Genomic DNA, 139,059 nt, shown 5'->3' with positions numbered 1-139,059 from the left:
TTCGTAATCGTGTAATTCCAGGAAAGAGCATTGCCACATGGCATGTTATTTATGTTTTTCATCTTCCTTTGAACTGTGACCTTGGAGGAACACATCCCGGAGCAGGTACTCTAAGAGACAGGCCTGCAGGAATACCTGAAGAAGCAATGTGCACTAGAGAAACCATAAAGCAAAGAGCAGCAGCAAGGAACCGTTGCACAAGCAGTGCCAACCTCCTGCATTGCCCCTCATGTCTCCAAAGCCATTGGGCAGAACAACCACATAACACATGGTGAAAATGAGGGAACATGAGACTCTTTCACCACCACCTTCTTCCTCTCAAGCCACTGACACTGTCCTCTCCTGGAAGAGGACCTTGCCCTGCAGATCCCTGGGTGCAGAGGGGAAGCAGCGCTGCCAGGGGACAACTCAGGGCCCCTTCCCCCAAGCTCAGCCTTGCCCAGACACATCCCCTCCCTCCCCTGGGTTGTTGCACAGCCAAGGAAGCTCCCTGCACCAGGGTGTCTCGCACAGCACAGAGATACAAGGCACTGTCAGAGACCTCGACTTCCTCCAGCCGCAGGAGGCTGTATTTCCCCGTGGTGTTCAGCAGCGTGGTGAGACGGCCATTGCGCTTGGGGCCAGCTGCTGCCTGATACGAGACCAGCTGTGGGGCTTGGCCATTCCTCTGCTGGTACCAAAACAAGGCATCGAAGCCAGAGATCTGGTAGGTGCAGGTGGTCTGGAAGGTGTCTCCTCTACTGTGACTTGTCCTTCTTGCTGGGTGATGGTGGTCTGCCCCATGGTGCCTGGAAGAAAGCAAGGGTCAGCGACTGTGCAGGGAAAGGCTCTGAGAGGCAAAACAAGAGGGGATTCAAAGTGTTGGAGGAGAAGGGTCCCTGTCCCTTGTGCTGCAGCCAGAGCCACGTCGATGGGAACAGCAAGGCGGTGGGTGTCTTTGGGCAGGTCTGAGACGTCAGCTCAGCGTGGATCTCCCAGCACAATAATGCCAATTACCTCCCACAGGGATACCTCCAGAGGAAAGCTGTGCTATCACCCAGGGCTTTGGTCTCCACTTTTGTGCTGCCTGGAGTCTCCAGGGAACAGTCTGCAGTGCCTGGCCCTCCTGTGCTGGCTCCAGGACACCTCCAGCAGCGTGAGAGACCTGGGAACTCCGGCAAAGATGTTTCATCCTGCTCCACATTCCCTGTCCTCTCAGAAGGCTCTGAGATCAAGGGAGGGAAAAGGAAGCCCTTGCAGTGCAGAAATGCAGGAGGAACGCACAGCCGGGGCATGCTGCATGACACGTGCCAGCCAGGAGAGAGCCTGGGATACCCCAAGAATGTGAGAAGGATGGGGGAGCTTTCGTGTCCCTGCATCAGCTTTCAAAAGCCCTGTGTGTTTGGGTTGCAAGGTCAGAAAATGTGTACTGCTGAGATCAAAAAGAGCTTCTGCAGTCATATAGCTGTGCAACACTGGGCCCAGACAGATCAGCAGAGAGAGGCAGAGAGAGGTCAATGGTTGGCAAGAGAAAAGGAAGGCAAGTGGTCTCAGGCGATCAGGAGAGGAGATGTTTCTTCTCAGCCTCATCTTTTGTTTGCCACCAGTAACAGTGTCTTGAGAAGGCAGGTGCAAAACCACCCGTGTGATCTGATGTTTCCCAACATTTGCTCATAATTCAAGAGCAGCTCCCTGCAGAGAACTGTGGAGGGGGTGAGGCTCTCCTGGGAAGAAGAGGAATCATACCAACAGTCAAAGCCAATGCTTACCCAGTGGTTGTCTCAGGAAGGCAGCAAGGACAAGACACCCAAGGTGCATGCTGAGAACGATCCTCCTGCATGGTGAAAGAGACTCGAAAAGCCCACACATCCCCACCAAGAGACCCGAGAGAGCAGAGCTGCTGGAAATGACTCTGCAAGGGGAACAAAGAGTGACGTGGGGAGGAGGAAATGCTTGTTCTTAGCACACCTGAAACGCCCCTGCTGTGGTCTTCTCTCCTCCAGTAGTGACAAATGTTGCTCGTGCAGCCAACACCTTCTGCCTTTCCAAGGTGAGGGGTAGAAGGGGGCTAGGCCTGCACCTGGTGCCCAACCTCCCTGACACACCCTCCTGTGCAACACCTTGGGAGTCTCTCCTTCCTTGATGCCTGTGTCCTCTCTCTCCATCCTCAAGCCCTTGGCTGGGTTGGCCTCTCCTGCCTCCTGCATGGTGCCTAGCCCCAAGCTCCTGTCAGCACACCCCAAGGCTGCAGCTCTCACAAACATACTGGTCAACAACCCGAAACCCTGCAGACACCAACTGCCCCACTCAGCTCCCCAGGCACCGTGGACTTTCTCCCTCTACCTAAAAAAGCTATCTCAGGAACCAATCAATGAAGTTTCCTTGCCACACTGCTCATCCCATCTCATAAATCAGCTTCTCAAAGGCTCACCCAAAACCAACCAAACCTTTCCAGTTGCCCATAACCCTGCCATTCTCAGTTTCCTCACAACCACTTGGATCTGCATTTGTCCTCTCCTTATTTCTAGCCTTTAAGAAACAAACCTGCCAAACTATTTTTACTCTTTCCATGGCATACTTTAGGTTGGACAGGACCTCTGCAGATCACCCATTCCAAGTTCCTGCTCAGAGCAGGTCTCATTAGATCAGGCTGGTCAGGGCTTTGCCCATCAAGTCTTGAAAATCTCCAAGGCTCTCATGAGAGAGCCTCCACCTCCACCTGGAGGACTGCGCCTACTTCTGGGGTTCCCAATAAAGACAGACATGGACCTGTTAGAGCAGGCCCTCCAGGGGATGGCCACAAAACTGATCTGAGGACTGGAACAGCTGTCTTATGAAGAAAGGCTGAGAGAGTTGGGGCTGTTCAGCCAGAGAGCCTGAAGAGAAGGCTCCAGGGAGTGGTCTTTCAATATATTAAGGGAGCTTCAAAGAAAGATGGAGAAAGACTTCTTACCAGGGCCTGTAGTGACAGGACAAGGAGTAACGGTCCATCAGAGCAGCAACTGCCTTGCTCACCAGCCAACAAAGGAACATCCTGACACGGGCACGGTTTTTACATACACGGTACACAACTATTATGGCTGCCCGGTGGCTAAAATGGCAGCAGCGGATTTTGCCTGAGCAATGCTGCAGCTGCTTTCTGAGAAAATATCTAACAAACCCATCTGGCTGGCACCTTGCTTCCTGATGCTGCACTTGCAGAGCATAGCTAGGAGCTGGACTCCTTCCAAGGGAGGCACGTCACAGAAGGGGGGATCTGAATAGGAGCCTTCCAGGCCAGGTGAGGACCCTTGGAAAATGCCAGCTTTTCTGGGAGCCTCTCCGGCCACAAGGTTTGTCCTCCTGGTGCCTGTGCGGTGCTGGGCACAGCTTCCTGCCACCAATCCTGTGGCTCTGGAGACAGCTCAAGTGCTAAGAGCAGATGAGGAGACAGACTTCTCAGCAGTGCAGCTCCATGAGCTCTAATGAGCCAGGTTAACTGACAGACATCAGGGCTTGGCTCAGGCAGTTTGAAATCTCCTCCTGATGCCACCTGCTAATTAACATTTGTTTGCCTTTTGAAGAGAGGGTATTTCTCTTAAGCAACTTCATCAGGCCAGCTTCCTTTCTGCTGTCCCAGCCTCAGCATTTGCAGCTGCGGAGCATCTGGCTCACCCCAGACACACAACCCTTTGCTGCACTGTGAGCGTGTCAGGGCGGCGCCTCTCCCTGCAATGAAGCTGGAACTGGTCCCAGACCTCCACAGCCGCCCTACGGCAAACACCAGGGATGGGCTGGATCTTGTCAGACTTTGGGATTACTTTGACTTGTTAGGTGGGGAATGCCTGGAGCTGCAGCAATAGGGATGTTCTCTAGCTTTGACGTTGTCTCTCATGCACACACTTTGCATGAGAATAGGCTGAATGTCCAAAAAAGACCCTGCAGCTTGGACCCCAATACACCTTCTCTCTTTCCTGTAATGAGGGCACAATCGGTTGAACTACTTCTGTCCAACCCACAAAAGCCCAAAAGCCCTCTGCTGTCATTAAATGCAGCAGGGATGGCTGGCGCCCGATTTCCCTTCTTGGCACTGGGCTTTCAAGGACTTGCCTAAAGCTGTCAGGGGCACAGAGGCAGAGAGCTGGCCGGTGGCCTCCTGGTTCTCAGAGTGTGGGGAGAGGCTGTGCTTCCTCATGTGCATATGCATCTGTCTGGGCCTGTGGGCGTGTTTGTGCCTGTGTGTTGACATTTGCATGTTCATTTGCAAACGCACCTGTGAGAGTGAGTGTCTGTGAGCGTGTGTGTGAACAAGTGCATTTCTGTGTGTGTCTGTGCGTGTGTTTGTGTACACGCACATTTTTGCTGGTGGGAAAGTAAGTGTGTGTGGTGTCAGTGTGCACGTGTGCTGGCGCAAAAGAGCGGCACAAAGCGTTGAGATGACCAGAGCATGTTAAGGCAAATTTGTTATAAGCATTCATTATATTGGTTTAATAGTCACTGCTCACAATGTTGATTTATTGGCTCCCAACGTTGTCGGGCTGGCTCTCAACGTTGTGTTCTGTAATACCTTACGTGTAGTATATGTTCCCTGTTGTGCTGTTTATCACCGCTTGGAGCTGGGTCATGGTTATCATTTTGCGGCACTGTGTAATACTGTTTTATGTTTTCTTCCTACATCGTCTCCCACGGCACAGTAATACACCGCTGCGTCCCGGCGACGGGTCCGGGCGAGCCACAGGGCGCTGGACCGGCGGTCTTCTGCCATCAACAGCCTCCCCGGTGGCTCCTGCAGCTCTTTGGACCCTTTAAGTCCACTCACAAGGAATTTGGGGCTTTGGCCAGGGAGCTGACGGTACCAGAGTATGCAGTCGTAAGACTTTATGTTGGGGTGTGAGCACTTGATGGTGATGTTGGTCCCAGCGGTGGTCTCTGCTGACGGCTCCTGCTGCACCTGGGCTCTGCCTGCAGCCACTGCTGAGAAAGAAGAGGAAAGGACAAAGATCGCCAAAGGTCACCCAGCTCTGATTTTCCCAGAGAAATGGTTAGGAAGAGCGGCAGTGAGACAGAGCTGGATGGGAACAGATGGGTTGATGTGCCCATGACCAGGGATGGAGAGTGATCGTGGTGTGGGTGTGTGGAGTGAGGGGAGAAGGCTGCGGGGAATTGGGAATGGATGCATGCAGAAGTGGGATGAAAGCCAGATTCATGGATGCATGGATGAAGAGGGGATGAGGAGAGAGGAGAATGCAAGTGTTACAGTGAAGGAAGGAGGGCTCAAGGGAGAAAAAGAAGAAATGCTGAATGCACAGGGGGATGAGTGGATGTATGGAATAATGGAGAGGTGCAGGAAAGCAACCTTGTGCCTACAGATACAAAGAAAGCAGAGGGAGAGATGAGAGAGGGGTCTCACAGAGTAGGCAGAGGAGTTAGAACTGGTAGGGTCCTGGAGAGATGGGTAAAAAGCGGGCTGGACGGACGGATGATGAGAGGAAGAGTGGAAGAGTGGAGAGCGAAAGTGGGTGTTACAGTGAAAGAGGGCTGAAATCAGGGCAATAATAACTGCTGAATTCACAGAGAAAAGAGTGGGTGCATGGAAAGGCAGGCGTACATGCAGTCAAACTGGTAATGACAGAGATGATGGGTTCAGCCCCGGCCCCCCATCCACCACCGCCAGCCCCGTGCACCCAGGAGCACTGCGGCCAGCCCCACCAGCCCTGCGTCCCAGCACCGCCACATCCCACCGGTCCAGCGCCCACGCCTCGCTACCCCCTGCCAGCCCCGGCTCTCTGCTCCGGCCGCGGCGCCACCTCTCCGCCGCCTCCTCTCCTCTCCGCCGCCGCCAGCTCCGCCCCGGGGCTGAGCCCTGCGCCGGCGCCGCTCGGGGTCTCGCCTAGGCTGAGGGACTCAGTGGCTCTGCAGGGGCACAAGTTGCTCTCCCGGGGAATGGGCTCTCCCCTCCTCCAGCAAGGACTCCCCAGCAAGAATAAGGCTGCACAGCGCCGGGGGCAGCCCGGGGCAGCAGCAGGGCCCTGCCCCAGGAGATGGACCAGCTTCCCAGAGCTGTCTCCCAGCTCAGGGGCTGGAAACAGCAGCCACTGGTGTCCTGCGGGTGGGAATGAGGAGGGTGAGAGCCTCCCTTCAGCTGCCCCTCTGCAGTCCCAGCACCATGCCTAAAAGTGGTGTTGAGGCAAAGAGGGTGTGAGGACACACGTGCCCATGGGTGTGCAGGGGTCAGGGAGGGCAGGAGTAAGGTGGGAATTACACAGTCAGAATGTAGGTGAGAAGGGACCTCCAGAGGTCATCTAGATCAACCCCCTGCTCACAACACATCCCAGTAGACCAGGTTGCTCAAGATCCCATTTCATCCAACCTTGAACACCTCCCAGGATGGACATTGCACGACATCCCTGGGAAACCCGTTCCAGTTCTTATTTCTTTTAGCCTGTTGCTTAATCGGATTTCTCCATGCCTCAGTTGCTTGTCCTTTGCCTCTGCTCCTATTGCTGAGCACTTCCAGTGTCTTGGTCCATCTTCTCTGCCTCCTCTGATTAAGTAGTTGTAGAAAGCAAGAAGGTCTTCCCTGAGACATCTCTTCTCCAAGATGGGCAGGCCCAGTTCTCTCAGCTTCTCCTCACTTGCCATGTTTGACAGTGCCCTAACCCCCTTGGTGGCCATTGTTGGACACTTTCCTGCACCTGCTGGCAACACTTTGGCTGTCACAGCTCAGGATGCGGTTGGTCTTCTTTGCCAAAAGGGCACGCTGCTCTCTCAGGTTCAGCTAAGGATCTCCTAAAACCACGCAGCTTTTTCTGTGGATCTGCTTCCTAGACAGTGACTGCCCAACATGTGTGACTGCATGGTCTAGTTCCTACCCCAGACACAAAACCTTGCCCTTCCTCTTTTTGACCTTCATGAGGTTCCAGTCAGCCCATTTTTTCATGGTCACAACTCTTGGAATCTGGTAGTCCAGCCAATTTTCCACCCACCTTGTCAGCCTCCTAATGAACCCATTAATCCTCAGGAAGTATGGGAGAGGGTGTCAAAGGTCCTTTTAAACTCCAGGTACACGCTTCCCCTGCCCTTCCCTTCTCCACAGTGCCCGTTACCTCCTGAGAAAGCAATGAGGTTGGCCTTTGGCTATACTGGAGCCTCAGCTCAGCAGCAGCTCCATGGAGATGGGAATCAGCCCTGGCTGAGCTCTCCCAGCAGAGCTCCCTGGCACTGATCTCACCAAAGGTCCCTAAGGGAAGGGGGGAAACCCTTGGGCCCACTGCCTGCAAGTAGGACCTGAGCTCAGGCTGACAGACATTCAGGAGGGGAGATGCGTTAGACCCACTGTGCACAGCCCACGTCAGAAAGAGGGTCTATAGTGGACACCCCTGTTGGACAGCAGCTGGCTTTGGGGGATGCGGTCTTGAATCCAATGTCCTTTCCCTCCCAGGGGCAGTTGCTGGGTAGTCGGACTGAGATTCCAATGTGGGGCATGAAGGTCCTTGTGGGCTCAAGTCCAAAGCAGTCATCAGTTCTCTGGCTCTCCTGTGCAAGCCATTGAGTCTGTTCTTCTACTCCCAGCACAGTCATGTCAGGCTTCATGTTCCTTTCATTCAGTACTTGTTTGATCCAAGGTCTCAGTCCCTGCCTCACACACCACCAGGTCAATGAGCTGCACAAGTACATTTGACAGTGGCTAAGATACAGGGGGGCCTGTGTCCCACCCCAGACACCCCCAACATTGCATTGGAAGCAGATCCACTCAGGGATGGCCAGCACATGGTCGGCAGCATTCCTCAACCTTTCTCCTTGCCCATAAAACAAAGCCCACCCTTTTCAACTCTCTAGTGCTGCTCTCCAGGGCAGCTGTGTATTGGCCTGGAGAGGCAAGGAGGGGGGACTGCCAGCCATGCTGAGACACTTCCAATATTGTTAGACTGAATTAAACTAAAGATCTAAACTGGAGTGAAACCATCCTTGTTGGGGCCTGAAATAGGCAGCGTGTCCTGGTTCCAGCTGGGACAGGGTTAACTTTCTTCCCAGTAGCCTGGGGGGTGCGCTGTGTTTTGGGTTCGGTGTGAAAGGAGCGTTGATGGCCCATTGATGCTTTGGCTGTTGCTGGGTGATGCTTGCACCGGGAGGGGGGAGCACAGCCGGGGTGGTGGACCCAGCTGGCCAATGGGGTATTCTATACCATGTGACATCATGCTCAGTATAAAAACCAGGTGTGTGTGGGGGCTCGCCCCCCGTTCGTGACACGCAGTCGGCGGTCGGTGAGCGGTTCTGTTGTGCATTGCCTGCTTTGTGTATTCTGTTATTGTTGTTGTTCTCACTGTTATTATTACTGTTCTACTTAGTTTTATTTCAATTATTAAACTGTTTTTATCTCAACCCGGGAGCTTTCCTACTTGTGCCCTCCCAATTCTCTTCCCCATCCCACCGGGGGTGGGGGTGATCGAGCGGCTGCGTGGCGTTTATTTTTGCTGGCTAGGGTTAAACCACGACAGTCCTTTTTGGCGCCCAACGTGGGGCACGAAGGGTTGAGATAACGACAGATTATTTAGAACATATTAAGGAATTTATATCTGGTAACATATTCGTTTGTTCTGCACCATGCTCTTGTTTTTACTGTACCTCTTAAAAATTGGAGTTGGGTTTTGTAGTCTGTTGTGCTCTGCTGTGATTAATGATGTTTTGCCTGGGAGATTTGTTACTAAAACACTGGCATTGGGGGTTATTTGGTATTTGGGATTCGTAATGAAGCCGTTTCTGCCTTTCGGGTACCACCTCATGGAGACCATTAGCAATTATACCTTTTCCTCTGAGAGATTTTTTATGGAGGAAATAGAGAATGGCACCCTCACTACCTTCATCTCCTTTGTTAAAATAACTTGCCAGTACCTTGAACATCCCTGGGTAGTTAAGATACATCTCTTGGTACTCCTTGGGAATATTGTTGCGGTTTTATCCAAGGTTAGTAAGCAATTTAAGAATGTCATCCAGAGATCTGCCCCAAGGTTGGATAGTTATGAGTGGCAGGGCGAGTGGGATAGCATGGGCAAATGCCTAGGGCGATGGGCACCCCCAGCGTTCTGGAACTTTACCCCTGAACAAGTGAAGAACCCTGAAAAATTATTAGAATATTTGGAAGAAGTATGCTGTCACCCTGGCCATTCCAGGGAGACGCAAATCACTACAATGTGCTGGGGCCTGGCCCACGCCTACCGAGCCCTGTTTAACACCACTCAGAACCCCCAAGGGGAAGGAAACGTCTCTGCAGCTGATGACAAAGCAACAGGCCCTGCGGCTACCCCACCCCCCACGGCAAGTACAGCGGCTCCCTCACCCCCCAGGGCAAGCACAGCAGCTACTCCGCCCCCTGCGATAGAGAACCAACCCATGCCGGTATCAGTCGCCCCTATACAAAAAAGAAAATGCACAAGAAAATCAGCTCGTCTAGTAAGGGATGAAGATGAACCAGGGCCATCACGAGAACAGGAGGAGGAGGAGGCAGAACCCGTAAATGAGATGGTGACCACCCGATCCCTATCTCTGGGTGAGCTGCGAGATATGCGAAAAGACTTCAGCCGTCGTCCAGGCGAGCACATTGTCACCTGGCTGCTCCGATGCTGGGATAACAGGGCCAGTAGCCTGGAATTAGAGGGGAAGGAAGCCAAGCAGCTGGGATCCCTTTCTAGGGAAGGGGGCATTGACAAAGCAATTGGACAAGGGGCACAAGTCCTCAGCCTCTGGAGGCAACTCCTGTCAGGTGTGAAGGAAAGGTATCCCTTCAAGGAAGATGTTATATGCCACCCAGGCAAGTGGACCACCATGGAGAGAGGTATCCAGTACCTGAGGGAATTAGCCGTGCTGGAAGTGATTTATGATGACCTGAACAACGAGCAGTTATCCAAAGACCCAGATGAGATCAAATGCACCCGACCCATGTGGCGGAAGTTTGTACGGAGCGCACCAGCGTCACATGCAAACTCATTGGCAGTAATGACCTGGAGAGATGGAGAGGAACAAACAGTGGATGAACTGGCTGGCCAACTCCGGCAATATGAAGAAAGTCTCTCTTCCTCCCTACGAGCCTGTGTCTCTGCTGTGGAGAAACTGTCTCAGGAGGTCCAGCAACTCAAAGAGGATATGTCCTGCTCCCCCCCTGCACGGGCCAGCGTCTCAGCCATTAGGAGCAAACGTCCCTCTGCTCAAGAGAGGAGACATCGTGGGTACACACCCCGGGGCACCCTGTGGTTTTACCTGCGTGACCACGGAGAGGACATGAGGAAGTGGGATGGAAAACCTACCTCAGTCCTACAAGCACGGGTACCTGAGTTGCAAGGGAAAACAACCACAAAAGGGGGTTCTTCCAGGAAAACCGCTGCTCCAGTCTCCAGTGAGTTCCCCAGACAGAGTAGAAGGGCTGATTCCACTTCCGACCTTAACAAAGGGACTTCTGACTCATACTTACAAGAAGTAGATAGCGAATATGATGACCAGGACTAGAGGGGCCCTGCCTCCAGCCAGGTGGAGGAAAGGGACAACCGGGTTTACTGGACTGTGTGGATTCGATGGCCTGGCACATCAGATCCACAAGAATATAAGGCTCTCGTAGACACCGGTGCACAGTGTACCCTGATGTCATCAGGCTATAAAGGGGCAGAACCCATTTGTATTTCTGGAGTGACAGGGGGATCCCAAGAGTTAACTGTGTTGGAGGCCGAAGTAAGTCTAACCGGGAATGAGTGGCAGAAGCACCCCATTGTGACTGGCCCAGAAGCTCCGTGCATCCTTGGCATAGACTACCTCAGGAGAGGGTATTTCAAGGACCCAAAAGGGTATCGGTGGGCTTTTGGTATAGCTGCCCTGGAGACGGAGGAAATTAAACAGCTGTCCACCTTGCCCGGTCTCTCAGAGGACCCTTCTGTTGTGGGGTTGTTAAAGGTCCAAGAACAACAGGTGCCGACCGCTACCACAACAGTGCACCGGCGGCAATACCGCACCAACCGAGACTCCTTGATCCCCATCCATGAGCTGATTCGTCGACTGGAGAGCCAAGGAGTGATCAGTAAGACTCGCTCACCCTTTAACAGTCCCATATGGCCAGTGCGAAAGTCCAATGGAGAGTGGAGGCTAACAGTAGACTACCGTGGCCTGAACGAAGTGACGCCACCACTGAGTGCTGCTGTGCCGGACATGCTGGAACTTCAATACGAACTGGAGTCAAAGGCAGCCAAGTGGTACGCCACAATTGACATTGCTAATGCCTTCTTCTCCATCCCTTTGGCGGCAGAGTGCAGGCCACAGTTTGCTTTCACTTGGAGGGGCGTCCAGTACACCTGGAACCGACTGCCCCAGGGGTGGAAACACAGCCCTACCATTTGCCATGGACTGATCCACACCGCACTGGAACAGGGTGAGGCTCCAGAACACCTGCAATACATTGATGACATCATCGTGTGGGGCAACACAGCAGAGGAAGTTTTCAAGAAAGGGGAGAGAATAGTCCAAATCCTTCTGAAGGCCGGCTTTGCAATAAAACGAAGTAAGGTCAAGGGACCTGCACAGGAGATCCAGTTTTTAGGAATAAAATGGCAAGATGGACGTCGTCAGATCCCAACAGATGTGATCAATAAAATAACAGCCATGTCTCCACCAACTAACAAAAAGGAAACACAAGCTTTCTTAGGCGTTGTGGGCTTTTGGAGAATGCATATTCCAAATTACAGTCAGATCGTAAGCCCTCTCTATCACGTGACCAGGAAGAAGAACGACTTCAGATGGGGCCCTGAGCAACGACAAGCATTTGAGCAAATTAAACAGGAGATAGTTCAGGCAGTAGCCCTTGGGCCAGTCCGGGCAGGACAAGATGTGAAGAATGTGCTCTACACCGCAGCCGGGGAGAATGGCCCTACCTGGAGCCTCTGGCAGAAAGCACCAGGGGAGACTCGAGGTCGACCCTTAGGGTTCTGGAGTCGGGGATACAGAGGATCTGAGGCCCGCTACACTCCAACTGAGAAGGAGATATTGGCAGCATATGAAGGGGTTCAAGCTGCTTCGGAAGTGGTTGGCACTGAAGCACAGCTCCTCCTGGCACCCCGACTGCCGGTGCTGGGCTGGATGTTCAAAGGGAGCGTCCCCTCTACACATCATGCAACCGATGCTACGTGGAGTAAGTGGGTCGCACTGATCACACAACGGGCCCGAATAGGAAACCCCAGTCGCCCAGGAATCTTGGAGGTGATCACGAACTGGCCAGAAGGCAAAGATTTTGGAATATCCCAGAGGAGGAGGTGATGCGTGCTGAAGAGGCCCCACCATATAACAAACTACCAGAAAACGAGAAGCAATATGCCCTGTTCACGGATGGGTCCTGTCGCCTTGTGGGAAAACGTCGGAGATGGAAGGCTGCGGTATGGAGTCCCATACGCCAAGTTGCAGAAACTGCTGAAGGAGAAGGTGAATCGAGCCAGTTTGCAGAGGTGAAAGCCATCCAGCTGGCCTTGGGCATTGCCGAACGAGAAAAATGGCCAGTGCTTTATCTCTATACTGACTCATGGATGGTGGCAAATGCCCTGTGGGGGTGGTTGCAGCAGTGGAAGCAGAACAACTGGCAGCACAGAGGTAAACCCATCTGGGCTGCCGCGTTGTGGCAAGATATTGCTGCCCAGGTAGAGAACCTGACTGTAAAAGTACGTCACGTAGATGCTCACGTACCCAAGAGTCGGGCCAGTGAAGAGCACCAAAACAACCAGCAGGTGGATCAGGCTGCCAAGATCGAAGTAGCTCAGGTAGATCTGGACTGGCAACATAAAGGTGAATTATTTATAGCTCGGTGGGCCCATGACACTTCAGGCCACCAAGGAAGAGATGCAACATATAGATGGGCTCGTGATCGAGGGGTGGACTTAACCATGGACGCTATTGCACAGGTTATCCACGAATGTGAAACATGCGCTGCAATCAAGCAAGCCAAACGAGTAAAGCCTCTTTGGTATGGAGGACGATGGTTGAAGTATAAATATGGGGAGGCTTGGCAGATTGATTATATCACGCTCCCACAAACCCGACAGGGCAAGCGCTATGTGCTCACTATGGTGGAAGCAACCACAGGATGGCTGGAAACATATCCTGTGCCCCATGCCACTGCCCGGAACACCATCCTGGGCCTTGAAAAGCAAGTCCTATGGCGACATGGCACCCCAGAAAGAATTGAGTCAGACAACGGGACTCACTTCCGAAACGCCCTCATAGACACCTGGGCCAAAGAGCACGGCATTGAGTGGGTCTATCACATCCCCTACCATGCACCAGCCTCCGGAAAAATTGAACGATACAACGGGCTGTTAAAGACAACACTGAGGGCAATGGGTGGTGGGACATTCAAGCATTGGGACACACATTTAGCAGAGGCCACCTGGTTAGTGAACACTAGGGGATCTGTCACTCGAGCTGGCCCTGCCCAATCCAAACCCTTACGTGCTGTAGAGGGGGATAAAGTCCCTGTCGTGCATATGAGAAATATGCTGGGGAAGACGGTCTGGGTTACTCCTGCTTCTGGCAAGGGAAAACCCATCCGTGGGACTGCTTTTGCTCAGGGACCTGGGTGCACTTGGTGGGTGATGAGAAAGGATGGGGAAGTCCGGTGTGTACCTCAGGGGGATTTAATTTTGGGTGAAAATAGCCAATGAACTGAATTGTACGATGTTAGTTATTACATAGTACTGTATGTCATCACTTTTATGGTTACCATATGCCATATTAACAGTATTACAGTAAGAATCACCCAGATTAATTTAGGATGAACGCCGATGAAACTGAGCAAGGTGCAACAATGATAGAACCAGACGAGCGCCCAGAACTGGCCTCCGCATGCAAGAGCCCGACACCACACACCATCTCTCCTGCCCTGCAAGACTGTTACGACAGGTGGAACCCGAAGTCATGGACTACATGAACTCAACGGACGTTTTAGAGGGATGGCCCATGGACTAAGGGAATGATATCTCTGTGTGCGTATATATCAAAAGGCAGGGAAAAGTAGCGGTGACTAATTGGAATGTATGGGAAAATGTGAGACCTGGGCATGATGTAGATGGTATAGAATAAGGGGTGGATCTGGGACAGGGTTAACTTTCTTCCCAGTAGCCTGGGGGGTGCGCTGTGTTTTGGGTTCGGTGTGAAAGGAGCGTTGATGGCCCATTGATGCTTTGGCTGTTGCTGGGTGATGCTTGCACCCGGAGGGGGGAGCACAGCCGGGGTGGTGGACCCAGCTGGCCAATGGGGTATTCTATACCATGTGACATCATGCTCAGTATAAAAACCAGGTGTGTGTGGGGGCTCGCCCCCCGTTCGTGACACGCGGTCGGCGGTCGGTGAGCGGTTCTGTTGTGCATTGCCTGCTTTGTGTATTCTGTTATTGTTGTTGTTCTCACTGTTATTATTACTGTTCTACTTAGTTTTATTTCAATTATTAAACTGTTTTTATCTCAACCCAGGAGCTTTCCTACTTGTGCCCTCCCAATTCTCTTCCCCATCCCATCGGGGGTGGGGGTGATCGAGCGGCTGCGTGGCGTTTATTTTTGCTGGCTGGGGTTAAACCACGACACAGCGGCAGTGCGTGAGCTCTGCAGGGGCAGGAAAAGGAGGGCTCAGGAGACCGGGGCTGCATTTCAGGGCCTCTTCCCTGGACAGATCTCTAGCAGGCTGGTGCCATCACTTTTCAGCTGCACTCAGGCTCCTTCTCACCCTGGGAACCTGCTGCTCTGCAGTGCTTATGGAAAGAGCAGTGGAGAGTGTCCCTGCCATGGGCAGCACATTCCCCCCTCATGAGTGACACACAAGGACACACACACACAGGCTCATGCACACTGGCATGGAATCCTGCACAAATTTGTGCTCCCAGAGCATCCTCACAAACCTGGCTGCTTACAAGTCCACACAAGTAAAGGACACACATAGGAAGACAATGAACCATGGACTCTGCTGAGGACCCTGGGGACTGGGCAGTGTTAGGCAAGATAGGGTCAAAACCTAGGAGCACAAGGCACACACCTGGGGAGGCAACAAGAAATAAGCATGGGGGTGAGCTGAGGAGGGAGAGAAAGACAAGGACATGGCACGTCCTCATGCGTGGGAGCCCATGGTGTCCAGCTGAGGAACACTGGACCTTCTTCCTGAGAACACCACTTCAAACAGCCCCACCGGAGTGACCCAGGCTGACGACACTTGCCTGCTCTGGACCCCTCCAGCTCTTGAACTGAGTCTTCTGCCTGCACTGCTGCATTCCTGCTCTCCAAATCCTGGGGCCTTTCATGTGAGTGCTCAGAAGAAGCCTTCATTTGGGAATGGGCACAGCACAAACCTGGAAATGAAAAGGCATCAGTGTTGGAAATCAAAGCACAGCCCATATCATTAGCTGCGATGGTTTGCATTCAAGATGAGCTGGTCAGAGAATTGTTACCTCTGCAAAGGGCCTCTGGTCCTGCGGCAATGAAGGGCAGGTATAAAAGCCAGCCCAGGTTCTTGCTCTCTCATCCCCTTCTTTTGCCTCCTCCTCCTTGGGAAACAGGTGAGTCTGAAGCCCCTTCTTCTCCTCTTCAAAGCGAGATCTCTCCTTGATGAACATCTCAGCTGATATTGGCTCTGTCCTGTGCTGGGGTTTGCATGTTCTCGTCATGACAGAGGGAAGCGGGGAGAAGGTCTGCGTAGAAAGAGGCTGGGAGGTGGCTGGGGGGGCTTTTGGTTTACAAGTTAGGACCAAGTCTCCCTGGGCCAGGCTGCTTTTTATTGGGTGATGAAGATCGTGTGGCTTCTGGCATAGCTTTCAGCTCCCCACTCAGTATTAGCCTTGGCTCCTTTGTGATAGTTTATCCAGGCTGTTCCTCACCCACCCTTGTGCTCTGCTTCCCCCTGCTTCTCTCCCAGGTGCAGCTCCAGGGCCGAGACATGTCCTGCTCCAACCCATGCCTGCCATGCCGACCCTGCGGCCCAACCCCGCTGGCCAACAGTTGCAATGAGCCCTGTGTCAGGCAGTGCCAGAACTCCACTGTTGTCATCCAGCCCTCCCCCGTGGTGGTGACCCTGCCCGGCCCCATCCTCAGCTCCTACCCGCAGAACACCGTTGTGGGATCCTCCACCTCTGCTGCTGTTGGCAGCATCCTCAGCTGTGATGGAGTGCCCATCACCTCTGGGTGCTGTGACCTCTCTGGCATTTCCAGCCGCTACTATGGCAGAAGGTGCCTTCCCTGCTAAAGATGCTGGGAAAGCCCCAAGAAGACACCTTGAGGAACTCAGCACGGTGCTAGTCAGGGGATCAAGATTTCGCATGAGTTTTCAGTACATCTGAATGACTTTGCCTTTCTATCCCTTTGCTTTGTTTGCTTCAGTTCCCCTTGGCAGCAACGTCCCGCAGGGCCAGCCTAGGGGGGACGATTTGTCTCCTGTCCCTCTATGGGGCAGGCAGACTGACATCATGCAAGAATTTCTTCACAGCCAAGGACCGCAGACTCTTGGTTGCCCCCAGGGCTCCCTGCACTGCTGTCCTCTACTTGGAGTGACTTTGTTTCCCTCTTTTGTCTCATTAAAATTCTGCTGCATTCAAGCCTGGCCTCCATGTGCTCCTTCCCTCTGTGGACACTCCCCAAGCTGCCAAAGGAGAAAGGTGTTGCTCTGGGGTGGAAAGGGGTGAGGGAACAAGGAGACCCTTCTCCATTGGGAGAGGAATGGGAGGTTGGGACTCCCTGCAGAGGTTCCTTTTTTGGGCACCATCCCTTGGAGCTGAGGAAGTCATCCCTGGCTGTTCTGCTGCCAGGGACCATCAGGCCTTGCCTTGCTGTGTCTCTGCCCACAAATGCCCAGAGAGGCAGGAGGCCCTGAGGGGTCAGCAGCCCCATGAGCTCTTGAGGAAGGGTGTTCCTCTTGCTATGGCCGGGGTGGCAGGGAGTGGGTGTGGGGCTGCAGAAGGTGATTTGCTTTGCAGAATGGCAAGGGTGGTAAAGCAGGGAAGAGCCCTTGGGATGGCCCATAGCTGCTACTCCACCTTCATCTCCCCTCCACCACGCAATTGAGGGGTCATGCCCAGCACGCATGGGCAGGAGTCTCTGAAAAAAGTCGCCCATGCTGCTGAATGCGTTGAGGCTGGAGATTGGAGCTAAACATGTTGGAGTTGAGGGCAGTCAGCACAGAAATGACGCAGTGAAATGGTGTCTTTCTGAGGGAGATCAAATTGCTCTGTTACAGAGCATGCAGGAGAACCTGAAGATCAGCAAGTTTGAGGGTGCTGGGTGCACGAGAGAGCTGCAGGCAGGCTCAGAGAGATTTTGTGCTCAGGAATTGGCTGCCATTCTGCTGGGAGAAGTTTTTTTTACGTGTAAATGTCATCCCTTCTGATCAGTGGTAACGTCTCTTGGCAGCTACTACAGTCTCATATCCTATTTCCTGCATGACAATTCAGATGTCTTGACAAAAGTGTACAAGTGGAAGAATGGAAATCCCCACACCTATGTCCTCCGTCAAGAGGGAATTATGGCTCATGAAACGTATCTCAGAATGACCAAAGGCCATAAGCTTTATAAGGGCGTTTCACTTGCATGTCTGAAATCTCGTTTCCCTCGTCATACTCTTAATAACCATCATCAAGAGCAGCACAGTTGGACTTCCTAACTCTCCCACACTAAACCTTGTAAGAAGCAGAAGGTACCTCAGGTCCTTCGCAATGATGATACCATCTGCAGGTGTCCTTGTAGAAGAGGGGGGATGGCATTTCTTCTGACAGACGAGCAAGCCCTTTGGCCAAAGCACTGCCAGGGCACTGCTACTGGCTCTTGGCATGACCTCTAGGTTGGCAGCACAACTGAGCAGGTCTTGGCAAGGTAGGAAAAAGGCACAGGATCCATCCAGGCAGCTCCCTCTTCCTACAGGTAATTACACCACCTGCACCTGCATGGAAAACACAAGAAGAGAAAAGGCCAGCACATCAATTCAAACTGGGGAAAAAATAAAAAGAATGCATGAACATTCACAGGGTAGCCAAACCATTTTTTCAGCTGCTCTGTAAACTACTGTCGCTTCTGCATTTCTTTGCCTTTTGAAGAGAGGGTGTTTACCTTCAAGTGACTCTGGAGACAGTTCACTACTACATCACTTCTGATGTCCCAGCCCCAGTGTCTGTAGCCTAAGTGGAGTCTGGCTTGTCCCAGACACACCCTTCTGCTGCCACATGGTGTGTCGCCGTGGCAACGCTCCCTTTGCAAGGGCAGGGCTGGTCCCAGACCCTTGAGGAGACCACTAAGGTCAGGCAGGAGCTTCTAACGCTGCAGCATTTTTTTTCTTTTCCTTGTAATATGAGAATTCTTTGGGGGGCTGCAGGAATGGAGATGTTCTCTAGTTTTTGTATTATCTCTCACACACAGACTTGAGACACAGAGAACCTCAATGTCTGGAAAGGCCATGACAGCTTCGACTCTGCTGTGGTTTCTCTCCATCTTACAGTGACAAAACTGCTGACTGAACCACTGCCAAACCCTTGAGCTCACGAAAGCTGATGGGACTGGCCAGTGACTGATGCGTTGCCTTAACTGTAGGGTCTGAAGGACTTGCCTAGAGTTGTCTAGAAGGGCTGGTGTCGGGAATCCTGGTTCTCAGTTGGTGTGTGCATGATCGTGCTCACGTACGTGTCCATCTGCCTGTGTTCAGGTGTGCATTTGCACGTACATGTGTGAGCCTGTGGTAATGCACATGCAAATGTGGGTGTGCACAAATGTTCTATGTGTGTTTGTGTTTGGGCAATTGTGTCCATGAGTGTGTATGTGTTTTAGCCCACGCACATGCCTTCATGCAGGAGAGCATGAATGTGTGTGACTGGTTTGCATATTTGTAATTGTGTGGGCATAGGTGCGTGTAGATATGTGCTTTTGTGTGTGTGCCTCTGTGTAGAGGAGCATGCATGTAGATCTGTATGCAAATGCATGCATGCCAGAGCATGCATATGTGTAAGCATGTGTGTTTGAATATCTGTGCGTGCATGTTGGTATGAGGATTGGCTGTGCATGTCGGTACACACATGGGCTCCTTTTGACCCATGTGTGCACACACCTCTTTACAAGTGCACATGTATGAGTTGTTCTTTGGGTGCGTGTAAGATCACGCATGTGGTTGTGTCCGTGTGTGTGAATTTGTGTGTGCACTGAAGGGGAAGTTCAAATTGTAACTGCTCAGCAGTGACAACTGGTGACCAAGCAATGATCAGAGAACAAGAAGGCCCAAATGCAGAAGGGGTTAAAGTGGTGGCAGCAGGAATGCCAGAGACAGAAGGATTCCCTGTAAGGGGGTGCAGTTTCCCTTGGTGATGAGATAGGAAACAGCTGCACATTGTCTTGTAGCAATCTGGAATGTGAATGCTCAGTGGCCACCTTTGGGCAGCAGAGCTGGTGCTGGAGGACAGACCCAAGGCCAGGCTGAAGTGCCCCATGCCAACGCTCACAGGATTGCTGCTGGTGCCAGTGCACTAAAGGAATTGGCTCTTGATGCATCTTTGTAGACTCCTTGTAGATCTGCTTATGGGGGTACAACTCTGTCCAATACATTGATAGTTTGGTGGGGCTTTTCTTCATATCTAAGCAAAAGCGTGTAGTTAACTTGCCTGAAGGGGTACAATAAAAATTCCACAACATCACACACATTTGTGTGTGTGCATGCCTGTGAGTGTGCATACCTCTGTGTGCATATGGGTGTTCCTGTGTGTGCACCCATGAGGGTATGGCAAAGGTCTTGCTAAAGTCAAGGTACACCACAGCCAGTGCCCTCCCCTTCCCCACAGTGCCAGTCCCCTCCTCACAGAAAGCAATGATGTTGGTGAGGAATGACTTGCCCTCAGTAAACTCATGTGAGATGCTCTCAATCTCCTTCCTGCCTTTCATGAGTTTAGGAAGGGCTTCTGAGAGCATTTCCTCCATATTTCCAGGGACTGAACAGGACTGTCCAGTCAGCTCCTTGAACACCCTTGGATGCATCCCAAGTGGTCCCGTGAACTTGTGTACGTCCAAATGGTAGGAAGAGCTCCTTAGTTCTTTCTTCCACTACTGTGAGTGCTGCTTCATGCCCATGGAGTCTTCGGAGAGGCTCAGGGATGTGGTAGGCCTGAGGAGAAGTCATATCACTAAAAACTGAGGAGAAATAGGCATCGAGTACATCAGCCTTTTCCCTGTCATTTGCCACCAGGTCCTCTTCCTCACCGAGCAATGAGACCATATCTACTTAGCCTTCCTTTTGCTGCCAATAGGCTCAGAGGTACCTTTCCTCATTCCCTCCCTTCCAAGGTTCCACTCCAGCTGTGCTCTGGCTTTTCCTGACTCACCTTTCCACACATTGCAGAGGACCATCCTTGTGCTCTGAGGAGGCTCTCCTTGAAGGTTCTCCAGCTCTCCTGGGAATCTCTGCACTCTAGGGCAGTTTCCCATGGCATCCTGACAAGCAGGTATGTCCCTGACAAGACTATGATGTGCTCTTCTGAAGTCAGGTGCAGTAGTCATCCTGTTTGTCCTGGTCAGTCGTCTGATGATCTTAAGGTCCACAGTCTCATGGTCACTGCAGGCAAGGCTGTCTTTGAACTTTACATCGTCCAAGAGTTCTTCCTCATTTGTGAGTAGCAGGTCTAACCGAGCCTCTCTCCTAGTCTGTTCATGGATTGCCTGCATCAAAAATTTGTCTTCCATATGCCCCAGCCATGTCCTGGTTTGCTTGTGCCCAGCCATTTTCCTCCTGCAGCGGATACTGAGGTGGTAAAAGTCACCCATGGGTACGAGGACCTGTGGGGCTTTCCCCAACCACCTGAAGAAGGCGTCATCTGCCCCCTCTTCTTGAGCAGGAGGTGTGTAGCAGGCATGGAGTGGTTCTCCGCCAACTCCACCACCACCTGTGCCACAGGGGAAGTGTGAGAGTCCCTGGTGTGCTGTCCCCCATGCCTACCGCTTCTACCCCTTGTGCTCTCCCTTCTCTTCATTCTCTGGGAGACCTCCCCCTCCATACCTACTTTAAACTCCTCCTTCCCAGTTTAGCAGATGTTGGCAAAAACACTCTTGGCTCACCTTGCCAAACACTTCCCACTCCTGAGCAGTAGTCCTCACTCTTCCAAAAGGGTCCCCTGGGGACAGACGCCAAAGCTGCTGAGTGCTGCCGCACCCCGCTCCTGCCATGCACGCTGCCCAAATGAGCTCGCAAGGGAGAGGGTTTCTCTTCTGACTTCTGTGCCATGCTTTGCATCTCAGTAAATATAGCTAATTAAGGGGATGTGAATGAAATGGATCAAGATGCCTTCAGGGGATACATCCTTCCAGCCGTGTGGGACCAACTCAGATGCCAAAGACATCCTCGTGTAGAGACTCTTTCAGCCCAAGCTCACTGCCCTGGACGCAAGGACCTCAGAGCCGTCTTTGTGCCCAGAATAATTCACAGAATCATAGAGTGGTTTGGGTTGGAAGGGACCTTGAAAGACCATCTAGTTCAATCCCCCTGCCATGGACAGGGACATCTCTCACTTGATCAGGTTGCTCAAAGCCCCATCCAACCTAACCTTGAACACTTCCAATGATGGGGCATCCACAACATCTCTGGCCAACCTCTTCCAGTGTCTCACCACCCTCATTGTAAAAAATTCCTTCCTTATGTCCAACCAAAGTCTACACTCTTTCAGTTTAAAGCCATTGCCCCTTGTCCTGCCACTACAGGCCGTGATAAAACACATTTCTCTTTCTTTCTTAAAATGCCCCTTTAGATACTGGAAGGCCGCAAGAAGGTCCCCCCAGAGCCTTCTCCCCTCCAGGCTGAACAACCTCACTTCTCTTAGCCTTTCTTCATAGGAGAGGCGTTCCAACACTCTGATCATTTTCATGGACCTCCTCTGGACCCTACACCTCTAACAGACTCTACAGACTCTTCCCACACTCCGTGAAGAGACATCAGCTCACAGACAGGACTTACCCCATCCCAAAGCAGACGTGCACGGTAAATGGGACAAATCATCTTTCTGGACACACTGGTCCAGCAATTGACCAGTCGTGGCCTCTGAACTCCCCAGCTAGCATAAGCTCACAGCAGGGCCTGCATACCTGGTCACGTGTGCATGGCTTCATGTGATCTGAAGTGAACCCAGAGGCTGTCCCACCAGAGCCTACAAGCACCTCCGTCCCAAGGCTAAAGCCCATATCCCTGTCCACGGTACTCAGGGACAGAGAGAGAGCAGGCAAAGGGCTTTTGTGTGCGTGAAAGGGCTCAAGCGGGGCACCTTACTCTCACCAGCTACATCTCCCGCTCTCACCGAGCGCACATGAGTCTTCCCTCAGCCACGCTGAACCCTTGGACACAGGACTTGCAGAAGATGACTCCGTGAAGTCCAGCACCTATGCGGTGGCCCTGCACAGTGTAGACAGCTTCTCTTTGGGTGTCTTGAGTCTTCTCAATTAACTCTAGATGACTAGAAGTCTAAATATGTGTGTGTGTGTGTGTGTGTGTGTTGTCTAAGCCAGCTGTTTAGTTTATCTCGAGTGTCCTTTCCTGGACTCCTCCAGCATGTGAGCTGAGTCCTCTGCCCACACTGACATGTTTTGCAGCGGAAATGCTTGGGCCTCTCATCCTGTCACACAAAAGATGCCTGCACTGGGGAATGTGCCTGGCATAAAGCAGGAAATGAAAAGGCAGCGATTCAGGAAACCAAAACACAGCCCATAGCATTAGCTGGGATGTTTTGCATTCACGATGAGCTTGTCAGAAAATAAGCACCTCTCCAAGGGATGCCTCTGGCAGCCTGGGGCAGTAGAGGTCCATGATAAAAGCCAGCCCAACTCCTCACTCGCTCATCCCCTTCTCTTGCCTCCTTCTCCGAGGGAACCAGGTGAGTCTGAAGCCCCTTGTCCTTCTCTGCTTTCTCGAAAAGGAGGTCTCACTTCAGTGGACCTCTCAGCTGACACCAGCTTTCTTCTATGCCAGATCATAGTGCTGCTTGTTAGGAGAGAGGGAAGCGGGGAGGAGGTTAGACATGGAGGGAGGCTGGGGCTGTACGGAGGTGGCTTCTGGACTCAGGGGCTAGACAGTAGCTGCATAGTGGCTGGTGGCTCTTTTTTGGGCGTGGCAGGATGAGGCCAAGAAGCCCTTGTACATCTTTGCACAGCCTCCACCTCCCAGCCCTGCATGTTCTTTGGCTCCCTCATGGTGTGGTGACAGGCTGCTCCTCAGGCATCCCCATGTTTTGCTTCCTCCCTGCCCCCTCTCCCAGGTGCACCTCAGGCCCCGCAACATGTCCTGCTACAACCAGTGCCAGCCATGCTTGCCCTGCCAGCCCTGCGGCCCGACCCCGCTGGCCAACAGCTGCAATGAGCCCTGTGTCAGGCAGTGCCAGAACTCCACCGTCGTCATCGAGCCCTCCCCTGTGGTGGTGACCCTGCCTGGCCCCATCCTCAGCTCCTACCCACAGAACACCATTGTGGGATCCTCCACCTCTGCTGCTGTTGGCAGCATCCTCAGCTGTGATGGAGTGCCCATCAACTCTGGGTGCTGTGACCTCTCCTGCATTACCAGCCGCTACTGTGGCAGCAGATGCCCCCCCTGCTAAAGATGCTGGCAATGGCCTCGGATAAGGACACCTAGGAACTCAGAACATGCTGCTGGATGGAGAATCAAACTTTGTGCTGCTGTTTTAAGAGCAGCTGACCATCTCTGGCTTGTCCTGCAAGGGCAAGACTGGAAGGGGCCAGCCTGGGCTCTCGGAAAACACAGCCAATGTCTACCTTTCCTGTCTTCCACTCACCCTTTTTCTCTCTTTTCTTTGTTGTCTTGTGCTCCCATCAAACCTGCTGGGAGGACCCAGGAAACCAGCCTGGAGTGATCTGCTTGCCCTTTGCTGGGCAGGTCGACAGATGCCCTGTGGGAACTCTGCCACAGGAAAAGGGGAACAGATTCTTGGCTGCTCCTGCTCCTCCCCACCCTTGGAGTGACCTCATTTCCCTCTTGAGACTCATTAAAAATTTGCTGCAACCCTGCCTGTGTCCCTTAGGTGCTCTTTCCATCTGTATCCTGACTGCTGATGAAGATAACCATTGCTTTGGAGGGGAATGAGGTGGGGGCACAGGGGAACCCTTCATCACTCCTAGAGGTATTGGAGGGTGGGACACACTGCAGCGAGTCCTCTTTCAGGCACTGCCTCTTGAAGCTGAGGAAGACAACCCGAGTCACGACACAGCCAATGGCCATCAGTCCTTGCCTTGCTGCAACTCTGCTCAGAAATACCCCCTTGGCCCTGCAGCACGTCACGTGAAGAGGAATCCTGACAGCTGCTGTCCTCAAGAGAGGAACTGTGGGCGTGTGGGAGGTCCCGGGGAGGTCAGCAGTCCCACAGGCTCTTGGGGAAGAGTGCTCCTCTTGCTCTGGCTGGAGGTGTACTGGGCAAGGAGACTCAGAAAAAGACATTGCCAAAGGATGGCTGGAATTGGGCATGGGTAAATAGCCTTGGGGATGGCCCACAGTCCCTACTCCACCTGTCCCTCCCCTCCATCACCCGATCTAGGGGCTATGGCCAGCACGATTGCCAATGGGCTGCAGGGACAGCTTCCCCATGCAGCCCTATCACCCTTCAGCACAGCATCTGCCATGGCCCACCTGTTTCCATTTCCAACCTGATGGCTGAGGTGTTGACAAGTTAGTATTGGTATCAGCTACAGCAGGCCACACGCTGGAGTCCCCTGTCACCCCCTGGAGTGAAGGCAGGCCCAGGACAGTGACTGGTGCCCAAACATGCAATACTGCTCTGTGCTGCCTTGTCTTCCTCAAGCACAGCTTTCCTGAGGCCCAGGAACCCTACAGCCCCACAAGTGCCACAACGCAACTCTGGTCTGGAAAAGTGCTGTGTGAGAGGAGATACGCCCAGCTCCTCGGAGACATGGCACTGACAGTGGGGTTTGATTCTGCACTCAGCAGGATCCGTGAGCTGTCCCTGAATGGCACAGGGCATGCAGCAGCCCAACCATAGGGCACATGTTGGAGTGCCTTCCCCCAGGCACCAAGCTCCTTCAGCACTCCCAGAGCCCTGGGGCTGAAGTGGCCCTTGTGCTCTGTGCACCACCGCTGCTCCCCACACACAGGCCGGGTCCTTCCCACATCTGCAGAGTCTGGGACCCTGTGGTGTGGGGGTTTGCCCTCACACAGACTCCACACACCGCCAGCACCACAGCACCAGGGTGGGGGACAGAGGGATTCCTGCAAGGCGTGAGGATGGGAGTGCACATCTCCTCAGCCCAGGTTCTGTGGGATTCAGTGCTGAGGCAGGTGGCAACACAGGGACAATGAGCATCAGGACCAAGCCCACCTAGACCCAATGTAACCATGGGTCCCAGCTCTGGCTTGGCCCCTTGCCCAGGGTCTCTATGGAGCTCAGGCCTCATAGATGCTGATGCGTTTTGTAAAATATGAAGATGGAGCTTTCCCCGTGACCAGCTACTCAAAATATGTTTCAGAACATCCAGACCAGCATCTCTTGAAGCAATTTTCATAATTGTATTCTCTAACTAAAACTTACAACCCAAATGCAAGGCTGAGCGTGTGCTCTTGAAGCTCAGCCCACTTCACTCCAACATGTTTTTTAAACGGACACTACGGACAGCAAAGTTTAAAGGGTTTATGAATATAAACCCCCCATGGCACGGGGGGATTGGACTAGATGACCTTTTAAAGGTCCCTTCCTATCATCATATGATTCCATGATTCTATGAATATTTTCATTTCAACAGTAAACTTTACAAGGTGTATCACTGGGTTTTAGTGATCTTCCTCTTCCTAGGTGGTGTGTGTGATGCTTCTCCTCCATTACTTTTCATTGTTCCCGGAGAACCCGGTTGTTGTGTAACCCATGACAAAAGATGGGACATTCATCACAGCCATGGCTTTCATAACAACATTCCAGCCTTTAGGTCTTCTCAGATGGGTCACAAGTCTGAAGGACACATTGGAGTAAACCAAGCAGGCTGGACCCCTTAATGCCATCTCCATTGTATACAAACCTTCCCTTGTGGTCTCAAGCAGAAATATGCTTGTGCTGCCCTTGTTTACCTACGAGCACCTGCGCATTCTTCCAGTACTGTGGATGCATATTGTCAGGCACTTCCTGAACAAGAGGGCTGGAGTCCTCAGGAGGCTCTGCTTCTCGTGGGTAAATACTTTTGTAGAGTTGCCCTATACCCCTTAGCTTTCCTGTAAGCCACCAAAGCTGGTTTCTGGAGAATGTCCCTCATTTCAGCATCCAAAGAGTAGACTGTATCAGCCCTCATGTTTTCCCTCAGTGGGTAATGGCAGCACCCATAGTTGCTCTGGCCGATTTGCAGGCACCAGTTATATTTTTTCTACATAGTCCATCCCTGCTTTACCAAAAGCCCTGTAATGAGCAGAAGAGCAACATTCAAGTCCTCCACGAATTTAATAAAGGAATATTTCAGAGCACCTCCTGATACAGCGGTTGCCAGCAAGTGTAACACCACAGAATATTCTCAGGCATAACAGACAGCAAGCGGTCGGCATTAGTCAGTTGGCAAGCAGTTGCAAGTGAGTCAGCTGTGCAGCATCAGAGCAGGTGAAAGGGAGATAGACAGGATTTTCTCTGACAGCTTGATGAACCCCAGACCCCAAATGCAGTGGAGAAGCAGGCAGTGTCTTCCCCTAGTATTAAGGTAAGTGCAATCACTGAGCAAGGGGAAGGGAATGGAAGGGAAAGGAAGGGAAGGGATTTCAGATGGAAGGGACATACAACGATCACCTAGCCCAACTGCCTGACCACTTCAGGGCTGAACAAAAGTTAAAGCATGTTATTAAGGGCAAATGCCTCTGTCGTGGTTTAACCCCAGCCAGCAAAAATAAACTCCACGCAGCTGCTTGATCATCTCCCCCCGGTGGGATGGGGGAGAGAATCGGGAGGGCACAAGTAGGAAAGCTCCCGGGTTGAGACAAAAACAGTTTAATAATTGAAATAAAACTAAGTAGAACAGTAATAATAACAGTGAGAACAACAACAATAACAGAATACACAAAGCAGGCAATGCACAACGCAACCGCTCACTGACCGCCGACCGCGTGTCACGAACGGGGGGCGAGCCCCCCCACACACCTGGTTTTTATACTGAGCATGATGTCACATGGTATAGAATACCCCATTGGCCAGCTCAGTCCACCACCCCGGCTGTGCTCCCCCCTCCGGGTGCAAGCATCACCCAGCAACAGCCAAAGCATCAATGGGCCATCAACGCTCCTTTCACACCGAACCCAAAACACAGCACACCCCCTAAGCTACTGGGAAGAAAGTTAACCCTGTCCCAGCTGGAACCAGGACAGCCTCTTAAACACTGACAGGCACAGGGCACCAACCACCTCTCCAGGAAGCCTGTTCCAGTGTTTGAAAACTCTCTCTGTAAAGAAATGCTTCCTAATGTTGGGTTTGAACCTCCCCTGACACAGCATTTCCCACGCATCCTGTCACTGGACACCAGGGAGAAGAGATCAGCACCTCCCTCTCAGGAAGCTCTAGAGAGCAATGAGGTCACCCCTCAGCCTCCTTTTCTGCAGTCTAGACAAACCCAAAGTCCTCACCCACTCCTCATAGGACATTCCTTCCAGCCCTTTCACCAGCTTTGTTGCCCTCGTATGGATGCATTTGAGTACCTTGACATCCTTTTGAAATTGTGGGGCCCAGAACTACACACAGTACCCAAGGTGAGGCCTCACCAAGGCTAAATACAGCGCAATAATCCCCTCTCTTGACTGGCTGGTTGTACTGAGTTGATGCACCCCAGGATGCGGTTTGTCCTCTGGGCTGCCAGGGCACACTGCTGACTCCTGTTGAGCCTGCTGTCAACCAGCACCCCCAGCTCCCTTTCTACAGGGCTGCTCTCCAGCCACTCCTCTCCCAATTTATACTTGTGTCTGATGTTACTCCACCCCAGGTGCAGAATGCGGCATTTGGACTTGATGAATTTCATGCCATTAATGATTGCCCAGTGCTCCAATCTATCTAGATCCCTCTGCGAGGCCTCTTGTCCCTCAAGAGAGTCAACAGCACCTCCCAGTTTGGTATCATCAGCAAACTTGCTCATGGTGCATTCAACTCCTGTATCCAGATCATTGATAAAAATACGGAATAGAACTGGCCCTAGAATTGAGCCCTGAGGAATACCAGTGGTGACTGGCTGCCAGCCAGATGTAGCCTCATTCACTACAACCCTTTGAGCCCTGCCCTTCAGCCAGTTCTTCACCCAGCGCACCGTGTACCTGCTCATCCCACAGTTGGACAACTTGTCCAGAAGGATGCTGTGAGGGACAGTATCCAAAGCCTGACTGAAATCCAGAAAAACTCCATCCACCACCTTCCCTTCAACCATGAGGCTGGTGACCTTATCATAGAAGGATATGAAATTAGTTCCACAGGACTTTCCCTTTGTGAACCCATGTGGATTGTGCCTGATGATTGCACTGTTCTTTAAATGCCTTTCAATAGCACCCAGTATGATCTCCGTAATTTTTAGCATCATAGAATAGTTCCAGGGTTGGAAGGGACCTTTAAAGATCATCAAAGTCCAACCCCCCTGCCGTGGGCAGGGACATCTTCAACTAGATCAGGTTGCTCAGAACCCCGTCCAACCTGACCTTGAATTTTTCCAGGGATGGAGCACCTACCACCTCTCTGGGCAACTCTTCCAGTCTTTCATCACCCTCATCGTAAAAAATTTATTCCTTATACCTAGTCTAAATCTACCCTCTTTTAGTTCCTGCAGTCATGGTCCTCCAAGTCATGGGCAGCCCAAGGTCTACCAGTATTATTAAAGAATGCGGCAAAAAAAGCATTGAACATCTCCACGTTTTCTTCATCTTTATTAGTCAGGTGACCATAGAATCATAGAATCATAGAATCATACAGGTTGGAAAAGACCTCTAAGACCATCGTGTCCAACCGTCAACCCAACACCACCATGCCCTCTACACCATGTCCCTAAGGGCCTCATCTACACGTCTTTTAAATACCTCCAGGGATGGTGACTCCACCACTTCCCTGGGCAGCCTGTTCCAAGGCCTGACCACTCTTTCAGTAAAGAAATTTCTCCTAATGTTCAATCTAAACCTCCCTTGGCGCAACTTGAGGCCATTTCCTCTTGTCCTATCGCTAGTGACTTGGCAGAAGAGACCAACACCCACCTCGCTATAGCCTCCTTTCAGGTAGTTGTAGAGCGCGATGAGGTCTCCCCTCAGCCTCCTCTTCTCCAGGCTAAACAATCCCAGTTCCCTCAGCCGCTCCTCATAAGACTTGTTCTCCAGGCCCTTCACTAGCTTCATTGCCCTCCTCTGGACACGCTCCAGCACCTCCATGTCCTTCTTGTAGTGAGGTGCCCAAAACTGAACACAGTATTCGAGGTGCGGCCTCACCAGTGCCGAGTACAGGGGCACGATCACCTCCCTGCTCCTGCTGGCCACACTATTCCTAATACAGGCCAGGATGCCGTTGGCCTTCTTGGCCACCTGGGCACACTGCCGGCTCATGTTCAGCCTGCTGTCAATCAGCACCCCCAGGTCCTTTTCCTCTGGGCAGCTTTCCAGCCACTCTTGCCCAAGCCTGTAGCGTTGCCTGGGGTTGTTGTGGCCGAAGTGCAGGACCCGGCACTTGGCCTTGTTGAACCTCATACAGTTGGCCTTGGCCCATCGATCCAGCCTGTCCAGGTCCCTCTGCAGAGCCTTCCTACCCTCGAGCAGATCAACACTCCCGCCCAACTTGGTGTCGTCTGCAAACTTACTGAGGGAGCACTCGATCCCCTCGTCCAGATCATTGATAAAGATATTGAACAAGACCGGCCCCAGCACTGAGCCCTGGGGAACACCGCTCGTGACCGGCCGGCAACTGGATTTAACTCCGTTGACCACAACTCTCTGGGCTCGGCCATCCAGCCAGTTTTTTACCCAGCGAAGAGTGTACTTGTCTAGGCCGTGAGCCGCCAGCTTCTCTAGGAGAATGCTGTGGGAGACAGTGTCAAAGGCCTTACTGAAGTCCAAGTAGACCACATCCACTGCCTTTCCCTCATCCACTAGGCGGGTCACCTGGTCATAGAAGGAGATCAGGTTGGTCAAGCAGGACCTGCCTTCCATGAACCCGTGCTGGCTGGGCCTGATCCCCTGGTTGTCCCGGACATGGCTCGTGAGCACCCTCAAAACCAACCGCTCCATGATCTTCCCCGGCACCGAGGTCAGGCTGACCGGTCTGTAGTTCCCCGGATCCTCCTTCCGGCCCTTCTTGTAGATGGGAGTCACATTGGCGAGCCTCCAGTCGTCTGGGACCTCCCCAGTTAACCAGGACTGCTGGTAAATGATGGAGAGCGGCTCGGCAAGCTCCTCCGCCAGCTCCCTCAGTACCCTCGGGTGGATCCCATCCGGCCCCATAGACTTGTGAACGTCCAGGTGGCATAGCAGGTCATGAACTTCATCCTCTTGAATTATGGGGGGTTTATCCTGCTCGTCGTCCATGTCTTCCAGCTCAGGGGGCTGAGTACCCTGAGGATAACCACTCTGACTACTAAAGACTGAGGCATGTTCAACAAGTATCGGTCCAATGTTTTCTTTAGACCTCCTCTTGCTAATATCATACTTAAAAAAGCCTTTCTTGTTGTGTAAAACAGCACTGGCCAGTTTCAATTCGAATTGAGCTTTGGCGTTATGTGTCTTCTCCCTGCATATATGAACCACAGTTCTGTAATCGTCCTGCAAAGCCTGACCTTCCTTCCAGAGGTTGTACAATTTCTTTTTCCTCTTCAGTTCCGTGAAGAGTTCATTGTTCAGCCAAGCTGGTCTTCTGCCCCACTTGCCTGAGACACAACGGAATTGCCTGCTCCTTTGTATTTAAATGGTGGTTCTTAAAAACTGACTGCAACTTGTAGAACTCCTAAGAGCAGATTGCCAGGGGACAATCCCAGGATGGAAGCTGGTAACTTCTGTCACCAAGCAGAAGGCTCCTGCCCCACCTAAGGGCTTACAAGTACAAAATAGGTTCACCGCCCTCTAAGTTAAAAAGGAGCCACATGTGTCTTGAAGCCTTGTTTTTTTGAAGAAGATCAAGAAAACAGGGCTTAAGCAGGATCACCTCTAGCAGTTGCATGCAAGCAAGGAAATGCCTAGAAGGCATCATTGTGGAGAAATCCCCAAAACCCTTTCTAGGAAGACATAGAGGCTCTTCTGGAACTACAGGCTGGGAAGACAAGTAGGGGGACTTGCTCTTTCTGTGTGAGAACAGTTAGAGTGCATGGAGCTCTGCCTGGGGATGGACGATGAGGCAACTGAGAACATATTGATAAGCATTAAAGAGAAGAGAGGTAAGGGTGACATTGCAGTGGGTGTCTGCTACAGGTCACCTGACCAGGCAGAACCAGCGGATGAAGCCCTCTACAGATAGGAGGAGCCACACATTCACAGGCCCTGGTCCTCCTGGGGAACTTCAACCACCACGATATCTGCTGGAGGGACAACACAGCAGGCCATAAGCAAGCCAGGAGGTTCCTGGGGTGCAATGGATGACAACTTCATCACCCAAGTGATAGAGGATCCAATGAGGACAAGTGTTCTGCTGGACCTCATACACACCGAGAAGGGAGGGCTCGTTGGGACTGTGAAGATCAAAGGCAGCCTGGGCTGCAGTGACCATGAAATGGTGGAGTTCCTGAGGGGAGCAAGGAAGGTAAATAGCAAGCTCCCAACCCGGGTCCTTAAGAGAGCAGACTTTGTTCTCTTTAAAATCTGCTCAGAAAAGATCTGTGGGATAAGGCCTTTTAGGCAAGAGGGGCCCAGGAGAGCTGGTTAACATTCAAGGACCACGTCCTCCAAGCTCAAGAGCAAACCATCCCAATGAGGAGGAAGTCAGGCAAGCATGCCTGGAGGCCAGCAGGGATGAACGAGAAGCTCCTGGCAAAACCAAAACACAAGAGGGAAGCATACAGGAGGTGGAAGCAAGAACAGATAAACTGGGAGGAATAGAGAGATGCTGTCCAAGCATGCAGGGATGAGGTTAGGAAAGGCAAAGCCCACATGGAACTGAATCCGGTGAGGGGTGTCAATGGCAACAAGAAGGGAATCTGTAAGGACACAGGTGACAAAAGGAAGACTAGGGGAAATGTGGTCCCACAGCTGAATGAGTGGGCCGTCTCTGATGCTGCACAGCCTGATTACACTGGACGTGGAAAGGCTGAGGTGCTGAATGCCTTCTTTGCCTCAATCTTTACAAGCAAGATGAATTTTTAGGAACCCTACGTCCTTGAGACCAGGAGCAAGGGAGACGTGTCCTTGGTGAAAGAAGATAAGTTCAGGGAATACTTAAGCAAAGTGGAGACCTCCCTCAAAAATTTTACATCTTGTAGGCAATTGCAACTCAGTTTTTTGGAAGTCAAAAGTCTTCCCCTGATTGTCTGTGTGCCAGGCCAAGAAGTGATTTTTCTCTACAAGCATCCTGCTGTCCACCCTCTAATATCCCAGTGGTAGAAGAGGGCCCACATAAATTTGATTTTGAACAGCGCTGAAATAATGGGGGAAATAACCTTTGCAGCCATCAATATCCAAAGCTTTTGGGGAGGTCCACTTAGTTTCAGGGTAAAAGATTAAGAGTCTACGAAAACCAGCAGTGCATCCCCCCGGCACCCTACAAGTGATCGCTGGAGTGACCCTGTTGGGAGGGAGAGAAAGACACGTCCTTCATGCAACGGAATGTCCTCATGCAAGGAAGCCCTTGGGTGACCAGCCAAGGATTGCAGGGCCCCTTCCTGCCCATTCGGCCACAGGCAACCTCACCAGTGTGCCCCAGGCCAACATCCCTTGCCTTGCGCTACACCCATGCAGCACTTGAGCTGAATCTTCTGCAGGCACTGACACATTCCTGCCCCATAAATCCTGGAGCCTCTCAATCCCAGCACTCAGAAGAAGCCTCCATGAGGGAATGTGTACGGCATAAGGCAGGAAATGAAAAGGTAGCATCAGGAAAACAACCAGGGCAGGTCGCGTGTACACCCCCTACCCCCAAACAGTTCCCTGCACAGCCCAGCAGTTACACAGATGTGAAGGACTAAGGCAACTCACAGATGGATGTAGAAATTAGCCTGGCCAGGCCACACATCACAGGGCCCTCATGTCTCTCACCCACCACCAGCTCCCACCAGGACACAGCAACCAGTGTCTAAGCCCCCACGGCTGCTCTGTCATGCCTGGCCTTCCCCCAGGCAGCTTTCCCTAAGGCCAGCTCTTCTCCCGGCAGGGTCTGTTCCCCACCTCTGCCTGGTGGTCTGCTCCTCCACTGAGATCTTGGATAGAGCTGTACAGCCTGGTCCCGTTGCAGAAGAAATGAGGCAGGGCTGGGGGAAGCCCACAAGGTAGGGCATGAGGAGGGCTACCTCCAGGATGGTTCTCGCTCTGCACCTGTAAGAAGTGAGGATGAAGAGGAAGCAGCAGAGGATGGACAGAGTGCACTGGGGGACAGCAGGTCCTCTGGATCCCAGCACACGGCCATGCAGCAACTGGAGGGTTGCTGAGTAGTTCTGAGTATTTTCCAAAATCGTTGTAATCGTTCAATTCCAGGAAAGAGCATTGCCACGTAGCATGTTATTTATGTTTTTCATCTTCCTTTGAACTGTGACCTCTGAGGGACATATCCCGGAGCAGGTACTCTAAGAGACAGGCCTGCAGCAATATCTGAAGAAGAGGTATGCAGCAGGGAAAAACCATAAAGCAAAGAGCAGCAGCAAGGAACCATTACATCAGGCTGATCAGGACTGTACCCAGTCAAGTCTTGAAAATTTCCAAGGCCAGAGCCTGCACAACATCTCTTTCTAAAACCTAAATAGAATTTCACAGGTTCCAAATTGTGCCCGACTTACCACTGCGCACCTTTGAGAAGAGTCTGGCTCCATCTTTTCCACATCCTCAGAGCACATAGTTGTAGACACCCATAGGGTCTCCCTTGAGCCTTCTTTTCCTAAGGCCCCATTCCCTCAGGCTCTCTTAGTGCGTCATCTCCTCAAGGCCCCTGAGTGCCTTGGGAGCTTCCGCTGGACTCGCTCCTACATGTCAGTCCCTTTCCTACATACAGAGGAGCCCCAAACAGAACGCAGGACCCCAGGCATGGTCTCATGAGTGTCAAATAGAGGAAAACAAGGCCAACAAGGCCGTGATCATCTTCAGTGTTGGTGATGTGACCCTCTGCTGCTTCCTCTTCATCCTCCCTTCTTACAGGTGCAGAGCGAGAACCATCCTGTGGCTCTGCTGTGCGGAAGGCAAGCACAGCGCTGCCTCAACCTGTGCTTCCCATTTCACTGCTGGGGCCTGTTTCCATGGCCCATGTGTCTTCACTTACATGGGAATGGACTTTGAAAGGGTCACTAGGCAGAGCACTGCCTTTTCTTCACACCGCTCTTACTCCCCTGCTGAACACCTTGATTTACAGCCTAAGGAACAAGAATGTGAAAGCTGCTGGTATTTGTTCACATGCAATAAACAGCTGGCTGGGTTGTAGTGTTTGACAGTTGAAACGATGAATAGAGCTGTTTCCTTTGAAGAAAATGCTCTAAAATTCGACTGACCAAGATGGGGTAATCCTTCCATGGATGGGATCAGTACAGCGTGCTGTGCCCTGGCGAGGGGACGGGACTTTTTTACTGTGCTGTGGGAGTGACTGAGCACTGGCATAGGTGTCGCAGGGAGTTTACTGCATCTCCCTCCTTAGAGATATTCAAAAACCACCTAGACACGGTCCTGGGCAACTGGCTCTAGGTGACTCTGCTTGAGCAGGGGGTTTGGACCAGATGACCTCCAGTGGTCCCTTCCAACCTCAAATGTTCTCAAAATGAGATTTTCTCATTCTGTGAGAGCAGCTGATGTTGAGCAGCTCAGGGTTCCCAGCATCTGAAGGGATGTAAAGCTACCTGTGCTCTCCTCTCTTTCTTTCTAGTCTTAGCGCTAATAAATGGCGTTTTAAGGAGTGCTTTGAAGAGGCTGAGTGCCTTTCTTACTGGGCTCAGTTAGTATAATTTCTGGTGCCCCAGCCTCCGTGTTTGCAGCCTGGGGGAAGTCTGGCTTGTCCCAGGCACACCATGTTCTGCTGCTGTGTGAATACATCACTGGGGCACTACTTCCTTTGCAGAGCTGGGGCTGGTCCCACACTCCCTTGTCTCCCTTAAGGAGATCACTAAGGACAGCTGGCAGCATCTAAGGCTGGAGGAGTTTTTTCAGTTGTAATGTGGGGATTCGTTGTGGCTGCAGCAATATGGATGTCCTCTAGTTTTTACGTTATCCCTGAACACAGAGACTTGGGACACGGAGAGGCAAAATGTCTGGAAAGACCAGTTTAAAGCCATTGCCCCTTGTCCTGCCACTACAGGCCCTGGGAAAACATCTTTCTTGCTCTTTTTATAAGCCCCCTTTAAGTATGGAAAGGCTGCAGGAAGGTCCCCCCAGAGCCGCCTTCTCTCCAGGCTGAACAACCCCACCTCTCTCAGCCTCTCTTCATAGGAGAGGTGTTCCAACGCTCTGATCATTTTCGTGGCCCTTCTCTGGAGCCTACACCTCTAACAGACTCTTCCCACACTCAGTGAAGAGCCATCAGCTCACAGACGGGACGTACCCCATCCCAAAGCAGACGTGCACGGTAAATGGGACAAATCATCTTTCTGGACACACTGATCCAGCAATTGACCAGTCGTGGCCTCTGAACTCCCCAGCTAGCATAAGCTCACAGCAGGGCCTGCATACCTGGTCACGTGTGCATGCCTTGCTTCATCATGTGATCTGAAGTGAACCCAGAGGCTGTCCCACCAGAGCCTACAAGCACCTCCGTCCCAAGGCTAAAGCCCATATCCCTGTCCACGGTACTCAGGGACAGAGAGAGAGCAGGCAAAGGGCTTTTGTGTGTGTGAAAGGGCTCAAGCGGGGCACCTTACTCTCACCAGCTGTATCTCCCGCTCTCACCGAGCACACATGAGTCTTCCCTCAGCCACGCTGAACCCTTGGACACAGGACTTGCAGAAGATGACTCCGTCAAGTGCAGCACCTGTGCGGTGGCCCTGCACAGTGTAGACAGCCTCTCTTCCTTTGTCTTGAGTCTTCTCAATTAACTCTAGATGACCAGAAGTCTAAATATGTGTGTGTGTGTGTTGTCTAAGCCAGCTGTTTAGTTTATCTCGAGTGTCCTTTCCTGGACTCCTCCAGCATGTGAGCTGAGTCCTCTGCCCACACTGACATGTTTTGCAGCGGAAATGCTTGGGCCTCTCACCCTGTCACACAAAAGATGCCTCCACTGGGGAATGTGCCTGGCATAAAGCAGGAAATGAAAAGGCAGCGATTCAGGAAACCAAAACACAGCCCATAGCATTAGCTGGCATGTTTTGCATTCACGAAGAGCTTGTCAGAAAATAAGCACCTCTCCAAGGGATGCCTCTGGCAGCCTGGGGCAGTAGAGGTCCATGATAAAAGCCAGCCCAACTCCTCACTCGCTCATCCACTTCTCTTGCCTCCTTCTCCGTGGGAACCAGGTGAGTCTGAAACCCCTTCTCCTTCTCTGCTTTCTCAAAAAGGAGGTCTCACTTCAGTGGACCTCTGAGCTGACACCAGGTTTCTTCTATGCCAGATCATGGGGCTGCTTGTTAGGAGAGAGGGAAGTGGGGAGGAGGTTAGACATGGAGGGAAGCTGGGGCTGTACGGAGGTGGCTTCTGGACTCAGGGGCTAGACAGTAGCTGCATAGTGGCTGGTGGCTCTTTTTTGGGCGTGGCAGGACGAGGCCAAGAAACCCTCGTACATCCCTGCACAGCCTCCACCTCCCAGCCCTGCATGTTCTTTGGCTCCCTCATAGTATGGTGACAGGCTGCTCCTCAGGCATCCCCATGTTTTGCTTCCTCCCTGCCCTCTTTCCCAGGTGCACCTCAGGCCCCGCGACATGTCCTGCTACAACCAGTGCCAGCCGTGCCTGCCCTGCCAGCCCTGCGGCCCAACCCCGCTGGCCAACAGCTGCAATGAGCCCTGTGTCAGGCAGTGCCAGAACTCCACCGTCGTCATCGAGCCCTCCCCCGTGGTGGTGACCCTGCCCGGCCCCATCCTCAGCTCCTACCCACAGAACACCATTGTGGGATCCTCCACCTCTGCTGCTGTTGGCAGCATCCTCAGCTGTGATGGAGTGCCCATCAACTCTGGGTGCTGTGACCTCTCCTGCATTACCAGCCGCTACTGTGGCAGCAGATGCCCCCCCTGCTAAAGATGCTGGCAATGGCCTCGGATAAAGACACCTAGGAACTCAGAACATGCTGCTGGACGGAGAATCAAACTTTGTGCTGCTGTTTTAAGAGCAGCTGACCATCTCTGGCTTGCTCTGCAAGGGCAAGACTGGAAGGGGCCAGCCTGGGCTCTTGGAAGACACAGCCAATGTCTACCTTTCCTGTCTTCCACTCACCCTTTTTCTCTCTTTTCTCTGCTGTCTTGTGCTCCCATCAAATCTACTGGGAGGACCCCAGAAACCAGCCTGGAGTAATCCCTCTTTAGACTCATTAAAAAATTTGCTGCAACCCTGCCTGTGTCCCTTAGGTGCTCTTTCCGTCTGCATACTGACTGCTGATGAAGATAACCATTGCTTTGGAGGGGAATGAGGTGGGGGCACAGGGGAACTCTTCATCACTCCTAGAGGTATTGGAGGGTGGGACACACTGCAGCGAGTCCTCTTTCAGGCACTGCCTCTTGAAGCTGAGGAAGACAACCCGAGTCACGACACAACCAATGGCCATCAGTCCTTGCCTTGCTGCAACTCTGCTCAGAAATACCCCCTTGGCCCTGCAGCACATCATGTGAAGAGGAATCCTGACAGCTGCTGTCCTCAAGAAGAGGAGCTGTGGGCATGTGCGAGGCCATGAGGAAGTCCATTGTCCCACAGCTGACTCTTCTTGGGGAAGAGTGGTCTCTTGCTTTGGGTGGAGGTGTACTGGGCAAGGAGACTCAGAGAAAGACATTGCCAAAGGATGGCTGGAATTGGGAATGGGTAAATGTTGCGGCATACAGATACAGCCTTTATCATAACAGGGCAGCCCTACCATCTCTCTCTCCATTCATTGCACCTCTCTCCTCTGTCTCTCTCCGTTGCCTTTCTTATATCTTCCTTCCCGCAACGATCACATGTCTGCTCACAATTCCCTTCACCTGTTTCTGTTCTTGAATCAGCTGGTACTCATTAGGCCACCTCTTAATTCTTCTCCACATGTCCCCCTTTTTTGTTTATGGTTTTGTAGCATTACCAAAGTCCTATCCGAAATTCCCAATTCCAGAATTCTTCTCCACATCACCCCCTTTTTTGTTCTCAATTGCCAAATTGTTCATAAGGGGAGACCTCATCGCGCTCTACAACTACCTGAAAGGAGGTTGTAGCGAGGTGGGTGTTGGTCTCTTCTCCCAAGTCACTAGCGATAGGACAAGAGGAAATGGCCTCAAGTTGCGCCAAGGGAGGTTTAGATTGAACATTAGGAGAAATTTCTTTACTGAAAGAGTGGTCAGGCCTTGGAACAGGCTGCCCAGGGAAGTGGTGGAGTCACCATCCCTGGAGGTATTTAAAAGACGTGTAGATGAGGCCCTTAGGGACATGGTGTAGTGGGCATGGTGGTGTTGGGTTGACGGTTGGACAGGATGATCTTAGAGGTCTTTTCCAACCTGTATGATTCTATGATTATGTTCACTAGAACAAGTTCATATTCAAATGAAACCTGTGACCCATATTCTTTTATTGATTTGCATACCTCCTTAATCACCTCATATGGTAGACAAACTTAACATTTCTAATTCCTTTTCCTATTCTCCATAACCCATATTCTTTTATTGATTTGCATACCTCCTTAATCTAATTCTTTTTCCTATTCTCCATAACCCATATTCTTTTATTGATTTGCATACCTCGTTACACAAACTTCACATTTCTAATTCTTTTTCCTATTAACATTTCTAATTCTTTTTCCTATTCTCCATCACACAGTTCACTTTCCTCTAGAACATCACTGATATGTGTGTGTGGGTACGAGACCCTGCAGCAGATCTTCTTGGGGGGGAGGGCAGGAACAAATAGTGCTTTAGCCTCTATCGCTGCAAAACTTCATCCGCCATGGGCACAAGTTCAAATGAATCTTTATCATCTTTTGATTTTCCCTCCAGAATTGCTGAATCAGTCACGTTTTGCAACACCTGCTCTGCAGGACGCAACTTCTGCAGAGCTGAATACACACAATATTCCTTCTAGAACTTCTAATTGCAAAGTTTTCCTCTTCAGTTCTTCTACTGAGATGCCGTCTGCCCCATGACCAATGTATAAAGTTCATATAACTTCCCCGCGGCTGCTCACCTCTGTATCCCTTTCCTTTCAACGGCTTTTTTTCTGTTTCCTTTCAACAGCTTCTATCCCGTTTCTTTTCAACGGCTTTTTTTCTCTGTTTCTTTTCAACAGCTTTTGCCGTTCAGCGGGGCTCACCACCAGATATTTCTATTTCCATTCTTGAAGACCTTCTTTCTTCAGGTTTTCTTCTTCAAGTCCCTGTTCGGGCGCCAATTGTTGCAGCATACAGATACAGCCTTTATCATAACAGGACAGCCCTACCATATATCTCCATTCATTGCACCTCTCTCCTCTGTCTCTCTCCGTTGCCTTTCTTATATCTTCCTTCCGGCAACGATCACATGTCTGCTCACAATTCCCTTCACCTGTTTCTGTTCTTGAATCAGCTGGTACTCATTAGGCCACCTCTTAATTCTTCTCCACATGTCCCCCTTTTTGTTTATGGTTTTGTAGCATTGCCAAAGTCCTATCCGAAACTCCCGATTCCAGAATTCTTCTCCACAGGTAAATAGCCTTGGGGATGGCCCACAATCCCTACGCCACCCGTCCCTCCCCTCCATCACCCGATCTAGGGGCCATGGCCAGCACGCTTGCCAATGGGCTGCAAGGACAGCTTCCCCATGCAGCCCTATCACCCTTCAGCACAGCATCTGCCATGGACCACAAGTGTTCTGCTGGACCTCATATGCAGCAAGAAGGGAGGGCTCGTTGGGGGATGTGAAGATCAAAGGCAGCCTGGGTTGCAGTAACCATAAAATTGTGGAGTTTAGGGTCCCGAGGGGAGCAAGGAGGGTAAATAGCAAGCTTACCACCCTGGATTTCAGGAGAGCAGACTTTGTTCTCTTTAAAAGGCTGCTCAGGGATATGGCCTTGGGAGGCAAGAGGGGACCAAGAAACTTGGCAAATATTCAAGGACCACATCCTCCAAGCTTAAGAGCAAACCATCCCAATGAGGAGGAAGTCAGGCAAGCGTGCCTGGAGGCCAGCGTGGATGGATAAGGAGCTCCTGGCAAAACCAAAACACAAGAAGGAAGCATACAGGAGGTGGAAGCAAGAACAGATAAACTGTGAGGAATAGAGAGATGCTGTCCAAGCATGCAGGGATGAGGTTAGGAAAGCCAAAGCCCAAGTGGAACTGAATCTGGCGAGGGATGTCAATGGTAAGAAGAAGGGAATCTGTAAGGACAGAAGTGACAAAAGGAAGACTAGGGGAAATGTGGTCCCACAGCTGAATGAGTGGGCCTTCTCTGATGCCACACAACCTGAAAAGAGAGCCCACATAAATTTGATTTTGAGCAGCGTTGAAAAACTGGAGGAACTCACCTTTGCAGCCCTCGATATCCAAAGCCTGGGGAAGTCTGCTTAGTATCCTGGGTAAAAGATTAAAAGTCTACGAAAGCCAGCAGTGCAGCCCCCCCGCACCCTACAAGTGATCATTGGAGTGACCCTGTTGGGAGGGAGAGAAAGAGAAAGACATGGCACGTCCGCACGCAAGGAAGCCCTTGGGTAACCAGCCAAGGATTGCAGGGCCCCTTCCTGTCCATGCGGCCACAGGCAGCCCCACCAGTGTGCCCCAGGCCAACATCCCTTGTCTGCGCTACACCCATGTGGCACTTGAGCTGAGTCTTCTGCAGGCACTGACACATTCCTGCCTCATAAATCCTGGAGCCTCTCAATCCCAGCACTAAGAGGTTCCCCATGAGGGAATGGGTATGGCATAAGGCAGGAAATGAAAAGGCGGCACCAGGGAAAACAACCACGCAGCCCATGTCAATAGCTGGGATGTTTTCCGTTCATCATGGGAACCTTAGAAAATTACCGCTTCCATAGAAGCTACGTCTGGGCCTGGGGCAGGTCAGGGCCGCCATAAAAGCCAGCCCAACTCCTCGCTGTCTCATCCACTTCTCTCGCCTCCTTCTCCTTGGGAACCAGGTGAGTCTGATGCCTTTTCCCCACAACATTTTTCTGTTCATGAGATGTGTGCTCCTCCATCCTATGCTGGGTCACGGTGCTGCTTGAGAGGGGGAAGAAGGGCAAAGCTCTGACTCAGAGAGTGTCCAGAAGTTGGCGGAGAGGGTGCTTCTTTTAGGAGATAGTCAGCAGCCTCTTTGGGCCTGGCAACACTTTGCAGTACTGTGTCAGGATGAGGCCAAGAAACCCTTTGGCCTCACTGCCCAGTTTCTACCTCCTGGCTCAGCAGGTGCCTTTGAAACACTCATGGCAGGGTGACCGACTTGTGGTGGGATGGTCCTTACCTGTGCCTGTGTTCTGATTCTTCCTGACCCTCTCTCCCAGGTGCACCTCCAGACCCTTACAGAATGTCCTGCTACGACCAATGCCTGCCGTGCCGGCCCTGCGGCCCAACCCCGCTGGCCAACAGCTGCAATGAGCCCTGTGTCAGGCAGTGCCAGAACTCCACCGTTGTCATCGAGCCCTCCCCCGTGGTGGTGACCCTGCCCGGCCCCATCCTCAGCTCCTACCCACAGAACACCATTGTGGGATCCTCCACCTCTGCTGCTGTTGGCAGCATCCTCAGCTGTGATGGAGTGCCCATCAACTCTGGGTGCTGTGACCTCTCTGGCATTTCCAGCCGCTACTATGGCAGAAGATGTCCCCCTTGCTAAAGCCACTGGTGACAGCCCGGACAAGGATCCCGAGGAAACCAACAGCTGATGCCAGACTGAGGACAGAGCTCCCAGCATCCATTTCAGAGAGGCTGAGATTCCAGTGCTGTCCTTCTAGAGGAGGGCAGCTGGGGCTCTCTGAAAACATGGTCAAAGTCTAAGTTCCTTGCCTTCCACTCTCTCCCATCTCTTTCTTGTCTTCTATTCTTCTGGGCCATAAGAACCCCAGAGTAACCTGAGGCATCTGCTGGCCCCTCTCTTTCCGTGGGACAGGCAGATGGATGGCCTGTGGGATCTCCAGTGTGCGTGTTGGGCACAGACTTTCTGCAGCTGGTGGTGCTCTCCCTGCTCTGGCTGCTTCCTTTACAAGTGAATTTGTTCCTTCTTCAGAGTCATTAAAGTTTTCTGCATCCCAGCCTCTGCCTCCACATAATCCTTTTCTTGGTGGACATTGTCTCATGTTGCCGAGGATGAAATGTGTTGGCTTTGGTAGTTTGGGGTGAAGGTGAGGACACAAGCGGACTTTTCATCATTCCCAGAGGAATGGGAAGATGGGACAGAGGGCAATGGGTCCCTTCCAGGCACTGTCTCTTGGAGGTGAGGAAGACACACGCAGCTCCTCCAAACCAGTGCTGTTCAGGCCCTACATTCCAGCATCTCTGCTCAGATATGGCCTCTTGGCCTCAGAGCATGTCCTGCAGATGGGGAGGTTGACCACTGCTATCCCCCAGAGAGGAGCCTGGTGCTGCTGGAGCCTCTGAGAGCTCAGCAGCTCACAAGCTTGTGCTGAAGGGAGTTCCTCTTGCTTTGGATAGCCCTGTGCTGAGAAAAGAGGCTGCATTAGAAGATGGCCCCAAAGGATGCAGGAGTGGGTGTGATCTGAGAAAAAGCCTTCAAAACAGCCCCACCTTTTCCTCCTCATCCCCCTACCTGTCTCCAGAATGAGGCAGTATGGCCTACACCAAAGGGCAAGGACAGCAAGGACAGCTCCCCTATACACCCTCCACACCCCAAAGTTTCCTGCACAGCCCAGCGGTTACACACATGTGCAGGGCTAAGGCAACTCACAGGTAGATATTAAAATCAGCCTGGCCAAGCCACACACCAGGGCCCTCATGCCTCTCACACACCCCCAGCTCCCACCAGACAGGGAGCCCCAAGGACAGCAGCCAGTGTCCCAGCCCTCATGGCTGCTCTGTCATGCCTGGTACAGCTTTCCCCAAAGCTGGTAATTGTCCTGGCAGGGCCTCTTGCCCACCTCTGCCTAGTGGTCTTCCTCCCCCTTGTGCTCTTGGACAGAGTTGTACAGCCTGGTCCTACTGCAGAAGAAATGAGGTAGGGCTGGGGGAAGCCCACGAGGTAGGACATGGGAAGGGTTCCAAGGACCGGCAGATGCACTGGGGAGAGCAGGTCCTCTGGAGCCCAGCACACGGCCATGCAGCAACTGGAGGGTTCACAGAGCAGTTCTGAGTATTTTCCAAAATTGTTTGTAATCGTGTAATTCCAGGAAAGAGCATTGCCACATGGCATGTTATTTATGTTTTTCATCTTCCTTTGAACTGTGACCTTGGAGGGACACATCCCGGAGCAGGTTCTCTAAGAGACAGGCCTGCAGGAATATCCGAAGAAGCAATGTGCACTAGAGAAACCATAAAGCAAAGAGCAGCAGCAAGGAACCTTTGTACAAGCAGTGCCAACCTCCTGCATTGCCCCTCATGTCTCCAAAGCCATTGGGCAGAATAACCACATAACACATGGTGAAAATGAGGGAACCTGAGACTCTTTCACCACCACCTTCTTCCTCTCAAGCCACTGACACTGTCCTCTCCTGGAAGAGGACCTTGTCCTGCAGATTCCTGGGTGCAGAGGGGAAGCAGCGCTGCCAGGGGACACCTCAGGGCCCCTTCCCCCAAGCTCAGCCTTGCCCAGACACATCCCCTCCCTCCCCTGGGTTGTTGCGCAGCCAAGGAAGCTCCCTGCACCAGGGTGTCTTGCACAGCACAGAGGTACAAGGCACTGTCAGAGACCTCGACTTCCTCCAGCCGCAGGAGGCTGTATTTCCCCGTGGTGTTCAGCAGCGTGGTGAGACGGCCATTGCGCTTGGGGGCAGCTGCTGCATGGTATGAGATATGCTGTGGGGCTTGGCCTTTCCTCTGCTGGTACCAAAACAAGGCATCAAAGCCAGAGATCTGGTAGGTGCAGGTGGTCTGGAAGGTGTCTCTCTCCTCTACTGTGACTTGTCCTTCTTGCTGGGTGATGGTGGTCTGCCCCATGGTGCCTGGAAGAAAGCAAGGGTCAGCGACTGTGCAGGGAAAGACTCTGAGATGCAAAACAAGAGGGGATGCAAAGTGTTGGAGGAGAAGGCTCCCTGTCCCGTGTGCTGCAGCCAGAGCCACGTCAATGGGAACAGCAAGGCGGTGGGTGTCTTTGGGCAGGTCTGAGACCTCAGCTCAGCATGGATCCCACAGCAGAATAATGCCAATTAGCTCCACAGGGTTACCCCCAGAGGAAAGCTGTGCTTTCATCAGCAGCTTTGGCTTCTGTCCCCAGGGGACCCCCTTGGAAGACTGAGGGCTACTGCTCAGGAGTGGAATGTGTTTGGCAATGTGAGCCAAGAGTGTTTTTGCCAACATCTGCTAAACGGGGAAGGAGGAGTTTAAAGTAGGTATGGAGGGGGAGGTCTCCCAGAGACTGAAGAGAAGGGAGAGCACAAGGGGTAGAAGCGGTATGCATGGGGGGCAGCACACCAGGGGAGACTCTCTCACTTCCCCTGTGGCACAGGTGGTGGTGGAGTTAAATACCTGCTACACACCTCCTGCTCAAGAAGAGGGGGCAGCTGATGCCTTCTTCAGGCAGTTGGGGAAAACCCCACAGGCCCTGGTACCCATGGATGACTTTTACCACCTCAGTATCCGCTGCAGGAGGAAAATGGCTGGGCACAAGCAAACCAGGACATGGCTGGGGCATATGGAAGACAAATTTTTGATGCAGGCAATCCATGAACAGACCTAGGAGAGAGGCTCGGTTAGACCTGCTACTCACAAATGAGGAAGAACTCTTGGACAATGTAAAGTTCAAGGGCAGCCCTGCCTGCAGTGACCATGAGACTGTGGACCTTAAGATCCTCAGAGGACTGACCAAGACAAACAGGATGACTACTGCCCCCGACTTCAGAAGAGCACATCGTAGTCTTGTCAGGGACCTACCTGCTTGTCAGGATGCCATGGGAAACTGCCCTAGAGTTCAGAGGTTCCCAGGAGAGCTGGAGAACCTTCAAGGAGAGCCTCCTCAGAGCACAAGGATGGTCCTCTGCAATGTGCGGAAAGGTGAGCCAGGAAAAGCCAGAGCACAGCTGGAGTGGAACCTTGGAAGGGAGGGAATGAGGAAAGGTACCTCTGAGCCTATTGGCAGCAAAAGGAAGGCTAAGTAGATGTGGTCTTATTGCTCGGTGAGGAAGAGGACCTGGTGACAAATGATAGTGAAAAGGCTGATGTACTCGATGCCTATTTCTCCTCAGTTTTTAGTGATATGGCTTCTCCTCAGGCCTATCACATCCCTGCGCCTCCCCGCAGACTCCATGGGAATGAATTTGGGATGCATCCGAGGGTGTTCAAGGAGCTGACTGGACAGTCCCTACTCAGTCCCTGGAAAGAAGATGGAGGAAATGCTCTCAGAAGCCCTTCCTAAACTCATGAAAGGCAGGAAGGAGATTGAGAGCAGCTCACCTGGGTTTACTGAGGGCAAATCATTCCTCACCAACCGCATTGCTTTCTGTGAGGAGGTGACTGCCACTGTGGGGAAGGGGAGGGCACTGGCTGTGGTCTACCTTGACTTTAGCAAGACCTTTGCCATACCCTCATGGGTGCACACACAGGAACACCCATACGCACGCAGAGGTATGCACACTCACAGGCATGCACACACACAAATATGTGTGGTGTTGGGGAATTTTTATTGTACCCCTTGAGGCAAATTAAGTACATGCTTTTGCTTAGATATGAATGAAGCTCCTGCCTGACCTTATTGGTCTCCTCAAGGGTCTGGGACCAGCCCCTGCCCTTGCAAAGGGAGCGCTGCCACGGTGACACACCATGTGGCAGCAGAAGGGTGTGTCTGGGACAAGCCAGACTCCACTTAGGCTACAGACGCTGAGGCTGGGACATCAGAAGTGATGTAGTAGTGAACTGTCTCCAGAGTCACTTGAAGGTAAACACCCTGTCGTGGTTTAACCTGGCAGGCAGCCAAATAACACACAGCTGCTTGCTCACTCCCCCCGCCCCCCCAGAGGGACGGGGAGAGACTCAGAAGGGTAAGAGTGAGAAAAACTCGTGGGTTGAGATAAAGACAGTTTAATAGAACAGAAAAAAATGGAAAATAATACTAATAAATAATGATAGAATATACAAAACGAGTGATGCACAATGCAATTGCTCACCACCCGCGCTGACCGATAACCAAGTAGCGATCGGTACTTCCTGGATCACGCCTACCGTTCATATACTGAGCATGACGTCACATGATATGGAATACCCCATCAGCCAGCTGGGCTGGCTGTCCTGATTATGTTCCCTCCCATCTTGTGTACCTAGCTCAGTCAGTAGGCACGGGAGCTGTCCTTGGACTAGGAGGGCACTTAGCAACAACTGAAAACACCCGTGTGTTATCATAATCCTCCTCATGCTAAATCCAAAACACAGCACTAGGAAGAAATTTAACCCTATCCCAGCCGAAACCAGGACAGTATCCACCCCTTATTCTATACCATTTATGTTATGCTTAGGTCTCACATTTTTCGATATATTTCAATTAATCACCACTATCTTTCTTTTTATATATACATATATATATATGCACACACAGATATCATTCCCTTAGTTCCCTTTAAAATGTCCATTGAGTTCATTTCGTCCACGACTTTGGGCTCCATCTGTCATAACAGTCTTTCAGGGCAGAAGAGATGGTGTGTGGTGTTGGGCTGTTGCGTCCTGAAGCCAGTTCTCATCTCGGTACTGCTGCGCTCGTCCAGTTCTGTCATCGTTGCACTTTGCTCGGTTTCATCAGAGTTAGTTCATTCTTCGTTAATCTGGGTGATTTTCACTGCTATACCATTGATAGCAACCATAGAAATAATGATATACAATATCATATAACAATTGACATCATAAAATTCAGTTCATTGGCTATTTTCACCCAAAATCAAATCCCCTTGAGGTACACACCGGACCTCCCCATCCTTTTGCATCACCCACCAAGTGCACCCAGGTCCTTGAGCAAAAGCAATCCCACGGATGGGTTTTCCCTTGCCAGAGGCAGGAGTAACCCAGACTGTCTTCCCCAGCATATTTCTTATGTGCACGACAGGGACTTTATCTCCATATACAGTACCTAAGAGTCTTGATTGGGCAGGGCCATCTCGATTAACAGATCACCTAGTGTTGACTAACCAGGTGGCTTTTGCTAAATGTGTATCCCAATGCTTGAATGTCCCACCACCCATTGCCCTCAGCGTAGTCTTTAGCAGTCCATTGCATTGTTCGATTTTCCCGGAGGCTGGTGCGTGGTAGGGGATGTGATAGACCCACTCAATGCCATGCTCTTTGGCCCAGGTGTCTATGAGGGTGTGTCCTAGTTTTGGCTGGGATAGGGTTAAATTTCTTCCTAGTGCTATGTTTTGGATTTAGTATGAGGAGAATGTTGATAACACACTGATGTTTTCAGTTGTTGCTAAGTACCCTCCTAGTCCAAGGACAGCTCCCGTGCCTACTGACTGAGCTAGGTACACAAGATGGGAGGGAACATAATCAGGACAGCCAGCCCAGCTGGCTAATGGGGTATTCCATACCATGTGACGTCATGCTCAGTATATGAACGGTAGGCGTGATCCAGGAAGTACCGATCGCTACTTGGTTATCGGTCAGCGCGGGTGGTGAGCAATTGCATTGTGCATCACTCATTTTGTATATTCTATCATTATTTATTATCATTATTCTCCCTTTTGTGTTCTATTAAACTGTCTTTATCTCAACCCACGAGTTTTTCTCACTCTTACCCTTCCGATTCTCTCCCCGTCCCACTGGGGGGCGGTGGGAGTGAGTGAGTGGCTGCGTGGTATTTGGCTGCCTGCCAGGTTAAACCACGACAGTCCTTTTTGGTGCCCAACGTGGGGCCTCGAAGGGTTGAGATAACGATAGATCTGACCAAAGTGTGTTAAGGCAAAATTGTTATAAGCATCCATTATATTGATTGGTCACAATGTTGATGTATTGGCTGTCAAAGTTGTGGGGCTGGCTCTCAATGTTGGGTCATGTAATACCTTGCTTGCAGTATATGTTCCCTTTTGTGCTGTTTATCATTATTCGGAACTGGGCCAAGATTATCATTTTGTTGCTGTTTTATGAGGTGATAAAATCATTGGTCGTAAGTCTAATCTGGTATCTGTACTCGGCACTGCAGTCATTTCTGTACCTCGGGAACCACCTCTTAGAAATTATTGGTAATTGCACTTGTTTCTCCTCGGAGAATGAATTTAAGGGGGAGACGGGATGGGATACTCTCTCCCACTTGTTCATCTTCCCTTCCATATTGTCAGAAACTCCTTTTTCTTCTATCCTCTTCACAAAGACGTCCACAATATTCCCTGAGAATTTTGAATATCCTTGGGATGTTCAAACAAGCATGTTCATACTGCTATGTCTCCTGAATGTGGTTCAGGCCTTGTTTAGGGTTAAACAACTATTCAGGAATACTGTCCAGAGATCAACCCTCAGGAACAAGAAAAGAGGGAGGGCAAGCAGTGGTGCCTCATCGGGGCGGGCGGAGCGGCGAGTCTCGGGGGCGGCTACAGACACGGTGGCTACTCAAAACCTCACGACAGGCACTGCGGCTACTCCAACCCCCACGACAACCCCTGTGGTTACTCAAACCCCGGCAACAGTCACCGTAGCTTCTCCAACCCCTGCGACAGGCACTGCAGCCACTCAAGCTCCAGCAACAGGCACTACAGTTACTCCAACCCCCATGACAAGCACTGCAGCTACCCAAACCCCAGCAACAGGCACTACAGCTGAACCAGAGGACCAACCCTTGCTGGTATCCGTTGCCCCTGTACAGAAGAGGAAATCTGGGAAGCGGAGATCAGGTCGTTTAGAAAGGGATGATGAAAGAGCAGGGCCATCACGAGGAGGGGAGGAGGAAGAGGAAGAACTCATAAACGAGACGGAAACCACCCGATCCCTATCCCTGAGTGAGCTGCGAGATATGCGGAAAGATTTCAGCCGTCGTCCAGGCGAGCATATTGTTACCTGGCTGCTCCGATGCTGGGATAATGGGGCCAGTAGCCTGGAATTGGAGGGGAAGGAAGCCAAACAGCTGGGATCCCTTGCTAGGGAAGGAGGTATTGACAAAGCAATTGGAAAAGGGACACAGGTCCTCAGCCTCTGGAGGCGACTGCTGTCAGGCGTGAAGGAAAGGTATCCCTTCAAGGAAGATGTTATATATCGCCTAGGCAAATGGACCACTATGGAGAGAGGTATCCAGTACCTGAGAGAACTAGGCGTGCTGGAGGTGGTTTATAGTGACCTGAACGACAACCAAACGCCCAAAGATCCAGATGACGTCCAATGCAGCCGACCCATGTGGCGGAAGTTGGTACGGAGCGCACCAGCATCGTACGCCAGTTCGTTGGCAGTACTGTGCTGGAAAGAGGAAGAAGCACCAACGGTGGATGAGGTGGTTAGCAGACTTCGAGATTTTGAAGAAACTATCTCCTCCTCCCTTGTCTCGGCTGTAGAGAAACTGTCCCGAGAGGACCAGCAACTCAAAGACAATAGGTCCTATTCTCCACCTGTACGGACCAGTATCTCAGCCATTAGGAGTCAGCGTTTTTCTCCTCAAGAGAGAGGATATCGAAAGTACACACCACAGGGCACCCTGTGGTTTTACCTGCGTGACCACGGAGAGGACATGAGGCAGTGGGATGGAAAACCTACCTTGACCCTAGAGGCACGGGTATGTGAGTTGCAAGGAAAAACAATCACACAAGGGGGTTCTCTCAGGAAAAATGCTGCTCCAGTTTTCAGGAAAACCCTGTCTCACGACGGTCCAGTTTCCAGTGAACAGTTCCCCAGACAGAGTAGAAGGGCTGATCTTACTTTGGACTGTAATGAAGGAATTCTTGACTCATGTTTGCAAGAAGTGAGAAGCGGATACTATGACCAGAACTAGAGGGGCCCTGCAGGTAGGGGGGTATGGAATGGAATGGTATGGTATGGTATGGAATACCCCATTGGCCAGCTGGGCTGGCTGTCCTGATTGTGTTCCCTCCCATCTTGTGTACCTAGCTCAGTCAGTAGGCACGGGAGCTGTCCTTGGACTAGGAGGGCACTTAGCAACAACTGAAAACATCCGTGTGTTATCAACATTCTTCTCATGCTAAAGCCAAAACATAGCACTAGGAAGAAATTTAACCCTATCCCAGCCGAAACCAGGACACACCCTCTCTTCAAAAGGCAAAGAAATGCAGAAGCGACATTAGTTTACAGAGCAGCTGAAAAAATGGCTTGGCTACCCTGTGAATGTTCATGCATTCTTTTTATTTTTTCCCCAGTTTGAATTGATGTGCTGGCCTTTTTTCTTCTTGTGTTTTCCATGCAAGTGCAGGTGGTGTAATTGCCTGTAGGAAGAGGGAGCTGCCTGGATGGATCCTGTGCCTTTTTCCGTCCTTGCCAAGACCTGCTCAGTTGTGCTGCCAACCTAGAGGTCATGCCAAGAGCCAGTAGCAGTGCCCTGGCAGTGCTTTGGCCAAAGGGCTTGCTCGTCTGTCAGAAGAAATGCCATCCCCCCTCTTCTACAAGGACACCTGCAGATGGTATCATCATTGCGAAGGACCTGAGGTACCTTCTGCTTCTTACAAGGTTTAGTGTGGGAGAGGTAGGAAGTCCAACTGTGCTGCTCTTGATGATGGTTATTAAGAGTATGACGAGGGAAACGAGATTTCAGACATGCAAGTGAAACGCCCTTATAAAGCTTATGGCCTTTGGTCATTCTGAGATACGTTTCATGAGCCATAATTCCCTCTTGATGGAGGACATAGGTGTGGGGATTTCCATTCTTCCACTTGCACACTTTTGTCAAGACATCTGAATTGTCATGCAGGAAATAGGATATGAGACTGTAGTAGCTGCCAAGAGACGTTACCACTGATCAGAAGGGATGACATTTACATGTAAAAAAAACTTCTCCCAGCAGAATGGCAGCCAATTCCTGAGCACAAAATCTCTCTGAGCCTGCCTGCAGCTCTCTCGTGCACCCAGCACCCTCAAACTTGCTGATCTTCAGGTTCTCCTGCATGCTCTGTAACAGAGCAATTTGATCTCCCTCAGAAAGACACCATTTCACTGCGTCTTTTCTGTGCTGACTGCCCTCAACTCCAACATGTTTAGCTCCAATCTCCAGCCTCAACGCATTCAGCAGCATGAGCGACTTTTTTCAGAGACTCCTGCCCATGTGTGCTGGGCATGACCCCTCAATTGGGTGGTGGAGGGGAGATGAAGGTGGAGTAGCAGCTATGGGCCATCCCAAGGGCTCTTCCCTGCTTTACCACTCTTGCCATTCTGCAAAGCAAACCATCTCCTGGAGCCCCTCACCCACCCCCTGCCACCCCGGCCATAGCAAGACTAAAGACCTTCCTCAAGAGCTCATGGGGCTGCTGACCCCTCAGGGCCTCCCGCCTCTCTGGGCATTTGTGGGCAGAGACACAGCAAGGCAAGGCCTGATGGTCCCTGGCAGCAGAACAGCCAGGGATGACTTCCTCAGCTCCAAGGGATGGTGCCCAAAAGAGGAGCCTCTGCACGGGGTCCCAACCTCCCATTCCTCTCCCAATGGAGAAGGGTCTCCTTGTGCCCTCACCCCTTTCCATCCCAGAGCAACACCTTTCTCCTTTGGCAGCTGGGGAGTGTCTGCAGAGGGAAGGAGCACATGGAGGCCAGGCTTGAATGCAGCAGAACTTTAATGAGACAAAAAAGGGAAACAAAGTCACTCCAAGTAGAGGACAGCAGTGCAGGGAGCCCTGGGGGCAGCCAAGAGTCTGCGGTCCTTGGCTGTGAAGAAGTTCTTGCATGATGTCAGTCTGCCTGCCCCATAGAGGGACAGGAGACAAATTGTTCCCCTCCAAGCTGGCCCTGGGGGGACCTTGCTGCCCAGGGGAACTGAAGCAAACAAAGCAAAGGGATAGAAAGGCAAAGCCATTCAGCTGTACTGAAAACTCATGCAAAATCTTGATGCCCTGCCCAGCACCATGCTCTGAGTTGCTCAAGGTGTCTCCCTGGGGCTTCCCCAGCATCTTCAGCAGGGGAGGCACCTACTGCCATAGTAGCGGCTGGAAATGCCAGAGAGGTCACAGCACCCAGAGGTGATGGGCACTCCATCACAGCTGAGGATGCTGCCAACAGCAGCAGAGGTGGAGGATCCCACAACCGTGTTCTGTGGGAAGGAGCTGAGGATGGGGCCGGGCAGGGTCACCACCACAGGAGGGGGCTCAATGACAACGGTGGAGTTCTGGCACTGCCTGACACAGGGCTCATTGCAGCTGTTGGCCAGCGGGATCGGGCCGCAGGGTCGGCATGGCAGGCATGGTTTGTAGCAGGACATGTCTCGGGCCTGGAGCTGCACCTGGGAGAGAAGCAAGGACGAAGCAGAGCACAAGGGTGGGTGAGGAACAGCCTGGTTAAACTATCACAAAGGAGCCAAGGCTAATACTGAGTGGGGAGTTGAAAGCTATGCCAGGACCCACACGTTATTCATCACCCAATAAAAAGCAGCCTGGCCCCGGGAGGCTCTGTCATAACGAGAACATGCAAGGCCTAGCACAGGACAGAGCCATTATCAGCTGAGATGTCCATCGAGGAGAGATCTCGCTTTGAAGAGGAGGAGAAGGGGCTTCAGACTCAGCTGCTTCCCAAGCAGAAGGAGGCAAGAGAAGGGGATAAGAGAGCAAGGACCTGGGCTGGCTTTTATACCTGCCCTTCTTTGCTGGTGACGCAGAGGCACCCTTTGGAGACGTAACAATTCTCTGACCAGCTCATCTTGAATGCAAACCATCGCAGCTAATGATATGGGCTGTGCTTTGATATCCAACACTGCTGCCTTTTCATTTCCAGGTTTGTGCCATGCCCATTCCCTGATGAAGGCTTCTCCTGAGTGTTGAGATGAAAGGCCCCAGGATTTGGAGGGCAGGAATGCAGCAGTGCAGGCAGAAGACTCAGCTCAAGTGCTGGAGGGGTCCAGAGTAGGCAAGTGGTGTCAGCCTGGGTCACTCCGGTGGGGCTGTTTAAAGTGCTGTTCTCAGGAAGAAGGTCCAGTGTTCCTCAGCTGGATGCCATGGGCACCACGCATAAGGACGTGCCATGTCCATCTCTTTCCCTCTCTCCTCAGCTCACCCCCATGGTCATTTCTTGTTGCCTCCCCAGGTGTGTGCCTTGTGCTCCTAGGTTTTGACCCTATCCTGCCTAAAACTGCCCAGTCCCCAAGGGTCCTCAGCAGAGTCCATGGTTCATTGGCTTCCTTGTGTGTTCTTTACTTGTGTGGACTTGTAAGCAGCCACGTTTGTGAGGATGCCCAGGGAGCACAAATTTGTGTAGGGTTCCATGCCAGTGTGCATGAGCCTGTGTGCGTGTGTCCTTGTGTGTCACTCATCAGGGGGGAATGTGCTGCCCATGGCAGGGACACTCTCCACTGCTCTTTCCATGAGCACTGCAGAGCAGCAGTTTCCCAGGGTCAGAAGGAGCCTGAGTGCAGCCAAATGGTGATGGCACCAGTCTGCCAGAGATCTGTCCAGGGAAGAGGCCCTGAAATGCAGCCCCGGTCTCCTGAGCCCTCCTTTTCCTGCCCCTGCAGAGCTCACGCACTGCCGCTGCCTATTTCAGGCCCCAACAAGGATGGTTTCGCTCCAGTTTGGATCCTTACTTTAATTCAGTGTAACGATATTGGAAGTGTCTCAGCATGGCTGGCAGTCCCCCTCCTTGCCTCTCCAGGCCAATAAACATCTGTTCTCTCGAGCACGGGAGAGTTGAAAAGGGTGGGCTTTGCTTTATGGGCAAGGAGAAAGGCTGAGGAATGATGCCGACCATCTGCTGGCCTTCCCTGAGTGGATCTGCTTCCAATGCAATGTTGGGGTTGTCTGGGTGTCTGGGACACAGGCCCCCCTGTATCCGAGCCACTGTCAAATGTACTTGTGCAGCTCATTGACCTGGTGGTGTGTGAGGCAGGGACTGAGACCTTGGATCAAACAGGTACTGAATGAAAGGAACATGAAGCCTGACATCACTGTGCTGTGAGTAGAAGAAGAGACTCTATGGCTTGCACAGGAGAGCCAGAGAACTGATGACTGCTTTGGACTTGAGCCCACAAGGACCTTCATGCCCCACATTGGAATCTCAGTTCAACTGCCCAGCAACTGCCCCTGGGAGGGAAAGGACATTGGATTCAAGACCGCATCCCCCAAAGCCAGCTGCTGTCTTACAGGGGTGTCCACTATAGACCCTCTTTCTGACGTGGGCTGTGCACAGTGGGTCTAACGCATCTCCCCTCCTGAATGTCTGTCAGCCTGAGCTCAGGTCCTACTTGCAGGCAGTGGACCCAAGGGTTTCCCCCCTTCCCTTAGGGACCTTTGGTGAGATCAGTGCCAGGGAGCTCTGCTGGGAGAGCTCAGCCAGGGCTGATTCCCCTCTCCAGGGAGCTCTGCTGAGCTGAGGCTCCAGTGTAGCCAAAGCCCAACCTCATTGCTTTCTCAGGAGGTACAGGTACTGTGGAGAAGGGAAGGGCAGGAGAGGTGTGTACCTGGAGTTTAAAAGGACCTTTGACACCCTCTCCCATACTTCCTGAGGATGAATGAGTTCATTAGGAGGCTGATAGGGTGGGTGCAAAATTGGCTGGACTACCAGGCTCCAAGAGTTGTGACCATGAAGAAATGGGCTGACTGGAACCTCATGAAGGTCAAAAAGAGCAAGGGCAAGGTTTTGCGTCTGGGGTAGAAACCAGACCATGCAGTCACACATGTTGGGCAGTCACTGTCTAGGAAGCAGATCCACAGAAAAAGCTGCGTGGTTTTAGGAGACACTTAGCTGAACCTAAGAGAGCAGCGTGCCCTTTTGGCAAAGAAGACCAACCGCATCCTGAGCTGTGACAGCCAAAGTGTTGCCAGCAGGTGCAGGAAAGTGTCCAACAATGGCCACCAAGGGGGTTAGGGCACTGTCAAACATGGCAAGTGAGGAGAAGCTGAGAGAACTGGGCCTGCCCATCTTGAAGAAGAGATGTCTCAGGGAAGACCTTCTTGCTTTCCACAACTACTTAATCAGAGGAGGTAGAGAAGGTGGACCAAGACACTGGAAGTTCTCAGCAGTAAGAGTAGAGGCAAAGGACAAGCAACTGAGACATGGAGAAATCTGATTAAGCAACAGAAATAAGGACTAGAGTGGGTTTCCCAGGGACGTCGTGCAATGTCCATCCTGGGAGGTGTTCAAGGATGGACTGAATGGGATCTTGAGCCACCTGGTCTACTGGGATCTGTTCTGAGCAGGGCGGTGGTCGAGATGACCTCTGGAGGTCCCTTCTCACCTATATTCTGACTGTGTAATTCCCACCCCACCCCTGACCCCTGCACGCCCATGGGCACGTGTGTCCTCACACCCCCTTTGCCTCAACACAACTTTTAGGCATGGTGCTGGGACTGCAGAGGGGCAGCTGAAGGGAGGCTCTCACCCTCCTCACTCCCACCTGCAGGACACCAGTGGCTGCTGTTTCCAGCCCCTGAGCTGGGAGACAGCTCTGGGAAGCTGGTCCATCTCCTGGGGCAGGGCCCTGCTGCTGCCCCGGGCTGCCCCCGGCGCTATGCAGCCTTATTCTTGCTGGGGAGTCCTTGCTGGAGGAGGGGAGAGCCCATTCCCCGGGAGAGCAACTTGCACCCCTGCAGAGCCACCGAGCCCTCTAAGCCCGGGCAAGGCCCCGATGGGCGCCGGCGCAGGGCTCAGCCCCGGGGCGGAGCTGGCGGCGGCGGAGAGGAGAGGAGGCGGCGGAGAGGAGGCGCCGCGGCCGGAGCAGAGAGCCGGGGCTGGCGGGGGGCAGCGAGGCGCGGGCGGCGGAGCGGCGGGATGTGGCGGTGCCGGGGCGCAGGGCTGGCGGGGCTGGCCGCGGTGCTCCTGGGTTCACGGGGCTGGCGGTGGTGGATGGGGGGCCGGGGCTGAGCCCATCATCTCTATCATTATGAGTTTGCTTGCATGTACGCCTGCCTTTCCATGTACCCACCCTTTTCTCTGTGAATTCAGCAGTTATTATTGCCCTGATTTCAGCCCTCTTTCACTGTAACACCCACTCTCTCTCTCCACTCTTCCACTCTTACTCTCTTCATCCATCCATCCACCCCTCTTTTTACTCATCTCTCCAGGACCCTACCAGTTCTAACCCCTCTTCCTACACTCTGATACCCCTCTCTCATCTCTCCCTGTGATTTCTTCGTATCTGTAGGCACAAGGTTGCTTTCCTGCATCTCTCCATTATTCCATACATCCACTCATCCCCCTGTACATTCAGCATTTATTCTTCTTCTGAATTCAGTCCTCTGTACTTCACTATAACACTTGCATTCTGCTGTCTCCTCATCCCCTCTTCATCCATCCGTCCGTGAATCTGACTTTCATCCCATTTCTGCATGCATCCATTCCCAATTCCCCCCAGCCTTCTCCCCTCACTCCACACACCCACACCACGATCACCACTCTCCATCCCTGGTCATGGGCACATCTACCCATCCGTTCCCGTCCAGCTCTGTCTCACTGCTGCTCTTCCTAACCATTTCTCTGGGAAAATCAGAGCTGGGTGAATTTTGGCGATCTTTGTCGTTTCCTTCTCCTTTCTCGGCAGTGGCTGTGGGCAGAGCCCAGGTGCAGCAGGAGCCATTGGCAGAGACCTCCGAGGGCACCGGCATCACCATCAACTGCTCACACCCCAACATACGGACCACCGACTTCATCCTCTGGTACCGTCAGCTCCCGGGCCGGGGCCCCAAACTCCTCGTGAGAGGTCTTAAAGGGTCCAAGGAGCTGCAGGAGGCGCCAGGGCTGCTGTCGGTGGCGGCAGACCGCCAGTCCAGCGCCCTGTGGCTCCCCCGGCCCCGGCGCGGGGACGCGGCGGTGTATTACTGCGCTGTGGGAGACACGGGGAGAGGAGCTGGGGCTGCGGCCGGGCACGAACCGCCGCGGGCGGGACCGGGCGTGTGTGTCGGGGGCGGGGGGACAGCCCCGGGCGGGCCCGCCAGGGGGCGCTGCCACTCCGCCGGAGGTGGCCGCCCCGCCCCGCACCGCACCTCCCCATCAGGTCCTGCCCAGACCCAGAGCCCAGGGCAGTTCCCCCGCCCGACCGGCACCAGCATTGGCATCGGCGTCGGTACTGGCACCAGCATTGGGTCTGCTTAGGCCTCACAGCCTCTGCGGCCCATAGCCCGGGGAGGTTGCCCAACGCGGGAAAATATCATAAAACAGTATTACACAGTGCCGCAAAATGATAACCGTGATCCAGCTCCAAGCGGTGATAAACAGCACAACAGGGAACATATACTACATGTAAGGTATTACAGAACACAATGTTGAGAACCAGCCCGACAACTTTGAGAGCCAATAAATCAACATTGTGACCAGTGACTATTAAACCAATACGATGAATGCTTATAACAAATTTGCCTTAACTTGCTCTGGTCAGATCGGTCGTTATCTCAATGCTTTGTGCCGCTCGTTGGGTGCCCACATACGTGCACACTGACACCACACACACCTGCTTTCTCACCAGCAAAAATGTGCGTGTACACAAACACACGCACAGACACACACAGAAATGCACTTGTTCACACACACGCTCACAGACACTCACTCTCACAGGTGCGTTTGCAAATGAACATGCAAATGTCAACACACAGGCACAAACACGCCCACAGGCCCAGACAGATGCATATGCACATGAGGAAGCACAGCCTCTCCCCACACTCTGAGAACCAGGAGGCCACCGGCCAGCTCTCTGCCTCTGTGCCCCTGACAGCTTTAGGCAAGTCCTTGAAAGCCCAGTGCCAAGAAGGGAAATCAGGCGCCAGTCATCCCTGGTGCATTTAATGACAGCAGAGGGCTTTTGGGCTTTTGTGGGTTGGACAGAAATAGTTCAACCAATTGTGTTCTCACTACAGGAAAGAGAGAAGGTGTATTGGGGTCCAAGCTGCAGGGTCTTTTTTAGACATTCAGCCTATTCACACGCAAAGTGTGTGCATGAGAGACAACGTCAAAGCTAGAGAACATCCCTATTGCTGCAGCTCCAGGCGTTCCCCACCTAACAAGTCAAAGTAATCCCAAAGTCTGACAAGATCCAGCCCATCCCTGGTGTTCGCCGTAGGGCGGCTGTGGAGGTCTGGGACCAGTTCCAGCTTCATTGCAGGGAGAGGTGCCGCCCTGACACGCTCACACTGCAGCAAAGGATTGTGTGTCTGGGGTGAGCCAGATGCCCCGCAGCTGCAAATGCTGAGGCTGGGACAGCAGAAAGGAAGCTGGCCTGATGAAGTTGCCTTAAGAGAAATACCCTCCCTTCAAAAGGCAAACAAATGTTAATTAGCAGGTGGCATCAGGAGGAGATTTCAAACTGCCTGAGCCAAGCCCTGATGTCTGTCAGTTAACCTGGCTCATTAGAGTTCATGGAGCTGCACTGCTGAGAAGTCTGTCTCCTCATCTGCTCTTAGCTCTTGAGCTGTCTCCAGAGCCACAGGAATGGTGGCAGGAGGCTGTGCCACCTGCCAGGAGGACACCCGGCACAGGCACCAGGAGGACAAACCTTGTGGCCGGAGAGGCTCCCAGAAAAGCTGGCATTTTCCAAGGGTCCTCACCTGGCCTGGAAGGCTCCTATTCAGATCCCCCATCTGTGACGTGCCTCCCTTGGAAGGAGTCCAGCTCCTAGCTATGCTCTGCAAGTGCAGCATCAGGAAGCAAGGTGCCAGCCAGATGGGTTTGTTAGATATTTTCTCAGAAAGCAGCTGCAGCATTGCTCAGGCAAAATCCGCTGCTGCCATTTTAGCCACCGGGCAGCCATAATAGATGTGTACCATGTATGTAAAAACAATGCCCGTGTCAGGATCTTCCTTTGTTGGCTGGTGAGCAAGGCAGTTGCTGCTCTGATGGACCGTTACTCCTTGTCCTGTCACTACAGGCCCTGGTAAGAAGTCTTTCTCCATCTTTCTTTGAAGCTCCCTTAATATATGGAAAGACCACTCCCTGGAGCCTTCTCTTCAGGCTCTCTGGCTGAACAGTCCCAACTCTCTCAGCCTTTCTTCATAAGACAGGTGTTCCAGTCCTCAGATCAGTTTTGTGGCCATCCCCTGGAGGGCCTGCTCTAACAGGTCCATGTCTGTCTTTATTGGGAACCCCAGAAGTAGGCGCAGTCCTCCAGGTGGAGGTGGAGGCTCTCTCATGAGAGCCTTGGAGATTTTCAAGACTTGATGGGCAAAGCCCTGACCAGCCTGATCTAATGAGACCTGCTCTGAGCAGGAACTTGGAATGGGTGATCTGCAGAGGTCCTGTCCAACCTAAAGTATGCCATGGAAAGAGTAAAAATAGTTTGGCAGGTTCGTTTCATAAAGGCTAGAAATAAGGAGAGGACAAAAGCAGGTCCAGTGGTTTTGAGGAAACTGAGAATGGCAGGGTTATGGGCAACTGGAAAGGTTTGGTTGGTTTTGGGTGAGCCTTTGAGAAGCTGATTTATGAGATGGGATGAGCAGTGTGGCAAGGAAACTTCATTGATTGGTTCCTGAGATAGCTTTTTTAGGTAGAGGGAGAAAGTCCACGGTGCCTGGGGAGCTGAGTGGGGCAGTTGGTGTCTGCAGGGTTTCGGGTTGTTGACCAGTATGTTTGTGAGAGCTGCAGCCTTGGGGTGTGCTGACAGGAGCTTGGGGCTAGACACCGTGCAGGAGGCAGGAGAGGCCAACCCAGCCAAGGGCTTGAGGATGGAGAGAGAGGACACAGGCATCAAGGAAGGAGAGACTCCCAAGGTGTTGCACAGAAGCGTGTGTCAGGGAGGTTGGGCACCAGGTGCAGGCCTAGCCCCCTTCTACCCCTCACCTTGGAAAGGCAGAAGGTGTTGGCTGCACGAGCAACATTTGTCACTACTGGAGGAGAGAAGACCACAGCAGGGGCGTTTCAGGCATGCTAAGAACAAGCATTTCCTCCTCCCCACTTCATTCTTTGTTCCCCTTGCAGAGTCATTTCCAGCAGCTCTGCTCTCTCGGGGCTCTTGGTGGGGATGTGTGGGCTTTTCGAGTCTCTTTCACCATGCAGGAGGATCGTTCTCAGCATGCACCTTGGGTGTCTCGTCCTTGCTGCCTTCCCGTGGAAACCACTGGGTAAGCATTGGCTTTGACTATCGGTATGATTCCTCTTCTTCCCATGAGAACCTCACCCCCTCCACAGTTCTCTGCAGGGAGCTGCTCTTGAATTATGGGCAAATGTTGGGAAACATCAGATCACACGGGTGGTTTTGCACCGGCCTTCTCATGACACTGTTACTGTGGCAAACAAAAGATGAGACTGAGAAGAAACATCTCTCCTGATCGCCTGAGACCACTTGCCTTCCTTTTCTCTTGCCAACCATTGACCTCTCTCTGCTGATCTGTCTGGGCCCAGTGTTACACAGCTATATGACTGCAGAAGCTCTTTTTGATCTCGGCAGTACACATTTTCTGACCTTGCAACCCAAAAACACAGGGCTTTTGAAAGCTGATGCAGGGACACGAAAGCTCCCCCATCCCACTCACATGCTTAGGGTGTCCCAGGCTCTCTCCTGGCTGGCACGTGTCATGCAGCGTGCCCTGGCTGTGCGTTCCTCCTGCATTTCTGCACTGCAGGGGCTTCCTTTTCCCTCCCTTGATCTCAGAGCCTTCTGAGAGGACAGGGAATATGGAGCAGGATGAAACATCTTTGCCGGAGTTCCCAGGTCCCTCAGCCTGCTGGAGGTGTCCTGGAGCCAGCACAGGAGGGCCAGGCACTGCAGACTGTTCCCTGGAGACTCCAGGCAGCACAAAAGTGGAGACCAAAGCCCTGGGTGATAGCACAGCTTTCCTATGGAGGTATCCCTGTGGGAGGTAATTGGCATTATTGTCCTGTGGGATCCACGCTGAGCTGACGTCTCAGACCTGCCCAAAGACACCCACCGACTTGCTGTTCCCATCGACGTGGCTCTGGCTGCAGCACAAGGGACAGGGACCCTTCTCATCCCACACTTTGCATCCCCTCGTTTTGCATCTCAGAGTCTTTCCCTGCACAGTCGCTGACCCTTGCTTTCTTCCAGGCACCATGGGGCAGACCACCATCACCCAGCAAGAAGGACAAGTCACAGTAGAGGAGACACCTTCCAGACCACCTGCACCTACCAGATCTCTGGCTTTGATGCCTTGTTTTGGTACCAGCAGAGGAAAGGCCAAGCCCCACAGCTGGTCTCGTATCAGGCAGCAGCTGGCCCCAAGCGCAATGGCCGTCTCACCACGCTGCTGAACACCATGAGGAAATACAGCCTCCTGCGGCTGGAGGAAGTCGAGGTCTCTGACAGTGCCTTGTACCTCTGTGCTGTGCAAGACACCCTGGTGCAGGGAGCTTCCTTGGCTGCGCAACAACCCAGGGGAGGGAGGGGATGTGTCTGGGCAAGGCTGAGCTTGGGGGAAGGGGCCCTGAGGTGTCCCCTGGCAGCGCTGCTTCCCTTCTGCACCCAGGGATCTGCAAGACAAGGTCCTCTTCCAGGAGAGGACAGTGTCAGTGACTTGAGAGGAAGAAGGTGGTGGTGAAAGAGTCTCATGTTCCCTCATTTTCACCATGTGTTATGTGGTTGTTCTGCCCAATGGCTTTGGAGACATGAGGAGCAATGCAGGAGGTTGGCACTGCTTGTACAAAGGTTCCTTGCTGCTGCTCTTTGCTTTATGGTTTTCTCTAGTGCACATTGCTTCTTCGGATATTCCTGCAGGCCTGTCTTTAGAGTACCTGCTCCGGGATGTGTCCCTCAGAGGTCACAGTTCAAAGGAAGATGAAAAACATAAATAACATGCCATGTGGAAGTGCACTCTGCCAGTCCTTGGAGCCCTTCCCTTGCCCCACCTCGTGGGCTTCCCCCAGCCCTGCCTCATTTCTTCTGCAGTAGGACCAGGCTTTACAACTCTGTCCAAGAGCACAATGAGGAGGAAGACCACTAGGCAGAGGTGGGCAAGAGGCCCTGCCAGGACAATTACCAGCTTTGGGGAAAGTAGCTTCATGCCTGGGGGAAGAACAGGCAAAACAGAGCAGCCATGGGGGCTTGGACACTGGCTGCTGTCCTTGGGGCTCCCTGTCTGGTGGGAGCTGGGGGTCGGTGAGAGGCATGAGGGCCCTGGTGTGTGGCTTGGCCAGGCTGATTTTAATATCTACCTGTGAGTTGCCTTAGTCCTGCACATGTGTGTAACCGCTGGGCTGTGCAGGAAACTTTGGGGTGTGGAAGGTGTATAGGGGAGCTGTCCTTGCTGTCCTTGCCCTTCGGTGTAGGCCATACTCCCTCATTCTGGAGACAGGTAGTGGGATGAGGAGGAAAAGGTGGGGCTGTTTTGAAGGCTTTTTCTCAGATCACACCCACTCCTGCATCCTTTGGGGCCATCTTCTAATGCAGCCTCTTTTCCCAGCACAGGGCTATCCAAAGCAAGAGGAACTCCCTTCAGCACAACTTGTGAGCTGCTGAGCTCTCAGAAGCTCCAGCAGCACTAGGCTCCTCTCTGGGGGATAGCAGTGGTCAACCTCCCCATCTGCAGGACATGCTCTGAGGCCAAGAGGCCATATCTGAGCAGAGATGCTGGAATGTAGGGCCTGAACAGCACTGGCTTTGGAGGAGCTGAGTGTGTCTTCCTAGCCTCCAAGAGACAGTGCCTGGAAGGGACTCATTGCCCTCTGTCTCATCTTCCCATTCCTCTGGGAATGATGAAAAGTCCACTTCTGTCTGCACCTTCTCCCCCCGCCACCAAAGGCAATACCTTTTATCCTCGGCAACACGAGACAGTGTCCACCAAGAAAAGGATTATGTGGAGGCAGAGGCCGGGATGCAGAAAACTTTAATGACTCTGAAGAAGGAAACGAGTTCGCTTGCAGAGGAAGCGGCCAGAGCAGGGAGAGCACCACCAGCTGCAGAAAGTCTGTGCCCAACACGCACACTGGAGATCCCACAGGCCATCCATCTGCCTGTCCCACAGAGGGAGAGGGGCCAGCAGATACCTCAGGTTGGCTCTGGGGTTCTTATTGCCCAGAAGAATAGAAGACAAGAAAGAGATGGGAGAGAGTGGAAGGCAAGGAAGTCAGACTTTGGCCATGTTTTCAGAGAGCCCCAGTTGCTCTCCTTTGGAAGGGCAGCACTGGAATCTCAGCCTCTCTGAAATGGATGGCTGGGAGCTCTGTCCTCAGTCTGGCATCAGCTTTTGGGTTCCTGGGGACCCTTGTCCGGGCTGTCACCAGTGGCTCTAGCAGGGGGGACACCTTCTACCATAGTAGCGGCTGGAAATGCCAGAGAGGTCACAGCACCCAGAGTTGATGGGCACTCCATCACAGCTGAGGATGCTGCCAACAGCAGCAGAGGTGGAGGATCCCACAATGGTGTTCTGTGGGTAGGAGCTGAGGATGGGGCCGGGCAGGGCCACCACCACGGGGGAGGGCTCGATGACGGCGGTGGAGTTCTGGCACTGCCTGACACAGGGCTCATTGCAGCTGTTGGCCAGCGGGGTTGGGCCGCAGGGCCGGCACGGCAGGCATTGGTCGTAGCAGGACATTCTGTAAGGGTCTGGAGGTGCACCTGGGAGAGAGGGTCAGGAAGAATCAGAACACAGGCACAGGTAAGGACCATCCCACCACAAGTCGGTCACCCTGCCATGAGTGTTTCAAAGGCACCTGCTGAGCCAGGAGGTAGAAACTGGGCAGTGAGGCCAAAGGGTTTCTTGGCCTCATCCTGACACAGTACTGCAAAGTGTTGCCAGGCCCAAAGAGGCTGCTGACTATCTCCTAAAAGAAGCACCCTCTCCGCCAAGTTCTGGACACTCTCTGAGTCAGAGCTTTGCCCTTCTTCCCCCTCTCAAGTAGCACCGTGACCCAGCATAGGATGGAGGAGCACGCATCTCATGAACAGAAAAATGTTGTGGGGAAAAGGCATCAGACTCACCTGGTTCCCAAGGAGAAGGAGGCGAGAGAAGTGGATGAGACAGCAAGGAGTTGGGCTGGCTTTTATGGTGGCCCTGACCTGCCCCAGGCCCAGACGTAGCTTCTATGGAAGCGGTAATTTTCTAAGGTTCCCATGATGAATGGAAAACATCCCAGCTATTGACATGGGCTGGGTGGTTGTTTTCCCTGGTGCTGCCTTTTCATTTCCTGCCTTATGCCATACCCATTCCCTCATGGGGAACCTCTGAGTGCTGGGTTTGAGAGGCTCCAGGATTTATGGGGCAGGAATGTGTCAGTGCCTGCAGAAGACTCAGCTCAAGTGCCACATGGGTGTAGCGCAGCCAAGGGATGTTGGCCTGGGGCACACTGGTGGGGTTGCCTGTGGCCGCATGGACAGGAAGGGATCCTGCAATCCTTGGCTGGTCACCCAAGGGCTTCCTTGCGTGCGGACGTGCCATATCTTTCTCTTTCTCTCCCTCCCAACAGGGTCACTCCAGCGATCACTTGTAGGGTGCGGGGGAGATGCACTGCTAGGTTTCGTACTCTTTTAATCTTTTACCCAGGATACTAAGCAGACTTCCCCAGGCTTTGGATATCGAGGGCTGCAAAGATGAGTTCCCCATTATTTCAGCACTGCTCAAAATCAAATTTATGTGGGCCCTCCTCTACCACTGGGATGTTATGGGGTGGAGAGCATGATGCTTGAAAAGAAAAATCACTTCTTGGCATGGCACACAGACAATCGAGGGAAGACTTTTCCTTGCAAAACACCTGCATTACCATGGCCTACAAGATGTCAAAATTTTGAGGGAGGTCTCCAGTTTGCTTAAGTATTGCCTACCTGATCTTCTCCTGGCAAGAGTACATCTCCCTTGCTCTAAACTTCCTCCCTGGTTTCAAGGACCTAGGATTCCTAAAGATTGATCATGCTCATAAAGATTGAGGCAAAGAAGGCATTCAGCACCTCAGCCTTTTGCAAGTCCTGTGTTGTCAGGCTGTGTGGCATCAGAGACGGCCCACTCATTCAGCTGTGGGACCACATTTCCCCTAGTCTTCCTTTTGTCACCTTCTTGTTTCCATTCCATTGTCCCTTCTTTTTGCCATTGACATCCTCCTCCAGATTCAGTTCAACTTGGGCTTTGGCTTTCCTAACCTCATCCCTGCATGCTTGGACAGCATCTCTCTATTCCTCCCAGTTTATCTGTTCTTGCTTCCACCTCCTGTATGCTTCCTTCTTGTCTTTTGGTTTTGCCAGGAGCTCCTTATTCATCCACGCTGGCCTCCAGGCATGTTTGCCTGACTTCCTCCTCATTGGGATGGTTTGCTCTTGAGCTTGGAGGACGTGGTCCTTGCATATTTGCCAAGTTTCTTGGGCCCCTCTTGCCTCCAGCGCCATATGCCAGGGACTCTCCCAAGCAGCCTTTTAAAGAGAACAAAGTCTGCTCTCCTGAAATCCAGGATGGTAAGCTTGCTATTTACCCTCCTTACTCCCCTCAGGAACTCCACCATTTCATGGTCACTGCAGCCCAGGCTGCCTTTGATCTTCACAGCCCCAATGAGCCCTCCCTTCTTGGTATGTATGAGGTCCAGCAGAACACCTGTCCTCATTAGATCCTCTACCACTTGGGTGATGAAGTTGTCATCCACGCACCCCAGGAACCTCCTGGCTTGCTTATGGCCTGCTGTGTTGTCCCTTCAGCAGATATTGTGGTGGTTGAAGTTCCCCAGGAGGACCAGGGCCTGTGAATGTGTGGCTGCTCCTATCTGTCTGTAGAGGGTCTCATCCACTGGTTCTGCCTGGTCAGGTGACCTGTAGCAGACACCCACTGCAATGTCACCCTTACCTGTCTTCTCTTTCTTCCTTACCCATAGGCCCTCTGTTGCCTCATTGTCCATCCCCGGGCAGAGCTCCATGCACTCCAACTGCTCTCACACAGGAAGGGCAAGTCCCCCTCCTCGTCTTCTCAGCCTGTCCTTCCAAAAGGGCCTGTGTTCCTCCATTGCAACACTCCACACACAGGAGCCATGTGATTCCAACAAGTTCGTAGCCCTGCAACTGCACACAGATCTCTAACTCGTTGTGTTTATTCCCCATACTGCGTGCACTAGTGCCGGGATATAGCAGCTGAAGGCACCATGAGCAAGTTTGCTGATGATACCAAACTGGGAGGTGCTGTTGACTCTCTTGAGGGACAAGAGGCCTCGCAGAGGCATCTAGATAAATTGGGGCACTGGGCAATCATTAATGGCATGAAATTCATCAAGTCCAAATGCCGCATTCTGCACCTGGGGTGGAGTAACATCAGACACAAGTATAAATTGGGAGAGGAGTGGCTGGAGAGCAGCCCTGTAGAAAGGGAGCTGGGGGTGCTGGTTGACAGCAGGCTCAATGGGAGTCAGCAGTGTGCCCTGGCAGCCCAGAGGGCAAACCGCATCCTGGGGTGCATCAACTCAGTACAACCAGCCAGTCAAGAGAGGGGATTATCGCGCTGTATTTAGCCTTGGTGCGGCCTCACCTTGGGTACTGTGTGTAGTTCTGGGCCCCACAATTTCAAAAGGATGTCAAGGTACTCAAATGCATCCATACGAGGGCAACAAAGCTGGTGAAAGGGCTGGAAGGTATGTCCTATGAGGAGTGGGTGAGGACTTTGGGTTTGTCTAGACTGCAGAAAAGGAGGCTGAGGGGCAACCTCATTGCTCTCTACAGCTTCCTAAGAAGGAGGTGCTGATCTCTTCTCCCTGGTATCCAGTGACAGGATGCGTGGGAAGGGTTCAAAGCTGTGTCAGGGGAGGTTCAAACTCAACATTAGGAAGCATTTCTTTACAGAGAGAGTTTTCAAACACTGGAACAGGCTTCCTGGAGAGGTGGTTGGTGCCCCGTGCCTGTCAGTGTTTAAGAGGCATTTGCCCTTAATAACATGCTTTAACTTTTGTTCAGCCTTGAAGTGGTCAGGAAGTTGGACTAGGTGATCGTTGTATGTCCCTTCCATCTGAAATTTCTTCCCTTCCCTTCCTTTCCCTTCCCTTCCCTTCCCTTCCCTTCCCTTCCCTTCCCTTCCCTTCCCTTCCCTTCCCTTCCCTTCCCTTCCCTTCCCTTCCCTTCCCTTCCCTTCCCTTCCCTTCCCTTCCCTCAGTGATTGCACTTACCTTAATACTAGGGGAAGACACTGCCTGCTTCTCCACTGCATTTGGGGTCTGAGGCTCATCAAGCTGTCAGAGAAAATCCTGTCTATCTCCCTTTCACCTGCTCTGATGCTGCACAGCTGACTCACTTGCAACTGCTTGCCAACTGACTAATGCCGACCGCTTGCTGTCTGTTATGCCTGAGAATATTCTGTGGTGTTACACTTGCTGGCAACTGCTGTATCAGGAGGTGCTCTGAAATATTCCTTTATTAAATTCGTGGAGGACTTGAATGTTGCTCTTTTGCTCATTACAGGGCTTTTGGTAAAACAGGGATGGACAATGTGGAAGAAGTATAACTGGTGCCTGCAAATCGGCCAGAGCAGCTATGGGTGCTGCCATTACCCACTGAGGGAAAACATGAGGGCTGATACAGGCTACTCTTTGGATGCTGAAATGAGGGACATTCTCCAGAAACCAGCTTTGGTGGCTTACAGGAAAGCTAAGGGGTATAGGGCAACTCTACAAAAGTATTTACCCACGAGAAGCAGAGCCTCCTGAGGACTCCAGCCCTCTTGTTCAGGAAGTGCCTGATAATATGCATCCACAGTACTGGAAGAATGCGCAGGTGCTCGTAGGTGAACGAGGACAGCAAAGCATATTTCTGCTTAAGACCACAAGGGAAGGTTTGTATACAATGGAGATGGCATTAAGGGGTCCAGCCTGCTTGGTTTACTCCAATGTGTCCTTCAGACTTATGACCCATCTGAGAAGACCTAAAGGCTGGAATGTTTTTATAAAAGCCATGGCTGTGATGAATGTCCCGTCTTCTGTCATGGGTTACACAACAACCAGGTTCTCCGGGAACAATGAAAAGTAATGCAGGAGAAGCATCACTCACACCACCTAGGAAGAGGAAGATCACTAAAACCCAGTGATACACCTTGTAAAGTTTACTGTTAAAATGAAAATATTCATAGAATCATGGAATCATATGATGGTAGGAAGGGACCTTTAAAAGGTCATCTAGTCCAATCCCCCCGTGCCATGGGGGGTTTATATTCATCAACTCTTTAAACTTTGCTGTCCGTAGTGTCCGTTTAAAAAACATGTTGGAGTGAGGTGGGTTGAGCTTCAAGAGCACACACTCAGCCTTGCATTTGGGTTGTAAGTCTTGGTTAGAGAATACAGTTATGAAAATTGCTTCAAGAGATGCTGGTCTGGGTGTTCTGAAACATATTTTGAGTAGCTGGTCATGGGGAAAGCTCATCTTCATATTTCACAAAACGCATCAGCATCTATGAGGCCTGAGCTCCATAGAGACCCTGGGCAAGGGGCCAAGCCAGAGCTGGGACCCATGGTTGCCTTGGGTCTAGGTGGCCTTGGTCCTGATGCTCATTGTCCCTGTGTTGCCTCCTGACTCAGCACTGATTCCCACAGAACCTGGGCTGAGGAGACGTGCACCCCCATCCTCACGCCACGCGGGAATCCCTCTGTCCTCCATCCTGGTGCTGTGGTGCTGGCGGTGTGTGGAGTCTGTGTGAGGGCAAACCCCCGCACCACAGGGTCCCAGACTCTGCAGATGTGGGAAGGACCCGAGCTGGTGTGGGGAGCAGTGGTGGTGCACAGAGCACAAGGGCCACTTCAGCCCCAGGGCTCTGGGAATGCTGAAGGAGCTTGGTGCCTGCGGGAAGGCACTCCAACATGTGCCCTATGGTTGGGCTGCTGCATGCCCTGTGCCATTCAGGGACAGCTCACGGATCCTGCTGAGTGCAGAATCAAACCCCACTGTCAGTGCCATGTCTCCGAGGAGCCGGGCGTATCTCCTCTCACACAGCACTTTTCCAGACCAGAGTTGCGTTGTGGCACTTGTGGGGCTGTAGGGTTCCTGGGCCTCAGGAAAGCTGTGCTTGAGGAAGACAAGGCAGCACAGAGCAGTGTTGCATGTTTGGGCACCAGTCACTGTCCTGGGCCTGCCTTCACTCCAGGGGGTGACAGGGGACTCCAGCATGTGGCCCGCTGTAGCTGGTACCAATACTAACTTGTCAACACCTCAGCCATCAGGTTGGAAATGGAAACAGGTGGGCCATGGCAGATGCTGTGCTGAAGGGTGATAGGGCTGCATGGGGAAGCTGTCCCTGCAGCCCATTGGCAATCGTGCTGGCCATGACCCCTAGATCGGGTGATGGAGGGGAGGGACAGGTGGAGTAGGGACTGTGGGCCATCCCCAAGACTATTTACCCATTCCCAATTCCAGCCATCCTTTGGCAACATCTTCTGAGTCTCCTTGCCCAGTACAACTCCACCCAAAGCAAGAGACCACTCTTCCCCAAAAAAAGAGTCAGCTGTGGGACTGCTGACATCCCACATGCCCACAGCTCCTCTTCTTGAGGACAGCAGCTGTCAGGATTCCTCTTCACATGACATGCTGCAGGGCCAAGGGGGTATTTCTGAGCAGAGTTGCAGCAAGGCAAGGACTGATGGCCATTGGCTGTGTCGTGACTCGGGTTGTCTTCCTCAGCTTCAAGAGGCAGTGCCTGAAAGAGGACGCACTGCAGTGTGTCCCACCCTCCAATACCTCTAGGAGTGATGAAGGGTTCCCCTGTGCCCCCACCTCATTCCCCTCCAAAGCAATGGTTATCTTCATCAGCAGTCAGGATGCAGACGGAAAAACCACCTAAGGGACACAGGCAGGGTTGCAGCAAATTTTTAATGAGTCTCAAGAAGGAAATGAGGTCACTCCAAGAGTGGGGAGGAGCAGGAGCAGCCAAGAATCTGTTCCCCTTTTCCTGTGGCAGAGTTCCCACAGGGCATCTGTCGACCTGCCCAGCAAAGGGCAAGCAGATCACTCCAGGCTGGTTTCCTGGGTCCTCCCAGCAGATTTGAAGGGAACACAAGACAGCAGAGAAAAGAGAGAAAAAGGGTGAGTGGAAGACAGGAAAGGTAGACATTGGCTGTGTTTTCCGAGAGCCCAGGCTGGCCCCTTCCAGTCTTGCCCTTGCAGGGCAAGCCAGAGATGGTCAGCTGCTCTTAAAACAGCAGCACAAAGTTTGATTCTCCATCCAGCAGCACGTTCTGAGTTCCTAGGTGTCCTTATCCGAGGCCATTGCCAGCATCTTTAGCAGGGGGGGCATCTGCTGCCACAGTAGCGGCTGGTAATGCAGGAGAGGTCACAGCACCCAGAGTTGATGGGCACTCCATCACAGCTGAGGATGCTGCCAACAGCAGCAGAGGTGGAGGATCCCACAATGGTGTTCTGTGGGTAGGAGCTGAGGATGGGGCCGGGCAGGGTCACCACCACAGGGGAGGGCTCGATGACGACGGTGGAGTTCTGGCACTGCCTGACACAGGGCTCATTGCAGCTGTTGGCCAGTGGGGTCGGGCCACAGGGCTGGCAGGGCAGGCACGGCTGGCACTGGTTGTAGCAGGACATGTCGCGGGGCCTGAGGTGCACCTGGGAAAGAGGGCAGGGAGGAAGCAAAACATGGGGATGCCTGAGGAGCAGCCTGTCACCACACCATGAGGGAGCCAAAGAACATGCAGGGCTGGGAGGTGGAGGCTGTGCTGAGAAGTACAGGGCTTCTTGGGCTCGTCCTGCCTCGCCCAAAAAAGAGCCACCAGCCCCTATGCAGCTACTGTCTAGCCCCTGAGTCCAGAAGCCACCTCCGTACAGCCCCAGCCTCCCTCCATGCCTAACCTCCTCCCCACTTCCCTCTCTCCTAACAAGCAGCCCCATGATCCGGCATAGAAGAAAGCTGGTGTCAGCTGAGAGGTCCACTGAAGTGAGACCTCCTTTTCGAGAAAGCAGAGAAGGAGAAGGGGCTTCAGACTCACCTGGTTCCCACGGAGAAGGAGGCAAGAGAAGGGGATGAGCGAGTGAGGAGTTGGGCTGGCTTTTATCATGGACCTCTACTGCCCCAGGCTGCCAGAGGCATCCCTTGGAGAGGTGCTTATTTTCTGACAAGCTCATCGTGAATGCAAAACATCCCAGCTAATGCTATGGGTTGTGTTTTGGTTTCCTGAATCGCTGCCTTTTCATTTCCTGCTTTATGCCAGGCACATTCCCCAGTGCAGGCATCTTTTGTGTGACAGGATGAGAGGCCCAAGCATTTCCGGTTGCAAAACATGTCAGTGTGGGCAGAGGACTCAGCTCACATGCTGGAGGAGTCCAGGAAAGGACACTCGAGATAAACTAAACAGCTGGCTTAGACAACACTCATACACACACAAATTTAGACTTCTAGTCATCTAGAATTAATTGAGAAGACTCAAGGCACCCAAAGAGAAGCTGTCTACACTGTGCAGGGCCACCGCACAGGTGCCGGACTTGACGGAGTCATCTTCTGCAAGTCCTGTGTCCAAGGGTTCAGCGTGGCTGAGGGAAGACTCATGTGCGCTCGGTGAGAGCGGGAGATGTAGCTGGTGAGAGTAAGGTGCCCCGCTTGAGCCCATCCACCCACACAAAAGCCCTTTCCCTGGTCTCTCTCTGTCCCTGAGTACCGTGGACAGGGATATGGGCTTTAGCCTTGGGACGGAGGTGCTTGTAGGCTCTGGTGGGACAGCCTCTGGGTTCACTTCAGATCACATGATGAAGCAAGGCATGCACACGTGACCAGGTATGCAGGCCCTGCTGTGAGCTTATGCTAGCTGGGGAGTTCAGAGGCCACGATTGGTCAATTGCTGGATCAGTGTGTCCAGAAAGATGATTTGTCCCATTTACCGTGCATGTCTGCTTTGGGATGGGGTAAGTCCCGTCTGTGAGCTGATGGCTCTTCACTGAGTGTGGGAAGAGTCTGTAGTGTCTGTTAGAGGTGTAGGCTCCAGAGGAGGGCCACGAAATAGATCAGAGCGTTGGAACGCCTCTCCTATGAAGAAAGGCTGAGAGAGGTGGGGTTGTTCAGCCTGGAGAGAAGGCGGCTCTGGGGGGACCTTCCTGCAGCCTTTCCATACTTAAAGGGGGCTTATAAAAAGAGCAAGAAAGACGTTTTCCCAGGGCCTGTAGTGGCAGGACAAGGGGCAATGGCTTTAAACTGGTCTTTCCAGACATTTTGCCTCTCCGTGTCCCAAGTCTCTGTGTTCAGGGATAACGTAAAAACTAGAGGACATCCATATTGCTGCAGCCACAACGAATCCCCACATTACAACTGAAAAAACTCCTCCAGCCTTAGATGCTGCCAGCTGTCCTTAGTGATCTCCTTAAGGGAGACAAGGGAGTGTGGGACCAGCCCCAGCTCTGCAAAGGAAGTAGTGCCCCAGTGATGTATTCACACAGCAGCAGAACATGGTGTGCCTGGGACAAGCCAGACTTCCCCCAGGCTGCAAACACGGAGGCTGGGGCACCAGAAATTATACTAACTGAGCCCAGTAAGAAAGGCACTCAGCCTCTTCAAAGCACTCCTTAAAACGCCATTTATTAGCGCTAAGACTAGAAAGAAAGAGAGGAGAGCACAGGTAGCTTTACATCCCTTCAGATGCTGGGAACCCTGAGCTGCTCAACATCAGCTGCTCTCACAGAATGAGAAAATCTCATTTTGAGAACATTTGAGGTTGGAAGGGACCACTGGAGGTCATCTGGTCCAAACCCCCTGCTCAAGCAGAGTCACCTAGAGCCAGTTGCCCAGGACCGTGTCTAGGTGGTTTTTGAATATCTCTAAGGAGGGAGATGCAGTAAACTCCCTGCGACACCTATGCCAGTGCTCAGTCACTCCCACAGCACAGTAAAAAAGTCCCGTCCCCTCGCCAGGGCACAGCACGCTGTACTGATCCCATCCATGGAAGGATTACCCCATCTTGGTCAGTCGAATTTTAGAGCATTTTCTTCAAAGGAAACAGCTCTATTCATCGTTTCAACTGTCAAACACTACAACCCAGCCAGCTGTTTATTGCATGTGAACAAATACCAGCAGCTTTCACATTCTTGTTCCTTAGGCTGTAAATCAAGGTGTTCAGCAGGGGAGTAAGAGCGGTGTGAAGAAAAGGCAGTGCTCTGCCTAGTGACCCTTTCAAAGTCCATTCCCATGTAAGTGAAGACACATGGGCCATGGAAACAGGCCCCAGCAGTGAAATGGGAAGCACAGGTTGAGGCAGCGCTGTGCTTGCCTTCCGCACAGCAGAGCCACAGGATGGTTCTCGCTCTGCACCTGTAAGAAGGGAGGATGAAGAGGAAGCAGCAGAGGGTCACATCACCAACACTGAAGATGATCACGGCCTTGTTGGCCTTGTTTTCCTCTATTTGACACTCATGAGACCATGCCTGGGGTCCTGCGTTCTGTTTGGGGCTCCTCTGTATGTAGGAAAGGGACTGACATGTAGGAGCGAGTCCAGCGGAAGCTCCCAAGGCACTCAGGGGCCTTGAGGAGATGACGCACTAAGAGAGCCTGAGGGAATGGGGCCTTAGGAAAAGAAGGCTCAAGGGAGACCCTATGGGTGTCTACAACTATGTGCTCTGAGGATGTGGAAAAGATGGAGCCAGACTCTTCTCAAAGGTGCGCAGTGGTAAGTCGGGCACAATTTGGAACCTGTGAAATTCTATTTAGGTTTTAGAAAGAGATGTTGTGCAGGCTCTGGCCTTGGAAATTTTCAAGACTTGACTGGGTACAGTCCTGATCAGCCTGATGTAATGGTTCCTTGCTGCTGCTCTTTGCTTTATGGTTTTTCCCTGCTGCATACCTCTTCTTCAGATATTGCTGCAGGCCTGTCTCTTAGAGTACCTGCTCCGGGATATGTCCCTCAGAGGTCACAGTTCAAAGGAAGATGAAAAACATAAATAACATGCTACGTGGCAATGCTCTTTCCTGGAATTGAACGATTACAACGATTTTGGAAAATACTCAGAACTACTCAGCAACCCTCCAGTTGCTGCATGGCCGTGTGCTGGGATCCAGAGGACCTGCTGTCCCCCAGTGCACTCTGTCCATCCTCTGCTGCTTCCTCTTCATCCTCACTTCTTACAGGTGCAGAGCGAGAACCATCCTGGAGGTAGCCCTCCTCATGCCCTACCTTGTGGGCTTCCCCCAGCCCTGCCTCATTTCTTCTGCAACGGGACCAGGCTGTACAGCTCTATCCAAGATCTCAGTGGAGGAGCAGACCACCAGGCAGAGGTGGGGAACAGACCCTGCCGGGAGAAGAGCTGGCCTTAGGGAAAGCTGCCTGGGGGAAGGCCAGGCATGACAGAGCAGCCGTGGGGGCTTAGACACTGGTTGCTGTGTCCTGGTGGGAGCTGGTGGTGGATGAGAGACATGAGGGCCCTGTGATGTGTGGCCTGGCCAGGCTAATTTCTACATCCATCTGTGAGTTGCCTTAGTCCTTCACATCTGTGTAACTGCTGGGCTGTGCAGGGAACTGTTTCGGGGTAGGGGGTGTACACGCGACCTGCCCTGGTTGTTTTCCTGATGCTACCTTTTCATTTCCTGCCTTATGCCGTACACATTCCCTCATGGAGGCTTCTTCTGAGTGCTGGGATTGAGAGGCTCCAGGATTTATGGGGCAGGAATGTGTCAGTGCCTGCAGAAGATTCAGCTCAAGTGCTGCATGGGTGTAGCGCAAGGCAAGGGATGTTGGCCTGGGGCACACTGGTGAGGTTGCCTGTGGCCGAATGGGCAGGAAGGGGCCCTGCAATCCTTGGCTGGTCACCCAAGGGCTTCCTTGCATGAGGACATTCCGTTGCATGAAGGACGTGTCTTTCTCTCCCTCCCAACAGGGTCACTCCAGCGATCACTTGTAGGGTGCCGGGGGGATGCACTGCTGGTTTTCGTAGACTCTTAATCTTTTACCCTGAAACTAAGTGGACCTCCCCAAAAGCTTTGGATATTGATGGCTGCAAAGGTTATTTCCCCCATTATTTCAGCGCTGTTCAAAATCAAATTTATGTGGGCCCTCTTCTACCACTGGGATATTAGAGGGTGGACAGCAGGATGCTTGTAGAGAAAAATCACTTCTTGGCCTGGCACACAGACAATCAGGGGAAGACTTTTGACTTCCAAAAAACTGAGTTGCAATTGCCTACAAGATGTAAAATTTTTGAGGGAGGTCTCCACTTTGCTTAAGTATTCCCTGAACTTATCTTCTTTCACCAAGGACACGTCTCCCTTGCTCCTGGTCTCAAGGACGTAGGGTTCCTAAAAATTCATCTTGCTTGTAAAGATTGAGGCAAAGAAGGCATTCAGCACCTCAGCCTTTCCACGTCCAGTGTAATCAGGCTGTGCAGCATCAGAGACGGCCCACTCATTCAGCTGTGGGACCACATTTCCCCTGGCCTTCCTTTTGTCACCTGTGTCCTTACAGATTCCCTTCTTGTTGCCATTGACACCCCTCACCGGATTCAGTTCCATGTGGGCTTTGCCTTTCCTAACCTCATCCCTGCATGCTTGGACAGCATCTCTCTATTCCTCCCAGTTTATCTGTTCTTGCTTCCACCTCCTGTATGCTTCCCTCTTGTGTTTTGGTTTTGCCAGGAGCTTCTCGTTCATCCCTGCTGGCCTCCAGGCATGCTTGCCTGACTTCCTCCTCATTGGGATGGTTTGCTCTTGAGCTTGGAGGACGTGGTCCTTGAATGTTAACCAGCTCTCCTGGGCCCCTCTTGCCTAAAAGGCCTTATCCCACAGATCTTTTCTGAGCAGATTTTAAAGAGAACAAAGTCTGCTCTCTTAAGGACCCGGGTTGGGAGCTTGCTATTTACCTTCCTTGCTCCCCTCAGGAACTCCACCATTTCATGGTCACTGCAGCCCAGGCTGCCTTTGATCTTCACAGTCCCAACGAGCCCTCCCTTCTCGGTGTGTATGAGGTCCAGCAGAACACTTGTCCTCATTGGATCCTCTATCACTTGGGTGATGAAGTTGTCATCCATTGCACTCCAGGAACCTCCTGGCTTGCTTATGGCCTGCTGTGTTGTCCCTCCAGCAGATATCGCGGTGGTTGAAGTTCCCCAGGAGGACCAGGGCCTGTGAATGTGTGGCTCCTCCTATCTGTAGAGGGCTTCATCCGCTGGTTCTGCCTGGTCAGGTGACCTGTAGCAGACACCCACTGCAATGTCACCCTTACCTCTCTTCTCTTTAATGCTTATCAATATGTTCTCAGTTGCCTCATCGTCCATCCCCAGGCAGAGCTCCATGCACTCTAACTGTTCTCACACAGAAAGAGCAAGTCCCCCTACTTGTCTTCCCAGCCTGTAGTTCCAGAAGAGCCTCTATGTCTTCCTAGAAAGGGTTTTAGGGATTTCTCCACAATGATGCCTTCTAGGCATTTCCTTGCTTGCATGCAACTGCTAGAGGTGATCCTGCTTAAGCCCTGTTTTCTTGATCTTCTTCAAAAAAACAAGGCTTCAAGACACATGTGGCTCCTTTTTAACTTAGAGGGCGGTGAACCTATTTTGTACTTGTAAGCCCTTAGATGGGGCAGGAGCCTTCTGCTTGGTGACAGAAGTTACCAGCTTCCATCCTGGGATTGTCCCCTGGCAATCTGCTCTTAGGAGTTCTACAAGTTGCAGTCAGTTTTTAAGAACCACCATTTAAATACAAAGGAGCAGGCAATTCCATTGTGTCTCAGGCAAGTGGGGCAGAAGACCAGCTTGGCTGAACAATGAACTCTTCACGGAACTGAAGAGGAAAAAGAAATTGTACAACCTCTGGAAGGAAGGTCAGGCTTTGCAGGACGATTACAGAACTGTGGTTCATATATGCAGGGAGAAGACACATAACGCCAAAGCTCAATTCGAATTGAAACTGGCCAGTGCTGTTTTACACAACAAGAAAGGCTTTTTTAAGTATGATATTAGCAAGAGGAGGTCTAAAGAAAACATTGGACCGATACTTGTTGAACATGGTCACCTGACTAATAAAGACAAAGAAAACGAGGAGATGTTCAATGCTTTTTTTGCCGCATTCTTTAACAATACTGATATACACCTTGGGCTGCCCATGACTTGGAGGACCATGACTGCAGGAACTAAAAGAGGGTAGATTTAGACTAGGTATAAGGAATAAATTTTTTACGATGAGGGTGATGAAAGACTGGAAGAGTTGCCCAGAGAGGTGGTAGGTGCTCCATCCCTGGAAAAATTCAAGGTCAGGTTGGACGGGGCTCTGAGCAACCTGATCTAGTTGAAGATGTCCCTGCCCACGGCAGGGGGGTTGGACTAGATGATCTTTAAAGGTCCCTTCCAACCCTGGAACTATTCTATGATGCTAAAAATTATGGAGAAGATCATACTGCGTGCTATTGAAAGGCATTTAAAGAACAGTGCAATCATCAGGCACAATCCACATGGGTTCACAAAGGGAAAGTCCTGTTGAACTAATTTCATATCCTTCTATGATAAGGTCACCAGCCTCATGGATGAAGGGAAGGTGGTGGATGGAGTTTTTCTGGATTTTAGTCAGGCTTTGGATACTGTCCCTCACAGCATCCTTCTGGACAAGTTGTCCAACTGTGGGATGAGCAGGTACACGGTGCGCTGGGTGAAGAACTGGCTGAAGGGCAGGGCTCAAAGGGTTGTAGTGAATGAGGCTACATCTGGCTGGCAGCCAGTCACCACCAGTGTTCCTCAGGGCTCAATTCTAGGGCCAGTTCTATTCCGTATTTTTATCAATGATCTGGATACAGGAGTTGAATGCACCATGAGCAAGTTTGCTGATGATACCAAACTGGGAGGTGCTGTTGACTCTCTTGAGGGACAAGAGGCCTCGCAGAGGCATCTAGATAAATTGGAGCATTGGGCAATCATTAATGGCATGAAATTCATCAAGTCCAAATGCCGCATTCTGCACCTGGGGTGGAGTAACATCAGACACAAGTATAAATTGGGAGAGGAGTGGCTGGAGAGCAGCCCTGTAGAAAGGGAGCTGGGGGTGCTGGTTGACAGCAGGCTCAACAGGAGTCAGCAGTGTGCCCTGGCAGCCCAGAGGACAAACCGCATCCTGGGGTGCATCAACTCAGTACAACCAGCCAGTCAAGAGAGGGGATTATTGCGCTGTATTTAGCCTTGGTGCGGCCTCACCTTGGGTACCGTGTGTAGTTCTGGGCCCCACAATTTCAAAAGGATGTCAAGGTACTCAAATGCATCCATACGAGGGCAACAAAGCTGGTGAAAGGGCTGGAAGGAATGTCCTATGAGGAGTGGGTGAGGACTTTGGGTTTGTCTAGACTGCAGAAAAGGAGGCTGAGGGGCGACCTCATTGCTCTCTACAGCTTCCTGAGAGGGAGGTGCTGGTCTCTTCTCCCTGGTATCCAGTGACAGGATGCGTGGGAAAGGTTCAAAGCTGTGTCAGGGGAGGTTCAAACTCAACATTAGGAAGCATTTCTTTACAGAGAGAGTTTTCAAACACTGGAACAGGCTTCCTGGAGAGGTGGTTGGTGCTCCGTGCCTGTCAGTGTTTAAGAGGCATTTGCCCTTAATAACATGCTTTAACATTTGTTCAGCCCTTCCATTCCCTTCCCCTCCCCTCCCCTTGCTCAGTGATTGCACTTACCTTAATACTAGGGGAAGACTAGTGAGCCTGCAATCACTGCCTGCAAATCGGCCAGAGCAACTATGGGTGCTGCCATTACCCACTGAGGGAAAACATGAGGGCTGATACAGTCTACTCTTTGGATGCTGAAATGAGGGACATTCTCCAGAAACCAGCTTTGGTGGCTTACAGGAAAGCTAAGGGGTATAGGGCAACTCTACAAAAGTATTTACCCATGAGAAGCAGAGCCTCTTGAGGACTCCAGCCCTGTTGTTCAGGAAGTGCCTGACAATATGCACCCACAGTACTGGAAGAATGCGCAGGTGCTCGTAGGTAAACAAGGGCAGCACAAGCATATTTCTGCTTGAGACCACAAGGGAAGGTTTGTATACAATAGAGATGGCATTAAGGGGTCCAGCCTGCTTGGTTTACTCCAATGTGTCCTTCAGACTTGTGGCCCATCTGAGAAGACCTAAAGGCTGGAATGTTTTTATAAAAGCCATGGCTGTGATGAATGTCCCGTCTTCTGTCATGGGTTACACAACAACCGGGTTCTCCGGGAACAATGAAAAGTAATGCAGGAGAAGCATCACTCACACCACCTAGGAAGAGGAAGATCACTAAAACCCAGTGATACACCTTGTAAAGTTTACTGTTGAAATGAAAATATTGATAAAATCATGGAATCATATGATGGTAGGAAGGGACCTTTAAAAGGTCATCTAGTCCAATCCCCCCGTGCCATGGGGGTTTATATTCATAAACCCTTTAAACTTTGCTGTCTGTAGTGTCCGTTTAAAAAACATGTTGGAGTGAAGTGGGCTGAGCTTCGAGAGCACACGCTCAGCCTTGCATTTGGGATGTAAGTCTTAGTTAGAGAATACAGTTATGAAAATTGCTTCAAGAGATGCTGGTCTGGATGTTCTGAAACATATTTTGAGTAGCTGGTCATGGGGAAAGCTCATCTTCATATTTTACAAAACGCATCAGCATCTATGAGGCCTGAGCTCCATAGAGACCCTGGGCAAGGGGCCAAGCCAGAGCTGGGACCCATGGTTGCCTTGGGTCTAGGTGGCCTTGGTCCTGATGCTCATTGTCCCTGTGTTGCCTCCTGACTCAGCACTGATTCCCACAGAACCTGGGCTGAGGAGACGTGCACCCCCATCCTCACGCCACGCGATGTCCTCCGTCCTGGTGCTGTGTTGCTGGCGGTGTGTGGAGTCTGTGTGAGGGCAAACCCCCGCACCACAGGGTCCCAGACTCTGCAGATGTGGGAAGGACCCGGCCTGTGTGTGGGGAGCAGCGGTGGTGCACAGAGCACAAGGGCCACTTCAGCCCCAGGGCTCTGGGAATGCTGAAGGAGCTTGGTGCCTGCGGGAAGGCACTCCAACATGTGCCCTATGGTTGGGCTGCTGCATGCCCTGTGCCATTCAGGGACAGCTCACGGATCCTGCTGAGTGCAGAATCAAACCCCACTGTCAGTGCCATGTCTCCGAGGAGCCGGGCGTATCTCCTCTCACACAGCACTTTTCCAGACCAGAGTTGCGTTGTGGCACTTGTGGGGCTGTAGGGTTCCTGGGCCTCAGGAAAGCTGTGCTTGAGGAAGACAAGGCAGCACAGAGCAGTATTGCATGTTTGGGCACCAGTCACTGTCCTGGGCCTGCCTTCACTCCAGGGGGTGACAGGGGACTCCAGCATGTGGCCTGCTGTAGCTGATACCAATACTAACTTGTCAACACCTCAGCCATCAGGTTGGAAATGGAAACAGGTGGGCCATGGCAGATGCTGTGCTGAAGGGTGATAGGGCTGCATGGGGAAGCTGTCCCTGCAGCCCATTGGCAATCGTGCTGGCCATGGCCCCTAGATCAGGTGATGGAGGGGAGGGACAGGTGAAGTAGGGACTGTGGGCCATCCCCAAGGCTATTTACCCATGCCCAATTCCGCCATCCTTTGGCAATGTCTTTTTCTGAGTCTCCTTGTCCAGTACACCTCCAGCCAGAGCAAGAGGAGCACTCTTCCCCAAGAGTCTGTGGGACTGCTGACCTCCCTGGGACCTCCCACATGCCCACAGTTCCTCTCCTGAGGACAGCAGCTGTCAGGATTCCTCTTCACATGACATGCTGCAGGGCCAAGGGGGTATTTCTGAGCAGAGTTGCAGCAAGGCAAGGACTGATGGCCATTGGCTGTGACATGACTAGGGTAGTCTTCCTCAGCTTCAAGAGGCAGTGCTTGAAAGAGGACGCGCTGCAGTGTGTCCCACCCTCCAATACCTCTAGGAGTGATGAAGGGTTCCCCTGTGCCCCCACCTCATTCCCCTCCAAAGCAATGGTTATCTTCATCAGCAGTCAGGATGCAGACGGAAAAACCACCTAAGGGACACAGGCAGGGTTGCAGCAAATTTTTAATGAGTCTCAAGAGGGAAATGAGGTCACTCCAAGAGTGGGGAGGAGCAGGAGCAGCCAAGAATCTGTTCCCCTTTTCCTGTGGCAGAGTTCCCACAGGGCATCTGTCGACCTGCCCGGCAAAGGGCAAGCAGATCACTCCAGGCTGGTTTCCTGGGTCCTCCCAGCAGGTTTGATGGGAGCACAAGATAACAAAGAAAAGAGAGAAAAAGGGTGAGTGGAAGACAGGAAAGGTAGACATTGGCTGTGTTTTCCGAGAGCCCAGGCTGGCCCCTTCCAGTCTTGCCCTTGCAGGGCAAGCCAGAGATGGTCAGCTGCTCTTAAAACAGCAGCACAAAGTTTGATTCTCCATCCAGCAGCATGTTCTGAGTTCCTAGGTGTCCTTATCCGAGGCCATTGCCAGCATCTTTAGCAGGGGGGGCATCTGCTGCCACAGTAGCGGCTGGTAATGCAGGAGAGGTCACAGCACCCAGAGTTGATGGGCACTCCATCACAGCTGAGGATGCTGCCAACAGCAGCAGAGGTGGAGGACCCCACAATGGTGTTCTGTGGGTAGGAGCTGAGGATGGGGCCGGGCAGGGTCACCACCACAGGGGAGGGCTCGATGACGACGGTGGAGTTCTGGCACTGCCTGAAACAGGGCTCATTGCAGCTGTTGGCCAGCGGGGTTGGGCCACAGGGCTGGCAGGGCAGGCACGGCTGGCACTGGTTGTAGCAGGACATGTTGCGGGGCCTGAGGTGCACCTGGGAAAGAGGGCAGGGAGGAAGCAAAACATGGGGATGCCTGAGGAGCAGCCTGTCACCACACCATGAGGGAGCCAAAGAACATGCAGGGCTGGGAGGTGGAGGCTGTGCCGAGAAGTACAAGGGCTTCTTGGGCTCGTCCTGCCACGCCCAAAAAAGAGCCACCAGCCCCTATGCATCTACCGCCTAGCCCCTGAGTCCAGAAGCCACCTCAGTACAGTCCCAGCCTCCCTCCATGCCTAACCTCCTCCCCACTTCCCTCTCTCCTAACAAGCAGCCCCATGATCCGGCATAGAAGAAAGCTGGTGTCAGCTGAGAGGTCCACTGAAGTGAGACCTCCTTTTCGAGAAAGCAGAGAAGGAGAAGGGGCTTCAGACTCACCTGGTTCCCTCAGAGAAGGAGGCAAGAGAAGGGGATGAGCGAGTGAGGAGTTGGGCTGGCTTTTATCATGGACCTCTACTGCCCCAGGCTGCCAGAGGCATCCCTTGGAGAGGTGCTTATTTTCTGACAAGCTCTTCGTGAATGCAAAACATCCCAGCTAATGCTATGGGCTGTGTTTTGGTTTCCTGAATCGCTGCCTTTTCATTTCCTGCTTTATGCCAGGCACATTCCCCAGTGGAGGCATCTTTTGTGTGACAGGATGAGAGGCCCAAGCATTTCCGGTTGCAAAACATGTCAGTGTGGGCAGAGGACTCAGCTCACATGCTGGAGGAGTCCAGGAAAGGACACTCAAGATAAACTAAACAGCTGGCTTAGACAACACACATACACACACAAATTTAGACTTCTAGTCATCTAGAATTAATTGAGGAGACTCAAGGCACCCAAAGAGAAGCTGTCTACACTGTGCAGGGCCACCGCACAGGTGCCGGACTTGACGGAGTCATCTTCTGCATGTCCTGTGTCCAAGGGTTCAGCGTGGCTGAGGGAAGACTGATGTGCGCTTGGTGAGAGCGGGAGACGTAGCTGGTGAGAGTAAGGTGCCCCGCTTGAGCCCATCCACCCACACAAAAGCCCTTTGCCTGCTCTCTCTCTGTCCCTGAGTACCGTGGACAGGGATATGGGCTTTCGCCTTGGGACGGAGGTGTTTGTAGACTATGGTGGGACAGCCTCTGGGTTCACTTCAGATCACATGATGAAGCAAGCCATGCACACGTGACCAGGTATGCAGGCCCTGCTGTGAGCTTATGCTAGCTGGGGAGTTCAGAGGCCAAGACTGGTCAATTGCTGTATCAGTGTGTCCAGAAAGTTGATTTGTCCCATTTACCGTGCACGTCTGCTTTGGGATGGGGTAAGTCCCGTCTGTGAGCTGATGTCTCTTCACTGAATGTGGGAAGACTCTGTAGAGTCTGTTAGAGGTGTAGGGTCCAGAGGAGGGCCACGAAAATGGTCAGAGCGTTGGAACGCCTCTCCTATGAAGAAAGGCTGAGAGAGGTGGGGTTGTTCAGCCTGGAGGGGAGAAGGCTCTGGGAGGACCTTCTTGTGGTCTTCCAGTATCTAAAGAGGCATTTTAAGAAAGAAAGAGAAATATGTTTTATCATGGCCTGTAGTGGCAGGACAAGGGGCAATGGCTTGAAACTGAAAAAATGTAGACTTTGGTTGGACATAAGGAAGGAATATTTTACAATGAGGGTGATGAGACACTGGTTGGCCAGTTGGCCAGAGATGTTGTGGATGCCCCACCATTGGAAGTGTTCAAGGTCAGGTTGGATGAGGCTTTGAGTGGAATGTGTTTGGCAAGGTGAGGCAAGAGTGTTTTTGCCAACACCTGCTAAACGGGGAAGGAGGAGTTTAAAGTAGGTATGGAGGGGGAGGTCTCCCAGAGACTGAAGAGAAGGGAGAGCACAAGGGGTAGAAGCGGTATGCATGGGGGGCAGCACGCCAGGGGAGACTCTCTCGCTTCCCCTCTGCACAGGTGGTGGTGGAGTTAAATACCTGCTACACACCTCCTGCTCAAGAGGAGGAGGCAGATGATGCCTTCTTCAGGTGGTTGGGGAGAGCCTCACAGGCCCTTGCACCCATGGGTGACTTTTACCACCTCAGTATCTGCTGCAGGAGGAAAATGGCTGGGCACAAGCAAACCAGGACATGGCTGGGGCATATGGAAGACAAATTTTTGATGCAGGCAATCCATGAACAGACTCGGAGAGAGGCTCGGTTAGACCTGCTACTCACAAATGAGGAAGAACTCTTGGACAATGTAAAGTTCAAGGGCAGCCTTGCCTGCAGTGACCATGAGACTGTGGACCTTAAGATCCTCAGAGGACTGACCAAGACAAACAGGATGACTACTGCCCCCGACTTCAGAAGAGCACATCATTGTTTTGTCAGGGACCTACCTGCTTGTCAGGATGCCATGGGAAACTGCCCTAGAGTGCAGAGGTTCCCAGGAGAGCTGGAGAACCTTCAAGGAGAGCCTCCTCAGAGCACAAGGATGGTCCCCTGCAATGTGCGGAAAGGTGAGCCAGGAAAAGCCAGAGCACAGCTGGAGTGGAACCTTGGAAGGGAGGGAATGAGGAAAGGTACCTCTGAGTCTATTGGCAGCAAAAGGAAGGCTAAGTAGATGTGGTCTCATTGCTCGGTGAGGAAGAGAACCTGGTGACAAATGACAGGGAAAAGGCTGATGTACTCGATGACTATTACTCCTCAGTTTTTACTGATATGGCTTCTCCTCAGGACTACCACATCCCTGAGCCTCCCCGCAGACTCCATGGGAATGAAGCAGCACCCACAGTAGTGGAAGAAAGAACTAAGGAGCTCTTCCTACCATTTGGACATACACAAGTTCACGGGACCACTTGGGATGCATCCAAAGGTATTCAAGGAGTTGACTGGGCAGTCCCAACTCAGTCCCTGGAAAGAAGATGGAGGAAATGCTCTCAGAAGCCCATCCTAAACTCATGAAAGGCAGGAAGGGGGTTCAGTGCACACACAAATTCACATACATGGGCACAAACACATGCGTGAGTTTACACGCACTCAAAGAAAAACTCATACGTGTGCACTTGTAAAGAGGTGTGTGCATAGACCTGCAGATGGCATCATCATTGCGAAGGACCTGAGGTACCTTCTGCTTCTTACAAGGTTTAGTGTGGGAGAGTTAGGAAGTCCAGCTGTGCTGCTCTTGATGATGGTTATTAAGAGTATGATGAGGGAAACGAGATTTCAGACATGCAAGTGAAACGCCCTTATAAAGCTTTTGGCCTTTGGTCATTCTGAGATACGTTTCATGAGCCATAATTCCCTCTTGATGGAGGACATAGGTGTGGGGATTTCCATTCTTCCACTTGTACACTTTTGTCAAGACATCTGAATTGTCATGCAGGAAATAGGATATGAGACTGTAGTAGCTGCCAAGAGACATTTCCACCGATCAGAGGGAGTGAGATTTACACATAAAAACACCCTCTCCCCGCAGAACGGCAGCCAATTCCTGAGCACAAAATCTCTCTGAGCCTGCCTGCAGCTCTCTTGGGAAGTGCACCCAAGAGCATCCTTGCTGATCTTCACGTTCCCCTGCATGCTCTGTAACAGAGCAATTTGATCTACCTCAGAAAGACACCGTTTCACTGCCTCATTTCTGTGCTGACTGCCCTCAGCTCCCATATGTTTAGCTCCAATCTCCAGCCTCAACGCATTCAGCAGCATGGGCGACATTTTCCTGCTACTCCTGCCCATGCGTGCTGGGCATGACCCCTCAACTGGGTGGTGGAGAGGAGACAAAGGTGGAATATCAGCTATGGGCCATCCCAAGGGCTCTTCCTTGCTTTACCACTCTTGTCATTCTGCAAAGCAAATCACCTTCTGAAGCCCCACACCCACCCCCTGCCACCCTGGCCATAGCAAGACTAAAGACCTTCCTCAAGAGCTCATGGGGCTGCTGACCCCTCAGGGCCTCCCGCCTCTTTGGGCATTTGTGGGCAGAGACACAGCAAGGCAAGGCCTGATGGTCCCTGGCAGCAGAACAGCCAGGGATGACTTCCTCAGCTCCAAGGGATGGTGCCCAAAAAAGGAGCCTCTGCAGGGAGTCCCAACCTCCCATTCCTCTCCCAATGGAGAAGGGTCTCCTTGTTCCCTCACCCTTTTCCACCCCATAGCAACACCTTTCTCCTTTGGCAGCTTGGGGAGCGTCCACAGAGGGAAGGAGCACATGGAGGCCAGGCTTGAATGCAGCAGAATTTTAATGAGACAAAAGAGGGAAACAAAGTCACTCCAAGTAGAGGACAGCAGTGCAGGGAGCAGCAGTGCAGGGAGCCCTGGGGGCAGCCAAGAGTCTGCGGTCCTTGGCTGTGAAGAAGTTCTTGCATGATGTCAGTCTGCCTGCCCCATAGAGGGACAGGAGACAAATCGTCCCCCTAGGCCGGCCCTGCGGGGACCTTGCTGCCCAGGGGAACTGAAGCAAACAAAGCAAAGGGATAGAAAGGCAAAGTCATTCAGATGTACTGAAAACTCATGCAAAATCTTGATCCCCTGACTAGCACCATGCTGAGTTCCTCAAGGTGTCTTCTTGGGGCTTTCCCAGCATCTTTAGCAGGGAAGGCACCTTCTGCCATAGTAGCGGCTGGAAATGCCAGAGAGGTCACAGCACCCAGAGGTGATGGGCACTCCATCACAGCTGAGGATGCTGCCAACAGCAGCGGAGGTGGAGGATCCCACAACGGTGTTCTGCGGGTAGGAGCTGAGGATGGGGCCGGGCAGGGTCACCACCACGGGGGAGGGCTGGATGACAACAGTGGAGTTCTGGCACTGCCTGACACAGGGCTCATTGCAACTGTTGGCCAGCGGGGTCGGGCCGCAGGGTCGGCATGGCAGGCATGGGTTGGAGCAGGACATGTCTCGGGCCTGGAGCTGCACCTGGGAGAGAAGCAAGGGGAAGCAGAGCACAAGAGTGGGTGAGGAACAGCCTGGTTAAACTATCACAAAGGAGCCAAGGCTAATACTGAGTGGGGAGTTGAAAGCTATGCCAGGACCCACACAGTATTCATCACTCAATAAAAAGCAGCCTGGCCTGGAGAGGTGCTCTCCTAATTCGTAAACCAAAAGCCCCCTCAGACACATCCCAGCCTCTCTCTAAGCAGACCTCTTCCCCCCTTCCCTCTGTCATGATGAGAACATGCAAACCCCAGCACAGGACAGAGCCAATATCAGCTGAGATGTTCATCAAGGAGAGATCTCGCTTTGAAGAGGAGGAGAAGGGGCTCCAGACTCACCTGCTTCCCAAGCAGAAGGAGGCAAGAGAAGGGGATGAGAGAGCAAGGACCTGGGCTGGCTTTTATACCTGCCCTTCGTTGCCGCAGTCGCAGAGGCACCTTTTGGAGAGGTAGCAATTTTCTGAGAAGCTCATCTTGAATGCAAACCATCGCAGCTAATGATATGGGCTGTGCTTTGGTTTCCAACACTGCTGCCTTTTCATTTCCAGGTTTGTGCCATGCCCATTCCCTGATGAAGGCTTCTCCTGAGCACTCACATGAAAGGCCCCAGGATTTCAAGGGCAGGAATGCAGTAGTGCAAGTAGAAGACTCAGCTCAAGAGCTGGATGAGCCCAGAGCAGGCAAGTGATGTCAGCCTGGGTCACTCTGGTGGGGCTGTTTGAAGTGCTGTTCTCAGGAAGAAGGTCCAGTGTTCCTCAGCTGGATGCCATGGGCTCCCACGCATGAGGATGTGCCATGTCCTTGTCTTTCTCTCCCTCCTCAGCTCACCCCCATGGTCATTTCTTGTTGCCTCCCCAGGTGTGCGCGTTGTGCTCCTAGGTTTTGACCCTATCCTGCCTAAAACTGCCCAGTCCCCAAGGGTCCTCAGCAGAGTCCATGGTTCGTTGTCTTCCTATGTGTGTTCTTTACTTGTGTGGACTTGTAAGCAGCCAGGTTTGTGAGGATGCCCAGGGAGCACAAATTTGTGCAGGATTCCATGCCAGTGTGCATGAGCCTGTGTGTGTATGTCCTTGTGTGTCACTCATCAGGGGGAATGTGCTGCCCATGGCAGGGACACTCTCCACTGCTCTCTCCATGAGCACTGCAGAGCAGCAGGTTCCCAGGGTCAGAAGGAGCCTGAGTGCAGTTGAAAGGTGATGGCACCAGCCTGCTAGAGATCTGTCCAGGGAAGAGACCCTGAAATGCAGCCCCGGTCTCCTGAGCCCTCCTTTTCCTGCCCCTGCAGAGCTCACGCACTGCCGCTGCCTATTTCAGGCCCCAACAAGGATGGTTTCACTCCAGTTTGGATCCTTACTTTAATTCAGTCTAACGATATTGGATGTGTCTCAGCATGGCTGGCAGTCCCCCCTCCTTGCCTCTCCAGGCCAATACACAGCTGCCCTGGAGAGCAGCACTGGAGAGTTGAAAAGGGTGGGCTTTGCTTTATGGGCAAGGAGAAAGGCTGAGGAATGCTGCCGACCATGTGCTGGCCATCCCTGAGTGGATCTGCTTCCAACGCAGTGTCGGTGGTGTCTGGGATGGGACACAGGACCCCCCTGTATCCAAGCCAATGTCAAATGTACTTGTGCAGCTCATTGACCAAGTGGTGTGTGAGGCAGGGACTGAGACCTTGGATCAAACAGGTACTGAATGAAAGGAACATGAAGCCTGACATCACTGTGCTGGGAGTGGAAGAACAGACTCAATGGCTTGCACAGGAGAGCCAGAGAACTGATGACTACTTTGGACTTGAGCCCACAAGGACCTTCATGCCCCACATTGGAATCTCAGTTCAACTGCCCAGCAACTGCCCCTGGGAGGGGAAGGACATTGGATTCAAGACCACATCCCCCAAAGCCAGCTGCTGTCCAACAGGGGTGTCCACTATAGACCCTCTTTCTGACGTGGGCTGTGCACAGTGGGTCTAACGCATCTCCCCTCCTGAATGTCTGTCAGCCTGAGCTCAGGTCCTACTTGCAGGCAGTGGACCCAAGGGTTTCCCCCCTTCCCTTAGGGACCTTTGGTGAGATCAGTGCCAGGGAGCTCTGCTGGGAGAGCTCAGCCAGGGCTGATTCCCCTCTCCATGGAGCTGCTGCTGAGCTGAAGCTCCAAAGTAGCCAAAGGCCAACCTCATTGCTTTCTCAGGAGGTAACAGGTACGGTGGAGAAGGGAAGGGCAGGAGAGGTGTGTACCTGGAGTTTAAAAGGACCTTTGACACCCTCTCCCGTACTTCCTGAGGATTAATGGGTTCATTAGGAGGCTGATAAGGTGGGTGCAAAATTGGCTGGACTACCAGGCTCCAAGAGTTGTGACCATGAAGAAATGGGCCAACTGGAACCTCATGAAGGTCAAAAAGAGCAAGGGCAAGGTTTTGCGTCTGGGGTAGAAACCAGACCATGCAGTCACACATGTTGGGGAGTCACTGTCTAGGAAGCAGATCCACAGAAAAGGCTGCATGGTTTTAGGAGACCCTTAGTTGAACCTAAGAGAGCAGTGTGCCCTTTTGGCAAAGAAGACCAACCGCATCCTGAGCTGTGACAGCCAAAGTGTTGCCAGCAGGTGCAGGAAAGTGTCCCTGCCCCTCTCGTGCTTGTGAGACCATATCTGGAGTACTGCTTCCACATTGGGGCTCTCGGGTTGAAGACATACAGAAGCAACTCCAACTATGGCCACCAAGGGGGTTAGGGCACTGTCAAACATGGCAAGTGAGGAGAAGCTGAGAGAACTGGGCCTGCCCATCTTGGAGAAGAGATGTCTCAGGGAAGACCTTCTTGCTTTCTACAACTACTTAATCAGAGGAGGCAGAGAAGATGCACCAAGACACTGGAAGTGCTCAGCAATAGGAGTAGAGGCAAAGGACAAGCAACTGAGGCATGAAGAAATCCGATTAAGCAACAGGCTAAAAGAAATAAGAACTGGAACGGGTTTCCCAGGGACGTCGTGCAATCTCCATCCTGGGAAGTGTTCAAGGATGGACTGAATGGGATCTTGAGCAACCTGGTCTACTGGGATCTGTTGTGAGCAGGGGGTTGATCTAGAACCATAGAATCATAGAATCATAGAATCATTAAGGTTGGAAAAGACCTCTAATATCATTGAGTCCAACTGCCAACTCAACACCACCATACCCACTGCACCATGTCCCTAAGAGCCTCTTCTACACGTCTTTTAAATACTTCCAGGGATGGTGACTCAACGACTTCCCTGGGCAGCCTGTTCCAAGGCCTGACCACTCTAAACCTCCCTTGGCGCAACTTGAGGACATTTCCTCTTGTCCTATCGCTAGTTACTTTGGAGAACAGACCAACACCCACCTCGCTACAACCTCCTTTCAGGTAGTTGTAGAGCACGATGAGGTCTCCCCTCAGCCTCCTCTTCTCCAGACTAAACATCTAGATGACCTCTGGAGGTCCCTTCTCACCTACATTCTGACTGTGTAATTCCCACCTCACCCCTGCCCTCCCTGACCCCTGCACACCCATGGGCACGTGTGTCCTCACACCGCCTTTGCCTCAACACAACTTTTAGGCATTGTGCTGGGACTGCAGAGGGGCAGCTGAAGGGAGGCTCTCACCCTCCTCACTCCCACCTGCAGGACACCAGTGGCTGCTGTTTCCAGCCCCTGAGCTCGGAGACGGCTCTGGGAAGCTGGTCCATCTCCTGAGGCAGGGCCCTGCTGCTGCCCCAGGCTGCCCCCGGCGCTGTGCAGCCTTATTCTTGCTGGGGAGTCCTTGCTGGAGGAGGGGAGAGCCCATTCCCCGGGAGAGCAACTTGCACCCCTGCAGAGCCACCGAGCCCTCTCAGCCCTGGCGAGACCCCGAGCGGCGCCGGTGCAGGGCTCAGCCCCGGGGCGGAGCTGGCGGCGGCGCAGAGGAGAGGAGGCGGTGGAGAGGAGGCGCCGCGGCCGGAGCAGAGAGCCGGGGCTGGAGGGGGGCAGCAAGGCGCGGGCGGCGGAGCGGAGGGATGCAGCGGTGCCGGGGCGCAGGGCTGGTGGCGCTGGCCGCGGTGCTCCTGGGTGCATGGGGCTGGCGGTGGTGGATGGGGCCGGGCTGTGCCCGGGCTGTTCCCCCGGGAGCCCAGCGCCAGCTCTTCCCTCTTTTTTTTCTCTCTGCCATCTCTCGTCCCCCTTTCCCAGCTCTGTCGCATCCCCTCTTCGTAGTCTCCTTCATTCCCATCATCTCTAGCATTATGAGTTGCTTGCATATACGTCTGCCTTTCCATGCACCCACTCTTTTCTCTGGGAATTCAGCAGTTATTATTGCCCTGATTTCAGCCCTCTTTCACTGTAACACCCACTCTCGCTCTCCACTCTTCCTCTCTTCATCCGTCCGTCCACCCCTCTTTTTACCCATCTCTCCAGGACCCTACCAGTTCTAACCCCTCTTCCTACTCTCTGACACCCCTCTCTCATCTCTCCCTATGATTTCTTCTTATCTGTAGGCACAAGGTTGCTTTCCTGCACCTCTCCATTATTGCATACATCCACACATCCCCCCCCTGTGCATTCAGCATTTCTTCTTCTTCTGGATTCAGCCCTCCTTCCTTCACTGTAACACACCCATTATCCTGTCTCCTCCTCCCCTCTTCATCCATCCATCCATAAATCTGACTTTCATCCCATTTCTGCATGCATCCATTCCCAATTCCCCCCAGCCTTCTCCCCTCACTCCACACACCCACACCACAATCACTCTCCATCCCTGGTCATGAGCATATCTACCCATCTGTTCCCATCCGGCTCTGTCTCACTGCCGCTCTTCCTAACCATTTCTCTGGGAAAATCAGAGCTGGGTGACCTTTGGCGATCTTTGGCCTTTCCTTCTCCTTTCTCGGCAGTGGCTGCGGGCAGAGCCCAGGTGCAGCAGGAGCCGTCGGCAGAGACCACCGAGGGCACCGGCATCAGCATCAACTGCTCACACCCCAACATACAGTCAAACGACTACATCCTCTGGTACTGTCAGCTCCCGGGCCGAGGCCCCGCATTCCTGGTGTTCGGTCACAAAGGGCCCAAGGATCTGCAGGAGCCGCCGGGGCGACTGTCAGTGGTGGCAGACCGCCAGTCCAGCGCCCTGTGGCTCGCCCAGCCCCGGCGCGTGGATGCGGCGGTGTATTACTGCGCCGTGGGAGACACGGGGAGAGGAGCCGGGGCTGCGGCCGGGCACGAACCGCCGCGGGCGGGGCCGGGCGTGTGTGTCGGGGGCGGGGGGACAGCCCCGGACGGGTCCGCCAGGGGGCGCTGCCGCTCTGCCCAACGGGGCCACCTCGCTCCGCCCCACTCTGCCTGGCCTCAGGCCCCAGAGCGATTTCCCCCCCCAACCGGCACCGGCATCGGCACTGGCACCGACTTCAGCATCAACACCGGCACCGGGATCACCGGGTCCTGCTTGGAGTCGAGGCCTGGGCTCAGCACCTCTCCTCATCGATGGCTGCTATGGATCTGTGCTCCTGAAAGCAGCCAAGAGCCACGCTTCGAGCGTGGCTACGTCTGGAGACTGAGATGGCCTGTGCAAGGCAGGGAGGGGAGTAGGGTGTTTCCCACAAGGCTCTTTTGCTTCCCCAGAAAGGGCTCAGACCATTCTGGGTAACATGGCCTCCCCTGGGCTGTCTGTAAAGGCCTGCCAGCATTGTCTCAGAAATGCATCACAGAGGACACAGATTCCCATCCAGCCCATGTCAAGCTGGTTCTCCGCTTGCCTCTGTCCTCCTCTTGCCAAGGATGCTGGGCTCTTTCTGCCTTTTATGAAGGCAAAGTGACAGTTGTAGGTCCTTCACATGAGGACATGACACAGGGACTTCATGGTGACACGAATAAGCTGATCCCAAATGCTCCAGAGAGATGCTCAGCTTAGTGGGTGTCTCACCGTAGCTTAGCTCCCTTGTGCCAACACATCAGCAGCTCCCACCCAGTGTTTTTTCCCTTCCCAAAGACAAGTGCAAAGTTCTCAACCCCAGGTTGTTATTAACACTAACAGGCTCCTTGGGCATTCAAATTATGCAATTAGGAATGGTGCAATTAAGAAACCAATGCACCCAGGAATTACCAGACATAGAAGGAGTTGCAACGGGTGTCAGCCCTTACGTGGCAAAGGTGCATTCCAACAAACCAAAAATTTGGCTCTGCCAAGTTCTCTTTACTGTGGCCTAAAACCTGCTCCTCAGCCCTGGAGGGCTAAAGTTTCACCTGGGGTAAAGTGCTTACCTTGCCTTGCAGCAGCGGTTGATTTTATTCCACTGACACCAACAGAGACAAAGGATTTACCCCAGCACACCTTTGGTTCCTCCCTCTTGCTTGGGTAGCTGATTCTTTCTGGACATGACAAAGGTGTTCCAAAACGGGCAGTACGTTGCCCTGAAGGAAACACAAATATGGTCAAGCAGGGTGGCCTCCCCAGGTGGCACGTGGCCCTGCTTGTCTTTGTCTTCTCCATGTGTCTCCTAACCATGGTGGGAATAGCCTCATCCTTTTCACTGTGGGGAGTGAGCAGCCCCTGAGGATCCCAATGTAGTTCTTCCTTGTCAGACTGTCCTTCTTGGAGATCTGCTGTGCCGCCACCATTGTCCTCAAAACACTGGAGCCTTTCCTTGTCACCAGGACTACATTTATGTTTCCCGCTTTCATTTATCCACTTCTTCCTGGGCGTGACTGAGTTCCTGATCCTCTCGTCCATGTCCTTTGGTCATTATGTCGCCATATGCAAACCACTCTGTAAAACATGCTATCTTGACAAAGAAAGTCTACTTCCTCCCATTGCTGGAAGCATGGGCAGTGGGCTTTGTGGTCATCTTCTGCCAGGTGTCTCTGCTGCTGCAGCATCCTTTCTGCACCAAGAAGGTTGTTGAGCATTTCTACTGTGATGCTGGGCTAGCGTAAGCATGGCCTTTTGGGGCTGGGTTGACCTTGGCTGGTTGCCAGGTGCCCACCAAGCTGCTCAATCACTCCCCTACCATCAGCAGGACCAGGGGAGAAAATACAACGAAAGACTCGTGGGTCCAGATAACGACAGGGAGATCACTCATCACTTATTGTCACAGGCAGAACAGACTCGACTTGGGGAAACTAATTTAGGATAATGAGAAATAAGAAGCAATCTAAAACCAACTTCCCCCCACCCCTCCCTTCTTCCCGGTCCCAGCCACTTCCCTATGTGCGCTACAGGCACCTTCTCTCCGCCCACAGCATGTATTTCAACTTACCGGCTGGGGAAAGGGCAATTTCCAGAGGTCCCTGTGTGGATGGATGGATGGATGGATGGATGGATGGATGGATGGATGGATGGATGGATGTGTTCTGTTCATCAGGTTCTTCCTGACTGAGGCTTCTGATGTGCTTTTGATCAAACCAGTGTCCAAGAGGATCAGTCAAAGGAAGAGGGACCCTCGTGAACAGAAGTTGCCTGCCATAGACAGCTCACAGGTTCTGCTGAGTGTGTCCCATTGTCACCTCCACATCTCAGGGGGACTAGGGCGATCATGTCTTGCACAGAGCTTTTCTGGAGCAGAGCTAGTGCTGACATAGCAGGGCCTTAGAGGTCCTGGGCCCAAGCAAAGTGGCTCCATCCATGCTTGGGGATGACAAGGCACCACAAAGCAGTGATGGACCTGTGGGCACTGGTTACTGTCCTTGGACTGCCCTGGCCCATGGGGGTGTTGGGTTCCCAGGGGCTCTGTTGTGTGGCCCAGTGTGGTTATTCCCAATACTGACTCGTGAATGACATCAGCCCTGCATGCCTGCCAAAACCTGGGCCCTGCCAAGTGCTGTAGGAGTGGTGGTAGGGCTGCTTGGGGGACCGATCCCTGCTGCCCATGCCCATGCGTGCTGGCCACGGCTCTAGATCAATCGATGGAGGGGAGGAGGCCGTGGGCCACCCCTGAGGCTATTCCACCTATGCACACTCCTGCCGTCCTTTGGGGACATCTTCTGTCCTCCTCCTTCCCCAGCACAGCACTGACCAGAGCAAGAGGTGCCCCATTCCCATGAGCGTACAGGGTGGCTTGCCTCCATGGCCTTCCACAGAGTCCTAGCTTCTCACTTGGGGACAGCAGAGGTTGTGCTCCTTGTTTGCAGGACCTGTGGGGGTATATCTGGGCAGAGACACTGCAAGGCAAGGGCTGATTGCCACTTGCTCTGGGATAGCTAGGCTTGTTTTGCATGCTGCCACAGGATAGTGCCCCAAAAAGGACCCTCTGCAGTGTGTCCCAACCTCCCATTCTTCTGGGAGTCGTGAAGGGTCTCTTTATACCCCCATCCTATCCCCTGCCAAGAGCAAAGCCATTTTCCCTGAGCAGCTTGGGAGGGCATACATGGAGGAAAGGACCACTCGGAGGCCCAGGCCGGGATGCAGAATCTTTAATGAGTCTAAAGAGGGAATCGAGGTCACTCCAAGCAGAGGCCCTCGATGCAGGGAGCACCGGGGGCGAGCGAGAGTTTGCGCCCCTTTGCCGTGTTGAAGTTCATGCAGGGCATCTGTCTGCCTTTCCCGCAGAGTGCAGGCTGGCTTTGGAGAGCCTTGCAGCCCAGGGGAGCAGAGGAAAAGAACAAAAAGAGAAAGAAAGAAGTAGGTGGAAGAATGGATGCAGAGATATGGGCCATGTTTTCAGCTAAACACAGGCTGCCCCTTCCTGAGAGCATTTGCAGGAGGAGTTGAGGGTGGTGAATTCCTGTGAAAGGAACGGCCTGAAGATTCATTCTTTGTCCAGCACTACGTCTGTACTTCCTGGGGAGCCTTCCCAAGAGCTATGTCCAGTAGCTTTAGCAGGGGAGGCACCTTCTGCCACAGTAGCGGCTGGAAATGCCAGAGAGGTCACAGCACCCAGAGGTGATGGGCACTCCATCACAGCTGAGGATGCTGCCAACAGCAGCGGAGGTGGAGGACCCCACAACGGTGTTCTGCGGGAAGGAGCTGAGGATGGGGCCGGGCAGGGTCACCACCACGGGGGAGGGCTGGATGACGACAGTGGAGTTCTGGCACTGCCTGACACAGGGCTCATTGCAGCTGTTGGCCAGCGGGGTTGGGCCGCAGGGTCGGCATGGCAGGCACTGGTCGTAGCAGGACATGTCTCTAAAGGTGGAGGTGCACCTGGAAGAGAGGGCAGGGAGGAAGCAGAGCACAAGGGTGGGTGAGGAGCAGCCTGGTTTCCCTGTCACAAAGCAATGAAGGCCACTGCTGAATGGGGAGCTGGAGACTCAGCCAGGAGCCACACGGTCTTCATTGGCTCAGCCTGACAGGTCCCTACAAAGAGCAGGGAGGCTCTCTCCCAGTGAATAAACCAAAAGCCCCCCCCCGCCACATCCCAGCATCTCTCTAAGCAGACCTCTTCCCTGCTTTGCTCTGGCATGACAGGGAGCTCCAGGACTCAGCAGAGGACAGAGCCAACATCAGCTGGATGTCCATCAAGGAGAGATCTCGCTTTGGAAGAGGAGGAGAAGGGGCTTCAGACTCACCTGCTTCCCAAGAAGGAGGAGGCAAGAGAAGGGGTGAGAGACCACGGACTTGGGCTGGCTTTTATACCTGCCCTTCTTTGCCGCAGGACCAGAGGCCCTTTGCAGAGGTAACAATTCTCTGACAAGCTCATCTTGAATGCAAACCATCGCAGCTAATGATATGGGCTGTGCTTTGGTTTCCAACACTGCTGCCTTTTCATTTCCAGGTTTGTGCCATGCCCACTCCCCGATGAAGGCTTCTCCTGAGCACTCACATGAAAGGCCCCAGGATTTGGAGGGCAGGAATGCAGCAGTGCGGGCAGAAGACTCAGCTCAAGAGCTGGAGAGGTCCAGAGCGGGCAAGTGACATCAGCCTGGGTCACTCCGGTGGGGCTGAAGTGTCATTCTCAGGCAGAAGTTCCACCTGTTCTCAGCTGGATGCCCAAAGACTCCAGTGCCACATGCCATGTCCATCTCTTTCCCTCCCTCCTCAGCTCACCCCGATGGTCACTTCCTGTTGCCTCGCCAGGTGTGTGCGTTGGGCTTCTGGTTTTGACCCCATCCTGCCTAACACTGCCCTCAGGAAAAATTATTGGCCTGTTTTGACGCGTCTCCTCTCTGTGCTGTCTGTGAGCAAACAAACAATGCCATGGGCATGCCTGGGGCCCTGTCCTCCCCCAGAATGCTCTAGCCCTGCTGCAGTTCTCCCCAGCTGTCCTCAGCAGAGTCCAGGTTGGTTGTGTTCCTATGGATATTCTTGCCTTGTGTGCTGTTGTGAGCAGCTGTCTTTGTATGAATGCATGTGGGAGCACAAAGTTGTGCCTGATACCACACTGGTGTGCAGGAACCTATGTGTGTGTGTCCTTGTGTGTCCCTCATCAGGAGGAACGTGCTGCTCACAGCGGGGACACTCTCTAGTGCTTTGACCAGGAGCACCAGAAAGCAGCAGGTTCCCAGGGTCAGAAGGAGCCCGGGTGCACTTGAAGGGTGATGGCATGAAACTGCCAGAGATCTGTCCAGGGAAGAGGCACTGAAATGCAGCTCCTGCCTCCTGAGCCCACCTTTTCCTGCCCTTCAAAGCTCACACTCCGCTTCTTCCACTTTCAGGCCACAAGATGATTTCACTCCAGTTTGGAGCCTTACATTAATTAAATATAACAATATTGGGAGTGCCTCAGCATGGCTGGCAGTCCCCTGCTGCCTGCCTCTCCAGAGCAGGTCACAACTGCTCTCGCCAGCGCTAGAGAGTTCAAAAGGATGGGCTTTGCTTTATGGGCAAGGAGAAAGGCTGAAGAATGCTGCCCATCTCATGCAGGCCATCCCTGAGTGGATCTGCAGTGTCAGTGGTGTCTGGGGTGGGACACAGGCCCCCCTGTATCCAAGCCAATGTCAAATGTACTTGTGCAGCCCACCGAACTGGTGCCATGTGAGGCAGGGACTGAGATCTTGGATCAAACGGGTACTGAATGAAAGGAACGTGAAGCCTGGTATCACTGTGAGCAGAAGGACAGACCCTGTGGCTTGCACAGGGAAAGCCAAAAAACTCATGGCTGCTTTGATATTCAGCCCCCAGCACCACCATGTCCCGCATGGAAATCTCAGTCTGAGTGTCCAGCAACTGCTCTTGGGAGGGAAGAAACATTGGATTTGAGGCTGCATCTTCCAAAGCCTGATGCTGTCCCACAGGGGTGTCCAAACCAGATCCTTTTTCCAAGAAGGGCTGTACATAGTGTATAAAGTTCTTGAACCCATCTCGCCACCTGAATGTTTGTCTGCCAGAGCTAAGGTTCAGTCGACAGTGCAGTAGAAGGCTTCGCCCCTTCTCTTAGGAACCTTTGGTGAGATTGGTGCCAGGGAGCTCTGCTGGGAGAGCTCAGCCAGGGCTAACTCCTTGCTCTGTAGAGCTCCTTCTGAGCTGAGCCTCTTGTGTAGCTGAGGTCCAAAATCATTGTGACGGGCACTGTGGAGAAGGGAAGGGCAGGGGAAGTGTATATCTGGAGTTTGAAAGGGCCTTTGACACCCTCTCCTGTACTTCCTGAGGATGAATGGGTTCATTAGGAGGCTGAAAGATGGGTGCAAAAATTGCCTGGACTACCAGGCTCCAAGAGTCGTGACCATAAAGAAATGGGCTGACTGGAACCTCATGAAGGTCAAAAAGAGCAAGGGCAAGGTTTTGCGTCTGGGGTAGAAACCAGACCATGCAGTCACACATGTTGGGGAGTCACTGTCTAGGAAGCAGATCCACAGAAAAAGCTGCGTGGTTTTAGGAGATCCTTAGCTGAACCTAAGAGAGCAGCGTGCCCTTTTGGCAAAGAAGACCAACCGCATCCTGAGCTGTGACAGCCAAAGTGTTGCCAGCAGGTGCAGGAAAGTGTCCCTGCCCCTCTCGTGCTTGTGAGACCACATCTGGAGTACTGCTAACACATTGGGGCTCTCGGGTCCACGAAGAGTATTGACGTACTGAAGCAAGTCCAACAATGGCCACCAAGGGGGTTAGGGCACTGTCAAACATGGCAAGTGAGGAGAAGCTGAGAGAACTGGGCCTGCCCATCTTGGAGAAGAGATGTCTCAGGGAAGACCTTCTTGCTTTCTACAACTACTTAATCAGAGGAGGCAGAGAAGATGCACCAAGACACTGGAAGTGCTCAGCAATAGGAGTAGAGGAAAAGGACAAGCAACTGGGACATGGAGAAATCCGATTAAGCAACAGGCTAAAAGAACTAAGAACTGGAACGGGTTTCCCAGGGATGTCGTGCAATGTCCATCCTGGGAGGTGTTCAAGAATGGACTGAATGGGATCTTGAGCAACCTGGTCTACTGGGATGTGTTGTGAGCAGGGGGTTGATCTAGATGACCTCTGGAGGTCCCTTCTCACCTATATTCTGACTGTGTAATTCCCACCTTATTCCTGCCCTCCCTGACCCCTGCACACCCATGGGCACGTGTGTCCTCACACCGCCTTTGCCTCAACACAACTTCTAGGCGTTGTGCTGGGACTGCAGAGGGGCAGCTGAAGGGAGGCTCTCACCCTCCTCACTCCCACCCGCAGGACACCAGTGGCTGCTGTTTCCAGCCCCTGAGCTGGGAGACAGCTCTGGGAAGCTGGTCCATCTCCTGGTCAAGTCCGTGCTGGTGCCCCAGGCTGCCCCTAGTGCTGTGCAGCCTTATTCTTGCTGGGGAGTCCTTGCTGGAGGAGGGGAGAGCCCATTCCCTGGTAGAGCAACTTGTGCCTCTGCAGAGCCACTGAGTCCCTCAGCCCAGGCGAGACCCCGAGCAGCACCAGCGCAGGGCTCGCCCCCCAGGCAGAGCTGGCGGTGGCGGAGAGGAGAGGAGGCGGCGGAGAGGAGGGGCCGCGGCCGGAGCAGAGAGCCGGGGCTGTCGGGGGGCAGCGAGGCGCGGGCTGCGGAGCGGCGGGATGTGGCAGTGCCGGGGCGCAGGGCTGGCGGGGCTGGCCGCGGTGCTCCTGGGTGCGCGGGTGGTGGATGGGGGGGCCGGGCCTGAGCCCATCATCTCTAGCATTACCAGTTTGCTGGCATGTACGCCTGCCTTTCCATGCACCCACTCTTTTCTCTGTGAATTCAGCAGTTATTATTCCCCTGATTTCAGCCCTCTTTCACTGTAACACCCACTCTCACTCTCCACTCTTCCACTCTTCCTCTCATCATCTCTCTGTCCACTCCGCTTTTTACCCATCTCTCCAGAACCCTACCAGTTCTAACTCCTTTTCCTACTCTCTGACACCCCTTTCTCATCTCTCCCTCTGCTTTCTTCGTATCTGTAGGCACAAGGTTGCTTTCCTGCATCTCTCCATTATTCCATACATCCACTCATCCCCCTGTGCATTCAGTATTTCTTCTTGTTCTGCATTCAGCCCTCCTTCCTTCACTGTAACACTTGCATTCTCTTGTCTCCTCGTCCCTCTTCATCCATCCATCCATGAATCTGGTTTTCATCCCATTTCTGCATGCATCAATTCCAAATTCCCCGCAGTATTCTCCCCTCACTCCACACACCCGCACTATGATCACTCTCCATCCCTGGTCATGGGCACATCTACTCATCCGTTCCCGTCTGGCTCTGTCTCACTGCCGCTCTTCCTAACCATTTCTCTGAGAAAATCAGAGCTGGGTGACCTTTGGTGATCTTTGTCCTTTCCTCTTCTTTCTCAGCAGTGGCTACGGGCAGAGCCCAGGTGCAGCAGGAGCCGTCGGCAGAGACCACCGATGGGACCAACATCACCATCAAGTGCTCACACCCCAACATGAAGTCTTACGAATACATCCTCTGGTACCGTCAGCTCCCGGGCTGGGCCCCCGCATTCATGGTGCTCGGTCACAAAGTGTCCAAGGAGCTGCAGGAGGCGCCGGGGCGGCTGTCGGTGGCGGCAGACCGCCGGTCCAGCGCCCTGTGGCTCGCCCGGCCCCGGCGCGGGGACGCGGCGGTGTATTACTGCGCCGTGGGAGACACGGGGAGAGGAGCCGGGGCTGCGGCCGGGCACGAACCACCGCGGCAGGGCTGGGCGTGTGTGTCGGGGGCGGGGGGATAGCCCCGCCCTGCCCAGCACTCCACCTCCCCATCATGCCCTGCCCAGACCCAGAGCCCAGGGCAGTTCCCCCGCCCGACCAGCACCAGCATTGGCATCGGCATCGGTACTGGCACCAGCATTGGGTCTGCTTAGGCCTCGCAGCCTCCACAGCTCATAGCCCTGGGAGGTTCCCTGACGCGGGAAAATATCATAAAACAGTATTACACAGTGCCGCAAAATGATAACCATGACCCAGCTTCAAGCGGTGATAAACAGCACAACAGGGAACATATACTACATGTAAGGTACTACAGAACACAACGTTGAGAGCCAGCCCGACAGCTTTGAGAGCCAATAAATCAACATTGTGACCAGTGACTATTAAACCAATATGATGAATGCTTATAACAAATTTTCCTTAACATGCTCTGGTCAGATCGGTCGTTATTTCAACGCTTCGTGCCACTCGTTGGGCGCCCACACCTGTGCACACTGACACCACACACACTTACTTTCTCACCAGCAAAAATGTGCGTGTACACAAACACACGCACAGACACACACAGAAATGCACTTGTTCACACACACGCTCACAGACACTCACTCTCACAGGTGCGTTTGCAAATGAACATGCAAATGTCAACACACAGGCACAAACACGCCCGCAGGCCCAGACAGATGCATATGCACATGAGGAAGCACAGCCTCTCCCCACACTCTGAGAACCAGGAGGCCACCGGCCAGCTCTCTGCCTCTGTGCCCCTGACAGCTTTAGGCAAGTCCTTGAAAGCCCAGTGCCAAGAAGGGAAATCAGGCGCCAGCCATCCCTGCTGCATTTAATGACAGCAGAGGGCTTTTGGGCTTTTGTGGGTTGGACAGAAGTAGTTCAACCGATTGTGCCCTCATTACAGGAAAGAGAGAAGGTGTATTGGGGTCCAAGCTGCAGGGTCTTTTTTGGACATTCAGCCTATTCTCATGCAAAGTGTGTGCATGAGAGACAAAGTCAAAGCTAGAGAACATCCCTATTGCTGCCGCTCCAGGCGTTCCCCACCTAACAAGTCAAAGTAATCCCAAAGTCTGACAAGATCCAGCCCATCCCTGGTGTTCGCCGTAGGGCGGCTGTGGAGGTCTGGGACCAGTTCCAGCTTCATTGCAGGGAGAGGTGCCGCCCTGACACGCTCACACGGCAGCAAAGGGCTGTGTGTCTGGGGTGAGCCAGATGCCCCGCAGCTGCAAATGCTGAGGCTGGGACAGCAGAAAGGAAGCTGGCCTGATGAAGTTGCCTTAAGAGAAAAGAGGAAAGGCTCTTATTCAGATCCCTCCATCTGTGACGTGCCTCCCTTGGAAGGAGTCCAGCTCCTAGCTATGCTCTGCAAGTGCAGCATCAGGAAGCAAGGTGCCAGCCAGATGGCTCGGTTAGACATTTCCTCAGAAAGCATCTGCAGCATTGCTCAGGCTAAATCAGCTGCTGCCATTTTAGCCACCGGGCAGCCATAGTAGATGTGTACCATGTATGTAAAAACCATGCCCGTGTCAGGATTTTCCTTTGTTGGCTGGTGAGCTCAGCAGATGCTGCTCTGATGGACCATTACTGCTTGTCCTGTCATTACAGGCCCTGGTAAGAAGTCTTTCTCCATCTTTCTTTTAAGCCCCCTTAATATATTGAAAGACCACAGTGAGATCTCCCCAGAGCTTTCTCTTCCTCTCTCTGAACAACCCCAACTCCCTCAGCCTTTCTTTGTAGGAGAGGTGTTCCAGTCCTCAGATCATTTTCATGGCCCTCCCCTGGAGGGCCTGCTCTAACAGGTCCATGCCTTTCTTTATTGGGAACCCCAGAACTGGGCGCAGTCCTCCAGCTGGGGTCTCATGAGAGCAGAGTAGAGAGGGAGAATCACTTCCCTTGCCCAGCTGGCCATACTTCTTTTGATGCAGCTCAGGGTACAATCAGCTTTCTGGGCTGCAAGCACACATTGTTGGCTCATGAAAGTTTTTCAACCACTGGTATCCCCAAGTCCTTCCGCAGGGCTGCTCTCAATCAGCTCACCCCCCAAGCTGTATTGATACTGGGGAGTGTCCCAAGCCAGGTGCAGGACCTTGCACTTGGTCTTGTGGAACTTCATGAGGTTCATATGGGCCCACTCCTCAGGCATGTCAAGGTCCCTCTGATGGCATCCCTTCCCTCAAGAGTTCCTTCTCAGCTTGGTGTCATCTGCAAACTTGCTGAGAGTGCACTCAATCCCACTGTCTATGATATTAGTGGAGATATCAAATACTGTTGGTCCTGGTACGGACAGGACAAGGGCTAACGGCTTTAAACTGAAAGGGGGTAGATTTAGGTTGGACATAAGGAAGAAATTTTTTATGATAAGGGTGGTGAGACACTGGAATGCGTTGCCCAGAGAAGTTGTGGATGCCCCATCATTGGAAGTGTTCAAGGTCAGGTTGGATGGGGCTTTGAGCAACCTGATCTACTGACAGATGTCCCTGCCCTTGGCAGGGGGGTAGGACTAGACTGTCTTTCAAGGTCCCTTCCAACCCAAACCATTCTATGCTTCTATGGCAGCCCCGGCCATGCCCGCCAGGGGGCGCTGCTGCTCTGCTCGCCGGGGCCACCTCGCCCCACCCAGCCCCGCCTGGCCACGGGCCCCGGGGTGGTTCCCCGGCTGCCAGGCATTGCCATCAGCATCAGCACCGGCACCGGCATCAAGCATCAGCATCGGCATCGGGCTTCTTCCGAGGCTCTCCATCATTTCCCCCCAGGGGATCTCTTCTGGGGCTTGGATGCCATCCCGCAGGGTCAAGTGTTTGAGCTCAACACAGACATGAGACAATGGTGTAGAGGTGACTGAAACCTTCAGGCTTTCTCCATAGGTTCCAGACCTATGCCAGTAGTCTGTTGGAGAGGATTTCCCTCCACACCAAATGTAGAGAACTTTGGTGTGCAGGAAAAGTCCTGGAGACAGGATGAAAGCTTGGACACGCCTTGTAAAGACACATTTGCCAAGATCATGTCTCGGAGGTGGTCAGAAAGAGAATTGCTGGGTTGCCTAAGGGGTTGCAGGTCTGTGATGGGAGAGTTCTCTGTCCAGCTGGTCCCCAGGAAGCCTGCATGGCTCTAGTAGCTCACTCAAGTGTTCAAAGTCCATGTTCTTGGGCTTCAGAAGCAGAGAGGAAAACTTGGTTTCTGCAATGGCAGAGACCCCTGTCTTTGAACTGGCAAAGAATCCCTTCTCCGGGCATTCCTTGGATGGGCTTCCAACTGGTCAGAGAGCATCCTTGCCTCAGTGGTGGTGTCTTGGAGCCCAGGGCAACGCAAACAGCCCAGGGTTCTCCCTGTGGGTACTTGAAGGGATGGATGGAGCCTGTCTGTAAAGCAGAGGGCAACATCATGCTGTGGGCGGTGGTTAGGCTGGGTCTGTGCCTCCCCAACCTGTGTGCCAGTGAGGAAAGGTGTTGCGATATGTATGGGTGTGACCTTTTCAGCTAATTCCAGGCCCAGGGACTTGGGACACAGGAGTGAATACTCAGCAGAATTATCCTAGCTGCTTGTCTTGCTCCTATGCTTCCCTCACCATCCACCAATGGTTGCTGTTGGAGAAAAGGGCTCTTGGCAGGAGACATGATTAATCCTGTGATTTATTCCCAGGCCAAATTATCCCAAGGAGGGAAAACCCCTTTCTTGTCTTACACCTAGGAATTGGCTGAACCTTGAGCCTGCAATATCAGACTGTTTCGATACATGGATCAGCCTTTGGGAGCTTATTGAAAGTGAGGTGGAGAATGAGCCCAGTGAGAAAGCTGAAGAAGTGACAGATAGATGGACATGGAGTCAGGCAAAATTGAAATACTTTTCTGGCTTTACAGATCATGTGCAGAGGGAGTTTGCTCTGCACTTCCCACCAGAAGCGACCATTCAGGTAGGACACAACAAAAGAGGATTTTTCTCCAAAGGCCTGAGACAGGAGCAACCAGTTCCTCTGGGGACAGGCACCTTTCAGCTTCTTGATGTAGCTTGGACCATGCTATAGACAGAGGTTATAGGTCAGATAGCTGGGAAGGGAGGGGGTGCCTGGTGGCCAGTGGCTGAAGGTGAGTCAGCAGTGTGCCCTTGTGGCAAGGCAGACCTACTGCACTCCGAGATGTCTTAGCAATAAGTGTGCCCAGCAGACCCAGGGAAGTGATCCTTCTCCTCTCTTTGGCACTCATGAGACCATGCCTGGGGTCCTGTGTTCAGTTTGGGGCTCCTCTGTATATGGGAAAAGGGGGAGCGAGTCCAGCGGAAGCCCCCAAGGCACTCAGGGGCCTTGAGGACATGATGCACTTAGGAAAGCCTGAGGGAACAATGCCTTAGGAAAAGAAGGCTCAAGGGAGACCTCATGGGTGTCTACAACTACGTGCTCCAAGGATGTGGAAAAGATGGAGCCAGGCTCTTCTCAAAGGTGCGCAGTGGTAGGACAAGAGGCAACAGACACAATTTGGAACCTGTGAAATTCTATTTAGATGTTAGAAACTCCATTTATTTTTCACTTTTTCTTGACCCTGAAAATTCTCAAGTACTGGGATGCACTGTCCACGGGTGTTGTGCAGGCTCTGGCCTTGGAAATTTCCAAGACTTGACAGACACAGCCCTGACCAGCCTGATCCAAGGAGACCTGCCCTGAGCAGGGACCTGGAATGCGTGATCTGCAGAGGTCCTGTCCAACCTAAAGTATGCTGTGGAAAGAGCAAAGAGAGTTTGGTTGGTTGGTTTGTTAAAGGCTAGAAGTAAGGAGAGGACAAATGCAGACCCAAGTGGTTTTGAGGAAACTGAGAATGGAAGGGTTATGGTCAAGTGGAAAGGGTGTTTGGTTGGTTTTGGGTGAGCTTTTCAGAAGCTGATTTATGAGATGGGATGGGCAGTGTGGCAGGAAACTGCATTTATTAGTTCCTGAGATACCTTCTTTTGGCTAGAGGGAGAAAGTCCCCAGTGCCTGGGGGCTGAGTGGGACAGTTGGTGTCTGCAGGGTTTGGGTATGTTGACCGTTGTGTTTGTGAGAGCTGCAGCCTTGGGGTGTGCTGACAGGGGGCTAGACACCGTGCAGGAGCCACGAGAGGCCAACCCAGCCAAGGGCTTGAGGATGGAGGGAGAGGACACAGGCATCAAGGAAGGAGAGACTCCCAAGGTGTTGCACAGGAGGGTGTGTCAGGGAGGTTGGGCACCAGGTGCAGGCCTAGCCCCCTTCTACCCCTCACCTTGGAAAGGCAGAAGGTGTTGGCTGCAGGCGCAACACGTGTCACTGCTGGAGAGGGGAGGACCACAGCAGGGGCGTTTCAGGCGTACTAAGAACAAGCATTTCCTCCTCCCCACTTCACTCTTTGTTCCCCTTGCAGAGTCATTGCCAGCAGCTCTGCTCTCTCGGGGCTCTTGGTGGGTTTTTTCAGTCTCTCTCACACGTGCAGGAGGATCGTTCTCAGCATGCACCTTGGGTGTCTTGTCCTCGCTGCCTTCCTGAGGCAACCACTGGGTAAGCTTTGGCTTTGACTGTCAGCTCTTCTTCCCAGGGGAGCCTCACGCCCTCCACAGTTCTCTGCAGGGAGCTGCTCTTGAATCATGGGCAAATGTTGGGAAACATCAGATCACACGGGTGGATTTGCACCAGCTTTCTCAAGATGCTGTTATTGCTGGAACAGAACTGATGAGACCAAGAAGAAACAGCTGCTCTCCTGGTCATCTTAGACCCCTTGCCTTCCTTTTCTCTTGCCAACCATTCCCCTTCCTCTGCCTCTCTCTGCTGATCTGTCTGGGCCCAGTGTTTCATTGCAGAAGCTCTTTTCCATCTCTGCACTACACAGTTTATGCCACACAGGACTTTTGAAAGCTGATGCAGGGACACGAAAGCTCTCTCATCCCACTCACATTCCTAGGGTGTCCCAGTCTCTCTCCTGGCTGGCACATATCATGCAGCGTGCCCTGGCTATCCATTCCTCCTGCATGTCCGCAATGCCAGCGCCTCCTTTTCCCTCCCATGACCTCGGAGCCTTCAGAGATAACAGGGAATGGGGAGCAGGATGAAACATCTTTGCCGGAGTTCCCAGGTCCCTCACCCTGCTGGAGATGTCCTGGAGCCAGCACAGGAGGGCCAGGCACTACAGGCTGTTCCCTGGAGACTCCAGGCAGCACAAAAGTGGGGATGGAAGACCTGGCTCTCTCTGGGGGTATCCGTGTGGGAGGTAATTGGCATTATTGTGCTGTGGGATCCACGCTGAGTTGAGGTCTCAGACCTGCCCAAACACACCCACCACATTGCTGTTCCCATCGATGTGACTCTGACTGCAGCACAAGGGACCGGGACCCTTCTCATCCCACACTTTGCATTCCCTCTTGTTTTGCATCTCAGAGCCTTTCCATGCACAGTCACTGACCCTTGCTTTCTTCCAGGCACCATGGGGCAGACCACCATCACCCAGCAAGGACAAGTCACAGTGAAGCAGAGAGACACCTTCCAGACCACCTGCACCTACCAGACCTCTGGCTTCGATGCCTTGTTTTGGTACCAGCAGAGGAAAGGCCAAGCCCCACAGCGTATCTCATACCATGCAGCAGCTGGCCCCAAGCAGAGCGGCCGTTTCACCACGCTGCTGAACACCACGGGGAAATACAGCCTCCTGCGGCTGGAGGAAGTCGAGGTCTCTGACAGTGCCTTGTACCTCTGTGCTGTGCAAGACACCCTGGTGCAGGGAGCTTCCTTGGCTGTGCAACAACCCAGGGGAGGGAGGGGATGTGTCTGGGCAAGGCTGAGCTTGGGGGAAGGGGCCCTGAGGTGTCCCCTGGCAGCGCTGCTTCCCCTCTGCACCCAGGGATCTGCAGGACAAGGTCCTCTTCCAGGAGAGGACAGTGTCAGTGGCTTGAGAGGAAAAAGAAGGTGGTGGAAGTGTCTCGGGTTCCCTCGTTTTCACCATGCGTTATGTGGTTATTCTGCCCAATGGCTTTGGAGAGGTGATGGGCAATGCAGGAGGTTGGGACCACTTGTGCAATGGTTCCTTGCTGCTGCTTTTTGTCTATGATTTCCTCTACTGCACATTGCTTCTTCAGGTATTCCTGTAGGCCTGTCGCATAGAGTACCTGCTCCGGGATGTGTCCCTGAGAAGTTCAGAGTAAGATGAAAAACATAAATAACATGCCATGTGGCAATCCTTGTCTTGACTGTCCTTGTCTTGTGGGTCCTTCTCTTGACTGTCACCAGTGTCTTTAGCAGGGGAGGCACCTTCTGATATTGGAATTATGCGCAAGTGCTCCGAGGTAAACTGTCTGAGAAGAGACACACCAAGGCAAGGACGGATGGCCATCGGCTGTGAAGGAACTAAGGCTCTCTTCCTCAGCCTCAAGAGGCAGTGCCTGAAAGAGGACTCGCTGCAGTGTGTCCCACCCTCTAATACCTCTAGGAGTGATGAAGGGTCCCCCTGTGCCCCCACCTATTTCTCCTCCAGAGCAATGACTTTCTCCATCAGCAGTCAGTGTGCAGATGGAAAGACCACCTAAGGGACACAGGCAGGGTTGCAGCAAATTTTTAATGACTCTAAAGAGGGAAATGAGGTCACGCCAGTGGAGGCCCCCAATGTGGGGAGCAGCAGGAGCAGCCAAGAACCTGGTTCCCTTTTCCTGTGGCTGAGTTCCCACAGGGCATCTGTTGACCTGCCTGGCAAAGGCCCACAGGCTGTCAGATCCCTCCAGGCTGGTTTCTGGGGTCCTCACAGGCTTTGAGGGGAGCACAAGGCAACAAAGAAAAGCGAGAGAAAGGTGAGTGGAAGAGAGGAAAGGTAGACATTGGCCAAGTTTTGAAAAAACCCAGGCTGGGTTGCAGGGCAAGCCAGAGATGGTCAGCATCTCTTAAAACAATGGCACGAAGTTTGATCCTCTCTCCAGCAGCATGTGGCAGGGCTGGCAGGGCTGGCACTTGTCACAGCAGGACATGCCTTGGGGCCCCAAGGTGCACCTGGGAGAGAGGGCAAGGAGGAAGCAAAACATGGGATGTATGAGGAGCAGCCTGTCACCACACCATGAGGGAGCCAAAGAACATGCAGGGCTGGGAGGTGGAGGCTGTGCAGAGATGTACGAGGGCTCCTCGGTCTCATCCTGCCAGGGTCCAAAAAGAGCCACCAGCTCCTATGCAGCTACCGCCTAGCCCCTGAGTCCAGAAGCCACCTCAGTACAGTCCCAGCCTCCCTCCATGTCTAACCTCCTCCCCACTTCCCTCTCTCATAACAAGCAGCCCCATGATCTGGCATAGAATAATGCTGGCGTCAGCTGAGAGGTCCATTGAGGTGAGACCTCCTTTTTGAGAAAGCAGAGAAGGAGAAGGGGCTTCAGACTCAGCTGGTTCCCAAGGAGAAGGAGGCACGAGAAGTGGATGAGAGAGTGAGGAGCTGGGCTGGCTTTTAGCATGGACCTTTAGTGTCCCAGGCTGCCAGAGGCAACCCTTGTAGAGGTGATTACTTTCTGACCAGCTCACCTTGAATGCAAAACATCCCAGCTAATGCTAATGCTTCCCAATCAGAAGGGATGAGATTTACATGTAAAATATCTTCTCCACCTTGAATGGCAGCCAATTCCTGAGCACAAATTCTCGGGGGGGGACCAATGAAGCAGTCAAGAGCTCTGCACTCACCTGCACCTCTCTTGGGAAGTGCACCCATACTATCGTCCTTGCTGACCTTCACATTCTCCTGCATGCTCTGTATCAAAGCAATTTGATCTCCTCAGAAAGACACCGTTTCACTGCCTCCATTTCTGTGCTGGCTGCCCTCAGCTCCAATAGGCTTAGCTCCAATTTCCAGCCTTGATGCATTCAGCAGCTTGGGTGACTTATCCATCCCAATGTCTGCTGGCCATGGACCCTAGACTGGGTGGTGGAGAGGAGACGAAGGTGGAATATCAGCTATGGGCCATCCCAAATGTTGTTCCCTGCACTAACAAGCCTACCATTTTGCAGAGCAAATCACCTTCCAGAGCCCCACAGCCTCCCACCACCACCTCAGCGCATTTCCAACCAGAGCAAGAGGAACGCCCTTCCTCAAGAGCTCATGGGGCTGCTGACCCCTCAGGGCCTCCTGCATCTCTGGGCATTTGTGGGCAGAGGCACAACAAGGCAAGGCCTGATGGTCCCTGGCAGCAGAGCAGCCAGGGATGACTTCCTCAGCTCCAAGGAATGGTGCCCAAAAGAGGAGCCACTGCAGGGGGGGCCACCCTCCCATTCCTCTGTGATTGGAGAAGGGTCTGCTTGTGCCCTCATCCCCTTCCACCACAGAGCAACACCCTTCTCCTTTGGCAGCATGGGGAGTGTCCGCAGAGGGAGGGACCACGTGGAGGCCAGGCTTGAATGCAGCAGAACTTTAAGGAGTCAAAAGAGGGAAACAAAGTCACTCCAAGTGACATCAGCAGTGCAGGGAGCCCCAGAGGCAGCCATGGTCCTTGGCCATGGAGATGTTCCTGCATGATATCCAACTCCCTGCCCCATGGAGAGAGAGGAGCCCAGATGGACCCCACCAGGCTGGCCTTGGTGGCACCTTGTAGCCAACAGGATCCAAAGCAAACAAAGAAAAGGGAGAGGAAGGCAAGGTCGGTCAGATATGCTGAAAACAAATCCAGAAGATCGATCCTCTGCCCAGCGCCATGTTCTAGATCCTCAAGGTGTCTCCCTGGAGCTTCCCCAGCATCTTTAGCAGGGGAGGCACCTTCTGCCACAGTAGCGGCTGGAAATGCCAGAGAGGTCACAGCACCCAGAGGTGATGGGCACTCCATCACAGCTGAGGATGCTGCCAACAGCAGCAGCAGAGGTGGAGGATCCCACAATGGTGTTCTGTGGGTAGGAGCTGAGGATGGGGCCGGGCAGGGTCACCACCACGGGGGAGGGCTGGATCACGACGGTGGAGTTCTGGCACTGCCTGACACAGGGCTCATTGCAGCTGTTGGCCAGCGGGGTCGGGCCACAGGACCGGCATGGCAGGCACTGGTCGTAGCAGGACATTCTCTAAGGGTCCAGAGGTGCACCTGGAAGAGAGGACGGGGGGAAGCAGAGCACAAGGGTGGGTGAGGAGCAGCCTGGTTTCCCTGTCAGAAAGGACCCAAGAACACTACTGAGTGGGGAGAGGGATGTTGTGCCAGGAGCGACACGGTCTTTATCACCCTACAAAGAGCAGCCTAGCCTGGAGAGGCTTTCTCCTAATTCGTAAACCAAAAGACCTCCGACACATCCCAGCCTCTCTCTAAGCAGACCTTCTCCCTGCTTCCCTCTCTCATGATGAGAAGTTCCAAACCCCAGCACAGGACAGAGCCAGTATCAGCTGAAATGTCCGTCTCATTTTGGAAGAGGAGGAGAAGGGGCTCCAGTCTCGCCTGCTTCCCAAGGAGGAGGCAAGAGAAGGGCATGAGAGAGCAGGGACCGGGACTGGCTTTTATACCTGCCCTTCATTGCCGCTGGACCAGAGGCCCTTTGCAGAGGTAACAATTCTCTGACCAGCTCATCTTGAATGCAAACCATCGCAGCTAATGATACGGGCTGTGCTTTGGTTTCCAACACTGCTGCCTTTTCATTTCCAGGTTTGTGCCGTGCCCGTTCCCCAATGAAGGCTTCTCCTGTGCAGTGGGATGAAAGGCCCCAGGATTTCGGGGGCAGGAATGCAGCAGTGCAGGCAGAAGACTCAGCTCAAGAGCTGGAGGGGTCCAGAGCAGAGAAGTGATGTCAGCCTGGGTCACTCTGGTGGGGCTGTTTGAAGTGCCATTCTCAGGAGGAAGCTCCAGCAATCCTCAGCTGCACACCATGGGCTCCCGTGCATGAGGACGTGCCATGTCCTTGTCTTTCCCTCCCTCCTCAGCTCACCCCCATGGTCACTTGTTGCCTCCCCAGGTGTGCATTGTACTCCTAGGTTTTGACCCCATCCTGTCTAACACTGCCCGCAGGAAACAATTCTGGCCTGTTTTGACTCATCCCCTCTATGTGCAGTCTGTGAGCACACAAACAATGCCATGGGCATGCCTGGGACCTTGTCCTTCCCCAGAGTGCTCCAGCCCTGCCTCGGTTGTCCCCAGGGTTCCTTGGCAGAGGCCACGGTTGGATGTGTTCCTCTGTGTGTTCTTGTCTTGTGTGCTTCTGTGTGCAGCTGGGATTGTGTGAATGCACATGGGAGCACAAACTTGTGCATGACTCTACACCGATGTGCATGAGCGTGTGTGTGTCCTTGTGTGCCCTCATCACGAGGGAATGTGCTGCTCATACTGAGGACCCTCTCCACTGCTCTCTCCATGAGCACCACAGAGCAGCAGGTTCCCAGGGTCAGGAGGAGCCTGAGTGCAGCTGAAAGGTGATGGCACCAGCCTGCTAGAGATCTGTCCAGGGAGAGGCCCTGAAATGCAGCTCCTGCCTCCTGAGCCCTCCTTTTCCTGCCCCTGAAGAGCTCACACTCCGCTGCTGTGTAACAATATTGAGAGTGCCCCAGCATGTCTGGCAGTCCCTCCTCTTGCCTCTCCAGACCAGGACACAGCTGCTCTCTCCATCGATAGAGAGTTCAGAAGGATGGGCTTTGCTTTATGGGCAAGAAGAAAGGCAGGGGAATCCCGCTGACCATGTGCTGGCCATCCCTGAGCGGATCTGCTTCCAACACAGTGTTGGGGTGGGACACACACCTGCCTCGTGTCCAAGCCAATGCCAAATGTTCTTGTGTAGATCATCAGCCTGGTGCTGTGTCAGGCAGAGGTGAGACCCTGGATCAAGCAGGTACTGAATGAAAGGACCACGGAGCTTGATATCGCTGTGCTCTGAGTGGAAGGACAGAGCCTGTGGCTTGCACGGGGAAAGCCAACAAAATGATGACTGCTTTGGTCTTCCGCCTACAAGGACCTTCATGCCCTGCCTTGGAATCTCGGTCTGAGTGCCCAGCAACTGCCCCTGGGAGGGAAGGGGCATTGGATTCGAGACCACATCTCCCAAAGCCTGCTGCTCTTCCACAGGGGTGTCCAGAAGAGACCTTCTTTCCAACAAGGGCTGTGCACATTGTGGAAAGTTCTTTAGCACATCTCCCCTCCTGAAGGTCTGTCTGCCTGGGCTCAGGTCCAGCTTGGAGACAGTGCAGTCGAGGGCTTCCCCCCTTCCCTTTAGTGACCCCGGTGAGATCACTGCCAGGGAGTTCTGCTGGGAGATCTCAGCCAGGGCTGTTTCCCCTCTCCATGGAGCTGCTGCTGAGCTGAGGCTCTAGTGTACCTGAGGGCCAACCTCATTGCTTTCTCAGGAGGTAATGGGCACTGTGGAGAAGGGAAGGGCAGCAGATCTGTATACCCAGATTTCAGAAGGACGTTTGACACCCTCTTCCGCACTTTCTTTAGAAAAAAACTGGCGATGAATGGGTTCATAAAGAGCCTGATAAGGTGGGTGGAAAATTGGTTGGACTACCAGGCTCCAAGAGTTGTGACCATGAAGAAATGGGCTAACTGGAACATGATGAAGGTCAAAAAGGGCAAGGGCAAGGCTTTGCATCTGATGGCGGAACCAGCCCATGCAGTCACACATGTTGGGGAGTCACTGCCTAGGAAGCAGATCCACAGAAAAGGATGTGTGGTTTTAGGACACCCAGCTGAACATGAGACCACAGCGAGCCCTTGCAGAGGTGTTCAAGGCTGGACTGATTGTGACCTTGAGCAACCTGATCTAATGGGATCTGTTCTGAGCAGGGCGGTGATCTAGATGACCTGCGGAGGTCCCTTCTCCCCTACATTCTGACTCTGTGAGTCCCCACCATCCCTGCCCTCCCTGACCCCTGCATGCCCATGGGCACATTTGTCCTCACACCCTCTTTGCCTAAACAGAACTTTCAGGCATTACGCTATGTTCAGTTTTGGGCCCCTCACTACAAGAAGGACATTGAGGTGCTGGAGCGTGTCCAGGGAAGGGCAACGAAGCTGGTGAAGGGCCTGGAGCACAAGTCTTATGAGGAACGGCTGAGGGAACTGGGACTGTTTAGCCTGGAGAAGAGGAGGCTGAGGGGAGACCTCATCGCGCTCTACAACTACCTGAAAGGAGGTTGTAGTGAGGTGGGTGTTGGTCTCTTCTCCCAAGTAACTAGCGATAGGACGAGAGGAAATGGCCTCAAGTTGCGCCAAGGGAGGTTTAGGCTGGACATTAGGAAAAATTTCTTTACTGAAAGAGTGGTCAGGCCTTGGAACAGGCTGCCCAGGGAAGCGGTTGAGTCACCATCCCTGGAAGTATTTAAAAGACGTGTAGATGAGGCGCTTAGGGACATGGTTTAGTGGGCATGGTGGGGTTGGGTTGACGGTTGGACTCGATGATCTTAGAGGTCTTTTCCAACCTTAATGATTCTATGCTCTGACTACCGAGAGGCAGCTGAAGGGAGGCTCTCAGCCTCCTCACTGCCATCCACAGGAAATCAGTGGCTGCTGTTTCCAGACCCTGAGCTTGAGACAGCTCTGGGAAGCTGCTCCATCTCCTGGGTTAAGGCCCTGCAGCTGTCCCAGGCGGCACCTGGCAAGTGCATCCTTATTCTTGCTGAGGTGTCCTTGCTGTAGCACGGGGAGACAATGATCTGCCCATGCAGAGCCACTGAGCACGCTTAGCCCGGGTGAGACCCTGAGCGGCCAAGGCAGAGCAGTGGAATATGACAGTGCCAGGGTGCAGGGCTGGCAGGATTGGCCGTGGTGCTCCTGGGTGCATGGGGCTGGCTCTGGGCTGCTTTGGGGGTCAAGGGAGACCTATTTAATCTGGGGAGGGACTCTGGGTTGCTTGGCACAGCTAAGCCCATTGCAGTGGCAGGTACCTCTTGTCACAGAGATCTGAGCTGCCACCTCCCCATGCACAACCTTGGACACTCCTGCAGCTCTTGTGGAGTTCAAGGGGCCATCCAAGGGAGGGACCTGACAACTCTGCCCCTGGCTGGGGCACAGGGCTAGCCAAGCTCTGGCCTTGGTGTTCATGGAGGTGCACCAGGTAGCCTGGAAATCTCTGCTCTGAGGAGCTCTGGACACTGCCCCACCTTGGCCGTGGGCCCAGACCTGAGATGCTAAACACTGAACGGCAGCCCTATCCCTCCTTCCACAGATTCCTTGTGTGATCCCTACTCCTTTCCCCATGTATTTCTGAATGGATAGAGTGAACATTAACTTTGGCTCCATCCACCTCCCGTGACATCCAAACTGTGCTAAAGGCCAGTTGATGGGGGCACCAGCCTCAAGGAGAGGGTGGTGATCTTCCTTCACATGGGGTTCCTCTCTATGACTCATTTCACCCCCATCCTCACCTTCTATGTGTGCATCATCTCACCCATCCTGAGGGTCCTCTCTACCTTAGGCAAGTGTCATACCTTCTCCACCTGCACCGCCTACCTCAATGTAGAGGCCAGCTATTATGTGCCCAAGGTCTCAGGTACCTGAGGACAGGATCCCAGAACCCCGTGCACAGCAGGGCTCCTGACTTCTGCACCACAAAGATGCCCCCCTTGAATGCCCTCATGTTCACCCTGAGGACTCAGGAGATGAAAGCTGACCTCACCAGGTTGTCTGGTGGGAGGGGGCTGGGCCAGAGTCAGTAGCTATTTCCCCTCTCCATGAGACAGCTGTGGACTGAGGAAGAGGAGGGAGGATCGTGGGCTTGTGAGTCATGATGCCAGCTGGGGAGAGAAGCTGCCTGAGAAAATGCTGGAAAGGAGGGCTGCGTTTCTTCTTGTGTTTGAGAGGGAGGAAGGATCCATCTGACTCCAGAAAGGTGCTGTTTCTCTCCCAGATCCCATCTCTCCCAGCAGCACTGATGTCTCCTCTTACACGTTCAGCTTCTCCCCTTTACTTGTTCTATCTCCCCTGCTCCCACAACCTCCTCCCCTGCTCGCCCTCCTTGCCCCGAGAACTGCCCTTCACACTTGGTTCTTCCTGCTTTTTGCCTGACAGCCGACACCGCCATTGCATCCCCTGGAGACTTTTCTCTTGATGGACGAGAGCATCCAGCAGAACCCCGTGCGTTTTCCTTCCAGATCGACTATTAAATGCCCAATTTTCCAATGAGACATTTCAAGAAACTCAGAGTGCTGTGAAGATAGCACGTACTCAACTTCCAAAACTTCCTGCCATGCCCTGTTGCTGCGCCGTTCTCCCTCCCCTTTGGCTCCTTCCAGAGCACCGGCGTCCCCGTGGCCGAGGTGCCCGTGCTGGGGAGTCCTTGCTGGAGGAGGGGAGAGCCCATTCCCCGGGAGAGCAACTTGTGCCCCTGCAGGGCCACCGAGCCCTCTCAGCCCGGGCGAGACCCCGAGCGGCGCCGGCGCAGGGCTCAGCCCCGGGGCGGAGCTGGCGGCGGCGGAGAGGAGAGGAGGCGGCGGAGAGGAGGCGCCGCGGCCGGAGCAGAGAGCCGGGGCTGGCGGGGGGCAGCGAGGCGCGGGCGGCGGAGCGGCGGGATGCGGCGGTGCCGGGGCGCAGGGCTGGCGGGGCTGGCCGCGGTGCTCCTGGGTGCGCGGGGCTGGCGGTGGTGGATGGGGCTGGGGCTGTGCCCGGGCTGCTCCCCCGGGAGCCCAGCGCCAGCTCTTCCCTCTCCTTCCTCGACGTCTCTTTCCCCCTCCCTGCCTCTCTGCCATCTCTCGTCCCCCTTTCCAAACCCTCCGAGTCCCCTCTTCCTGGTCTCCCTATTTTTCCATCATCTCTGTCGGTACGAGCCTTCTTGCACGTATCCCTGCTTTTCCATGATCCCTCTCCTTCCCCTGTGCATTCCGCAGTTCTTACTGCCCTGAATATAGCCCTTTGTCCTTCACTGTAACAACCCCTCTCCCTGTCTCCTCTTCCTCTCTTCATCCACCCATCTTTTGACCCATCTCTCCAGGCATCTACCATCCCTAACCCCTCTTCCTACTCTGAGACCCCTCTCTCATCTCTCCCTCTGCTTCCTTCATACCTGTAAGCACGTTTGCTTTCCTGCACCATGCCGTTATTCTATACATCCTCTCATCCCCCTGTGCATTCAGCATTTCTCCTTCTTCTGAATTCAGCCCTCCTTCCTTCACTGTAACACACTCAGCTCCCCTGATTCCTCTCCCTCTCGCCACCCATCCATCCATGCACCTCACTTTCATTCTATCTCTGCATGCACCAATTCCAAATTCCCCCCCAGACTTCTCCCCTTGCTCCACACACCCACACCACGATCACTCTCCGTCCCTGTGGATGGGCACACGTCCCCATCCGTTCCAGTCTGGCTCTGTCTCACTGCCGCTCTTCCTGACGGTTTCTCTGGGAAAAGAGCCATCAGAGCTGGGCGATCTTGGGTGATCTTTGGCCTTTCCTTCTCCTTTCTCGGCAGTGGCTGCGGGCAGAGCCCAGGTGCAGCAGGAGCCGTCGGCAGAGACCACCGAGGGCACCGGCATCACCATCAACTGCTCACACCCCAACATACAGATCACCAACTTCATCAGCTGGTACCGTCAGCTCCCGGGCCGAGGCCCCGCGTTCCTGGCGCTCGGCAACAAAGGGTCCAAGGATCTGCAGGAGCCGCCGGGGCGGCTGTCGGTGGCGGCAGACCGCCGGTCCAGCGCCCTGTGGCTCGCCCGGCCCCGGCGCGGGGACGCGGCGGTGTATTACTGCGCCGTGGGAGACACGGGGAGAGGAGCCGGGGCTGCGGCCGCGGCCGGGCACGAACCGCCGCGGGCGGGGCCGGGCGTGTGTGTCGGGGGCGGGGGGACAGCCCCGGGAGGGCCCGCCAGGGGGCGCTGCCGCTCCGCCCGCCGGGGCCGCCCCGCCCCGCCCCGCCCCGCCCCGCCCCGGGGCGGTTCCCCCGCCCCACCGGCCCCGGCCCCGGCCCCGGCCCCGCCGAGCCCCGCAGTCCCCGCGCCCCGCAGCCTCGGTCCTTCCCTGTCCCTGTCTCTGCTCCTTCCCCTGAACACCCCATGTCTTGCACAACCCCAAAATACTTTTTCACTCCACCCGTGAGGAGTCTGATCCCCCTGTGGGCAGAAACACCCCCAGTTTATGCGATGATCTCCTCACCCTTCTGGCAGGCGTCATCCCCAGACAAGGGGTCGGTCACACTACCCTGAGGGTCAGTGAGAAGACTGCGGTAAAGAGGGTTGTGCTGGACGTCCTCCTGCCAACGAGCAGCCGTGTGTCTGTCTCTGGGTGGGACGTTGACAGCAGTGCTGTTCCCAGAGACATTTCCCTTGAAGGGCCTCATCTGTGGTCTGGGGAGAAGGGAGAGAAACCCCTGTGGGCACAGGGCGTCAGACACCTGGATCTAGGTGCCTTTGGTTCTTCCTCCTGTCAGACACTGGTGAGGGACAAGGAGCACGTCGGGGCTGCAAAGGGGCCTGTCTCCGTCTCCGAGAGAGATGGGTGCAGGCCTCTGGCTGGGCACTGGATGGCAGGAGAAGTTCACCATGGACACTCCTCCCTGGCTGGGGGCTGGCTGGGCTGGCTGTGATCTCCGGGAGGAGCAAAAAGCAGGAAAACTGCCTGCAGCCTCCTATTGCCTGCCAGCAGACTGCTTGATCTCTTCCTTCAGGCTCCTACGGGAACTTTCAGGTGCCCCAGGCCCCTTTGGCCATGAGACCTGGAGCTGAGAGGCAGCGCTTCTACACCAGGGTATGTCTGCCTGAGAGGATGCTCCAGCACCTTCTGACTTGGAGGGCTGAGAAAAGCCCAGCTGTGGCCTGACTGCCCAAACATGAATCTCCCACTGCTGAACAACCTCCCCTTGGCCCTTGCAAACCTGGAACACAGTGAGGGTCACAGTTTGGAGTCTTTCCTTGGCCTGAGCTCTTTAATAACTTTAATTAGTCTCCCTGCAGAGCCTCCTCGTGGCAGAGGTGTGGAGTCCCAAGCACGCCTGTCTGCAGCAGCAGGGAGAGAGTTTTGCTTCACCCTCTACTCTGAGGTTTGGTGGGTGCTTTGGGCTGGCAGAGGGAGGAGAAGTGCTGAACTTGCAAGCTTCAGCTCCCGCTTGCTGTGAGTGCCCTGGACGTGCTGTGCATGGGAGAGTGTGACATGGTCCTGATTTTCCTGGCAGCCCTGGTGGGACTGGCATATTTTGGTGAGACACAATGTTCAGGCTGGGGAGTAGCAGGGCAAGAGGTTGTCCTGCCAGTGGTGGGAGGGGAAACTCGAGTTGTGACTCTGCAGGAAACTGGGCGTGATTCCGTAGGGAGAGCAGGGACTGCAGGTGGGAATGGAAAATTATCTGGGAGATGTCAGCTGTAATGGGTATGCAAGGAGGAAGAAGAGTCTGCACGTCCCCTTTGGTGTTCACAAGTACCTTTCTGGTTTTGCACAGGTGTTTAGAGAAAGAGAGAGCTGCTAGGGTAGAGTCCAAGAGCAGAAATGGAAACTTTTCTCCCAGGCATATTTGACAAAATGCTGTCAGCCTGTGTAGGAATGGTCGAAATCTTTAGGGGAAGGCTGAGTCAACGCAAGGAGTGTTGGCCAAAGAAGCCCAAGGAGGGAAAACTGCTGGTGGCTGCATTTCTGGGATGTGCATTTCTGGGATCTAGTTTGTCCCTCTGTGCACACGTCTCTTGTTACGCTAAGTCTGTTTTGGAGAGCAAAGAGCTGGCCCTGGAGAACATCCCTGGTGGAAGCTGAAAAAGCAGCCATGATGGTAGGCCAACATGTTCTAATAAATGGAGTGAATTTCCCTCAGTAGGCTACGACATCAAGTGTTGGCAGTGAGGCCTTCTGAGGTGACAAAGAAAGCTCAGCCTCTGCCCCTGGAGAAAAATGTCTCTGTGAGATACAGGAAGGTGGATGAGAAGTCCCATTCCCACCTGGATGGGTGAAAAAGGTATGGTTTGGTTTGGATCCCACCTGTAGGTAGGATTCAGGTCTGTCCTCATGCTGGGCTGTACACAAAGAGCTGTGAGGTTGGATTCAGGATCTTGCAGGAAATGCAGGACATCTGGGAGGGCAAACAATAAATAAGTTGCAATATGGGGATGCAAACTAACTCATTCCAGAATGACATTTTATGTGACCTGAGTGCTTTTTCACACCCACCTTGCATCTGAAACTGATTGGTCTTTTGGCCAATCTTTCCCTTTTCCTTCATGTTTGTAACATCTTGGGCTTCCTGGAAAGGGAATGCCATGGCTTAGCATTGCTGTAGGTGTTGCAGGGAGACACTTCAAAGACTGAGCTCAACATGGGGTTTCCCCCCAAAGCCTTGACTCCAGAGACCCAGTTTTCTCTAGGGACAGGAGCCCTTCAGTGTCCTGAGGAACTCGCTCACCTGAGCAAGTTCAGCAGAGGCCACTGTCGGGGCATGTGGGAGGTGAGAGCTGCTGGTTCACTAAGGCTGTCAGACCAAGGCCCTTTTCCTTTCCAAGGGAAGAAGAAGTAAAAGGGAAAGTGATAAACAAAGCACACAAGGACACCAATCTCTGAGGAAGTGATAAGGGAGACAAGGAGGGAGACCAGAGCTCTGCAGCCTCTAATTGATGGGCCATTAGGGAACTATCGGTGTGGCTCTGAAGTGGGTCAGGCTGAGCTTTGTAAGTGACAAGAGGTGACAAGAGGAACCTGAGGATTTGGGATGTCTGAGGGGGGTCCTGCAGGACTAGGCAACACTTGTTAAGGCATGCTTAGGGGAAGGGTCAAAGGTGGGGGGGAGAGGGGGGACTGGGGAGGAGCAAGGGGAGGCAATAGAGAGGAGGAAGGATAAAAGGAGGTATCTGCACCTCAGCAGGGGCTGGTCAGTGCCCTTGTTGGGATGAGCCCTGCGCCTGATCACCACAGTCCCCCTGCCTTCTTATTAAACCCTTTCTTAACCATCCTTCTGTGCGACTTCCCATGTGTGAGGGCCAGGAACTGGGGAGACTGGTGTGAAAGAGCGATGTGGGTGCCAGTAACTGGGCAACCAACCAATGGCCATGGGGATTGTAGGCCTGGGTGCCAGCAACTGGATGGCCCAGGGTGTTTGTAGCAAGGTCTAAGTGCCAGCAAGTGGAGAGGAGGTCACTGGTCACAGGACCTGTCGGTCTCTGTGCCAGCAGCTGGAGGGACTGGGGTGTAAGCAAGGTCTGGGTGCCAGCAACTGGAGAAAGAAGAACATGTCACAGGGCTCATACCTCTTGTTGTCACCAAGCGGAGGGACCACATCTCACGTGTCTGTGTGAGAGGTCAAAGGACCAGTGACTGGAGGCACCTCAGTGTGTTTCTCATTTTTCCAGGCTCTTCTCTATGGTGTCCAGTGACAGGACAAGAGGCATTTGGCACAAACTGAAACAGAGGAGGCTCTGTGTGAACACCAAGAAACACTTTTTCACTGTGAGGGTGAGGGAGCGCTGGCACAGGATGCCCGCACAGGTTGTGGCGTGTTGTGGTTTAACCCAGCAGGCAGCCAAACACCACACAGCTGCTCGCTCACTCCCTCCGCGCACAGTGGGATGGGGGAGAAAATAAAAAAAAAAAGTGAAATTCGTGGACTGAGATAAAGACAGTTTAATAGAACAGAAAACAAAGGGATAATAATAATAATAATAATAATAATAATGGTAGAATATACAAAATGAGTGATGCACAATGCAATTGCTCACCACCTGCTGACCGATGCCCAACCAGACCCCAAGCAGCAATATCATATGCAATACCCCGTTGGCCCATTGGGGTAGCTGTCCTGGCTATGCTCCCTCCCAGCTCTTGTGCACCTGGCAGAGCATGCGAAGCTGAAAAGTCCTTCACTCCTGGAAACACTACTTACCAACAACTAAAAACATCCCTGTGTTGTCAACATTCTTCTCATACTAAATCCAAAACACAGCACTAGGAAGAAATTTTCCTCTATCCCAGCCGAAAGCAGCACATGGAGTCTCCATCCTTGGAGGTATTCAAAATCCATCTGCACATGGTCCTTTGCAACCAGCTCTAGGTCACCCTTCCTGAGGTGGGGTTTAGATCCCCTGACCTCCAGAGGTCCCTTCCAAATTTACCAATTCTGTGTTTCTGCAACACAAGGCATGAGGAGGGTCTGAGAGAACTGGCCTTCTTCAGCCTTCAAAAGAGAAGCTTAAGAGAGAGCTTTTTGATCCTTCTAACAGTGGACTGAGGATGAAGGGCCAGATGGAGCCAAACTCTGCCTGAGCACAGAGATAGAGCAAAGGGCAACGGACACGATCTGGAACAGGAGAAATTCCTACCAGAAATTTGGAATTGTGTTTTTTTTAACAATGAGGGTGGAGCATGTGTGTAGATAGATCCCAGTAAGAATGGGACTCTGGCTCCACAGAGAGTTGATTAAAATACCATTAATTGGGGATAACACAAGAAGGTCAAGGGGGATAGCATGCATGACGTTATGCCCTTTCAGATGCTGGGAACCCTGAGTTTTGGAGCATAAGCTGGGGTTGAGCACATAGTGCAAATCCTGCCCATGCTGAGATTCACTGGCATTGTCGTCTTTGAAGTTTTCATGGGATTTTCTTGGAAATAAACCACTCCTGATTTCTACTGTTGAGCAAAAGGACATTTGTATGAAAGCACGGTGCTTCACTCCTAGGTCAAGACAAGGGACGTGTTTGTGGAACGTTGCCCAGTTTGCCAAGTGATATATACAGCTCAGCACAGCCCAGCTCCGTGCCTGCTCAGGTCAGGTTAACTTAACAATAATGAACAGTTTGTTATCTCTGCCACGACTGGGGCACGGGATCACCCTTTCAGCTCTGGGTGCAGGGCTGCCCTATCCCCACCCCTCGCAGTGCAGCACTCCAATGGGTGCCCCATGGGCTCCCTGGGAGTAGGGGGTGACCCCCTGATTCCTCATCCTGTTCCCTGCCGACCCCTCACCCTTTCCCCAGAGTTGGAGTAGGTTCTCCTTGTCATCCTGGGTTGGTGGCATCTAACAGCAGTGCTGGAGCCAGGTTCCTCTCTCGCACTAGAACAGGACACAGCCAGAGACCCTGGGCTGCTGCACAGCAGGGTTCATCTCCTGTCTTGGGGGATTTGGGGCAGGGGCGTTGTTCCCAGGCAGCTGAGGAAAGAAAGGGGAGTCGTGAGAGAAACAGAAGAGACTTCTGTTCCCAGAAGAAATAACAACGTCCCCAGAGAGCTGAGGACCCCAGGGGAAGATGTGAACCCTCAGTGGGGAAGAAAGCCCTGACCTCCCAAATGGCCCGGCAGTGGGTGTGCAGAAGAGCAGGCGATTCTAGCTGGGGAGGTGAGGACTCCACTGCGAGCTGACCGGGAACAGCCCCTTCCCACGACTGTTGCCCCCAGACCCCCAGGGCCCCCGCTGTGGAAATGTGCAGTTGCCGTTGGCTGGGGGAGCCACAGGTGGTGCTGCTGGAGGAGGGAGAAACCCAGAAGGAGCATTTCAGGCACAGCAAGAACAGATCCTTTCTCTTCCCCGCTTCTTCCGTTGCTCCCCCAGCAGAGTCGTTTCCGGCAGCTCTGTTCTCTCGTTTTCTGACTCTCTCTCGCTCAGCAAACAGGCAGGTTGGTCTCGGCATGCCCCTCGGATATCTCGTCCTCGCTGCCTTCCTGGGGCAACGGCTGGGTAAGTCCTGGCTTTTCACCAATGCAGACTTCATCTTCCCCCCAGGAAACCCTCGCCAGCCTTATCAGGACCATGTGGGGAACTACTCCTGAATTACAGGAAAACGCTGGGAAATGTCACCTCACATTTGTGGGTTTGCACCGGTTCTCTTAAGACGCTCTTGCTGTTCAAAAGGGGAGAGGAGAGAGACCTCAGACCCCTTTTCAAGCTTTTCTCTCCCCTTTCAATCCATTTCTCTCTGCCTCTCTCTTCTGATCCACCTGCTGTCACCATAGGAGATCTCAGCTGTCTCTGCACTCCCACATTTATCCCTTTCCAACACAAATTAGCAGATCTTGTCAATGCTGCTGCAGGGAACTTAAATGTGCCTCCTGGCTGGCACATACCTGCTATGGCCTCCAGTTTTCTCCTGGTTGAGAACTCAGCCAGGGCTTCCTATTTCCAAGCTCAGCATTGCGTGTTCTCAGGTTCCTAGGAGCCCTTGGAGACAACAGGGATGGGGAAGGAGGATGAATCTTTTTGCCGTAGCTCCATGGGCCCCTCAACCTGCTGCAGGGCTGCTGGTCCCAGCACACAAAGGTCAGGCATGACAGGCTGTTCCCTGGTCCTCTGGGCAGTAGGAGCAGCAGCAGGGACACAGCACAGCTCTCCTCAGGGTCCATACTGGGCTGAGAGCTCTGAGCTCCTGCCCAGAACCACTCTCCCCTGGCTGTCCCCGGGCCTCAGGATTTTCCTGCAGGGCAAGGGACAGGGAACCTTCTCCACTAGGGCTTTGCATCCACTCCTGGTTTGCTTCCTGGAGCCTTTCCCTGCAGAGCTGCTGAGCCTTGCTTTCTTCCAGGCACCATGGGGCAGACCACCGTCACCCAGCAAGAAGGACAACTCACGGTGAGGCAGAGAGACACCTTCCAAACAACCTGCACATACCAGACCTCTGACTTTCGAGGTTTGCTCTGGTACCAGCAGAGGAAAGGCCAAGCCCCACAGCGTATCTCATACCATGCAGCAGCTGGCCCCAAGCGCAATGGCCGTCTCACCACGCTGCTGAACACCACGGGGAAATACAGCCTCCTGCGGCTGGAGGAAGTCGAGGTCTCTGACAGTGCCTTGTACCTCTGTGCTGTGCAAGACACCCTGGTGCAGGGAGCTTCCTTGGCTGTGCAACAACCCAGGGGAGGGAGGGGATGTGTCTGGGCAAGGCTGAGCTTGGGGGAAGGGGCCCTGAGGTGTCCCCTGGCAGCGCTGCTTCCCCTCTGCACCCAGGGATCTGCAGGGCAAGGTCCTCTTCCAGAAGAGGACAGTGTCAGTGGCTTGAGAGGAAAAAGAAGGTGGTGGAAGTGTCTCGGGTTCCCTCGTTTTCACCATGCGTTATGTGGTTATTCTGCCCAATGGCTTTGGAGAGGTGATGGGCAATGCAGGAGGTTGGGACCACTTGTGCAATGGTTCCTTGCTGCTGCTTTTTGTCTATGATTTCCTCTACTGCACATTGCTTCTTCAGGTATTCCTGTAGGCCTGTCGCGTAGAGTACCTGCTCCGGGATGTGTCCCTGAGAAGTTCAGAGTAAGATGAAAAACATAAATAACATGCCATGTGGCAATCCTTGTCTTGTGGGTCCTTCTCTTGACTGTCACCAGTGTCTTTAGCAGGGGAGGCACCTTCTGATATTGGAATTATGCGCAAGTGCTCCGAGGTAAACTGTCTGAGAAGAGACACACCAAGGCAAGGACGGATGGCCATCGGCTGTGAAGGAACTAAGGCTCTCTTCCTCAGCCTCAAGAGGCAGTGCCTGAAAGAGGACTCGCTGCAGTGTGTCCCACCCTCTAATAACTCTAGGAGTGATGAAGGGTCCCCCTGTGCCCCCACCTATTTCTCCTCCAAAGCAATGGCTTTCTCCATCAGCAGTCAGTGTGCAGATGGAAAGACCACCTAAGGGACACAGGCAGGGTTGCAGCAAATTTTTAATGACTCTAAAGAGGGAAATGAGGTCACGCCAGTGGAGGCCCCCAATGTGGGGAGCAGCAGGAGCAGCCAAGAACCTGGTTCCCTTTTCCTGTGGCTGAGTTCCCACAGGGCATCTGTTGACCTGCCTGGCAAAGGCCCACAGGCTGTCAGATCCCTCCAGGCTGGTTTCTGGGGTCCTCACAGGCTTTGAGGGGAGCACAAGGCAACAAAGAAAAGCGAGAGAAAGGTGAGTGGAAGAGAGGAAAGGTAGACATTGGCCAAGTTTTGAAAAAACCCAGGCTGGGTTGCAGGGCAAGCCAGAGATGGTCAGCATCTCTTAAAACAATGGCACGAAGTTTGATCCTCTCTCCAGCAGCATGTGGCAGGGCTGGCAGGGCTGGCACTTGTCACAGCAGGACATGCCTTGGGGCCCCAAGGTGCACCTGGGAGAGAGGGCAAGGAGGAAGCAAAACATGGGATGTATGAGGAGCAGCCTGTCACCACACCATGAGGGAGCCAAAGAACATGCAGGGCTGGGAGGTGGAGGCTGTGCAGAGATGTACGAGGGCTCCTTGGTCTCATCCTGCCAGGGCCCAAAAAGAGCCACCAGCCCCTATGCAGCTACCGCCTAGCCCCTGAGTCCAGAAGCCACCTCAGTACAGTCCCAGCCTCCTTCCATGTCTAACCTCCTCCCCACTTCCCTCTCTCATACCAAGCAGCCCCGTGATCTGGCATAGAACAACGCTGGCGTCAGCTGAGAGGTCCATTGAGGTGAGACCTCCTTTTCGAGAAAGCGGAGAAGGAGAAGGGACTTCAGACTCACCTGGTTCCCAAGGAGAAGGAGGCAAGAGAAGGGGATGAGAGAGTGAGGAGCTGGGGTGGCTTTTAGCATGGACCTTTAGTGTCCCAGGCTGCCAGAGGCATCCCTTGTAGAGGTGATTACTTTCTGACCAGCTCACCTTGAATGCAAAACATCCCAGCTAATGCTAATGCTTCCCGATCAGAAGGGATGAGATTTACACGTAAAATATCTTCTCCACCTAGAATGGCAGCCAATTCCTGAGCACAAATTCTCGGGGGGGGACCAGTGAAGCAGTCAAGAGCTCTGCACTCACCTGCACCTCTCCTGGGAAGTGCACCTGTACTATCGTCCTTGCTGACCTTCATGTTCTCCTGCATGCTCTGTCTCAAAGCAATTTGATCTCCTCAGAAAGACACCATTTCACTGCCTCCATTTCTGTGCTGGCTGCCCTCAGCTCCAACAGGCTTAGCTCCAATTTCCAGCCTTGATGCATTCAGCAGCTTGGGTGACTTATCCATCCCAATGTCTGCTGGCCATGGACCCTAGACTGGGTGGTGGAGAGGAGACGAAGGTGGAATATCAGCTATGGGCCATCCCAAAGGTTGTTCCCTGCACTAACAAGCCTGCCATTTTGCAGAGCAAATCACCTTCCAGAGCCCCACAGCCTCCCACCACCACCTCAGCGCATTTCCAACCAGAGCAAGAGGAACGCCCTTCCTCAAGAGCTCATGGGGCTGCTGACCCCTCAGGGCCTCCTGCATCTCTGGGCATTTGTGGGCAGAGGCACAAAAAGGCAAGGCCTGATGGTCCCTGGCAGCAGAGCAGCCAGGGATGACTTCCTCAGCTCCAAGGGATGGTGCCCAAAAGAGGAGCCACTGCAGGGGGTCCCAACCTCCCATTCCTCTCCCAATGGAGAAGGGACTCCTTGTGCCCTCATCCCCTTCCACCCCAGAGCAACACCCTTCTCCTTTGGCAGCTTGGGGAGTGTCCGCAGAGGGAAGGACCACGTGGAGGCCAGGCTTGAATGCAGCAGAACTTTAATGAGTCAAAAGAGGGAAACAAAGTCACTCCAAGTGAGATCAGCAGTGCAGGGATCCCCAGAGGCAGCCAAGAGTCTGTGGTCCTTGGCCACGGAGATGTTCCTGCATGATGTCCAACTGCCTGCCCCATAGGGAGGAGCCAGATGGACCCCACCAGGCTGGCCTTGGTGGCACCTTGTAGCCAATGGGATCCAAAGCAAACAAAGAAAAGGGAGAGGAAGGCAAGGTCGGTCAGATATGCTGAAAACAAATCCAGAAGATCGATCCTCTGCCCAGTACCATGTTCTAGTTCCTCAAGGTGTCTCCCTGGGGCTTCCCCAACATCTTTAGCAGGGGAGGCACCTTCTGCCACAGTAGCGGCTGGAAATGCCAGAGAGGTCACAGCACCCAGAGGTGATGGGCACTCCATCACAGCTGAGGATGCTGCCAACAGCAGCAGAGGTGGAGGACCCCACAATGGTGTTCTGTGGGAAGGAGCTGAGGATGGGGCCGGGCAGGGTCACCACCACGGGGGAGGGCTGGATGTTGTCCCCAGGGTTCCTTGGCAGAGGCCACGGTTGGATGTGTTCCTCCGTGTGTTCTTGTCTTGTGTGCTTCTGTGTGCAGCTGGGATTGTGTGAATGCACATGGGAGCACAAACTTGTGCATGACTCTACACCGACGTGCATGAGCGTGTGTGTGTCCTTGTGTGCCCCTCATCACGAGGGAATGTGCTGCTCATACTGAGGACCCTCTCCACTGCTCTCTCCATGAGCACCACAGAGCAGCAGGTTCCCAGGGTCAGGAGGAGCCTGAGTGCAGCTGAAAGGTGATGGCACCAGCCTGCTAGAGATCTGTCCAGGGAGAGGCCCTGAAATGCAGCTCCTGCCTCCTGAGCCCTCCTTTTCCTGGCCCTGCAGACCTCACACTCCGCTGATGATGATTTCAGGCCCCAACAAGAACAGTTTCACTCCGTTTTAGATCCCTTCTTCAGTTCAGTGGAACAATACTGGGAGTGCCCCAGCATGGCTGGCAGTCTCCCCTCTTGCCTCTCCAGGCCAGGACACAGCTGCTCTCTCCAGCGATAGAGAGTTCAGAAGGATGGGCTTTGCTTTATGATCAAGGAGAAAGTCAGGGGAATCCTGCCGACCATGTGCTGGCCATCCCTGAGTGGATCTGCTTCCAACGCAGTGTTGGGGTGGGACACACACCTGCCTCGTGTCCAAGCCAATGCCCAATGTTCTTGTGTAGATCATCGGCCTGGTGCTGTGTCAGGCAGAGGTGAGACCTTGGATCAAGCAGGTACTGAATGAAAGGAACACAGAGCTTGATATCGCAGTGCTCTGAGTGGAAGGACAGAGCCTGTGGCTTGCACGGGGAAAGCCAACAAAATGATGACTGCTTTGGTCTTCCGCCTACAAGGACCTTCATGCCCTGCCTTGGAATCTTGGTCTGAGGGCCCAGCAGCAGCCCCTGGGAGGGAAGGGGCACTGGATTTGAGACCGCACCTCCCAAAGCCTGCTGCTCTCCCACAGGGGTGTCCAGAAGAGACCCTCTTTCCAACAAGGGCTGTGCACATTGTGGAAAGTTCTTTAGCACATCTCCCCTCCTGAAGGTCTGTCTGCCTGGGCTCAGGTCCAGCTTGGAGAAGTGCAGTCGAGGGCTTCCCCCCTTCCCTTGAGTGACCGCGGTGAGATCACTGCCAGGGAGTTCTGCTGGGAGATCTCAGCCAGGGCTGATTCCTCTCTCCATGGAGCTGCTGCTGAGCTGAGGCTCTAGTGTACCTGAGGGCCAACCTCATTGCTTTCTCAGGAGGTAATGGGCACTGTGGAGAAGAGAAGGGCAGGGGATCTGTATTCCCAGAGTTCAGAAGGACCTTTGACACCCTCTCAAGGGTGTCACCCAGGAACAAACTGGTGATGAATGGGTTCATAAAGAGCCTGATAAGGTGGATGGAAAATTGGCTGGACTACCAGGCTCCAAGAGTTGTGACCATGAAGAAATGGGCTGACTGGAACCTCATGAAGGTGCAAAAGATCAACAGCAAGGTTTTGCATCTGATGGCAGAACCAGCCCATGCAGTCATGCAGCTGGGGGCTGGCTGCTAGGAAGCAGATCCACAGAAAAGGATGTGTGATTTTAGGACACCCAGCTGAACATGAGACCACAGTGAGCCCTTGCAGAGGGCCCTTCTCACCTACATTCTGACTCTGTGAGTCCCCACCACCCCTGCCCTCCCGGAACCCTGCACACCCATGGGCACATTTGTCCTCACACCCTCTTTGCCTCAAAAGAATTTTCAGGCATTACGCTATGTTCAGCTTTGGTCCCCTCACTACAAGAAGGACATGGAGGTGCTGGAGCGTGTCCAGGGAAGGGCAACGAAGCTGGTGAAGGGTCTGGAGAACAAGTCTTATGAGGAGCGACTGAGGGAACTGGGACTGTTTAGTCTAGAGGAGGCTGAGGGGAGACCTCATCGCGCTCTACAACTACCTGAAGGGAGGTTGTAGTGAGGTGGGTGTTGGTCTCTTCTCCCAAGTAACTAGCGATAGGACGAGAGGAAATGGCCTCAAGTTGCGCCAAGGGAGGTTTAGGCTGGACATTAGGAAAAATTTCTTTACTGAAAGAGTGGTCAAGCCTTGGAACAGGCTGCCCAGGGAAGTGGTTGAGGCACCATCCCTGGAAGTATTTAAAAGACGTGTAGATAAGGCGCTTAGGGACATGGTGTAGTGGGCATGGTGGTGTTGGGTTGACGATTGGACTCGATGATCTTAGAGGTCTTTTCCAACCTTAATGATTCTATGCTCTGACTACCGAGAGGCAGCTGAAGGGAGGCTCTCAGCCTCCTCACTGCCATCCACAGGAAATCAGTGGCTGCTGTTTCCAGACCCTGAGCTTGAGACAGCTCTGGGAAGCTGCTCCATCTCCTGGGTTAAGGCCCTGCAGCTGTCTCAGGCTGCACCTGGCAAGTGCATCCTTATTCTTGCTGAGGTGTCCTTGCTGTAGCACGGGGAGACAATGATCTGCCCATGCAGAGCCACTGAGCACGCTTAGCCCGGGTGAGACCCTGAGCGGCCAAGGCAGAGCAGTGGAACATGACAGTGCCAGGGTGCAGGGCTGGCAGGATTGGCCGTGGTGCTCCTGGGTGCATGGGGCTGGCTCTGGGCTGCTTTGGGGGTCAAGGGGAGACCTATTTAATCTGGGGAGGGACTCTGGGTTGCTTGGCACAGCTAGGCCCATTGCAGTGGCAGGTACCTCTTGTCACAGAGATCTGAGCTGCCACCTCCCCATGCACAACCTTGGACACTCCTGCAGCTCTTGTGGAGTTCAAGGGGCCATCCAAGGGAGGGACCTGACACCTCTGCCCCTGGCTGGGGCACAGGGCTAGCCAAGCTCTGGCCTTGGTGTTCATGGAGGTGCACCAGGTAGCCTGGAAATCTCTGCTCTGAGGAGCTCTGGACACTGCCCCACCTTGGCCGTGGGCCCAGACCTGAGATGCTAAACACTGAACAGCAGCCCTATCCCTCCTTCCACAGATTCCTTGTGTGATCCCTACTCCTTTCCCCATGTATTTCTGAATGGATAGAGTGAACATTAACTTTGGCTCCATCCACCTCCCGTGACATCCAAACTGTGCTAAAGGCCAGTTGATGGGGGCACCAGCCTCAAGGAGAGGGTGGTGATCTTCCTTCACATGGGGTTCCTCTCTATGACTCATTTCACCCCCATCCTCACCTTCTATGTGTGCATCATCTCACCCGTCCTGAGGGTCCTCTCTGCCTTAGGCAAGTGTCATACCTTCTCCACCTGCACCCCCTACCTCAATGTAGAGGCCAGCTATTATGTGCCCAAGGTCTCAGGTACCTGAGGACAGGATCCCAGAACCCTGTGCACAGCAGGGCTCCTGACTTCTGCACCACAAAGATGCCCCCCTTGAATGCCCTCATGTTCACCCTGAGGACTCAGGAGATGAAAGCTGACCTCACCAGGTTGTCTGGTGGGAGGGGGCTGGGCCAGAGTCAGTAGCTATTTCCCCTCTCCATGAGACAGCTGTGGACTGAGGAAGAGGAGGGAGGATCGTGGGCTTGTGAGTCATGATGCCAGCTGGGGAGAGAAGCTGCCTGAGAAAGTGCTGGAAAGGAGGGCTGCGTTTCTTCTTGTGTTTGAGAGGGAGGAAGGATCCATCTGACTCCAGAAAGGTGCTGTTTCTCTCCCAGATCCCATCTCTCCCAGCAGCACTGATGTCTCCTCTTACACGTTCAGCTTCTCCCCTTTACTTGTTCCACCTCCCCTGCTCCCACAACCTCCTCCCCTGCTCGCCCTCCTTGCCCCGAGAACTGCCCTTCAGCACTTGGTTCTTCCTGCGTTTTTGCCTGACAGCCGACACCGCCATTGCATCCCCTGGAGACTTTTCTCTTGATGGATGAGAGCATCCAGCAGAACCCCGTGCTTTTCCTTCCAGATCGACTTTTAAATGCCCAATTTTCCAATGAGACATTTCGAGAAACTCAGAGTGTTGTCAAGATAGCACGTACTCAACTTCCAAAACTTCCTGCCATGCCCTGTTGCTGCGCCGTTCTCCTTCCCCTTTGGCTCCTTCCAGAGCACCGGCGTCCCCGTGGCCGAGGTGCGGGTGCTGGGGAGTCCTTGCTGGAGGAGGGGAGAGCCCATTTCCCGGGAGAGCAACTTGTGCCCCTGCAGAGCCACCGAGCCCTCTCAGCCCGGGCGAGACCCCGAGCGGCGCCGGCGCAGGGCTCAGCCCCGGGGCGGAGCTGGCGGCGGCGGAGGGGAGAGGAGGCGGCGGAGAGGAGAGGAGGCGGCGGAGAGGAGGCGCCGCGGCCGGAGCAGAGAGCCGGGGCTGGCCGGGGGCAGCGAGGCGCGGGCGACGTAGCGGCGGGATGCGGCGGTGCCGGGGCGCAGGGCTGGCGGGGCTGGCCGCGGTGCTCCTGGGTGCGTGGGGATGGGGCCGGGGCTGTGCCCGGGCTGCTCCCCCGGGAGCCCAGCGCCATCTCTTCCCTCTCCTTCTTCGACGTCTCTTTCCGCCTCCCTGCCTCTCTGCCATCTCTCGTCCCCCTTTCCAAACCCTCCAAGTCCCCTCTTCCTGGTCTCCCTATTTTTCCATCATCTCTGTCGGTACGAGCCTTCTTGCACGTATCCCTGCTTTTCCATGCTCCCTCTCCTTCCCCTGTGCATTCAGCGGTTCTTATTGCCCTGAATATAGCCCTCTGTCCTTCACTGTAACAACCCCTCTCCCTGTCTGCTCTTTATCCATTTATCCACCCATCTTTTGACCTGTCTCTCCAGGCATCTACCATCCCTAAGCCCCCTTCATACTGAGACCCCTCTCTCATCTCTCCCTCTGCTTCCTTCATACCTGTAAGCACGTTTGCTTTCCTGCACCATGCCGTTATTCTATACATCCTCTCATCCCCCTGTGCATTCAGCATTTCTTCTTCTTCTGAATTCAGCCCTCCTTCCTTCACTGTAACACACTCAACTCCCCTGATTCCTCTCCCTATCGCCACCCATCCATCCACGCACCTGACTTTCACTCTATCTCTGCATGCACCAATTCCAAATTCCCCCCCAGACTTCTCCCCTTGCTCTACACACCCACACCAGGATCACTCTCCACCCCTGTGGATGGGCACACGTCCCCATCCGTTCCAGTCTGGCTCTGTCTCACTGCCGCTCTTCCTGATGGTTTCTCTGGGAAAAGATCCATCAGAGCTGGGCGATCTTTGGTGATCTTTGGCCTTTCCTTCTCCTTTCTCGGCAGTGGCTGCGGGCAGAGCCCAGGTGCAGCAGGAGCCGTCGGCAGAGACCACCGAGGGCACCGGCATCGCCATCAACTGCTCACACCCCAACATACAGATCACCGACTACATCTACTGGTACCGTCAGCTCCCGGGCCGAGGCCCCGCGTTCCTGGCGCTCGGTCTCAAAGGGTCCAAGGAGCTGCAGGAGCCGCTGGGGCGGCTGTCGGTGGCGGCAGACCGCCGGTCCAGCGCCCTGTGGCTCGCCCGGCCCCGGCGCGGGGACGCGGCGGTGTATTACTGCGCCGTGGGAGACACGGGGAGAGGAGCCGGGGCTGCGGCCGCGGCCGGGCACGAACCGCCGCGGGCGGGGCCGGGCGTGTGTGTCGGGGGCGGGGGGACAGCCCCGGGAGGGCCCGCCAGGGGGCGCTGCCGCTCCGCCCGCCGGGGCCGCCCCGCCCCGCCCCGCCCCGCCCCGCCCCGGGGCGGTTCCCCCGCCCCACCGGCCCCGGCCCCGGCCCCGGCCCCGCCGAGCCCCGCAGTCCCCGCGCCCCGCAGCCTCGGTCCTTCCCTGTCCCTGTCTCTGCTCCTTCCCCTGAACACCCCATGTCTTGCACAACCCCAAAATACTTTTTCACTCCACCCGTGAGGAGTCTGATCCCCCTGTGGGCAGAAACACCCCCAGTTTATGCGATGATCTCCTCACCCTTCTGGCAGGCGTCATCCCCAGACAAGGGGTCGGTCACACTACCCTGAGGGTCAGTGAGAAGACTGCGGTAAAGAGGGTTGTGCTGGACGTCCTCCTGCCAACGAGCAGCCGTGTGTCTGTCTCTGGGTGGGACGTTGACAGCAGTGCTGTTCCCAGAGACATTTCCCTTGAAGGGCCTCATCTGTGGTCTGGGGAGAAGGGAGAGAAACCCCTGTGGGCACAGGGCGTCAGACACCTGGATCTAGGTGCCTTTGGTTCTTCCTCCTCTCAGACACTGGCGAGGGACAAGGAGCACGTCGGGGCTGCAAAGGGGCCTGTCTCCATCTCCGAGAGAGGTGGGTGCAGGCCCCTGCCTCTGGCTGGGCACTGGATGGCAGGAGAAGTTCACCATGGACACTCCTCCCTGGCTGGGGGCTGGCTGGGCTGGCTGTGATCTCCGGGAGGAGCAAAAAGCAGGAAAACTGCCTGCAGCCTCCAATTGCCTGCCAGCAGACTGCTTGATCTCTTCCTTCAGGCTCCTACGGGAACTTTCAGGTGCCCCAGGCCCCTTTGGCCATGAGACCTGGAGCTGAGAGGCAGCGCTTCTACACCAGGGTATGTCTGCCTGAGAGGATGCTCCAGCACCTTCTGACTTGGAGGGCTGAGAAAAGCCCAGCTGTGGCCTGACTGCCCAAACATGAACCTCCCGCTGCCGAACAACCTCCCCTTGGCCCTTGCAAACCTGGAACACAGTGAGGGTCACAGTTTGGGGTCTTTCCTTGGGCTGAGCACTTCAACAACTCTAATTTCTCACCCTACAGAGCAGAGTGGCAGAGGTGTGGAGTCCCCAGGGCGCCTGACGCAGAAGAATCTCTTCTTCATTCCCTCCCATCAGCTATTGACACACACCTCCAAGATCCCCCATGAGCCTTCTCTTCCCCAGGCTGAACACTGCAGACCTCTCAGCACGTCCTCATAGGAAAGATGCTCCAGTCCCTGCACCATATCGCTGGGCTCGCACCAATATCTTTCTTGTACTGGGGAGCCCAGAACTGGACCCAGCACTCCAGACATGGCTTCACCAGCGCTGAGTAGAGAGGAAGGATCAGGTCCCTTGTCCTGCTGGCAATGCTCTTCCTACTGCAGCCCAGCACGCTGTTGGCCTTCCTTGCCACGGGGGTGCATTGCCACAGCAGACTCAGGAACACCCCCGAGCCCTGAAACTGAGTGGGACAAGCAGTGAGTATTCAGGAGAAGTATCCCAGCTGCTTGTCCAGATCTTACTCTTCCTCAGCATGCCCCAATGACCACTGTTGGAGAAGGGGGCTCTTGGTAGGAGACGTGACTGCTCCTGCGGTTTAACCTCCTAGCCAAAGAAGCCCAAAGAGGGAAAATGTCTTCCTAGCCCTGCATCTGGGGATCAGTGAAAGCCTCAACGTGTGAGCAAGACCCATCAGCCAGGCACTGGGCAAGATTCCCTGTCCAACCTCTTGAGCTGTCCCCCTGCTTTTCAGGTCTCTCCTCCAGCTCTGGGGACTCACCAGTGCTTGGCTGGGGGGAGTGTCCCTGTGTCCCTGAGTCCCTCTGGGTTCTCTGCCCAACAGAAAGATGCTGGTGGCTGCCGTTCTCGGATCCAGTTTGTCCCCCTCTGCACACGTCTCATCCACACGAAGGTGGATGAGAAGCCCCATTCCCACCTGGATGGGGTAAGAATGATGACATTTGGATCCCACCTGGAGGTGGAACTCAGGTCTGTCTTCGTGCTGAGCTGTACACAAAGACCTCTGAGGGTGGATTCAGGATCTTGCAGGAAATGCAGGACATCTGGGAGGGCAAACAATAAATAAGTTGCAATATGGGGGTGCAAACTAACTCCTTCCAGAATGACATTTTATGTGACCTGAGTGCTTTTTCACACCCACCTTACATCTGAAACTGGTTGGACTTTTGGCCAATCTTTCCCTTTTCCTTCATGTTTGTAACATCTCGGGCTTCCTGGAAAGGGAATGCCATGGCTTAGCATTGCTGCAGGTGTTGCAGGGAGACACTTCAAAGACTGAGCTCAACATGGGGTTTCCCCCCAAAGCCTCGACTCAAAAGACCCAGTTTTCTCTAGGGACAGGAGCCCTTCAGTGTCCCGAGGAACTCGCTCACCTGAGCAAGTTCAGCAGAGGCCACTGTCGGGGCATGTGGGAGGTGAGAGCTGCTGGTTCACTAAGGCTGTCAGACCAAGTCCCTTTTCCTTTCCAAGGGACGAAGAAGTAAAAGGGAAAGTGATAAACAAAGCACACAGGGACACCAATCTCTGAGGAAGTGATAAGGGAGCCAAGGAGGGAGACCAGAGCTCTGCAGCCTCTAATTGATGGGCCATTAGGGAACTATCGGTGTGGCTCTGAAGTGGGTCAGGCTGAGCTTTGTAAGTGACAAGAGGTGACAAGAGGAACCTGAGGATTTGGGATGTCTGAGGGGGGTCCTGCAGGACTAGGCAACACTTGTTAAGGCATGCTTAGGGGAAGGGTCAACGGTGGGGGGGAGAGGGGGGACTGGGGAGGAGCAAGGGGAGGCAATAGAGAGGAGGAAGGATAAAAGGAGGTATCTGCACCTCAGCAGGGGCTGGTCAGTGCCCTTGTTGGGATGAGCCCTGCGCCTGATCACCACAGTCCCCCTGCCTTCTTATTAAACCCTTTCTTAACCATCCTTCTGTGCAACTTCCCATGTGTGAGGGCCAGGAACTGGAGAGACTGGTGTGAAAGAGAGATGTGGGTGCCAGTAACTGGACAACCAACCAATGGCCATGGGGATTGTAGGCCTGGGTGCCAGCAACTGGACGGACCAGGGTGTGTGTAGCAAGGTCTAAGTGCCAGCAACTGGAGAAAGAAGAACATGTCACAGGGCTCATACCTCTTGCTGTCACCAACCGGAGGGACCACATCTCACGTGTCTGTGTGAGAGGTCAAAGGACCAGTGACTGGAGGCACCTCAGTGCGTTTCTCATTTTTCCAGGCTCTTCTCTATGGTGTCCAGTGACAGGACAAGAGGCATTTGGCACAAACTGAAACAGAGGAGGCTCTGTGTGAACACCAAGAAACACTTTTTCACTGTGAGGGTGAGGGAGCGCTGGCACAGGATGCCCGCACAGGTTGTGGCGTGTTGTGGTTTAACCCGGCAGGCAGCCAAACACCACACAGCTGCTCGCTCACTCCCTCCCCACACAGTGGGATGGAGGAGAGAATGAGGTTGAGGTAAAGACAGAAAAGGAAGGGGTAAGAATAATAATAATGATAATGATAATGATAATGATAATGATAATGATAATGATAATAATAATAATAATAATAATAATAATAATAATGGTAGAATATACAAAATGAATGATGCAGAATGCAATTGCTCACCACCCACCAACCGATACCCAAGCAGCGATCGCTACTTTCCGGACCACGCCTCCTAGTTCATATACTGAGCATGACGTCATATGGTATGGAATACCCCGTTGGCCAGTTGGGGTAGCTGTCCTGGCTATGCTCCCTCCCAGCTCTTGTGCACCTGGCAGAGCATGGGAAGCTGAAAAGTCCTTCACTCCTGGAAACACTACTTACCAACAACTAAAAACAGCCATGTGTTATCAACATTCTTCTCATACTAAATCCAAAACACAGCACGCGGAAGAAATTTTCCTCTATCCCAGCCGAAAGCAGGACATGGAGTCTCCATCCTTGGAGGTATTCAAAATCCATCTGCACATGGTCCTTTGCAACCCGCTCTAGGTCACCCTTCCTGAGGTGGGGTTTAGATCCCCTGACCTCCAGAGGTCCCTTCCAAATTTACCAATTCTGTGTTTCTGTAACACAAGGCATGAGGAGGGTCTGAGAGAACTGGCCTTCTTCAGCCTTCAAAAGAGAAGCTTAAGAGAGAGCATTTTGATCCTTCTAACAGTGGACTGAGGATGAAGGGCCAGATGGAGCCAAACTCTGCCTGAGCACAGAGATAGAGCAAAGGGCAAAGGACACGATCTGGAACAGGGGAAATTCCTACTAGAAATTTGGAATTGTGGTTTTTTTAACAATGAGGGTGGAGCATGTGTGTAGATAGATCCCAGTAAGAATGGGACTCTGGCTCAACAGAGAGTTGATTAAAATACCATTAATTGGGGATAACACAAGAAGGTCAAGGGGGATAGCATGCATGACGTTATGCCCTTTCAGATGCTGGGAACCCTGAGTTTTGGAGCATGAGCTGGGGTTGAGCACATAATGCAAATCCCGCCATGCTGAGATTCACTGGCATTGTCGTCTTTGAAGTTTTCATGGGATTTTCTTGGAAATAAACCACTCCTGATTTCTACTGTTGAGCAAAAGGACATTTGTATGAAAGCACGGTGCTTCACTCCTAGGTCAAGGCAAGGACGTGTTTGTGGAACGTTGCCCAGTTTGCCAAGTGATATATACAGCTCAGCACCGCACAGCTCCGTGCCTGCTCAGGTCAGGTTAACTTAACGGTAATGAACAGTTTGTTATCTCTGCCACGACTGGGGCACGGGATCACCCTTTCAGCTCTGGGTGCAGGGCTGCCCTATCCCCACCCCTCGCAGTGCAGCACTCCAATGGATGCCCCATGGGCTCCCTGGGAGTAGGGGGTGACCCCCTGGTCCCTCATCCTGTTCCCTGCTGACCCCTCACCCTTTCCCCAGAGTAGGAGTAGGTTCTCCTTGTCATCCTGGGTTGGTGGCATCTAACAGCAGTGCTGGAGCCAGGTCCTCTCTCGCACCAGAACAGGACACAGCCAGAGACCCTGGGCTGCTGCACAGCAGGGTTCATCTCCTGTCTTGGGGGATTTGGGGCAGGGGCGTTGTTCCCAGGCAGCTGAGGAAAGAAAGGGGAGACGTGAGAGAAACAGAAGAGACTTCTGTTCCCAGAAGAAATAACAACGTCCCCAGAGAGCTGAGGACCCCAGGGGAAGATGTGAACCCCCAGTGGGGAAGAAAGCCCTGACCTCCCAAATGGCCCGGCAGTGGGTGTGCAGAAGAGCAGGCGATTCTAGCTGGGGAGGTGAGGACTCCACTGCGAGCTGACCGGGAACAGCCCCTTCCCACGACTGTTGCCCCCAGACCATTGTGGAAATGTGCAGTTGCCGTTGGCTGGGGGAGCCACAGGTGGTGCTGCTGGAGGAGGGAGAAACCCAGAAGGAGCATTTCAGGCACAGCAAGAACAGATCCTTTCTCTTCCCCGCTTCTTCCGTTGCTCCCCCAGCAGAGTCGTTTCCGGCAGCTCTGTTCTCTCGTTTTCTGACTCTCTCTCGCTCAGCAAACAGGCAGGTTGGTCTCGGCATGCCCCTCGGATATCTCGTCCTCGCTGCCTTCCTGGGGCAACGGCTGGGTAAGTCCTGGCTTTTCATCAATGCAGACTTCATCTTCCCCCCAGGAAACCCTCGCCAGCCTTATCAGGACCATGTGGGGAACTACTCCTGAATTACAGGAAAACGCTGGGAAATGTCACCTCACATTTGTGGGTTTGCACCGGTTCTCTCAAGACGCCTTTGCTGTTGGAAAGGAGAGAGGAGAGAAGAGGAGAGAGACCTCAGACTCCTTC

General features: G+C 53.4%; 8 protein-coding genes and 2 gene segments (V, D, J or C); 5 read left to right on the top strand and 5 right to left on the bottom strand.

The window, feature by feature from the left end:
• The first annotated feature begins 22,626 nt into the window (after positions 1–22,626).
• On the top strand, positions 22,627–23,862 carry LOC142092083 (feather keratin Cos1-1/Cos1-3/Cos2-1-like). Its single transcript, XM_075171820.1, has 2 exons — positions 22,627–22,840; positions 23,222–23,862. Exons 1-2 carry the CDS (start codon positions 22,772–22,774, stop codon positions 23,555–23,557), a joined length of 405 nt encoding a protein of 134 aa, XP_075027921.1. The 5' UTR covers positions 22,627–22,771; the 3' UTR covers positions 23,558–23,862.
• Positions 23,863–36,401: 12,539 nt separating this feature from the next.
• LOC142091673 (feather keratin Cos1-1/Cos1-3/Cos2-1-like) lies at positions 36,402–37,612 on the top strand. The gene is made up of 2 exons (XM_075171063.1): positions 36,402–36,524; positions 36,906–37,612. The coding sequence occupies exons 1-2, from the start codon at positions 36,456–36,458 to the stop codon at positions 37,239–37,241; spliced, it is 405 nt and encodes a 134-aa protein (XP_075027164.1). The 5' UTR covers positions 36,402–36,455; the 3' UTR covers positions 37,242–37,612.
• Positions 37,613–41,622: 4,010 nt separating this feature from the next.
• Positions 41,623–41,974, top strand: LOC142091674 (feather keratin Cos2-3-like). Its single transcript, XM_075171064.1, has one exon. It carries the CDS (start codon positions 41,669–41,671, stop codon positions 41,972–41,974), a length of 306 nt encoding a protein of 101 aa, XP_075027165.1. The 5' UTR covers positions 41,623–41,668.
• Positions 41,975–63,512: 21,538 nt separating this feature from the next.
• LOC142092081 (feather keratin Cos2-3-like) lies at positions 63,513–67,514 on the bottom strand. The gene is made up of 2 exons (XM_075171818.1): positions 67,351–67,514; positions 63,513–63,841 (listed from the first exon to the last, which is right to left on the bottom strand). Exon 2 carries the CDS (start codon positions 63,816–63,818, stop codon positions 63,513–63,515), a length of 306 nt encoding a protein of 101 aa, XP_075027919.1. The 5' UTR covers positions 63,819–63,841; positions 67,351–67,514.
• Positions 67,515–70,204: 2,690 nt separating this feature from the next.
• On the bottom strand, positions 70,205–71,297 carry LOC142092080 (feather keratin Cos1-1/Cos1-3/Cos2-1-like). The gene is made up of 2 exons (XM_075171816.1): positions 71,161–71,297; positions 70,205–70,780 (listed from the first exon to the last, which is right to left on the bottom strand). The coding sequence occupies exons 1-2, from the start codon at positions 71,227–71,229 to the stop codon at positions 70,445–70,447; spliced, it is 405 nt and encodes a 134-aa protein (XP_075027917.1). The 5' UTR covers positions 71,230–71,297; the 3' UTR covers positions 70,205–70,444.
• Positions 71,298–81,153: 9,856 nt separating this feature from the next.
• On the bottom strand, positions 81,154–126,071 carry LOC142091660 (feather keratin Cos1-1/Cos1-3/Cos2-1-like). The gene is made up of 2 exons (XM_075171055.1): positions 126,030–126,071; positions 81,154–81,916 (listed from the first exon to the last, which is right to left on the bottom strand). Exon 2 carries the CDS (start codon positions 81,893–81,895, stop codon positions 81,581–81,583), a length of 315 nt encoding a protein of 104 aa, XP_075027156.1. The 5' UTR covers positions 81,896–81,916; positions 126,030–126,071; the 3' UTR covers positions 81,154–81,580.
• LOC142092079 (feather keratin Cos2-3-like) lies at positions 95,576–95,881 on the bottom strand. Its single transcript, XM_075171815.1, has one exon. It carries the CDS (start codon positions 95,879–95,881, stop codon positions 95,576–95,578), a length of 306 nt encoding a protein of 101 aa, XP_075027916.1.
• Positions 110,234–110,776, bottom strand: LOC142091643 (feather keratin Cos2-3-like). Its single transcript, XM_075171044.1, has one exon. The coding sequence runs from the start codon at positions 110,774–110,776 to the stop codon at positions 110,468–110,470; it is 309 nt and encodes a 102-aa protein (XP_075027145.1). The 3' UTR covers positions 110,234–110,467.
• On the top strand, positions 116,196–117,387 carry LOC142091701 (T cell receptor alpha variable 4-like; the record flags this gene model as incomplete). The annotated part of the segment is given in 2 exon segments: positions 116,196–116,247; positions 117,092–117,387. Coding segments are annotated over 2 exon segments (348 nt in total), but the record flags the coding sequence as incomplete, so codon positions are not given.
• Positions 126,072–131,925: 5,854 nt separating the features above from the next.
• LOC142091642 (T cell receptor alpha variable 26-2-like) lies at positions 131,926–135,981 on the top strand. The segment is given in 3 exon segments: positions 131,926–131,977; positions 132,807–133,090; positions 135,668–135,981. Coding segments are annotated over 3 exon segments (405 nt in total).
• The last annotated feature ends 3,078 nt before the right edge of the window (positions 135,982–139,059 follow it).

The sequence above is a fragment of the Calonectris borealis genome, chromosome 22 (genome assembly GCF_964195595.1).
Source record: "Calonectris borealis chromosome 22, bCalBor7.hap1.2, whole genome shotgun sequence".
Classification (NCBI taxonomy): Eukaryota; Metazoa; Chordata; class Aves; order Procellariiformes; family Procellariidae; genus Calonectris; species Calonectris borealis.
This window is presented reverse-complemented; position numbering and strand designations above follow the sequence as displayed.

Excerpts from the sequence above, each read along its gene's own strand:
- LOC142092083 (XM_075171820.1), top strand. The coding sequence starts at position 22,772 with ATGATAAAAGCCAGCCCAACTCCTCACTCGCTCATCCCCTTCTCTTGC. Across the intron at positions 22,841-23,221 it reads TCCTTCTCCGAGGGAACCAG|GTGCACCTCAGGCCCCGCAA; the intron begins GTGAGTCTGAAG and ends CCCCTCTCCCAG.
- LOC142091673 (XM_075171063.1), top strand. The coding sequence starts at position 36,456 with ATGATAAAAGCCAGCCCAACTCCTCACTCGCTCATCCACTTCTCTTGC. Across the intron at positions 36,525-36,905 it reads TCCTTCTCCGTGGGAACCAG|GTGCACCTCAGGCCCCGCGA; the intron begins GTGAGTCTGAAA and ends CCTCTTTCCCAG.
- LOC142091674 (XM_075171064.1), top strand. The coding sequence starts at position 41,669 with ATGTCCTGCTACGACCAATGCCTGCCGTGCCGGCCCTGCGGCCCAACC.
- LOC142092081 (XM_075171818.1), bottom strand. The coding sequence starts at position 63,818 with ATGTCCTGCTACGACCAATGCCTGCCGTGCCGGCCCTGCGGCCCAACC.
- LOC142092080 (XM_075171816.1), bottom strand. The coding sequence starts at position 71,229 with ATGATAAAAGCCAGCCCAACTCCTCACTCGCTCATCCCCTTCTCTTGC. Across the intron at positions 70,781-71,160 it reads TCCTTCTCCGTGGGAACCAG|GTGCACCTCAGGCCCCGCGA; the intron begins GTGAGTCTGAAG and ends CCTCTTTCCCAG.
- LOC142091660 (XM_075171055.1), bottom strand. The coding sequence starts at position 81,895 with ATGTCCTGCTACAACCAGTGCCAGCCGTGCCTGCCCTGCCAGCCCTGT.
- LOC142092079 (XM_075171815.1), bottom strand. The coding sequence starts at position 95,881 with ATGTCCTGCTACGACCAGTGCCTGCCATGCCGACCCTGCGGCCCAACC.
- LOC142091643 (XM_075171044.1), bottom strand. The coding sequence starts at position 110,776 with ATGTCCTGCTACGACCAGTGCCTGCCATGCCGGTCCTGTGGCCCGACC.